Genomic DNA, 103,758 nt, shown 5'->3' on the forward strand with positions numbered 1-103,758 from the left:
GGAAATTGAAGCAGTTTGCTGATCTCCTTGGATGCCCGTCATCTTCAACTGATGCAGAGATCTATGACTGTGTAAAGAAAGCAGATGCTCAAACTATGGCAGACCTTCAGCTTAGTGATTTGTTAGATGAAGGACTTGCATTTGGTCCAGTTGTGGATGGGCACTTCCTCCCCAATGACCCCCAAACTCTTCTGACCACCGGTTCCAACAAGCAGGCTAGTGTAATGCATGGTTTTACTAAAGACGAGTTAACATTGTCTATAGCAGTTGCTTTGAAGCAGATGAGAAACATATCTTCATTACCGGAAACATTGATTTTAAGCCGCACAGAGTATGAAAGTTTTCTTTCCTATGATAGAATAGGTGGTAAAGGATTTGAAGAGCCTCTTCGCCTCTTTTATGAAAGTCAAACATCCCCTCTTAGGGACACTCACTATTTGGATGTCATGACTCGCATGATGTCAGATAGGGATTTCAAGTGTCCTCATCTTGAGTTTGACAGATTGTACTCTCCTGCCAACCCTACCTACGTGTACAGTTTTAATCACCGACTATCAGTTAGTCCGTATCCAAAGTGGATAGGAGCAACCCATTGGTATGATGTTGAGTTTGTGTTTGGTTTGGTCCTGGAAAAGTATCTGGGATGTACAGAGGAGGAGATGGAACTCAGCAGGACCATCATGACCTATTGGACCAACTTTGCCAAGTCAGGGTGAGTAATAGAGTGCAATTGAGAGTGTGAGTGAGTGGCGAGTGATAGTGTGAGTTGGACAGAGTAAGTGAAAAATCGAGTCATGGAATTACGCAGGTTAATAGTCTCGGAACAGATGAGCGAGTGAGTGAGAGATCCCTCACTCGGTCTTATATTGTTCTTTTACATGTTCAAACAATTTCACCTCAGATAAAAATTGATTCCCATTTCCAAACAGATCGATTTGTATTGTTTTCTTGAAGCTTTCATATCTTTATACAGTAACCCGAACACTCCTGTCCCCGTCAAGGTGAACTGGCCAACCTCTGACAACACTGATCTCTCCTACATGGCTCTTGACGTGGGCAGCAACTTAGCAGCGGGACACGGGGTAGTCCACCACGAATGTGTCTTCATCAACAGGATTCTACCCATGATTTCTAAAGGTAATGTGTTGTTATGATGGGATGTCGCTTGTTGCAATTACACATATTTGAATGTAGCTGTGTCTAAAACACTCAAAAACAGATCGATATGTCAAAGGAAGCATAGTTTTGTCTTTCCATTCCAAGTCAAGTCTCTCTTGGCTTCCATACGATTTTCCAAACACCAGTAAAATATGTGCCTCCTCCTTGGTCATGGTTTGACAATGACTTCTTAATGCGAAATCATGGAAAATGCGTATTACCCCACATCAATAATGGCTGTGGTTTTAACCAAAGGCAATTACAGACACAAAGAATACCCAGCGTATCAGGTGCTATACAGTGACGTAATGTATATGGAAAACAACCATAGAACATGTGTAACGAGGAAGACTTCAACTATTGCCAATTGCGTTCAGGACTTCTCCCAGATTTAATTATTTGCTTGTCGTCATCGTATCCAGCTCCCTGATTTCATTAAAGCTGTGAATGTCTGGAACCCACATCACGTTGTGTTTGCCAACCAGTTAAGAACACGCCCACTCGTGTCTGTCTTGCTGTAGTGTTGCTGGAGCAGCCAGGGAAGTTATGAATCATATTGTTGTGTTTCAGACCCACCGGAAGGGCAGGACTACTGCACCAAAGGATGACAACATCTTAATAATCGGACCTGAGTATAAAATATAAATACACGATTAAAATTCAGGTTTAATGTTGTTTTGATGTTTATTAGTTATATGGCTTGCTGCCATGTAGATCTATCAATGACGTCATTGAATAAATATTTGGCCTATGTTCTGTTGTTCAGTATTTAATCTATTTAAGCATGCTGTGTCCTGCAAGGCCAAGAACCTAACAAACACACACATCACGTTGCAATTCACAATATATACTGAACAGGAACCCAACGAACCCAAGGAACCCAAGGAACCCAAGATACCCAAGGAACCCAAGAAATCAAAGGAACCCAAGGAACCCAAGATACCCAAGGAACCCAAGAAATCAAAGGAACCCAAGGAACCCAAGATACCCAAGGAACCCAAGATACCCAAGGAACCCAAGGTACAATAGGAACCCAAAGTACCCAAGGTACCCAAGGAACCCAAGGAACCCAAGATACCCAAGGAACCCAAAGTACCCAAGGAACCCAAGGAACCCAAGGTACAATAGGAACCCAAAGTACCCAAGGAACCCAAGGAACCCAAGGAACCCAAGATACCCAAGATACCCAAGGTACCCAAGGAACCCAAGATAACCAAGGAACCCAAGGTACAATAGGAACCCAAAGTACCCAAGGTACCCAAGGAACCCAAGGAACCCAAGGAACCCAAGATAACCAAGGAACCCAAGGTACAATAGGAACCCAAAGTACCCAAGGTACCCAAGGAACCCAAGGAACCCAAGGAACCCAAGGAACCCAAGATAACCAAGGAACCCAAGGTACAATAGGAACCCAAGATAACCAGGGAACCTAAGGTACAATAGGAACCCAAAGTACCCAAGGAACCCAAGGAACCCAAGGAACCCAAGATAACCAAGGAACCCAAGGTACCCAAGGAACCCAAGATAACCAAGGAACCCAAGGTACAATAGGAACCCAAAGTACCCAAGGAACCCAAAGTACCCAAGGTACCCAAGGAACCCAAGGAACCCAAGGAACACAAGGAACACATTGTGACGACTGCCAGCATGGTGATGCCTACTACCATTCTTACCTCGTTCATAACCAGCTGCCAAAAGGAAGTTGAAGTCAAAGAACCAATAGACATCCACATGACGTGACAATGCACGATATTCTGAAAATCTGAGAAACACATTCAAAATAGAGATTTCCTCTATTGTCAGATTGTCAGTGATGCTTTCTAACATTCGTCCATCTTTCCTGGTGATCCCCTTAAGGGTTGGTGGACAGTCAACGTCAAGACGTGTATGATGTTACCTTTGAGGTGAGGTGAGGTGAACTTGTGTTTAACGTCGTACTTGAGCATATTTCGCTCATATGACGACGTGCATGCGTGTGTATGTGTATGTGCGGCTGCTTGTACTAGCCCAGACTGAAGCTGGTTTTATAGTGCTAGCCCACTGAGATACCATGCCGCAGTGAAGCATGAATACCCCACTCAGACACATTATACTGACTCCGAGCCGACCAGTCCTTGTTGTACCCATTAATGCCGAGCGCCAGGCAGGGACCAACAAGTACCATATTTTAACGTCTTTTGGTATGACGCGATCGGGGATCGAACCCGCGACCTTCCGCTCTCCGGGCGGACGCTCTAATCACTACACCACGGAGGCGGTCGATATTACCTTTTGATGCAGATAAAGCACTTAATGGGAGATCTACACACTGACCTCTGGTGTCAACTTAGCAACAACTTCTCCTTTGAATGTTTGTAGTTTCATTATTTAGCAACACAAAAAGGGGTGGGGGTGGGGGTGGGTGGGTGGTAAAATGTCGTATTTCAATACTTCAGGAATCTCCCTGGTTGTGAACATCATAAAGTGAGTGTGAGGTTTGTCATAGAGGCTTTATTATACACCTGCAGCACTCTGGCCTTCCCTCCTGTGACGTAAATACACAAATACAAAACAATCAAACCTCACTCACTCACCCCCCCACTATCCACCTGCTCACTCACTCACTCACTCATTGCCTCACCCACTCACTCACTGACCCACACATCCATCCACCGGCTCACTCACTCACTCACTCATTGCCTCACCCGCTCACTCCTGACCCACACATCCATCCATCCCGGCTCACTCACTCACTCCTCCTCACTCAAACCCACTCACTCACTGTTAAGTGTGAAAGAGGCTGTTATGGAATGCCTGTATTGTGAACTGTATTGCGATATGCAGGGAGGTCAAGGTCAGAATGGTCAGTCAAATATATTTCACTTTTGATTTTGGATTAAGATATACAAATGATAACAAAACCTCTGCTGGTTTCTCAATATACCCTGTACATACTGAAAACCTGTTTCCAAACCTCTTGTTTGAAAAGTGTATTGCAGTATACCACTGACTCAAACCCAGTCACTCACTCACTCACTCACTCAAACTCACTCACTCACTTACTCACTCACTCATTCCATGGCCAAAGTCCCCCTGTGTCTACTTTACACATGTCGTAATCAGGCTGGCGGTCTCGCTGGATGACTTGCAGATTCTCCACCTGAAGCTTCGCCCAACAACCAAGTTCATATTAACTCACCTGCCCCGATTTAGGAGTCAGTGCAAAACTATAACTGTACATGTCACGGAAATCAGGTCATCGTGTGAGATATCACCGGTGAACAGCGCCTCAACGTGTACACACTTTTTGCACTATCCAGAGAACACTCATCAAGTCAGGTGCAAGATAAGTGTGTCACGAAAATAACATTCTGTTGATCACGAAATACCACTGAAGCATACAATAGCCCGAAATATAGACAATGCTGTTTTGATGGTGTGACTACAGACGACAAGAGTTTATCTTTGAGAGCAGAGGCTGCATTAGTCTGTCTCACAGTCCCTGAACCACATTATTTTCCCCAATGCTTAGCCCTCCCTGCAATGCTGAAGCCCTAAATGAAGCAAGTCAAGATTTCCTCAGGTTCAGCCTGAATCTCTGGTCTCCCTGGGGCTCCTTTTCAATTTAAATGGGTTTATTTGCTACTATCAAAGTTATATGTATTCAGGGACTAAACGTTAGTCTAAGGCTGCATATGCTTTCATACAAATACGCCGTTCAATACCCTTCACTAACCGAGGGATCTGAATAAAAAATAAAATAATAATAATAATAATAATAAAAAATAAATTAAATAAATCCAAATAGGATTGCCAGTCACCAACATTCATGCTGTTTACACACGTGTCTATAATACTACTGCAGTGTCCTCCCTGTGTGATAAAACAACGACATTTCAGTTGTACAGGAAATACTACTGCAGTGTCCTCCCTGTGTGATAAAACAACGACATTCAGTTGTACAGGAAATACTACTGCAGTGTCCTCTCTGTGTGATAAAACAACGACATTTCAGTTGTACAGGAAATAGTACTGCAGTGTCCTCCCTGTGTGATAAAACAACGACATTCAGTTGTACAGGAAATACTACTGCAGTGTCCTCCCTGTGTGATAAAACAACGACATTCAGTTGTACAGGAAATAGTACTGCAGTGTCTTCCATGTGTGATAAAACAACGACATTCAGTTGTACAGGAAATACTACTGCAGTGTCCTCCCTGTGTGATAAAACAACGACATTCAGTTGTACAGGAAATAGTACTGCAGTGTCCTCCCTGTGTGATAAAACAACGACATTTCAGTTGTACAGGAAATAGTACTGCAGTGTCCTCCCTGTGTGATAAAACAACGACATTCAGTTGTACAGGAAATAGTACTGCAGTGTCCTCCCTGTGTGATAAAACAACGACATTCAGTTGTACAGGAAATAGTACTGCAGTGTCTTCCATGTGTGATAAAACAACGACATTCAGTTGTACAGGAAATACTACTGCAGTGTCTTCCATGTGTGATAAAACAACGACATTTCAGTTGTACAGGAAATACTACTGCAGTGTCTTCCATGTGTGATAAAACAACGACATTCAGTTGTACAGGAAATACTACTGCAGTGTCCTCCCTGTGTGATAAAACAACGACATTCAGTTGTACAGGAAATACTACTGCAGTGTCTTCCATGTGTGATAAAACAACGACATTCAGTTGTACAGGAAATACTACTGCAGTGTCTTCCATGTGTGATAAAACAACGACATTCAGTTGTACAGGAAATACTACTGCAGTGTCTTCCATGTGTGATAAAACAACGACATTCAGTTGTACAGGAAATACTACTGCAGTGTCCTCCCTGTGTGATAAAACAACGACATTTCAGTTGTACAGGAAATACTACTGCAGTGTCTTCCATGTGTGATAAAACAACGACATTCAGTTGTACAGGAAATACTACTGCAGTGTCCTCCCTGTGTGATAAAACAACGACATTTCAGTTGTACAGGAAATAGTACTGCAGTGTCTTCCATGTGTGATGAAACAACGACATTCAGTTGTACAGGAAATACTACTAAAGCATAAGGTTGTCCGACATGAATAACGGATGACAGTGTTTCTACTCTGGACTATAACAGCTGATCCGAATATGGTTGCATACAAATAGGCCAGTAAACAGCCAACTCTCGTTCAGAGAACTACATATTCCCGCGAATTTACTTCAATTGTCTGTGTTCGTTACCTGGCCGAACGTTCCTCTGAAATGGGTACCAGTAAGGACAAGATGGTCGGATGTACATTAGTGCATTCAGTAATGAATGGGTACCAGTAAGGACAAGATGGTCGGATGTACATTAGTGCATTCAGTAATGAATGGGTACCAGTAAGGACAAGATGGTCGGATGTACATTAGTGCATTCAGTAATGAATAGGTACCAGTAAGGACAAGATGGTCGGATGTACATTAGTGCAGTCAGTAATGAATGGATACCAGTAAGGAGGGCGATGTGACTGTGAACGTTATCGCGCCTCACTGGCAGTATGAACTGCAGAGGAAGCCCAGGAATGGAAATAGAGGGCGCGTCCATTAACCGGGTTCTTAACTTGCCTTAGGGTTTAAATTTGGGTAATTTAAATGTGAAAATTGTTGACGATAATACATGTGTATGCATTATTTGTAGCAAATATTTCAGGCGTAATGCCTGACAAACAAATCCAATGTATACAGTACATATATCTTAGCGTCAGCTATCATACTGCAAATTTAATGTTTTAGAGTCAACATTCAAACACTCATTGTAGCTTTCAAAAAGAATTTTAATACATGTGCAGGAAATTTCCAAACTAGACGTATCAATGACAACATTTCGTCTTATTTTGTAGTCTCCATTTCACAGTTAAAACATCCTACTGAGTCTAGTAGAAGGTCACGTTTGGGCGACCTATGGCCGTTCAATCAAACGCGAGACGGCCGAACGGACTTAACCAATCAGACAACGACTACTTGTTAGGGTTCGGCGGGACTTACAAAACGCTTTTGGTACTTTCTCTTCCCTGGTCGCTGACACGGGGTGTTCCTCTTTTGCCAGTCGGGCAAGTTGTTTATTTAGGGATTAAAGAGGATCACCAGACCATGTTAATTAGCAAGACAATGATGGGGGATGACTGAGGAGATGACCAAGCCAAGAAAGAGGGCTATCATTTGTATTTTTATGTTCAGCATACATAAATGACCCAGAAAACGAAAATACAGAGAACTTAACGATAGACTACAGACAGAAAAAGACCATCTTCAAGCAGGAACTAAGACCATGTTAGAATATGGAGATGCTGTTTCTCATCTTGTTGGGCTTTAAAGTCAATTGTGTATGAACCATCATTGTGGACATTGATGATGTATGATTGTGATTGTGATTAGTACCTTATCAATTTCTTATATTTACGCAGTTACATAATGATAAACATTGTGTACAGTTATGTATGTTATGTGTTACGTATGATTGTGATTAGTAATTTATCAATTTAGGTATGCGAACACAAAAATACAAATGATAGTCCACTTGTGTCACTTGTGTAAATGGCCTATGGTCTGTTCTCACTGTATCCTTGAGGACGACAAGGAAATGGTCTCTGTAGCTTGTGACCAAGTCGTCCCTGGTGCTAATCGTTGCTCAACAAGAAGGATACCAACATCTCCAATGTGTTGTATCACGCTTGCTAGTCATAATTCGAAACTTATATCCCTGATACACTAAATGTCTGCCACCTCGACCATTTGGAACAAACTGAACGTTCACCAAAGCATTTGCCATCATGGGATAAAGTGAACACTTGTCATAACATGGCACCTTATATACCTTACAGTAAAACAACATTGTTATTTATTGCTGTTCTAGATACATGGAGATGTATGGGGAACATGGAGATGTATGGAGAACATGGAGATGTATGGAGAACAGCCATGTAATAACTGAACCAAAAATCATTCCCTCTACTAGTGAAGGCCGTGTGGGATTAGTTAAACAAACAAACCCAGTCAACCATGCCTCATAATCCTCTTACTCCTTAAATAAATAACTTGTCCGGATACCACCGCTGACACTGATCTATCAACAAACGAAAATCCGCATAAAGCACAGATATATTTTTAACTGCTGTATATACGCTTATGGGTTTCTAATGACATGGTTACTATTTGCTCATATTTTCGCAAGATGACATCCTTTAATATTGACAAAAACGCTGTTATCTGCGACTGTTTACTCACTGTTTGTATCACTCTGAAGCGATCGTCGGAAAATAGCATTCGGAATCGTTCGAGTTTTTGAGGTAAAGGTTCAAACGGTATGTGCGAATGTTAACTTTCGTGATTTGGTAAGCTGTGTTCTGATTTGTCAGTCCAAAAGGTTAGCTGACGCGACCTTCTACTAGGTTTTGTTAGACTCAGTGTAGCAGTGTAACAATAATAAAGTTTACTAAGCCTGTTTAAAATTATACTTAAAAATTAAAACAAATTACTGCAGAGCAATTGTTTGTATGTTGTTTAACGCCGCACTCAGCAATATTTTAGCTAGATTTCTGTAAATAATCGAGTCTGAAGCAAACATTCCTGTGTTAACATCATGCGCAAATGGGATACCAGCAAGCAAGTAAGCAAGCCTGACCCTCTGATCCGTTAGGCGCATCTTACGCTGCTGAAGACCAATTCTAACCTGGATCTTCACAGATGCAGTGCAGCTGCTATGGAAGAACAGAGTAGAGTGGCTGAGATAGCTACAAAGTCAGCAATATATAGTCAGCGACGGTCATCTAATCTGTGTGAAATATCAGGGGTGATGAAGGTCAGAGAATGGTTCACTCCACTGTCCTCAAGTGACAATTATTAGAAACAACTACAACATATAACACTGATTCTGTGATTATCTAAGAACATGAATTGAAAAGCAACAAAAGTTTATCTGTTAATGTATCTTAAAAAAAAGTTGTGTGTTTTCTTTTCAGAATGTGGACAGGAATGAAACTTGCATTTGCGACGCTGGTGACGTTGTTGCTTGAGTTGCATGTTCCAAAAACACAGAAAGTGTCAACACTAAATGGCCTCTTCTAGGACAACGTCTGTCAGTGTTGGGCAAGTCCCTTGACGTATTCTATGGAATCCCATATGCCAAGCCTCCTGTAGGTGATCTCCGATTCAAGCACCCTCAACCTTCAGAGTCATGGGGACCGGAAGTTAGAGATGCACAAAAACCGACGTCATCTTGCTTCCAACCAAAAAATGCTCATGGCAGTGATGAAAGTTACAAACAGATTCCCGATGATTACAGTGAAGACTGCCTTCATCTTACAGTGTGGGCGCCATCAGACAATGCTGGCAATCTGGCAGTGATGGTGTGGATCCACGGTGTAGGTTTTTATATTGGGATCTACAAGACTGCCACTGTATGAAGGAAAATACATTGCAGCAGAGAATGGAGTCATCGTTGTTTCAATGAATTACAGATTGGGGCCTTTAGGGTTCAGCTACCTTGGTCGAGATACCATCCCTGGCAACATGGGCTTGGTGGATCAAAGATTAGCCTTACAGTGGGTGAAAGACAATATTGCTAACTTTGGTGGAGATCCAAAACGGGTGACCATATTTGGAGAAAGTGCTGGTGGTGCAAGTGTAGGTCTACACCTGGCATCACCGCTGTCACGTGACCTGTTTGACAGAGCAATAATGCAGAGTGGGACTCTCATCTCCCTATTTGCAGACCACATGCCCAAAACAGCAATACGGACACTGAAGAGACTTGCTGATCACCTTGAGTGCCCTTCATCTTCAACTGATGCAGAGATATATGAGTGCTTGAAGACAGTAGATGCACAAACTATGGCAGACCTTCAGCTAGGTTTGTTCGGTGAAGGAATTGCATTTCGTCCAGTTGTGGATGGGTACTTCCTCCCCGATGACCCCAAAATTCTTCTGTCCACTGGCTCCATCAAGCAGACCAGTGTATTGCATGGTTTTACTAAAGATGAGACAACACTGTTTTCTGCAATGATATTGAAGCAGATGAGAAACGTATCAACATTACCTGAATCACTCATTTTAAGTCGTCAAGAATATGATAATTTTATTTCATTTGACATGCTCACTGGAACAGACATTGAAGAGCCTATTCGTCTGTTTTATGAAAGTCAGATACCCCTTCTAAAGGACACTGACTATTTTGATGTCGTGACTCGCGCAACTTCGGATAGGGATTTAAGTGTCCTCATCTTGAGTTTGACAGATTATATTCTCCTGCTAACCCTACCTATGTCTACAGCTTTAATCATCGACTGTCAATTAGTCCGTATCCAAAGTGGATGGGAGCACCCCACTGGTACGAGCTTGACTTTGTTTTTGGTTGGGTTCTGGAAAAGTCTCTGGGATGTACAGAGGAGGAGATGGAACTCAGCAGGACCACCATGACGTACTGGACCAACTTTGCCAAGTCCGGGTGAGTGAGTGACTGAATGAGCGAATGAAATATACATTCAATGATAAAAACGTTTTACTAAGTCACCCTTCTTTAAATTATACCACAGATAAATGTGTATAAAATAATCAAGATTTCTTTAAGTTTTCTTATGTGTATCCAGCGATCCAAACGCTCCTGTCCCCGTCAAGGTGAACTGGCCAGCCTCTGACAACACTGATCTCTCCTACATGGCCCTTGACGTGGGCAGCAAATTATCAGCAGGACATGGGGTAGTCCACCATGAATGTGTCTTCATCAACAGGATTCTACCCATGATTTCTAAAGGTAAATCTATAATGGTACATTGGTTCCTGGTACACATAAATGAATATTTTTAGAAGTGACTTGGATACTTCTCTTGTTTGGTTGAATATTTACGATGATAAGTAATGTTGTTGATTTTCTTTAATTATCACGAATGGTTGGAACAGACTCGTTTATATTGGTAGTTGTTGATTCTCAAGTTAAAACAAAATAGTTAACAGGGACTCAGTCTGTACGAGAATTGTGTGTGAAATTGAGAAACAAAAAAGATGTAATTAAACATTGTATTTCTTAAATTGTAAAGTCGCAAATCAATACAAAGACTTCACTTTGGGAGAGTGAGTGAGTGAGTTTAGTTTTACGCCCACACTCTGTAATATATGGCGGCGGCCAGTAAATAATCAAGTCTGGACAATCCTGTGATGAGCATCGATCTACACAACTGGGATACGATGACACACTTTGGCAGAACAAAATAGAGTGGCAGTACAAAGTCAGAGGTATAATATAACAGTAGTGATTGTAGAAATAAAGACAATGATGGTCATAGTGACCTGTCAGCAATAGAAATTCAACTTGGAAGAAAGGGCCAGGCAGAGAGTAAACAAAGTTTAAAGTGAACACTCACAATACTGGTCTTCTTGTGACTCGAGATGTGGTGTGAGATGAAAGGCAATAGCTAAGTAAGATTCACTGACTGAATCTACAGGTACAAAGTATACCTTGAAACATTGTTGCACAACGTTTAACACCGCCTCATGGCAGCATGTTCATGCCAATATGTTCCATAGTGCAGCTATGGAAATTATGAATTCATGGTTGTGTTTCAGACCCACCGGAGGGGCAGGAGTACTGCACAAGAGGATGAAAGGACAGCATCATACTAATCTGACCCAAGTTAAAATACTGATACATCATTAACTTTTAAAGCTGTTTTGAACTGTATCTGGAGTCCCCACAGATATTGTGATGCTGTTTATACAGCTTAACCGCCAATCACAGTCACTTCCACAATCACCCGACCACAGCCAATACACCTATCAAAGACTTCGTGGAATAATTGTGTTGTTCCTCATGGTTTCATGTTAAATCTATTTTACATACTGCGCCACGTAAGTGATCTGGTTTAGATACGTTATCGACTGAGGCAAGTCAATTGGCGTATGTGTGGTAGCTGCATTGGTAACCAGATTTTATGTATCATATTTGCATTGTTAAGTGTAATTATGTATGCGATATGCACTGACTAGTCAACTGGCACAGTTGCTATCTTCTCATACAAGTCAACTGCTATACACGTGAGTCGACTATACGAGTAAGTCAGCTGGTCTACAGAGGTGCATTGCCTGGATATGACAACATAAAGATATGGTGTAAACGTATTTAAAAAAACATTTTTCACACCAAGTAACCCATGAAGATCTGGGTCATAAGAGACGATGAAACGGATCGTGTGGGTGCATCACCGTATCCCATTTAACATGGGTACATGTTCATGATGTCAATCACTGGATGATTGGTCCACAGACCTCAACCACCACGACTCCAACAAAAATGGAAATATGACAACTGCTAGTCTAGACTGTGGACGCTGTGTACCCCTCTAATTGGCACGGCTCCCGCGGCCGACAACATCCACTTGTCCGACTTCCATTTCTGTGGAAGTCGCGGTGGCTGACCGGGCTAGCGGCTGACTTTGTGTGATGGCGATTAGGTACCTGACTCTGAGGGTGTGGGTTCGAATTCCGCATGGGGCTTAACCCAACAAAAGTACTAGAATCTGCACTTTGCTAAGAAAGTGTAATCCCAAATATAACATGTGTTACATTTGACCACTCTCTAAATGGCATAGTGTAATAATAGCTTTCGGCCGTGGGAGCCGTGCCAATTAACGTTTATCAGAGGGGTACACAAAGTCCGCACTCTAGGCTACCAGTTGTCCGACTTCCATATTTGTGGAAGTCGCGATGGCTAAGCGGGTTAGGTGTCTGTCTTTGTGTGCTGGCGAATAGGTGCCTAATTGTGAGGGTGTGGGTTCGAATCCCTCATGGTACTCAATCCAACAAAAGTACACGAATCTGTACTTTACTAAGAACGTGTAATCCCAAATATAACACATGTTACCAGATAAATAAACAAACAAACAAACAAACCCATTACAGGGTTACACTAGTTTTTTTTAAAAAAACAGTGAACTGAAATTTCATTCAAATAAACTTTAAACTGATTTCGAAAGTCAATTTGTACGAAATTTCAGTTGCCTTGATGTGGCTTGAAAGCTTTGCAGGTGTCAGACGTTTACACAACAGGTGAAATCCACAGGCATGGATATGGTGACTATAACCAAATAGACATGATTGTACAACGCATTAAACGTAGGGGGTATTGAATACAAATGTGTTACAAATATTGACATTTTATCATGAAAAATATAGTGTAAAAGGGACATTGGCCAAACCTACATCCTGTCCATCACGATATATTTACCATGAAGAGTCAAAATCATAAATACCGTTTGAATCTGCCTCTATTCTCAAGACAATCTCGGATTCGTCGAGACATACTTTTCGTCAAATGTCCAATGTAAACTTGGTTCATTCTATCCCATTCTTCCTGCAGCTCTTCGTCAAGTTCATTAAGAGTGGTGGGTGGTTGTTTACTCCGTCTAAGGATATCCCAGGTTATGTTCTCCTCCTGGAGGTTATGTTCTCCTCCTGGAGCTTATTTTCTCCTCCTGGAGGTTGTGTTCTCCTCCTGGAGGATGTGTCCTCCTCCTGGATGTTATGTTCTCCTCCTGGAGGATGTGTTCTCTTCCTGGAGGATATGTTCTTCTCCTGGAGATTATATTCTCATCCTGAAGGATGTGTTCTCCTACTGGAGGATATGTTCTCCTCCTGGAGGATATGTTCTCCTCCTGAAGGGTATGTTCTCCTCCTGGAGGTTATGTTCTCCTCCTGGAGGATATGTTCTCCTCCTGGAGGATGTGTTCTCCTCCTGGAGGTTATTTTCTCCTCCTGGAGGTTGTGTTCTCCTCCTGGAGGTTATGTTCTCCTCCTATAGGTTATGTTCTCCTCCTGGAGGATATGTTCTCCTCCTGGGGTTATGTTCTCCTCCTGGAGGATGTGTTCTCCTCCTGGAGGTTATTTTCTCCTCCTGGAGGTTGTGTTCTCCTCCTGGAGGTTATGTTCTCCTCCTATAGGTTATGTTCTCCTCCTGGAGGATATGTTCTCCTCCTGGGGGTTATGGTCTCCTCCTGGGGGCTATGTTCTCCTCCTGGAGGATTTGTTCTTCTCCTGGAGCTTATTTTCTCCTCCTGGAGGTTGTGTTCTCCTCCTGGAGGTTGTGTTCTCCTCCTGGATGTTATGTTCTCCTCCTGGAGGATGTGTTCTCTTCCTGGAGGATATGTTCTTCTCCTGGAGATTATATTCTCATCCTGAAGGATGTGTTCTCCTACTGAAAGATATGTTATCCTACTGGAGGTACTCCGTAACAACTACGATGTATCTCAGTAATGTGACGTACGCTAATCGTAGGATAACATGCGGAGGTTATTTATCACTGAAATGTGCAACACACTGACTCGTTTCACTGTATGTTTCAAAATCTACCCCAACCGCTTGCAAGAAATTCATAAGACATTTTCAATGGAATAATCAATTTTCTAACCCCATATACAATCACGCAACCTCGTTTCCAGTCACTCCCAAATGAAAATATTCCCTAATTTTTTAACAGTACATATAACATATAAATCAGAGGTAACTGAGTTAATATGACCAAGGTTGTTGAGCGGAGCTGCACCTTGACTTCAGGTGGAGAATCTGCAAGTCATCCAGCAAGGCCGCCCGCCTGATTACAGTATGTGTAGACTAGACTCAGGGGGACTTTGGCCATGCAGTCAATAGTGTTTGGAGGGGGATAGAATGACATGATTTTAACCATGTTATCAAGCCAGACAGATACTTTAAGTCGTTTGCTACAACACATATGGATCCAGAAGCATTTCTTAGTGACCCAACAAAAAAGTAATAGATATAGTCGTCCATAAAACCCCATGCACTCATTTGTTCGTGATATATATCGTAGTGATTACTAAACAGCGGGTGAGTGGTTCATTGAGCGAGTGGTTGAGTGATCGGATGATTGGTTGAGTGAGTGGTTGAGTGGTCGAGCGGTTGAGTGGGTGAGTGAGTGAGTGACTTTGGGTTATAAAGTTGAAAGTAATATACTGTTATAGAACACTCACTCACGTATGCACGCATTGACTCACTCACTCTAAAACCATTCAGTTCTCAATTGAACAGACATTCTGAACTCACCTATACCTTGTCAAAGACAGATATCTTATGAACGCACCACTATTTGGCTTTATCACCACGCCTAAACACAACGCATCGGGTGCACGTGCGCAACGCAGTAGCTCCATACACGTGCATGGGGTGTCATTTTTATATTTTGACGGTTTTCAAAGTTATCGAAAAATCATTTTCACAATCATTTTGCATCACATTTTTCTAGCCGTTTTGGTTCTTTTTGGTTTGAAAATGAAAATCATATACATGCAAATTTCACGTCATACCTAAATCATCTTTCAAGAGCGATAACTGTACAAACAACTATGGTCATAAGAAAGTGCAAGTGGTGAACAGTCTCAAAACAGTCATTATTATAATATCAACATTCACTGACTCACATATATCTCCCAATTTTTTCAATCGTAAAATATAAATGAGGTTGCCCTACTTCTCTTGAGGAGCATATATCTGAGATTTTGCATGTCACGCTAACCAGGTCATATCACTGGTGTAACAGCGTCTGTGTGTACACCCCAGTACAGTGTCCACAGTACAACTATAGAGTCAGGTACAAGGTGAGTGTGTGATGATCAATGACATTCTGTTTTCCATCAAATACCATTCACGTATACTGTTGTCGAACTATAGGTAATGTAACAGCGTCTATGTGTACACCCCAGTACAGTGTCCACAGTACAGCTGTAGAGTCAGGTACAAGGTGAGTGTCTAATGAAAAATGGTATTGTTGTCCTTCAAATACCGTTGACGTTTATATACTTGTCGAAATATAGGTAATGGCTAGCAGTGTTGTTACTCCAACAATTTATCTTTGAGGATTCAGTATGGATATACCTGCATACAAGAAGGATTGTATAATACTTACTCATACCCGGAGACATTCATGTTGTTTACAAGCGATTGTTCTTTTTAAAGTGGCAGTTACACCTTCATGATTCTACTAGTAGACCTGTGTATTACTTACTCTTACCCGGAGACATTCATGTTGTTTACAAGCGATTGTTCTTTTTAAAGTGGCAGTTACACCTTCATGATTCTTGTCAATTTCATTGTGTAGTTTGTCTAATCAATATAAATACTTTCGGATGCGCCTCTGTTCAGTCAGAAACACAGGGGTACCGTTAAGGAATAGATTGTAATGTGACTGTGAACCGTATTCAGTTTACCTAAGAATGAAAATTAATGGCAGATTAATCCACAGACGAGGCCATAAAATTCACCAACCGTTTGACAATCTTGACCGCTGTGTCTCTTTTACATACAATGAAGTCATGTCTACCACGTCACCATACTTAACTTTTCAAATTGTATGTCTGTGTATTTCCTGTTCCACCATCACCGTTACAGTTCTTCAATGTAATTACAATGCCAGTACGAAATATAATGGCAGAGGTGACAACAAAGTCAATGATAAATAATACTCCCACATCAGCAACAGTGCTCAAGCTTCCAAAACAGACTTATACTAAATATCCGGGGTGAAAAGATGATGTTCACAGAATGATGGACACCGCTGTCCTCACGTGACAATCTCAACATTGTTTTCCTGCTTTACACAGCCATATTACACGTACACAGACATATTGTTCTACTGATTTACACAGCAATATAACACGAACCATCTTGGTTATTAGTGTCACATTTCATGTGTAAAGAAACTGTGATTAACTAGGAACATGAACTGAAAAGGATCAAACGTTCAACTGTAAATCGTATTTTACAATTCAATATCTTCTTTCAGAATGTGGACAGGAATGAGACTTGCATTTGCGACGCTTGTTACGTTATTGCTGGTGTTGCCTACTGTGAAAACAAAGGAAGTGTCAACTCTGAATGGCCCACTTCTAGGACAACGTCTGTCAGTGTTGGGCAAGTCTCTTGACGTATTCTATGGAATTCCATATGCCAAGCCTCCTGTAGGTGATCTCCGCTTCAAATACCCTCAGCCTTCAGAGTCATGGGGACCGGAAGTTAGAGATGCACAAAACCCGACGCCATCTTGCTTCCAACCAAAAAAATGCTCATGGCACTGATGAAAGTTACAAACAGATGCCCGATGATTACAGTGAAGACTGCCTTCACCTTACAGTGTGGGCGCCATCAGCCAATGCTGGCAATCTGGCAGTCATGGTCTGGATCCACGGCGGAGCTTTTTTATATTGGATCTACAAGACTGCCACTGTATGAAGGAAAATACATTGCAGCAGAGAATGACGTCATCGTTGTTTCAATGAATTACAGATTGGGGCCTCTAGGGTTCAGTTACCTTGGTCCAGATACCATCCCTGGAAATATGGGCTTGGTGGATCAAAGATTAGCCTTACAGTGGGTGAAAGACAATATTGCCAACTTTGGTGGAGATCCAACCCGAGTCACCATATTTGGAGAAAGTGCTGGTGGTGCAAGTGTAGGTCTACACCTGGCATCACCTTTGTCACGTGACCTGTTCGACAGAGCAATCACACAGAGTGGGACCCTCCTCTGCCCGTGGGCTTACACTTTTCCCAACACAGCAAAACAGAAACTGAAGAGATTTGCCAATCTCCTTGAATGCCCTTCATCTTCAACTGATACAGAGATATATGAGTGCTTGAAGACAGCAGATGCACAAACTATGGCAGACCTTCAGCTAGGTTTGTTCGATGAAGGAATTCCATTTCGTCCAGTTGTGGATGGGAACTTCCTCCCCCGATGACCCCAAAACTCTTCTGTCCACTGGCTCCATCAAGCAGACCAGTGTATTGCATGGTTTTACAAAGAACGAGATGACTCTGTTTTCTGCACTGACATTGAAGCAGATGAGAAAAGTATCTGCATTACCGGAAACATTGATTTTAAGTCGCACAGAATATGAAAGTCTTAAGTTTAGCATTGGAAATGTGGACGGAATCGAAGAACCTCTTCGCCTCTTTTATGAAAGTCAGAAAGCCCCCCCCTGAAAGAAAAAGACTATTTTGATGTCGTGACTCGAGCGAGTACGGATAAGGCAATGAAGTGTCCTCATCTTGAGTTTGACAGATTGTACTCTCCTGCCAACCCTACCTACGTGTACAGTTTTAATCACCGACTATCAGTTAGTCCGTTTCCACAGTGGATAGGAGCAGCCCACTGGTACGAGCTTGACTTTGTATTTGGTTGGGTCCTGGAAAAGTCTCTGGGATGTACAGAGGAGGAGATGGAACTCAGCAGAACCATCATGACGTACTGGACCAACTTTGCCAAGTCAGGGTGAGTGAGTGAGTGGTACATATGACTTATTGAGTCAATGATCGCCCTCAAACTTTTAAGACCTCTTAATCCTGAAAGAACAGCACAAAACACAAAGGAAACAACTTCTATCATTTTCATGTGTACAATGTCCAGAGACCATTTATGTTGTCCACTGGCGTTTTCAAAATGTGTCAAAAAACCTATTTCACCCTCTCCAATTAACATGATACCAAACCCGTGGAGATCCGGTTTAGAATTGGTCTTCAGCAACTCATGTTTGTCGTAAGAGGAGACTAACGGGATCGGTTGGTCAGGCACGATAACAAAGTTGAAACATGTCATTGCATACCACTGCATAGCTCCATGTTCATGCTATTGATCACTGGATTATCTGGACCAGGTTCGATTAATTACAGATCGCCACCATATAGATGGAATAGTGCAGGGCCTCTTATATTAAACAACAAATGAACCAAACAAACAAATAAACAAAACATCCTAGAACTCTTTTATTTACAGGAACCCGAACACTCCTGTCCCCGTCAAGGTGAACTGGCCAGCCTCTGACAACACTGATCTCTCCTACATGGCTCTTGACGTGGGCAGCAAATTAGCAGCAGGACACGGGGTAGTCCACCACGAATGTGTCTTCATCAACAAGATTGTCCCCATGATTTCTAAAGGTGATGTTCATGATGGATAGTTAAATGGGAATGGTCGGGACCGACAGGTATTTCGAGTTATGCATAATATTCGAGACGCCGGCATTCGACTCATCGGGATTTGACTGTAGTTGAATGGTTTCAGATGTGAATAGTTTCTCAAGTGATTATGATACTTATGTATACCAATACGTCCATACTGATCCACGGATACTGATTGGTTCGTGTCAACATGTTCATGCCCATATGTTAATGCTGATACCATCATGTTGATATGTTCGTAATGTTACCTTTAAACGGCTACGTTCATGCGGACATGTTCCTGCCCATATGTGTAGTCATCTCAGTGTTGAGCCTTGTTTCATGAAAGAAGTTTTACCCCCAACTCACTCAACTTTTCACTATAACCATCGCTGGAAGACGTATGAGTTAATACAAAAGGCACCTTTGTTTGTAACCAGATGGCAACAGCCCCTCCCCATGTCACGCCTGGTTTATCGTTGTGGATATTACACTGGACTGTAGCACGGCAAATAATGAGTCCATTTAATGCTTTTCAGACCCCCCTGAAGGGCAGGAATACTGCACGAGAGGATGAAAGGACAGCATCACAATAATCAGACCTTGAGGAACATACAGTCGAGCACCGTTGTGTCGAACTCTAGATATAATTTCATGGTCCCAACAAACAAAATTACCCTTTTAACTCGACATTGGCAAGGAACTCGATATTCACCTTCTTTTCATAGGCAAGTATCCCACTGAACGGACGTTGTTTCCACACATTTACACACGGTGCGGCATGAATCAAAGGGATGCGGTAGTGTAAACTAATTAGGGCTAATTGAGTTGAAGGTGTCACTTGTTTGTTATCTAATTAGGATTAATTAGGAAGGAATTAATTGGGAAGTACTCACTGATACGACTAAACACTACTGATAACGGATTATAGTTTCGAATCAAAACATACTAAGGAATCAACTGAGGGTTTTGTGTAATCGCAGTTGAGAATGTCGGTTGCGTTCACAAGATTTGTCGTGTATCGAGAGTGGTTATCTACTATCGCCTTCATGCCACCACCAAATGCCCGTCAGTCTAAAGATTTAGATCCAACTTTTGTATGATTCAAGAGGTGTACCTTGTGTGCCGTAACATTGCGATCCCTGTGAGTAAAAATGTATATACAAATATATATACATAAAATCTACTTTTTCTTTTCTTTCTTTCATAGTGATAGGTGATGATATGCCCTGGTCGGATGTCTCGAAGTTCGGATAACTCGATATTCTTTCTTGGTCCCGTGAATATCGAGACAACGGTGCTCGACTGTATACAGCGGGTGGCCATATTATAACGTACAAACACGGCGGACCGATTGTTTACACGGGAATTAAGAGTGTCATAACTCGTCAAATATAAACAGTCTTACCTCAATATTTTGTGATGTGTCCCTTGTTCCTTATTATTTTCAACATCCACCTTGGAATCGATGAATATACATTTCTGATGAAATCGAGGGCAATATTTTCCAAGTTGCCCCGCACTTCGTGTTCCAAGTAGGCAGCCGACTGAATGTTTCTTCGGCGTCCCTGAAGTCTATTCTTCAGGTAGAGCCAACAGTTCTCAATAATATTTGCGTCTAGACTCTGTGCAGGCCGCAACATTCCATTAATGTAATTTTGTCGCTTGTAATCCTGAACGACATGGGCCCGATGTACAGGGGCGTTTTCATATTGGAAGATGTACCGGTTTCCCGGCAAATGTCTGGCTATAACGGGCCAAAACATATCATCGAGGATTTCTGTGTATTTCTGAGCATTTATGTTGCCATTAACAACACAAAAGGTACCAACGCCATGCCAGGTGATACAACCCCACACCATCAATCTGACGCGTGGCTGTCGTCCCGGACAAAGACATTGCGGGAGGAATTCTTCATCGGGCTGTCTCCAAACAAAAACGCGATTGTTTTCCCCAATGATAATTTTACACTCGTCAGGGAAGATCACTCGATTCCAGTAATGATTCACTGTACGATATCGTTGCCCCCTTGCCTAGGCCAAACGATTTCTGACATTATAGTCACGAATTCAGATTTTCTTTCTAACAACACGTCTATGAAATATATTTTCATATAATCGTCTCCTTACAGTCCTCACCGATACACGTGGTAGCCCAATTGTTGTTCAAATTCTCAGTTATTCACCCAAAGGTGAAATCCTATTGTGTCTGACCAACCTCAAAAGTTGTCGATTGTCCCAAAGAGTCAGTTCCCTCATACGGCCTGTTCTGAGAGCATTTTCGTCGATTAAACCGCTTTACCACCGAATATACGCTGCTTCGGGGCATTCCAAAGAATTTTGCAATGTTAGAACATTTTCAATTACTTTTTTTACAATTAATTTCTTAAGTGACTCCGACAAATTAGCCGATTTCCCCATTGTTACCGGAAATAGCTAGAATATGTAGCAGACAACAAGTGGATTAAAAAAAAAGTCACGTGACAGACACGTGACATCATGGTCGATCATATGACAAGATATTACTGTATGTCATTATCATTATTGAAGCCTCTTTAAACTGTACTGAGGAAGCAAAGTCACAGACATAGAATGCCACTCTGCATGGATGTTGTGACGTCTTTTACACTGCTAAGTCATCCGTGTCTACAGCCACTACCTCTACCACTCCCAAACATACCTCCCAAGGACGCCATGGTATAAATAGTCCAAGTACATTTTATTATTCCTCACGGCTCCACGTCAGGACGTCAATTTGTACCCGTGCCTACATTATATACTCAGAAAAGTCAACATGTCAATCAACTGCTCTGAAAGTCACTTGGTACAATAGTTAACAACTCTGGTAAGTCAAATGACATCACATTTACCACACCCTATATACCTATCAATATATCAATAATCTAATTATAGTTTGTTATTCCTCACAGTTTCATGTCAGGAAGTCCGATAGTGCCTAACGCATACACTCAGGGAAGTCAAGTGTCTGCTCGGACAAGTCACTTGGTACATGTGTTATCCAGCAAGTCAACTACCGTAGACATTATATACTCAGAGAAGTCAACTGGTGTGTGAACTATCTGCTCGGACAAGTCACTTGGTACTTGTGTTATCCAGCAAGTCAACTACCGTAGACATTATATACTCAGAGAAGTCAACTGGTATGTAAACTATCTGCTCGGACAAGTCACTTGGTACATGTGTTATCCAGCAAGTCAACTACCGTAGACATTATGTACTCAGAGAAGTCAACTGGTATGTAAACTATCTGCTCGGACAAGTCACTTGGTACTTGTGTTATCCAGCAAGTCAACTACCGTAGACATTATACACTCAGAGAAGTCAACTGGTATGTAAACTATCTGCTCGGACAAGTCACTTGGTACATGTGTTATCCAGCAAGTCAACTACCGTAGACATTATATACTCAGAGAAGTCAACTGGTATGTAAACTATCTGCTCGGACAAGTCACTTGGTACTTGTGTTATCCAGCAAGTCAACTACCGTAGACATTATATACTCAGAGAAGTCAACTGGTATGTAAACTATCTGCTCGGACAAGTCACTTGGTACATGTGTTATCCAGCAAGTCAACTACCGTAGACATTATATACTCAGAGAAGTCAACTGGTATGTAAACTATCTGCTCGGACAAGTCACTTGGTACTTGTGTTATCAAGCAAGTCAACTACCGTAGACATTATATACTCAGAGAAGTCAACTGGTATGTAAACTATCTGCTCGGACAAGTCACTTGGTACTTGTGTTATCCAGCAACTCAACTACCGTAGACATTATATACTCAGAGAAGTCAACTGGTATGTAAACTATCTGCTCGGACAAGTCACTTGGTACTTGTGTTATCCAGCAAGTCAACTACCGTAGACATTATATACTCAGAGAAGTCAACTGGTATGTAAACTATCTGCTCGGACAAGTCACTTGGTACTTGTGTTATCAAGCAAGTCAACTACCGTAGACATTATATACTCAGAGAAGTCAACTGGTATGTAAACTGTCTGCTCGGACAAGTCACTTGGTACTTGTGTTATCCAGCAAGTCAACTACCGTAGACATTATATACTCAGAGAAGTCAACTGGTATGTAAACTATCTGCTCGGACAAGTCACTTGGTACTTGTGTTATCCAGCAAGTCAACTACCGTAGACATTATATACTCAGAGAAGTCAACTGGTATGTAAACTATCTGCTCGGACAAGTCACTTGGTACTTGTGTTATCCAGCAAGTCAACTACCGTAGACATTATATATTTAGAGATATTATACATTTAACTGGCATAAACCATTTACTCAGACAAGTCAACAATGGTACATGCGGTACAGACACAGATTAATCGGGTGGTACATGTTCACTGTGTTTGCCTTTTCTTCATGGATATATGAACTGGCATACCCAATACCTACGCTCACTGATCATCTGGTATATTTGTATCTAGTCAGACAGGTCAACTAGTATAAACGCTGTCTTAATGGACTAGTGAACAGCTACATACCTTACTGTGAAACCAACTACATCATACATTATTCACTGGCACAAATCAATCGGTACATGTGTAATCTCTTCTGGCAAGTCAACACACCGCCTCCATCAGTAGAGCCTGCTACTACAACATCCACAATATCAGCCAAGTCCGCCACTACCTCGATACTGACACCTGTAAACTCCTAATGGACTGTCTTGTCACGTGTATACTCGACTACTGTAAGTCACGATATGCCAACCTCTCCACTAGATCACTCCAGAAACTAATAAAGAATAATGCAAAGAATCACCACAATTCACACCAGTGCTACAGTCTCTACGCTGGCTCCCCATCTCTGCAAGAATTACCTTCAAAATCCTCATTCTGACTCATGACTGCCTCTACAACGATAACTTTCCCGACTATCTCAAACATCTCCTCTCCGATCCTCCTCTGACTCTCTCCTCACCCAACACAGATCTCCAAACCAACTGTCTGACCGAGTCTTCTCCTTTGCCAGCCCTGAACTGTGGAACTCTCTTCCAAAGAAAATCAGGAACACTTCATTGAAAGAAACTTTAAATCTTTGCTTAAGACCCATCTGTTCACTGCTGCCTTTCTGTAAAGTTATATGAACTATTTCCTTCCCCAATATTGTCACAGCGCCGCTGGGCATCACTACGATGGATATTAGGCGTTATATAAATACATTATTATTATTTGTCAATAACGGCATGAAAAAACATATGGTCAACATTCTTTATAGATATTGTGACGCCTTCTCTACTGAACAGCCACCAATCACAATCACGCATATATACCCATCAATAACGGCATGGAATAAACACAAGGTCCGCATTCTGTTCTTCCCTGTTGCATGTTAAGTCTATTCTAGCATATCAATGGATATGTAATGTCCACTGAATCGTATGCCAGTTGCGTAGATTGATGCTCATGCCGTTGATCACTGGATTGCCTGGTCCAGAAAGGTCCATTGGGTGGTAGTACTCTGTACTACCTTCAAGAACTCTAAATATAGCGCACGTCTATATACAGTCAATGTCAGTCTAACCGCTGACTCTCTGCTCTGCAGTGCTATACCCTTGGAACATTGTTACACAATGGACATCACTGCCACTCAACACCATGAAGCCAAAGCTTCAGGTCCTTTTCTACAACTAGCATATGGACCGAAAGGGAACTCCAAGTGATGTAATCCAAAATATGAACAACAATAGTTGGCCATAGCATAATATTCAATACAAATAAGGTATGTTCAATAAACAGGTGTCACAGATATTGATAGTTTATATCATTAATAAGATCAGTAGCTTAAACAGTGTAAGATGTGGTCAAAGCGTCCTGCTGTCCATCAGGACATTTTGCATGAAAAGTCAAAATAATTAATATTACGTGAATCAGCCTCTATTCTCAAGGCAATCCCTGATTCGACGGTGTACTCATCACCAAACGTCCAGTGTTAACTTGGTTCAAGCCATCCAAATTCTTCCTGCATGGCAGCGCCATGTTCGTTAAGAATGGCCGTCGGTTGATATCCAAGACATGGATAGAGTGCTGATCATTGTAAGGTGGTTATGCTCTCCTACGAGCCATTTACGATGGTCATTGAGGTATGCTCTCCTGGAGGTACTCTGTAACAATACGAGCGATTTGCGCTCATTTTGTTATGTCATCCTGGAGGTAAGCACAAACTTACGCTTTTTGTAATAATATATGTCACGCAAACCAGGTGATCTTATCAGATAACACCCGTTTAGCAGCATGTTCAGGTGTACACCCTACAGCAGTGTTCAGAGTACAGCTGTAGAGTCAGGTACAAGGTGAGTGGGTGTTGAAATATTACATTCTGTTTTAACATTGACGTATACCATTGTCCGAATTATAGCTAATGACTGACAGTGATATTCCTCTTGGCCAAAGCAGTTTATCGTTTGAGGATTGAGGCTCTATATAAATACAAACAAATAGGAAAGTCTGCCACCTACCTCTTCCACATGCGACTCTTGCTCAGACGTACTACAGTCAAGATTACACCATTCAATGCCTCAGGGGCACATTGATTCATTGCCATAGCCATGTATCAGGGTTTGATTTGGGTCATTACAATGTGAGAAATACTGTAAATAACAGGCGCAAATATTTCAGGCACTTGTACTCAGTGTGTGTGTGTGTGTGTGTGTGTGTGTGTGTGTGTGTGTGTGTGTGTGTGAGAGAGTGAGAGATGTGTGTTGTGTGTGTGAGAGAGAGAGAGAGAGAGAGAGATAGAGAGAGAGAGAGAGAGAGATGGTCGTCAGTTTGTTATTCTTACTCAAATGTTCTCTCTCAGGTTTTGACATTCGAGGCCCTTGATAGCTTTCAAAAAACGTAAAACGCATAAAAGAAATGTCCAGACTAGACACGTCAGTGACATTAATGATGTCTATTTTTTGTCTTGATTCCAAGTTAACCCACAAATCTGTACGCGATGGAATTTATGGTAAGACAACCAAAAACAAAACAAAGATATATCAATGTGTTATATATGTTAAGTTTGGAATTGTGTTGAACTAGGCTTCCAAATAAATACTGCAATGGATGTACACAATAGAGTGGCAGTACGATGGATATATATCACGGCAGACATAGCAGTAAAGTCAGTGATAAATAACATTACCTCATCAGCAACAGTGGACAAGTTTACAAAATACACGCTTCCTGATTAGCCAGGGTGAAACGATGATGTGCACAGAATGCGAGACACCATTGCCCTTTGGAAAATATTTTCGGAAACAGTTTGATGCAATTATAACATTGTTTCCCCGCCAGCACAAAAATATAACAACCTTTTGACTTGTACTTATTATTATCACAAAAGAAAGTAAATGAAAATGTTTAGTTATATTCTTTCAGAATGGCATCAGCAATGAAAATTGCGCTTGTTACGCTGGTGGCGGGCTTGCATATTGCAAAAACACAGAAAGTGTCAACTCAAGATGGCCCACTTCTTGGACAACGTCTGTCACTGTTGGGCAAGTCCCTTGACGTATTCTATGGAATCCCATATGCCAAGCCTCCTGTAGGTGATCTCCGCTTCAAGCACCCCCAACCTTCAGAGTCATGGGGACCGGATGTTAGAGATGCACAGAAACCAACGCCATCTTGCATTCAACCTGAAGATGTATTCACATCTCCAGAGGTTTACAGACAGGTCCCGGATGATACCAGTGAAGACTGCCTTCATCTTACAGTGTGGGCGCCATCAGACAATGCTGGCAATCTGGCAGTGATGGTCTGGATCTACGGGGGAGGTTTCTATTTTGGATCTTCACGAATGCCACTATATGAAGGAAAATATCTTGCAGCAGAGAATGACATCATCGTTGTTTCAATGAATTACAGACTGGGGCCATTAGGGTTCAGCTATCTGGGGCCAGATACCATCCCTGGAAACATGGGCTTGATGGATCAACGACTTGCCTTACAGTGGGTGAAAGACAACATTGCCAACTTTGGTGGAGATCCATCTCGGGTGACAATATTTGGAGAAAGTGCTGGTGGTGTCAGCGTAGGACACCACCTGGTGTCACCATTGTCACGTGACTTATTTCAGAGAGCCATCATGCAGAGCGGATCCCCGAATTTCCCATGGGCTTACACTTTTCCACACACAGCAAAACGGAAATTGAAGCAGTTTGCTGATCTCCTTGGATGCCCGTCATCTTCAACTGATGCAGAGATCTATGACTGTGTAAAGAAAGCAGATGCTCAAACTATGGCAGACCTTCAGCTTAGTGATTTGTTAGATGAAGGACTTGCATTTGGTCCAGTTGTGGATGGGCACTTCCTCCCCAATGACCCCCAAACTCTTCTGACCACCGGTTCCAACAAGCAGGCTAGTGTAATGCATGGTTTTACTAAAGACGAGTTAACATTGTCTATAGCAGTTGCTTTGAAGCAGATGAGAAACATATCTTCATTACCGGAAACATTGATTTTAAGCCGCACAGAGTATGAAAGTTTTCTTTCCTATGATAGAATAGGTGGTAAAGGATTTGAAGAGCCTCTTCGCCTGTTTTATGAAAGTCAAACATCCCGGTCTTAGGGACACTCACTATTTGGATGTCATGACTCGCATGATGTCAGATAGGGATTTCAAGTGTCCTCATCTTGAGTTTGACAGATTGTACTCTCCTGCCAACCCTACCTACGTGTACAGTTTTAATCACCGACTATCAGTTAGTCCGTATCCAAAGTGGATAGGAGCAACCCATTGGTATGATGTTGAGTTTGTGTTTGGTTTGGTCCTGGAAAAGTCTCTGGGATGTACAGAGGAGGAGATGGAACTCAGCAGGACCATCATGACCTATTGGACCAACTTTGCCAAGTCAGGGTGAGTAATAGAGTGCAATTGAGAGTGTGAGTGAGTGGCGAGTGATAGTGTGAGTTGGACAGAGTAAGAGAAAAATCGAGTCATGGAATTACGCAGGTTAATAGTCTCGGAACAGATGAGCGAGTGAGTGAGAGATCCCTCACTCGGTCTTATATTGTTCATTTACATGTTCAAACAATTTCACCTCAGATAAAAATTGATTCCCATTTCCAAACAGATCGATTTGTATTGTTTTCTTGAAGCTTTCATATCTTTATACAGCAACCCTAACACTCCTGTCCCCGTCAAGGTGAACTGGCCAACCTCTGACAACACTGATCTCTCCTACATGGCTCTTGACGTGGGCAGCAACTTATCAGCGGGACACGGGGTAGTCCACCACGAATGTGTCTTCATCAACAGGATTCTACCCATGATTTCTAAAGGTAATGTGTTGTTATGATAGGATGTCGCTTGTTGCAATTACACATATTTGAATGTAGCTGTGTCTAAAACACTCAAAAACAGATCGATATGTCAAAGGAAGCATAGTTTTGTCTTTCCATTCCAAGTCAACTCTCTTGGCTTCCATACGATTTTCCAAACGCCAGTAAAATATGTGCCTCCTCCTTGGTCATGGTTTGACAATGACTTCTTAATGCGAATGTCGCTCAGAAAATATTATAAATCTATGATGGATTTCAACCTCAGATAGACTGTACCAAAACCGATCCAAAACACAATCATGGAAAATTCGTATTACCCCACATCAATAATGGCTGTGGTTTTAACCAAAGGCAATTACAGACACAAAGAATACCCAGCGTATCAGGTGCTATACAGTGACGTAATGTATATGGAAAACAACCATAGAACATGTGTAACGAGGAAGACTTCAAATATTGCCAATTGCGTTCAGGAGTTCTCCCAGATTTAATTATTTGCTTTTCTTACGCGTATCCAGCTCCCTGATTTCATAAAGCTGTGAATGTCTGGAACCCACATCACGTTTTGTTTGCCAACCAGTTAAGAACACGCCCACTCGTGTCTGTCTTGCTGTAGTGTTGCTGGAACAGCCAGGGAAGTTATGAACCATATTGTTGTGTTTCAGACCCACCGGAAGGGCAGGACTACTGCACCAAAGGATGACAACATCTTAATAATCGGACCTGAGTATAAAATATAAATACATCATTAAAATTCAGGTTTAATGTTGTTTTGATGTTTATTAGTTATATGGCTTGCTGCCATGTAGATCTGTCAATGACGTCATTGAATAAATATTTGGCTTATGTTCTGTTGTTCAGTATTTAATCTATTTAAGCATGCTGTGTCCTGCAAGGCCAAGAACCTAACAAACACACACATAACGTTGCAATTCACAATATATACTGAACAGGAACCCAAGGAACCCAAGGAATCCAAGGAACCCAAGGAACCCAAGGAACCCAAGGAATCTAAGGAATCTAAGGAACCCAAGGAACCCAAGGAATCCAAGGAACCCAAGGAACCCAAGGAATCTAAGGAACCCAAGGAACCCAAGGAACCCAAGGAACCCAAGGAACCCAAGGAACCCAAGGAACCCAAGGAACCCAAGGAACCCAAAGTACCCAAGGAACCCAAGGTACCCAAGGAACCCAAGGAACCCAAGGAAAAGATACCCAAGGAACCCAAAGGTACCCAAGGAACCCAAAGGAACCTAAGGAACCCAAGGAACCTAAGGAACCTAAGGAACCCAAGGTACCCAAGAACCCAAGGAACCCAAGGAACCCAAAGTACCCAAGGAACCCAAAGGAACCCAAGGAACCCAAAGAACCCAAGGAACCCAAGGAACCCAAGGAACCTAAGGGAATCTAAGGAACCCAAAGTACCCAAGGAACCCAGATAGGAACCCAAGGAACCCAAGGAACCCAAGGAACCTAAGGAACCCAAAGTACCTAAGGAACCAAAGGAACCTAAGGAACCCAAGGAACCCAAGGAACCCAAGAACCCAAGGAACCCAAGGAACCTAAGGAACCCAAGGAACCCAAGGAACCCAAGATACCAAAGGAACCCAAGGTACCCAAGGAACCCAAAAGCAACCTAAGGAACCCAAGAACCCAAGGAACCCCAAGGAACCTAAGGAACCCAAGGAACCCAAGGAACCCCTAAGATACCCAAGGAACCCAGTACCCCAAGGAACCCAAGGAACCCAAGGAACCCAAGGAACCAATAAGGAACCCAAGAACCCACGGAACCCAAATACCTAAGGAACCTAAGATACCCAAAGGAACCCAAGGAACCTAAGGAACCTAAGGTACCTAAGGAACCCAAAGTACCCAAGGAACCCAAGGAACCCAAGGAACCCAAGGAACCCAAAGTACCCAAGGAACCCAAGGAACCCAAGGAACCCAAGGAACCCAAGAACCCAAGGAACCCAAGGAACCCAAGGAACCCAAGGTACCCAAGGAACCCAAGGAACCCAAGATACCCAAGGAACCCAAAGGAACCCAAGGAACCCAAGGAACCCAAGGAACCTAAGGAACCCAAGGAACCCAAGATACCCAAGGAACCCAAGGAACCCAAGGAACCCAAGGTACCCAAGGAACCCAAGGAACCCAAGGAACCCAAGGAACCCAAGGAACCCAAGGAACCCAAAGTACCCAAGGAACCCAAGGAACCCAAGGTACCCAAGGAACCCAAGGTACCCAAGGAACCCAAGGAACCCAAGGAACACATTGTGACGACTGCCAGCATGGTGATGCCTACTACCATTCTTACCTCGTTCATAACCAGCTGCCAAAAGGAAGTTGAAGTCAAAGAACCAATAGACATCCACATGACGTGACAATGCACGATATTCTGAAAATCTGAGAAACACATTTCAAAATAGAGATTTCCTCTATTGTCAGATTGTCAGTGATGCTTTCTAACATTCGTCCATCTTTCCTGGTGATCCCCTTAAGGGTTGGTGGACAGTCAACGTCAAGACGTGTATGATGTTACCTTTGAGGTGAGGTGAGGTGAACTTGTGTTTAACGTCGTACTTGAGCATATTTCGCTCATATGACGACGTGCATGCGTGTGTATGTGTATGTGCGGCTGCTTGTACTAGCCCAGACTGAAGCTGGTTTTATAGTGCTAGCCCACTGAGATACCATGCCGCAGTGAAGCATGAATACCCCACTCAGACACATTATACTGACTCCGAGCCGACCAGTCCTTGTTGTACCCATTAATGCCGAGCGCCAGGCAGGGACCAACAAGTACCATATTTTAACGTCTTTTGGTATGACGCGGTCGGGATCGAACCCGCGACCTTCCGCTCTCCGGGCGGACGCTCTAATCACTACACCATGGAGGCGGTCGATATTACCTTTTTGATGCAGATAAAGCACTTAATGGGAGATCTACACACTGACCTCTGGTGTCAACTTAGCAACAACTTCTCCTTTGAATGTTTGTAGTTTCATTATTTAGCAACACAAAAAGGGGGGTGGGGGGGGTAAAATGTCGTATTTCAATGCTTCAGGAATCTCCCTGGTTGTGAACATCATAAAGTGAGTGTGAGGTTTGTAATAGAGGCTTTATTATACACCTGCAGCACTCTGGCCTTCCCTCCTGTGATGTAAATACACAAATACAAAACAATCAAACCTCACTCACTCACCCACCCATCCATCCACCTGCTCACATCACTCACTCACTCATTGCCTCACCCACTCACTCACTGACCCACACATCCATCCACCGGCTCACTCACTCACTCACTCATTGCTTCACCCTCTCACTCCCTGACCCACACATCCATCCACCGGCTCACTCACTCACTCACTCACTCACTCAAACCCACTCACTCACTGTTAAGTGTGAAAGAGGCTGTTATGGAATGCCTGTATTGTGAACTGTATTGCGATATGCTGGGAGGTCAAGGTCAGAATGGTCAGTCAAATATATTTCTCTTTTGATTTGGATTAAGCTATACAAATGATAACAAAACCTCTGCTGGTTTCTCAATATACCCTGTACATACTGAAAACTTGTTTCAAAACCTCTTGTTTGAAAAGTGTATTTCAGTATACCACTGACTCAAACCCACTCACTCACTCACTCACTCACTCACTCAAACTCACTCACTCACTTACTCACTCACTCATTCCATGGCCAAAGTCCCCCTGTGTCTACTTTACACATGTCGTAATCAGGCTGGCGGTCTCGCTGGATGACTTGCAGATTCTCCACCTGAAGCTTCGCCCAACAACCAAGTTCATATTAACTCACCTGCCCCCGATTTAGGAGTCAGTGCAAAACTATAACTGTACATGTCACGGAAATCAGGTCATCGTGTGAGATATCACCGGTGAACAGCGCCTCAACGTGTACACACTTTTTGCACTATCCAGAGAACACTCATCAAGTCAGGTGCAAGATAAGTGTGTCACGAAAATAACATTCTGTTGATCACGAAATACCACTGAAGCATACAATAGCCCGAAATATAGACAATGCTGTTTTGGTGGTGTGACTACAGACGACAAGAGTTTATCTTTGAGAGCAGAGGCTGCATTAGTCTGTCTCACAGTCCCTGAACCACATTATTTTCCCCAATGCTTAGCCCTCCCTGCAATGCTGAAGCCCTAAATGAAGCAAGTCAAGATTTCCTCAGGTTCAGCCTGAATCTCTGGTCTCCCTGGGGCTCCTTTTCAATTTAAATGGGTTTATTTGCTACTATCAAAGTTATATGTATTCAGGGACTAAACGTTAGTCTAAGGCTGCATATGCTTTCATACAAATACGCCGTTCAATACCCTTCACTAACCGAGGGATCTGAATAAAAAATAAAATAATAATAATAATAATAATAATAAAAATAAATAAAATAAATCCAAATAGGATTGCCAGTCACCAACATTCATGCTGTTTACACACGTGTCTATAATACTACTGCAGTGTCCTCCCTGTGTGATAAAACAACGACATTTCAGTTGTACAGGAAATAGTACTGCAGTGTCTTCCATGTGTGATAAAACAACGACATTCAGTTGTACAGGAAATACTACTAAAGCATAAGGTTGTCCGACATGAATAACGGATGACAGTGTTTCTACTCTGGACTATAACAGCTGATCCGAATATGGTTGCATACAAATAGGCCAGTAAACAGCCAACTCTCGTTCAGAGAACTACATATTCCCGCGAATTTACTTCAATTGTCTGTGTTCGTTACCTGGCCGAACGTTCCTCTGAAATGGGTACCAGTAAGGACAAGATGGTCGGATGTACATTAGTGCATTCAGTAATGAATGGGTACCAGTAAGGACAAGATGGTCGGATGTACATTAGTGCATTCAGTAATGAATGGGTACCAGTAAGGACAAGATGGTCGGATGTACATTAGTGCATTCAGTAATGAATAGGTACCAGTAAGGACAAGATGGTCGGATGTACATTAGTGCAGTCAGTAATGAATGGATACCAGTAAGGAGGGCGATGTGACTGTGAACGTTATCGCGCCTCACTGGCAGTATGAACTGCAGAGGAAGCCCAGGAATGGAAATAGAGGGCGCGTCCATTAACCGGGTTCTTAACTTGCCTTAGGGTTTAAATTTGGGTAATTTAAATGTGAAAATTGTTGACGATAATACATGTGTATGCATTATTTGTAGCAAATATTTCAGGCGTAATGCCTGACAAACAAATCCAATGTATACAGTACATATATCTTAGCGTCAGCTATCATACTGCAAATTTAATGTTTTAGAGTCAACATTCAAACACTCATTGTAGCTTTCAAAATAATTTTCAATACATGTGCAGGAAATTTCCAAACTAGACGTATCAATGACAACATTTCGTCTTATTTTGTAGTCTCCATTTCACACTTAAAACACCCTACTGAGTCTAGTAGAAGGTCACGTTTGGGCGACCTATGACCGTTCAATCAAACGCGAGACGGCCGAACGGACTTAACCAATCAGACAACGACTACTTGTTAGGGTTCGGCGGGACTTACAAAACGCTTTTGGTACTTTCTCTTCCCTGGTCGCTGACACGGGGTGTTCCTCTTTTGCCAGTCGGGCAAGTTGTTTATTTAGGGATTAAGAGGATCACCAGACCATGTTAATTAGCAAGACAATGATGGGGATGACTGAGGAGATGACCAAGCCAAGAAAGAGGGCTATCATTTGTATTTTTATGTTCAGCATACATAAATGACCCAGAAAACGAAAATACAGAGAACTTAACGATAGACTACAGACAGAAAAAGACCATCTTCAAGCAGGAACTAAGACCATGTTAGAATATGGAGATGCTGTTTCTCATCTTGTTGGGCTTTAAAGTCAATTGTGTATGAACCATCATTGTGGACATTGATGATGTATGATTGTGATTAGTACCTTATCAATTTCTTATATTTACGCAGTTACATAATGCTAAACATTGTGTACAGTTACGTATGTTATGTGTTGCGTATGATTGTGATTAGTAATTTATCAATTTAGGTATGCGAACACAAAAATACAAATGATAGTCCACTTGTGTCACTTGTGTAAATGGCCTATGGTCTGTTCTCACTGTATCCTTGAGGACGACAAGGAAATGGTCTCTGTAGCTTGTGACCAAGTCGTCCCTGGTGTTAATCGTTGCTCAACAAGAAGGATACCAACATCTCCAATGTGTTGTATCACGCTTGCTAGTCATAATTCGAAACTTATATCCCTGATACACTAAATGTCTACCACCTCGACCATTTGGAACAAACTGAACGTTCACCAAAGCATTTGCCATCATGGGATAAAGTGAACACTTGTCATAACATGGCACCTTATATACCTTACAGTAAAACAACATTGTTATTTATTGCTGTTCTAGATACATGGAGATGTATGGGGAACATGGAGATGTATGGAGAACATGGAGATGTATGGAGAACATGGAGATGAAGGGAGAACAGCCATGTAATAACTGAACCAAAAATCATTCCCTCTACTAGTGAAGGCCGTGTGGGATTAGTTAAACAAACAAACCCAGTCAACCATGCCTCATAATCCTCTTACTCCTTAAATAAATAACTTGTCCGGATACCACCGCTGACACTGATCTATCAACAAACGAAAATCCGCATAAAGCACAGATATATTTTTAACTGCTGTATATACGCTTATGGGTTTCTAATGACATGGTTACTATTTGCTCATATTTTCGCAAGATGACATCCTTGAATATTGACAAAAACGCTGTTATCTGCGACTGTTTACTCACTGTTTGTATCACTCTGAAGCGATCGTCGGAAAATAGCATTCGGAATCGTTCGAGTTTTTGAGGTTCAAACGGTATGTGCGAATGTTAACTTTCGTGATTTGGTAAGCTGTGTTCTGATTTGTCAGTCCAAAAGGTTAGCTGACGCGACCTTTTACTAGGTTTTGTTAGACTCAGTGTAGCAGTGTAACAAATAATACTGAGTCTAAGTTTACTAAGCCTGTTTAAAATTATACTTACAAATTAAAACAAATTACTGCAGAGCAATTGTTTGTATGTTGTTTAACGCCGCACTCAGCAATATTTTAGCTAGATTTCTGTAAATAATCGAGTCTGAAGCAAACATTCCTGTGTTAACATCATGCGCAAATGGGATACCAGCAAGCAAGTAAGCAAGCCTGACCCTCTGATCCGTTAGGCGCATCTTACGCTGCTGAAGACCAATTCTAACCTGGATCTTCACAGATGCAGTGCAGCTGCTATGGAAGAACAGAGTAGAGTGGCTGAGATAGCTACAAAGTCAGCAATATATAGTCAGCGACGGTCATCTAAACTGTGTGAAATATCAGGGGTGATGAAGGTCAGAGAATGGTTCACTCCACTGTCCTCAAGTGACAATTATTAGAAACAACTACAACATATAACACTGATTCTGTGATTATCTAAGAACATGAATTGAAAAGCAACAAAAGTTTATCTGTTAATGTATCTTAAAAAAAGTTGTGTGTTTTCTTTTCAGAATGTGGACAGGAATGAAACTTGCATTTGCGACGCTTGTGACGTTGTTGCTTGAGTTGCATGTTGCAAAAACACAGAAAGTGTCAACACTAAATGGCCTCTTCTAGGACAACGTCTGTCAGTGTTGGGCAAGTCCCTTGACGTATTCTATGGAATCCCATATGCCAAGCCTCCTGTAGGTGATCTCCGCTTCAAGCACCCTCAACCTTCAGAGTCATGGGGACCGGAAGTTAGAGATGCACAAAAACCGACGTCATCTTGCTTCCAACCAAAAAATGCTCATGGCAGTGATGAAAGTTACAAACAGATGCCCGATGATTACAGTGAAGACTGCCTTCATCTTACAGTGTGGGCGCCATCAGACAATGCTGGCAATCTGGCAGTGATGGTGTGGATCCACGGTGGAGGTTTTTATATTGGATCTACAAGACTGCCACTGTATGAAGGAAAATACATTGCAGCAGAGAATGGAGTCATCGTTGTTTCAATGAATTACAGATTGGGGCCTTTAGGGTTCAGCTACCTTGGTCGAGATACCATCCCTGGCAACATGGGCTTGATGGATCAAAGATTAGCCTTACAGTGGGTGAAAGACAATATTGCCAACTTTGGTGGAGATCCAACCCGAGTCACCATATTTGGAGAAAGTGCTGGTGGTGCAAGTGTAGGTCTACACCTGGCATCACCGCTGTCACGTGACCTGTTTGACAGAGCAATAATGCAGAGTGGGACTCTCATCTCCCTATTTGCAGACCGCATGCCCAAAACAGCAATACGGACACTGAAGAGACTTGCTGATCACCTTGAGTGCCCTTCATCTTCAACTGATGCAGAGATATATGAGTGCTTGAAGACAGTAGATGCACAAACTATGGCAGACCTTCAGCTAGGTTTGTTCGGTGAAGGAATTGCATTTCGTCCAGTTGTGGATGGGTACTTCCTCCCCGATGACCCCAAAATTCTTCTGTCCACTGGCTCCATCAAGCAGACCAGTGTATTGCATGGTTTTACTAAAGATGAGACAGCACTGTTTTCTGCAATGATATTGAAGCAGATGAGAAACGTATCAACATTACCTGAATCACTCATTTTAAGTCGTCAAGAATATGATAATTTTATTTCATTTGACATGCTCACTGGAACAGACATTGAAGAGCCTATTCGTCTGTTTTATGAAAGTCAGATACCCCTTCTAAAGGACACGGACTATTTAGAGGTCGTAACTCGTGCAACTTCAGACAGGGGATTTAAGTGTCCTCATCTTGAGTTTGACAGATTATATTCTCCTGCTAACCCTACCTATGTCTACAGCTTTAATCATCGACTGTCAATTAGTCCGTATCCAAAGTGAATGGGAGCACCCCACTGGTACGAGCTTGACTTTGTTTTTGGTTGGGTTCTGGAAAAGTCTCTGGGATGTACAGAGGAGGAGATGGAACTCAGCAGGACCATCATGACGTACTGGACCAACTTTGCCAAGTCCGGGTGAGTGAGTGACTGAATGAGCGAATGAAATATACATTCAATGATAAAAACGTTTTACTAAGTCACCCTTCTTTAAATTATACCACAGATAAATGTGTATAAAATAATCATGATTTCTTGATGTTTTCTTATGTGTATCCAGCGATCCAAACGCTCCTGTCCCCGTCAAGGTGAACTGGCCAGCCTCTGACAACACTGATCTCTCCTACATGGCCCCTTGACGTGGGCAGCAAATTAGCAGCAGGACATGGGGTAGTCCACCATGAATGTGTCTTCATCAACAGGATTCTACCCATGATTTCTAAAGGTAAATCTATAATGGTACATTGGTTCCTGGTACACATAAATGAATATTTTTAGAAGTGACTTGGATACTTCTCTTGTTTGGTTGAATATTTACGATGATAAGTAATGTTGTTGATTTTCTTTAATTATCACGAATGGTTGGAACAGACTCGTTTATATTGGTAGTTGTTGATTCTCAAGTTAAAACAAAATAGTTAACAGGGAATCAGTCTGTACGAGAATTGTGTGTGAAATTGAGAAACAAAAAAGATGTAATTAAACATTGTATTTCTTAAATTGTAAAGTCGCAAATCAATACAAAGACTTCACTTTGGGAGAGTGAGTGAGTGAGTTTAGTTTTACGCCCACACTCTGTAATATATGGCGGCGGCCAGTAAATAATCAAGTCTGGACCAGACAATCCAGTGATGAGCATCGATCTACACAACTGGGATACGATGACACACTTTGGCAGAACAAAATAGAGTGGCAGTACAAAGTCAGAGGTATAATATAACAGCAGTGATTGTAGAAATAAAGACAATGATGGTCATAGTGACCTGTCAGCAATAGAAATTCAACTTGGAAGAAAGGGCCAGGCAGAGAGTAAACAAAGTTTAAAGTGACCACTCACAATACTGGTCTTCTTGTGACTCGAGATGTGATGTGAGATGAAAGGCAATAGCTAAGTAAGATTCACTGACTGAATCTACAGGTACAAAGTATACCTTGAAACATTGTTGCACAACGTTTAACACCGCCTCATGGCAGCATGTTCATGCCAATATGTTCCATAGTGCAGCTATGGAAATTATGAATTCATGGTTGTGTTTCAGACCCACCGGAGGGGGCAGGAGTACTGCACAAGAGGATGAAAGGACAGCATCATACTAATCTGACCCAAGTTAAAATACTGATACATCATTAACTTTTAAAGCTGTTTTGAACTGTATCTGGAGTCCCAACAGATATTGTGATGCTGTTTATACAGCTTAACCGCCAATCACAGTCACTTCCACAATCACCCGACCACAGCCAATACACCTTTCAGACTTCGTGGAATAATTGTGTTGTTCCTCATGGTTTCATGTTGAATCTATTTTATATACTGCGGCAAGTAAGTGATCTGGTAGATACGTTATCGACTGAGGCAAGTCAATTGGCATATGTGTGGTAGTTGCATTGGTAACCCGATTTTACGTATCATATTTGCATTGTTAAGTGTAATTATGTATACGATATCTACACTGACTAGTCAACTGGCACAGTTGCTATCTTCTCATACAAGTCAACTGCTATACACGTGAGTCGACTATACGAGTAGGTCAGCTGGTCTACAGAGGTGCATTGCCTGGATATGACAACATAAAGATATGGTGTAAACGTATTTAAAAAACATTTTTCACACCAAGTAACCCATGAAGATCTGGGTCATAAGAGACGATGAAACGGATCGTGTGGGTGCATCACCGTATCCCATTTAACATGGGTACATGTTCATGATGTCAATCACTGGATGATTGGTCCACAGACCTCAACCACCACGACTCCCACAAAATTTGGAAATATGACAACTGCTAGTCTAGACTGTGGACGCTGTGTACCCCTCTGATTGGCACGGCTCCCGCGGCCGACAACATCCACTTGTCCGACTTCCATTTTTGTGGAAGTCGCGGTGGCTGAGCGGGCTAGCGGCTGACTTTGTGTGATGGCGATTAGGTACCTGACTCTGAGGGTGTGGGTTCGAATTCCGCATGGGACTCAACCCAACAAAAGTACTAGAATCTGTACTTTGCTAAGAAAGTGTAATCCCAAATATAACATGTGTTACATTTGACCACTCTCTAAATGGCATAGTGTAATAATAGCTTTCGGCCGTGGGAGCCGTGCCAATTAACGTTTATCAGAGGGGTACACAAAGTCCGCACTCTAGGCTACCAGTTGTCCGACTTCCATATTTGTGGAAGTCGCGGTGGCTAAGCGGGTTAGGCGGCTGTCTTTGTGTGCTGGCGATTAGGTGCCTAACTGTGAGGGTGAGGGTTCGAATCCCTCATGGTACTCAATCCAACAAAAGTACAAGAATCTGTAGTTTACTAAGAACGTGTAATCCCAAATATAACACATGTTACCAGATAAATAAACAAACAAACAAACAAACCCATTGCAGGGTTACACTAGTTTTTTTAAAAACAGTGAACTGAAATTTCATTCAAATAAACTTTAAACTGATTTCAAAGTCAATTTGTACGAAATTTCAGTTGCCTTGATGTGGCTTGAAAGCTTTGCAGGTGTCAGACGTTTACACAACAGGTGAAATCCACAGGCATGGATATCGTGACTATAACCAAATAGACATGATTGTACAACGCATTAAACGTAGGGGGTATTGAATACAAATGTGTTACAAATATTGACATTTTATCATGAAAAATATAGTGTAAAAGGGACATTGGCCAAACCTACATCCTGTCCATCACGATATATTTACCATGAAGAGTCAAAATCATAAATACCGTTTGAATCTGCCTCTATTCTCAAGACAATCTCGGATTCGTCGAGACATACTTTTCGTCAAACGTCCAATGTAAACTTGGTTCATTCTATCCCATTCTTCCTGCAGCGCTTCGCCAAGTTCATTAAGAGTGGTGGGTGGTTGTTTACTCCGTCTAAGGATATCCCAGACATGTTCGATGGGTGATAAGTCTGGACTAAGTGCTGGCCATGGTAAGGTGGTTATGTTCTCCTCCTGGAGGTTATGTTCTCCTCCTGGAGGATATGTTCTCCTCCTGGAGGTTATGTTCTCCTCCTGGAGAATATGTTCTCCTCCTGGAGGTTATGTTCTCCTCCTGGAGGATATGTTCTCCTCCTGGAGGTTATGTTCTCCTCCTGGAGGATGTGTTCTCCTCCTGGAGGATATGTTCTCCTCCTGGAGGTTATGTTCTCCTCCTGGAGGATATGTTCTCCTCCTGGAGGATATGTTCTCCTCCTGGAGGTTATGTTCTCCTCCTGGAGGATGTGTTCTCCTCCTGGAGGATATGTTCTCCTCCTGGAGGTTATGTTCTCCTCCTGGAGGTTATGTTGTTCTCCTCCTGGAGGATGTGTTCTCCTCCTGGAGGATATGTTCTCCTCCTGGAGGATGTGTTCTCCTCCTGGAGGATATGTTCTCCTCCTGGAGGTTATGTTCTCCTCCTGGAGGATATGTTCTCCTCCTGGAGGATATGTTCTCCTCCTGGAGGTTATGTTCTCCTCCTGGAGGTTATGTTCTCCTCCTGGAGGATATGTTCTCCTCCTGGAGGTTATGTTCTCCTCCTGGAGGTTATGTTCTCCTCCTGGAGGATATGTTCTCCTCCTGGAGGTTATGTTCTCCTCCTGGAGGATATGTTCTCCTCCTGGAGGATGTGTTCTCCTCCTGGAGGTTATGTTCTCCTCCTGGAGGATGTGTTCTCCTCCTGGAGGTTATGTTCTCCTCCTGGAGGATGTGTTCTCCTCCTGGAGGTTATGTTCTCCTCCTGGAGGATGTGTTCTCCTCCTGGAGGATATGTTCTCCTCCTGGAGGATATGTTCTCCTCCTGGAGGATATGTTCTCCTCCTGGAGGTTATGTTCTCCTCCTGGAGGATATGTTCTCCTCCTGGAGGATATGTTCTCCTCCTGGAGGTTATGTTCTCCTCCTGGAGGTTATGTTCTCCTCCTGGAGGATGTGTTCTCCTCCTGGAGATTATGTTCTCCTCCTGGAGGATGTGTTCTCCTACTGGAGATTATGTTCTCCTCCTGGAGGATATGTTCTACTCTGAAGGATGTGTTCTCCTACTGGAAGATATGTTCTCCTACTGGAGGTACTCCGTAACAACAACGATGTCTTTAAGTAATGTGACGTACGCTAATCGTAGGATAACATGCGGAGGTCATTTTTCACTGTAATGTGCAACACACTGACTCGTGTCACTGTATGTTTCAAAAAATTTACCCCAACCGCTTGCAAGAAATTCATAAGATATTTTCAATGGAATAATCAATTTCTAACCCCCTACAATCATGCAACCTCGTTTCCAGTTACTCCCAAATGAAAATATTCCCTACTTTTTTAACTGTACAGATAACATAAATCAGAGGTAACTGAGTTAGTATGAACAAGGTAGTTGAGCGGAGCTGTACCTTGACTTCAGGTGGAGAATCTGCAAGTCATCCAGCAAGGCCGTCAGTCTGATTACAGTATGTGTAAAGTAAACTCAGGGGGACTTCGATCATGCAGTCAATAGTGTTTGGAGGGGGATAGAATGACATGATTTTAACCAAGTTATCAAGCCAAACAGACACTTTAAGTCGTTTGCTACAACACATATGGATCCAGAAGCATTTCTTAGTGACCCAACACAAGTAATATATATAGTCGTTCATAAAACCTCATGCCCTCATTTGATCGTGACATACCCTGTAGTGATTACTGAACAGTGGGTGAGTGGTTCAGTGAGCGAGTGGTTGAGTGAGTTGTTGAGTGGTAGGGCGGTTGAGTGGGTGAGTGAGTGAGTGACTTTGGGCTATAAAGTTGAAAGTAATATGCTGTTATAGAACACTCACTCACGTATGCACGCATTGACTTACTCACTCTAAAACCATTCAGTTCTCAATTGAACAGACATTCTGAACTCACCTATACCTTGTCAAAGACAGACATCTTATGAACGCACCACCATTTCGCTTGATCGCAACCCCTAAACACAACGCATGGAATCCATCGTGCACAGCGCAGTAGCTCCATACACGTGCATGGGGTGTCATTTTTTTATTTTAGCGGTTTTCAAAAATATCGAAAAATCATTTTCACAATCATTTTGCATCACATATTTTTAGCCGTTTTGGTTCTTTTTGGTTTGAAAATGAAAATCATACACATGCAAATTTCACGTCATACACAAATCATCTTTCAAGAGCGATAACTGTATGAACAACTATGGTCATAAGAAAGTGCAAGTGGTGAACAGTCTCGAAACAGTCATTATAATAATATCAACATTCATTGACTCCCATATATCGCCCAATTCTTTCAATCGTAAAATATAAATGAGGTTTCCCTACTTTTCTTGAGGAGCATATATCTGAGATTTTGCATGTCACGCTAACCAGGTCATATCACTGGTGTAACAGCGTCTGTGTGTACACCCCAGTGCAGTGTCCACAGTACAACTGTAGAGTCAGGTACAAGGTGAGTGTCTAATGAAAAATGGTATTGTTGTCCATCAAATACCGTTGACGTATATATACTTGTCGAAATATAGGTAATGGCTAGCAGTGTTGTTACTCCAACAGTTTTGTTGAGTCAGATTCAGGGTGAGTTGAAAAATACAAGTGTTGTCCTTCAAAACCGTTGACGTTTATACCAGTGATTGTTCTTTATCTTTGAGGATTCAGTATAGAAGGACCTGTGTATTACTTACTCTTACCCGGAGACATTCATGTTGTTTACAAGCGATTGTTCTTTTTAAAGTGGCAGTTACACCTTCATGATTCTACTAGTAGACCTGTGTATTACTTACTCTTACCCGGAGACATTCATGTTGTTTACAAGCGATTGTTCTTTTTAAAGTGGCAGTTACACCTTCATGATTCTTGTCAATTTCATTGTGTAGTTTGTCTAATCAATATAAATACTTTCGGATGCGCCTCTGTTCAGTCAGAAACACAGGGGTGCCGTTAAGGAATAGATTGTAATGTGACTGTGAACCGTATTCAGTTTACCTAAGAATGAAAATTAATGGCAGATTAATCCACAGACGAGGCCATAAAATTCACCAACCGTTTGACAATCTTGACCGCTGTGTCTCTTTTACATACAATGAAGTCATGTCTACCACGTCACCATACTTAACTTTCCAAATTGTATGTCTGTGTATTTCCTGTTCCACCATCACCGTTACAGTTCTTCAATGTAATTACAATGCCAGTACGAAATATAATGGCAGAGGTGACAACAAAGTCAATGATAAATAATAATTCCCACATCAGCAACAGTGCTCAAGCTTCCAAAACAGACTTATACTAAATATCCGGGGTGAAAAGATGATGTTCACAGAATGATGGACACCGCTGTCCTCACGTGACAATCTCAACATTGTTTTCCTGCTTTACACAGCCATATTACACGTACACAGACATATTGTTCTACTGATTTACACAGCAATATAACACGAACCATCTTGGTTATTAGTGTCACATTTCATGTGTAAAGAAACTGTGATTAACTAGGAACATGAACTGAAAAGGATCAAACGTTCAACTGTAAATCGTATCTTAAAATTCAATATCTTCTTTCAGAATGTGGACAGGAATGAGACTTGCATTTGCGACGCTTGTTACGTTATTGCTGGTGTTGCCTACTGTGAAAACAAAGGAAGTGTCAACTCTGAATGGCCCACTTCTAGGACAACGTCTGTCAGTGTTGGGCAAGTCTCTTTGACGTATTCTATGGAATTCCATATGCCAAGCCTCCTGTAGGTGATCTCCGCTTCAAATACCCTCAGCCTTCAGAGTCATGGGGACCGGAAGTTAGAGATGCACAAAACCCGACGCCATCTTGCTTCCAACCAAAAAATGCTCATGGCACTGATGAAAGTTACAAACAGATGCCCGATGATTACAGTGAAGACTGCCTTCACCTTACAGTGTGGGCGCCATCAGCCAATGCTGGCAATCTGGCAGTCATGGTCTGGATCCACGGCGGAGCTTTTTATATTGGATCTACAAGACTGCCACTGTATGAAGGAAAATACATTGCAGCAGAGAATGACGTCATCGTTGTTTCAATGAATTACAGATTGGGGCCTCTAGGGTTCAGTTACCTTGGTCCAGATACCATCCCTGGAAATATGGGCTTGGTGGATCAAAGATTAGCCTTACAGTGGGTGAAAGACAATATTGCCAACTTTGGTGGAGATCCAACCCGAGTCACCATATTTGGAGAAAGTGCTGGTGGTGCAAGTGTAGGTCTACACCTGGCATCACCTTTGTCACGTGACCTGTTCGACAGAGCAATCACACAGAGTGGGACCCTCACTTGCCCGTGGGCTTACACTTTTCCCAACACAGCAAAACAGAAACTGAAGAGATTTGCCAATCTCCTTGAATGCCCTTCATCTTCAACTGATACAGAGATATATGAGTGCTTGAAGACAGCAGATGCACAAACTATGGCAGACCTTCAGCTAGGTTTGTTCGATGAAGGAATTCCATTTCGTCCAGTTGTGGATGGGAACTTCCTCCCCGATGACCCCAAAACTCTTCTGTCCACTGGCTCCATCAAGCAGACCAGTGTATTGCATGGTTTTACAAAGAACGAGATGACTCTGTTTTCTGCACTGACATTGAAGCAGATGAGAAAAGTATCTGCATTACCGGAAACATTGATTTTAAGTCGCACAGAATATGAAAGTCTTAAGTTTAGCATTGGGAAATGTGGACGGAATCGAAGAACCTCTTCGCCTCTTTTATGAAAGTCAGAAAGCCCCCCCCTGAAAGAAAAAGACTATTTTGATGTCGTGACTCGAGCGAGTACGGATAAGGCAATGAAGTGTCCTCATCTTGAGTTTGACAGATTGTACTCTCCTGCCAACCCTACCTACGTGTACAGTTTTAATCACCGACTATCAGTTAGTCCGTTTCCACAGTGGATAGGAGCAGCCCACTGGTACGAGCTTGACTTTGTGTTTGGTTGGGTCCTGGAAAAGTCTCTGGGATGTACAGAGGAGGAGATGGAACTCAGCAGAACCATCATGACGTACTGGACCAACTTTGCCAAGTCAGGGTGAGTGAGTGAGTGGTACATATGACTTATTGAGTCAATGATCGCCCTCAAACTTTTAAGACCTCTTAATCCTGAAAGAACAGCACAAAACACAAAGGAAACAACTTCTATCATTTTCATGTGTACAATGTCCAGAGACCATTTATGTTGTCCACTGGCGTTTTCAAAATGTGTCAAAAACCTATTTCACCCTCTCCAATTAACATGATACCAAACCCGTGGAGATCCGGTTTAGAATTGGTCTTCAGCAACTCATGTTTGTCGTAAGAGGAGACTAACGGGATCGGTTGGTCAGGCACGATGACAAGGTTGAAAATTGTCATTGTATACCACTGCATAGCTCAATGTTCATGCTATTGATCACTGGATTATCTGGACCAGGTTCAATTAATTACAAATCGCCACCATACCATATAGCTGGAATATTGCTGAGTGTGGTGTTAAACAACAAATGAACCAAACAAACAAATAAACAAAACATCCTAGAACTCTTTTATTTACAGGAACCCGAACACTCCTGTCCCCGTCAAGGTGAACTGGCCAGCCTCTGACAACACTGATCTCTCCTACATGGCTCTTGACGTGGGCAGCAAATTAGCAGCAGGACACGGGGTAGTCCACCACGAATGTGTCTTCATCAACAAGATTGTCCCCATGATTTCTAAAGGTAATGTTCATGATGGATAGTTAAATGGGAATGGTCGGGACCGACAGGTATTTCGAGTTATGCATAATATTCGAGACGCCGGCAGTCGACTCATCGGGATTTGACTGTAGTTGAATGGTTTCAGATGTGAATAGTTTCTCAAGTGATTATGATACTTATGTATACCAATACGTCCATACTGATCCACGGATACTGATTGGTTCGTGTCAACATGTTCATGCCCATATGTTAATGCTGATACCATCATGTTGATATGTTCGTAATGTTACCTTTATACCAATACGTTCATGCGGACATGTTCCTGCCCATATGTGTAGTCATCTCAGTGTTGAGCCTTGTTTCATGAAAGAAGTTTTACCCCCAACTCACTCAACTTTTCACTATAACCATCGCTGGAAGACGTATGAGTTAATACAAAAGGCACCTTTGTTTGTAACCAGATGGCAACAGCCCCTCCCCATGTCACGCCTGGTTTATCGTTGTGGATATTACACTGACTGTAGCACGGCAAATAATGAGTCCATTTAATGCTTTTCAGATCCCCCTGAAGGGCAGGAGTACTGCACGAGAGGATGAAAGGACAGCATCACAATAATCAGACCTTGAGGAACATACAGTCGAGCACCGTTGTGTCGAACTCTAGATATAATTTCATGGTGCCAACAAACAAAATTACCCTTTTAACTCGACATTGGCAAGGAACTCGATATTCACCTTCTTTTCATAGGCAAGTATCCCACTGAACGGACGTTGTTTCCACACATTTACACACGGTGCGGCATGAATCAAAGGGATGCGGTAGTGTAAACTAATTAGGGCTAATTGAGTTGAAGGTGTCACTTGTTTGTTATCTAATTAGGATTAATTAGGAAGGAATTAATTGGGAAGTACTCACTGATACGACTAAACACTACTGATAACGGATTATAGTTTCGAATCAAAACATACTAAGAAATCAACTGAGGGTTTTGTGTAATCGCAGTTGAGAATGTCGGTTGCGTTCACAAGATTTGTCGTGTATCGAGAGTGGTTATCTACTATCGCCTTCATGCCACCACCAAATGCCCGTCAGTCTAAAGATTTAGATCCAACTTTTGTATGATTCAAGAGGTGTACCTTGTGTGCCGTAACATTGCGATCCCTGTGAGTAAAAATGTATATACAAATATATATACATAAAATCTACTTTTTCTTTTCTTTCTTTCATAGTGATAGGTGATGATATGCCCTGGTCGGATGTCTCGAAGTTCGGATAACTCGATATTCTTTCTTGGTCCCGTGAATATCGAGACAACGGTGCTCGACTGTATACAGCGGGTGGCCATATTATAACGTACAAACACGGCGGACCGATTGTTTACACGGGAATTCAAAGTGTCATAACTCGTCAAATATAAACAGTCTTACCTCAATATTTTGTGATGTGTCCCTTGTTCCTTATTATTTTCAACATCCACCTTGGAATCGATGAATATACATTTCTGATGAAATCGAGGGCAATATTTTCCAAGTTGCCCCGCACTTCGTGTTCCAAGTAGGCAGCCGACTGAATGTTTCTTCGGCGTCCCTGAAGTCTATTCTTCAGGTAGAGCCAACAGTTCTCAATAATATTTGCGTCTAGACTCTGTGCAGGCCGCAACATTCCATTAATGTAATTTTGTCGCTTGTAATCCTGAACGACATGGGCCCGATGTACAGGGGCGTTTTCATATTGGAAGATGTACCGGTTTCCCGGCAAATGTCTGGCTATAACGGGCCAAAACATATCATCGAGGATTTCTGTGTATTTCTGAGCATTTATGTTGCCATTAACAACACAAAAAGGTACCAACACCATGCCAGGTGATACAACCCCACACCATCAATCTGACGCGTGGCTGTCGTCCCGGACAAAGACATTGCGGGAGGAATTCTTCATCGGGCTGTCTCCAAACAAAAACGCGATTGTTTTCCCCAATGATAATTTTACACTCGTCAGGGAAGATCACTCGATTCCAGTAATGATTCACTGTATGATATCGTTGCCCCCCTTGCCTAGGCCAAACGGTTTCTGACATTATAGTCACGAATTCGGATTTTCTTTCTAACAACACGTCTATGAAATATATTTTCATATAATCGTCTCCTTACAGTCCTCACCGATACACGTGGTAGCCCTATTGTTGTTCAAATTCTCAGTTATTCACCCAAAGGTGAAATCCTATTGTGTCTGACCAACCTCAAAAGTTGTCGATTGTCCCGAAGAGTCAGTTCCCTCATACGGCCTGTTCTGAGAGCATTTTCGTCGATTAAACCGCTTTACCACCGAATATACGCTGCTTCGGGGCATTCCAAAGAATTTTGCAATGTTAGAACATTTTCAATTACTTTTTTACAATTAATTTCTTAAGTGACTCCGACAAATTAGCCGATTTCCCCATTGTTACCGGAAATAGCCAGAATATGTAGCAGACAACAAGTGGATTAAAAATAGAACCACGTGACAGACACGTGACATCATGGTCGATCATATGACAAGATATTACTGTATGTCATTATCATTATTGAAGCCTCTTTAAACTGTACTGAGGAAGCAAAGTCACAGACATAGAATGCCACTCTGCATGGATGTTGTGACATCTTTTACACTGCTAAGTCATCCGTGTCTACAGGCACTACCTCTACCACTCCCAAACATACCTCCCAAGGACGCCATGGAATTAATAGTCCGACTGTATTTTATTATTCCTCACGGCTCCACGTCAGGACGTCAATTTGTACCCGTGCCTACGTTATATACTCAGAAAAGTCAACATGTCAATCAACTGCTCTGAAAGTCACTTGGTACAATAGTTAACAACTCTGGTAAGTCAAAGGACATCACCTTTACCACACCCCATATCCTATCAATATATCAATAATCTAACTATAGTTGGTTATTCCTCACAGTTTCATGTCAGGAAGTCCGATAGTGCCTACAGCATGCACTCAGGGAAGTCAAGTGTCTGCTCGGACAAGTCACTTGGTACCTGTGTTATCCAGCAAGTCAACTACCGTAGACATTATATACTCAGAGACGTCAACTGGTATGTAAACTATCTGCTCGGACAAGTCACTTGGTACATGTGTTATCCAGCAAAGTCAACTACCGTGTAAACATTCGGACAATATACTCAGAGTCAACTACCGTAGACAACTGGTATGTAAACTATCTGCTCGGACAAGTCACTTGGTACATGTGTTATCCAGCAAGTCAACTACCGTAGACATTATATACTCAGAGAAGTCAACTGGTGTGTAAACTATCTGCTCGGACAAGTCACTTGGTACTTGTGTTATCCAGCAAGTCAACTACCGTAGACATTATATACTCAGAGAAGTCAACTGGTATGTAAACTATCTGCTCGGACAAGTCACTTGGTACTTGTGTTATCCAGCAAGTCAACTACCGTAGACATTATATACTCAGAGAAGTCAACTGGTATGTAAACTATCTGCTCGGACAAGTCACTTGGTACATGTGTTATCCAGCAAGTCAACTACCGTAGACATTATATACTCAGAGAAGTCAACTGGTATGTAAACTATCTGCTCGGACAAGTCACTTGGTACTTGTGTTATCCAGCAAGTCAACTACCGTAGACATTATATACTCAGAGAAGTCAACTGGTATGTAAACTATCTGCTCGGACAAGTCACTTGGTACTTGTGTTATCCAGCAAGTCAACTACCGTAGACATTATATACTCAGAGAAGTCAACTGGTATGTAAACTATCTGCTCACTTGGACAAGTCACTTGGTACGTTGTGTGTATCCAGCAAGTCAACTACCGTAGACATTATATACTCAGAGAAGTCAACTGGTATGTAAACTATCTGCTCGGACAAGTCACTTGGTACTTGTGTTATCCAGCAAGTCAACTACCGTAGACATTATATACTCAGAGAAGTCAACTGGTATGTAAACTGTCTGCTCGGACAAGTCACTTGGTACTTGTGTTATCCAGCAAGTCAACTACCGTAGACATTATATACTCAGAGAAGTCAACTGGTATGTAAACTATCTGCTCGGACAAGTCACTTGGTACTTGTGTTATCCAACAAGTCAACTTGGTACAGAAGTCAACTGGTATGTAAACTGTTGCTCGGACAAGTCAAGTTATCAACAATTATATCCGTCAACTGGTAGACATTATATATTTAGAGATATTATACATTTAACTGGCATAAACCATTTACTCAGACAAGTCAACAATGGTACATGCGGTACAGACACAGATTAATCGGGTGGTACATGTTCACTGTGTTCGCCTTTTCTTCATGGATATATGAACTGGCATACCCAATACCTACGCTCACTGATCATCTGGTATATTTGTATCTAGTCAGACAGGTCAACTAGTATAAACGCTGTCTTAATGGACTAGTGAACAGCTACATACCTTACTGTGAAACCAACTACATCATACATTATTCACTGGCACAAATCAATCGGTACATGTGTAATCTATTCTGGCAAGTCAACACATCGCCTCCAACAGTAGAGCCTGCTACTACAACATCCACAATATCAGCAAAGTCCGCCACTACCTCGATACTGACACCTGTAAACTCCTAATGGACTGTCTTGTCACGTGTATACTCGACTACTGTAAGTCACGATATGCCAACCTCTCCACTAGATCACTCCAGAAACTAATAAAGAATCCGAAATTCTGCTGCCAGATGCATCACCCAAACTCCCCGTCATGACCATATCACACCAGTGCTACAGTCTCTACGCTGGCTCCCCATCTCTGCAAGAATTACCTTCAAAATCCTCATTCTGACTCATGACTGCCTCTACAACGATAACTTTCCCGACTATCTCAAACATCTCGTCTCCGATCCTCCTCTGGCTCTCTCCTCACCCAACACAGATCTCCAAACCAACTGTCTGACCGAGTCTTCTCCTTTGCCAGCCCTGAACTGTGGAACTCTCTTCCAAAGAAAATCAGGAACACTTCATTGAAAGAAACTTTAAATCTTTGCTTAAGACCCATCTGTTCACTGCTGCCTTTCTGTAAAGTTATATGAACTATTTCCTTCCCCAATATTGTCACAGCGCCGCTGGGCATCACTACGATGGATATTAGGCGTTATATAAATACATTATTATTATTTGTCAATAACGGCATGAAAAAACATATGGTCAACATTCTTTATAGATATTGTGACGCCTTCTCTACTGAACAGCCACCAATCACAATCACGCATATATACCCATCAATAACGGCATGGAATAAACACAAGGTCCGCATTCTGTTCTTCCCTGTTGCATGTTAAGTCTATTCTAGCATATCAATGGATATGTAATGTCCACTGAATCGTATGCCAGTTGCGTAGATTGATGCTCATGCCGTTGATCACTGGATTGCCTGGTCCAGAAAGGTCCATTGGGTGGTAGTACTCTGTACTACCTTCAAGAACTCTAAATATAGCGCACGTCTATATACAGTCAATGTCAGTCTAACCGCTGACTCTCTGCTCTGCAGTGCTATACACTTGGAACATTGTTACACAATGGACATCACTGCCACTCAACACCATGAAGCCAAAGCTTCAGGTCCTTTCTACAACTAGCATATGGACCGAAAGGAACTCCAAGTGATGTAATCCAAAATATGAACAACAATAGTTGGCCATAGCATAATATTCAATACAAATAAGGTATGTTCAATAAACAGGTGTCACAGATATTGATAGTTTATATCATTAATAAGATCAGTAGCTTAAACAGTGTAAGATGTGGTCAAAGCGTCCTGCTGTCCATCAGGACATTTTGCATGAAAAGTCAAAATAATTAATATTACGTGAATCAGCCTCTATTCTCAAGGCAATCCCTGATTCGACGGTGTACTCATCACCAAACGTCCAGTGTTAACTTGGTTCAAGCCATCCAAATTCTTCCTGCATGGCAGCGCCATGTTCGTTAAGAATGGCCGTCGGTTGATATCCAAGACATGCTCTGGATAGAGTGCTGATCATTGTAAGGTGGTTATGCTCTGCTCATTTCCTGGTCATTGAGGTACTCCGTAACAATACTAGCGATTTGCGCTCTTTGTTGTCATCCTGAAGCGTGACACTACTAGCGATTTGCGCTCTTTTGTTGTCATCCTGAAGCATAAACTTACGCTTTTTGTAATAATATATGTCACGCAAACCAGGTGATCTTATCAGATAACACCCGTTTAGCAGCATGTCTGTGTGTACACCCTACAGCAGTGTTCAGAGTACAGCTGTAGAGTCAGGTACAAGGTGAGTGGGTGTTGAAATATTACATTCTGTTTTAACATTGACGTATACCATTGTCCGAATTATAGCTAATGACTGACAGTGATATTCCTCTTGGCCAAAGCAGTTTATCTTTGAGGATTGAGGCTCTATATAAATACAAACAAATAGGAAAGTCTGCCACCTACCTCTTCCACATGCGACTCTAGCTCAGACGTACTACAGTCAAGATTACACCATTCAATGCCTCGGGGGCACATTGATTCATTGCCATAGCCATGTATCAGGGTTTGGATTTGGGTCATTACAATGTGAGAAATACTGTAAATAACAGGCGCAAATATTTCAGGCACTTGTACTCAGTGTGTGTGTGTGTGTGTGTGTGTGTGTGTGTGTGTGTGTGTGTGTGTGTGTGTGTGGTGTGTGAGAGTGTGTGAGAGAGAGAGAGAGAGAGAGAGAGAGAGAGAGAGAGAGAGAGAGAGAGAGAGATGGTCGTCAGTTTGTTATTCTTACTCAAATGTTCTCTTCTCAGGTTTTTGACATTCGAGGCCCTTGATAGCTTTCAAAAAATGTAAAACGCATAAAAGAAATGTCCAGACTAGACACGTCAGTGACATTAATGATGTCTATTTTTTGTCTTGATTCCAAGTTAACCCACAAATCTGTACGCGATGGAATTTATGGTGAGACCACCAAAAACAAAACAAAGATATATCAATGTGTTATATATGTTAAGTTTGGAATTGTGTTGAACTAGGCTTCCAAATAAATACTGCAATGGATGTACACAATAGAGTGGCAGTACGATGGATATATATCACGGCAGACATAGCAGTAAAGTCAGTGATAAATAACATTACCTCATCAGCAACAGTGGACAAGTTTACAAAATACACGCTTCCTGATTAGCCAGGGTCTAACGATGATGTGCACAGAATGCGAGACACCATTACCCTTTGGACAATATTTTCGGAAACAGTTTGATGCAATAATAACATTGTTTCCCCGCCAGCACACAAATATAACAACATTTTGACTTGTACTTATTATTATCACAAAAGAAAGTAAATGAACTTGTTTAGTTATATTCTTTCAGAATGGCAGCAGCAATGAAAATTGCGCTTGTTACGCTAGTGGCGGTCTTGCATATTGCAAAACACAGAAAGTGTCAACTGAAGATGGCCCACTTCTTGGACAACGTCTGTCACTGTTGGGCAAGTCCCTTGACGTATTCTATGGAATCCCATATGCCAAGCCTCCTGTAGGTGATCTCCGCTTCAAGCACCCCCAACCTTCAGAGTCATGGGGACCGGATGTTAGAGATGCACAGAAACCAACGCCATCTTGCATTCAACCTGAAGATGTATTCACATCTCCAGAGGTTTACAGACAGGTCCCGGATGATACCAGTGAAGACTGCCTTCATCTTACAGTGTGGGCGCCATCAGACAATGCTGGCAATCTGGCAGTGATGGTCTGGATCTACGGGGGAGGTTTCTATTTTGGATCTTCACGAATGCCACTATATGAAGGAAAATATCTTGCAGCAGAGAATGACATCATCGTTGTTTCAATGAATTACAGACTGGGGCCATTAGGGTTCAGCTATCTGGGGCCAGATACCATCCCTGGAAACATGGGCTTGATGGATCAACGACTTGCCTTACAGTGGGTGAAAGACAACATTGCCAACTTTGGTGGAGATCCATCTCGGGTGACAATATTTGAGAAAGTGCTGGTGGTGTCAGCGTAGGACACCACCTGGTGTCACCATTGTCACGTGACTTATTTCAGAGAGCCATCATGCAGAGCGGATCCCCGAATTTCCCATGGGCTTACACTTTTCCACACACAGCAAAACGGAAATTGAAGCAGTTTGCTGATCTCCTTGGATGCCCGTCATCTTCAACTGATGCAGAGATCTATGACTGTGTAAAGAAAGCAGATGCTCAAACTATGGCAGACCTTCAGCTTAGTGATTTGTTAGATGAAGGACTTGCATTTGGTCCAGTTGTGGATGGGCACTTCCTCCCCAATGACCCCAAACTCTTCTGACCACCGGTTCCAACAAGCAGGCTAGTGTAATGCATGGTTTTACTAAAGACGAGTTAACATTGTCTATAGCAGTTGCTTTGAAGCAGATGAGAAACATATCTTCATTACCGGAAACATTGATTTTAAGCCGCACAGAGTATGAAAGTTTTCTTTCCTATGATAGAATAGGTGGTAAAGGATTTGAAGAGCCTCTTCGCCTGTTTTATGAAAGTCAAACATCCCTCTTAGGGACACTCACTATTTGGATGTCATGACTCGCATGATGTCAGATAGGGATTTCAAGTGTCCTCATCTTGAGTTTGACAGATTGTACTCTCCTGCCAACCCTACCTACGTGTACAGTTTTAATCACCGACTATCAGTTAGTCCGTATCCAAAGTGGATAGGAGCAACCCATTGGTATGATGTTGAGTTTGTGTTTGGTTTGGTCCTGGAAAAGTATCTGGGATGTACAGAGGAGGAGATGGAACTCAGCAGGACCATCATGACCTATTGGACCAACTTTGCCAAGTCAGGGTGAGTAATAGAGTGCAATTGAGAGTGTGAGTGAGTGGCGAGTGATAGTGTGAGTTGGACAGAGTAAGTGAAAAATCGAGTCATGGAATTACGCAGGTTAATAGTCTCGGAACAGATGAGCGAGTGAGTGAGAGATCCCTCACTCGGTCTTATATTATTGTTCTTTACATGTTCAAACAATTTCACCTCAGATAAAAATTGATTCCCATTTCCAAACAGATCGATTTGTATTGTTTTCTTGAAGCTTTCATATCTTTATACAGCAACCCTAACACTCCTGTCCCCGTCAAGGTGAACTGGCCAACCTCTGACAACACTGATCTCTCCTACATGGCTCTTGACGTGGGCAGCAACTTAGCAGCGGGACACGGGGTAGTCCACCACGAATGTGTCTTCATCAACAGGATTCTACCCATGATTTCTAAAGGTAATGTGTTGTTATGATGGGATGTCGCTTGTTGCAATTACACATATTTGAATGTAGCTGTGTCTAAAACACTCAAAAACAGATCGATATGTCAAAGGAAGCATAGTTTTGTCTTTCCATTCCAAGTCAAGTCTCTCTTGGCTTCCATACGATTTTCCAAACACCAGTAAAATATGTGCCTCCTCCTTGGTCATGGTTTGACAATGACTTCTTAATGCGAAATCATGGAAAATGCGTATTACCCCACATCAATAATGGCTGTGGTTTTAACCAAAGGCAATTACAGACACAAAGAATACCCAGCGTATCAGGTGCTATACAGTGACGTAATGTATATGGAAAACAACCATAGAACATGTGTAACGAGGAAGACTTCAACTATTGCCAATTGCGTTCAGGACTTCTCCCAGATTTAATTATTTGCTTGTCGTCATCGTATCCAGCTCCCTGATTTCATAAAGCTGTGAATGTCTGGAACCCACATCACGTTTTGTTTGCCAACCAGTTAAGAACACGCCCACTCGTGTCTGTCTTGCTGTAGTGTTGCTGGAGCAGCCAGGGAAGTTATGAATCATATTGTTGTGTTTCAGACCCACCGGAAGGGCAGGACTACTGCACCAAAGGATGACAACATCTTAATAATCGGACCTGAGTATAAAATATAAATACACGATTAAAATTCAGGTTTAATGTTGTTTTGATGTTTATTAGTTATATGGCTTGCTGCCATGTAGATCTGTCAATGACGTCATTGAATAAATATTTGGCCTATGTTCTGTTGTTCAGTATTTAATCTATTTAAGCATGCTGTGTCCTGCAAGGCCAAGAACCTAACAAACACACACATCACGTTGCAATTCACAATATATACTGAACAGGAACCCAAGGAACCCAAGGAACCCAAGATACCCAAGGAACCCAAGGAACCAAAGAAATCAAAGGAACCCAAGGAACCCAAGATACCCAAGGAACCCAAGAAATCAAAGGAACCCAAGGAACCCAAGATACCAAAGGAACCTAAGGAAAGGGAACCCAAGGAACCCAAGGTACAATAGGAACCCAAAGTACCCAAGGAACCCAAGATACCCAAGGAACCCAAGGAACCAAGGAACCAAGGAGATAACCAAGGAACCCAAGGTACCCAAGGAACCCAAGATACCCAAGAGGCCAAGGAACCCAAGGAACCCCAAAGGAACCCAAAGGAACCCAAGATACCCAAGGAACCCAAGGAACCCAAAGGAACCTAAGGAACCCAAGATAACCAAGGAACCCAAGGTACAATAGGAACCCAAAGTACCCAAGGTACCCAAGGAACCCAAGGAACCCAAGGAACCCAAGGAACCCAAGATAACCAAGGAACCCAAGGTACAATAGGAACCCAAGATAACCAAGGAACCCAAGGTACAATAGGAACTCAAAGTACCCAAGGAACCCAAGGAACCCAAGGAACCCAAGATAACCAAGGAACCCAAGGTACCCAAGGAACCCAAGATAACCAAGGAACCCAAGGTACAATAGGAACCCAAAGTACCCAAGGAACCCAAAGTACCCAAGGTACCCAAGGAACCCAAGGAACCCAAGGAACACAAGGAACACATTGTGACGACTGCCAGCATGGTGATGCCTACTACCATTCTTACCTCGTTCATAACCAGCTGCCAAAAGGAAGTTGAAGTCAAAGAACCAATAGACATCCACATGACGTGACAATGCACGATATTCTGAAAATCTGAGAAACACATTCAAAATAGAGATTTCCTCTATTGTCAGATTGTCAGTGATGCTTTCTAACATTCGTCCATCTTTCCTGGTGATCCCCTTAAGGGTTGGTGGACAGTCAACGTCAAGACGTGTATGATGTTACCTTTGAGGTGAGGTGAGGTGAACTTGTGTTTAACGTCGTACTTGAGCATATTTCGCTCATATGACGACGTGCATGCGTGTGTATGTGTATGTGCGGCTGCTTGTACTAGCCCAGACTGAAGCTGGTTTTATAGTGCTAGCCCACTGAGATACCATGCCGCAGTGAAGCATGAATACCCCACTCAGACACATTATACTGACTCCGAGCCGACCAGTCCTTGTTGTACCCATTAATGCCGAGCGCCAGGCAGGGACCAACAAGTACCATATTTTAACGTCTTTTGGTATGACGCGATCGGGGATCGAACCCGCGACCTTCCGCTCTCCGGGCGGACGCTCTAATCACTACACCATGGAGGCGGTCGATATTACCTTTGATGCAGATAAAGCACTTAATGGGAGATCTACACACTGACCTCTGGTGTCAACTTAGCAACAACTTCTCCTTTGAATGTTTGTAGTTTCATTTTTTAGCAACACAAAAAGGGGGGTGGGGGGTGGGTGGGGGTGGTAAAATGTCGTATTTCAATGCTTCAGGAATCTCCCTGGTTGTGAACATCATAAAGTGAGTGTGAGGTTTGTAATAGAGGCTTTATTATACACCTGCAGCACTCTGGCCTTCCCTCCTGTGATGTAAATACACAAATACAAAACAATCAAACCTCACTCACTCACCCCCCCACTATCCACCTGCTCACTCACTCACTCACTCATTGCCTCACCCACTCACTCACTGACCCACACATCCATCCACCGGCTCACTCACTCACTCACTCATTGCTTCACCCTCTCACTCCCTGACCCACACATCCATCCACCGGCTCACTCACTCACTCACTCACTCACTCAAACCCACTCACTCACTGTTAAGTGTGAAAGAGGCTGTTATGGAATGCCTGTATTGTGAACTGTATTGCGATATGCTGCGAGGTCAAGGTCAGAATGGTCAGTCAAATATATTTCTCTTTTGATTTGGATTAAGCTATACAAATGATAACAAAACCTCTGCTGGTTTCTCAATATAACCTGTACATACTGAAAACTTGTTTCAAAACCTCTTGTTTGAAAAGTGTATTTCAGTATACCACTGACTCAAACCCACTCACTCACTCACTCACTCACTCACTCAAACTCACTCACTCACTTACTCACTCACTCATTCCATGGCCAAAGTCCCCCTGTGTCTACTTTACACATGTCGTAATCAGGCTGGCGGTCTCGCTGGATGACTTGCAGATTCTCCACCTGAAGCTTCGCCCAACAACCAAGTTCATATTAACACACCTGCCCCCGATTTAGGAGTCAGTGCAAAACTATAACTGTACATGTCACGGAAATCAGGTCATCGTGTGAGATATCACCGGTGAACAGCGCCTCAACGTGTACACACTTTTTGCACTATCCAGAGAACACTCATCAAGTCAGGTGCAAGATAAGTGTGTCACGAAAATAACATTCTGTTGATCACGAAATACCACTGAAGCATACAATAGCCCGAAATATAGACAATGCTGTTTTGGTGGTGTGACTACAGACGACAAGAGTTTATCTTTGAGAGCAGAGGCTGCATTAGTCTGTCTCACAGTCCCTGAACCACATTATTTTCCCCAATGCTTAGCCCTCCCTGCAATGCTGAAGCCCTAAATGAAGCAAGTCAAGATTTCCTCAGGTTCAGCCTGAATCTCTGGTCTCCCTGGGGCTCCTTTTCAATTTAAATGGGTTTATTTGCTACTATCAAAGTTATATGTATTCAGGGACTAAACGTTAGTCTAAGGCTGCATATGCTTTCATACAAATACGCCGTTCAATACCCTTCACTAACCGAGGGATCTGAATAAAAAATAAAATAATAATAATAATAATAATAATAATAAAAAATAAATAAAATAAATCCAAATAGGATTGCCAGTCACCAACATTCATGCTGTTTACACACGTGTCTATAATACTACTGCAGTGTCCTCCCTGTGTGATAAAACAACGACATTTCAGTTGTACGTCCTCCCTGTGTGATAAAACAACGACATTCAGTTGTACAGGAAATACTACTGCAGTGTCCTCCCTATGTGATAAAACAACGACATTCAGTTGTACAGGAAATACTACTGCAGTGTCCTCCCTGTGTGATAAAACAACGACATTCAGTTGTACAGGAAATACTACTGCAGTGTCTTCCTGTGTGATAAAACAACGACATTCAGTTGTACAGGAAATAGTACTGCAGTGTCCTCCCTATGTGATAAAACAACGACATTCAGTTGTACAGAAATACTACTGCAGTGTCTTCCTGTGTGATAAAACAACGACATTCAGTTGTACAGGAAATACTACTGCAGTGTCCTCCTATGTGATAAAACAACGACATTCAGTTGTACAGGAAATACTACCACTGCAGTGTCTTCCTGTGTGATAAAACAACGACATTCAGTTGTACAGGAAATAGTACTGCAGTGTCTTCCATGTGTGATAAAACAACGACATTCAGTTGTACAGGAAATACTACTGCAGTGTCCTCCCTGTGTGATAAACCAACGACATTCAGTTGTACAGGAAATACTACTGCAGTGTCCTTCTGTGTGATGATAAACCAACGACATTCAGTTGTACAGGAAATACTAAATACTACTGCAGTGCCCTCCCTGTGTGATAAAACAACGACATTCAGTTGTACAGGAAATAGTACTGCAGTGTCCTCCCTGTGTGATAAAACAACGACATTTCAGTTGTACAGGAAATAGTACTGCAGTGTCTTCCATGTGTGATAAAACAACGACATTCAGTTGTACAGGAAATACTACTAAAGCATAAGGTTGTCCGACATGAATAACGGATGACAGTGTTTCTACTCTGGACTATAACAGCTGATCCGAATATGGTTGCATACAAATAGGCCAGTAAACAGCCAACTCTCGTTCAGAGAACTACATATTCCCGCGAATTTACTTCAATTGTCTGTGTTCGTTACCTGGCCGAACGTTCCTCTGAAATGGGTACCAGTAAGGACAAGATGGTCGGATGTACATTAGTGCATTCAGTAATGAATGGGTACCAGTAAGGACAAGATGGTCGGATGTACATTAGTGCATTCAGTAATGAATGGGTACCAGTAAGGACAAGATGGTCGGATGTACATTAGTGCATTCAGTAATGAATAGGTACCAGTAAGGACAAGATGGTCGGATGTACATTAGTGCAGTCAGTAATGAATGGATACCAGTAAGGAGGGCGATGTGACTGTGAACGTTATCGCGCCTCACTGGCAGTATGAACTGCAGAGGAAGCCCAGGAATGGAAATAGAGGGCGCGTCCATTAACCGGGTTCTTAACTTGCCTTAGGGTTTAAATTTGGGTAATTTAAATGTGAAAATTGTTGACGATAATACATGTGTATGCATTATTTGTAGCAAATATTTCAGGCGTAATGCCTGACAAACAAATCCAATGTATACAGTACATATATCTTAGCGTCAGCTATCATACTGCAAATTTAATGTTTTAGAGTCAACATTCAAACACTCATTGTAGCTTTCAAAAGAATTTTTAATACATGTGCAGGAAATTTCCAAACTAGACGTATCAATGACAACATTTCGTCTTATTTTGTAGTCTCCATTTCACAGTTAAAACACCCTACTGAGTCTAGTAGAAGGTCACGTTTGGGCGACCTATGACCGTTCAATCAAACGCGAGACGGCCGAACGGACTTAACCAATCAGACAACGACTACTTGTTAGGGTTCGGCGGGACTTACAAAACGCTTTTGGTACTTTCTCTTCCCTGGTCGCTGACACGGGGTGTTCCTCTTTTGCCAGTCGGGCAAGTTGTTTATTTAGGGATTAAGAGGATCACCAGACCATGTTAATTAGCAAGACAATGATGGGGGATGACTGAGGAGATGACCAAGCCAAGAAAGAGGGCTATCATTTGTATTTTTATGTTCAGCATACATAAATGACCCAGAAAACGAAAATACAGAGAACTTAACGATAGACTACAGACAGAAAAAGACCATCTTCAAGCAGGAACTAAGACCATGTTAGAATATGGAGATGCTGTTTCTCATCTTGTTGGGCTTTAAAGTCAATTGTGTATGAACCATCATTGTGGACATTGATGATGTATGATTGTGATTAGTACCTTATCAATTTCTTATATTTACGCAGTTACATAATGATAAACATTGTGTACAGTTATGTATGTTATGTGTTACGTATGATTGTGATTAGTAATTTATCAATTTAGGTATGCGAACACAAAAATACAAATGATAGTCCACTTGTGTCACTTGTGTAAATGGCCTGTGGTCTGTTCTCACTGTATCCTTGAGGACGACAAGGAAATGGTCTCTGTAGCTTGTGACCAAGTCGTCCCTGGTGTTAATCGTTGCTCAACAAGAAGGATACCAACATCTCCAATGTGTTGTATCACGCTTGCTAGTCATAATTCGAAACTTATATCCCTGATACACTAAATGTCTACCACCTCGACCATTTGGAACAAACTGAACGTTCACCAAAGCATTTGCCATCATGGGATAAAGTGAACACTTGTCATAACATGGCACCTTATATACCTTACAGTAAAACAACATTGTTATTTATTGCTGTTCTAGATACATGGAGATGTATGGGGAACATGGAGATGTATGGAGAACATGGAGATGTATGGGGAACATGGAGATGTATGGAGAACATGGAGATGTATGGAGAACATGGAGATGTATGGAGAACATGGAGATGTATGGAGAACAGCCATGTAATAACTGAACCAAAAATCATTCCCTCTACTAGTGAAGGCCGTGTGGGATTAGTTAAACAAACAAACCCAGTCAACCATGCCTCATAATCCTCTTACTCCTTAAATAAATAACTTGTCCGGATACCACCGCTGACACTGATCTATCAACAAACGAAAATCCGCATAAAGCACAGATATATTTTTAACTGCTGTATATACGCTTATGGGTTTCTAATGACATGGTTACTATTTGCTCATATTTTCGCAAGATGACATCCTTGAATATTGACAAAAACGCTGTTATCTGCGACTGTTTACTCACTGTTTGTATCACTCTGAAGCGATCGTCGGAAAATAGCATTCGGAATCGTTCGAGTTTTTGAGGTAAAGGTTCAAACGGTATGTGCGAATGTTAACTTTCGTGATTTGGTAAGCTGTGTTCTGATTTGTCAGTCCAAAAGGTTAGCTGACGCGACCTTCTACTAGGTTTTGTTAGACTCAGTGTAGCAGTGTAACAAATAATACTGAGTCTAAGTTTACTAAGCCTGTTTAAAATTATACTTACAAATTAAAACAAATTACTGCAGAGCAATTGTTTGTATGTTGTTTAACGCCGCACTCAGCAATATTTTAGCTAGATTTCTGTAAATAATCGAGTCTGAAGCAAACATTCCTGTGTTAACATCATGCGCAAATGGGATACCAGCAAGCAAGTAAGCAAGCCTGACCCTCTGATCCGTTAGGCGCATCTTACGCTGCTGAAGACCAATTCTAACCTGGATCTTCACAGATGCAGTGCAGCTGCTATGGAAGAACAGAGTAGAGTGGCTGAGATAGCTACAAAGTCAGCAATATATAGTCAGCGACGGTCATCTAAACTGTGTGAAATATCAGGGGGTGATGAAGGTCAGAGAATGGTTCACTCCACTGTCCTCAAGTGACAATTATTAGAAACAACTACAACATATAACACTGATTCTGTGATTATCTAAGAACATGAATTGAAAAGCAACAAAAGTTTATCTGTTAATGTATCTTAAAAAAAGTTGTGTGTTTTCTTTTCAGAATGTGGACAGGAATGAAACTTGCATTTGCGACGCTTGTGACGTTGTTGCTTGAGTTGCATGTTGCAAAAACACAGAAAGTGTCAACACTAAATGGCCTCTTCTAGGACAACGTCTGTCAGTGTTGGGCAAGTCCCTTGACGTATTCTATGGAATCCCATATGCCAAGCCTCCTGTAGGTGATCTCCGATTCAAGCACCCTCAACCTTCAGAGTCATGGGGACCGGAAGTTAGAGATGCACAAAAACCGACGTCATCTTGCTTCCAACCAAAAAATGCTCATGGCAGTGATGAAAGTTACAAACAGATGCCCGATGATTACAGTGAAGACTGCCTTCATCTTACAGTGTGGGCGCCATCAGACAATGCTGGCAATCTGGCAGTGATGGTCTGGATCCACGGTGGAGGTTTTTATATTGGATCTACAAGACTGCCACTGTATGAAGGAAAATACATTGCAGCAGAGAATGGAGTCATCGTTGTTTCAATGAATTACAGATTGGGGCCTTTAGGGTTCAGCTACCTTGGTCCAGATACCATCCCTGGCAACATGGGCTTGGTGGATCAAAGATTAGCCTTACAGTGGGTGAAAGACAATATTGCTAACTTTGGTGGAGATCCAAAACGGGTGACCATATTTGGAGAAAGTGCTGGTGGTGCAAGTGTAGGTCTACACCTGGCATCACCGCTGTCACGTGACCTGTTTGACAGAGCAATAATGCAGAGTGGGACTCTCATCTCCCTATTTGCAGACCACATGCCCAAAACAGCAATACGGACACTGAAGAGACTTGCTGATCACCTTGAGTGCCCTTCATCTTCAACTGATACAGAGATATATGAGTGCTTGAAGACAGTAGATGCACAAACTATGGCAGACCTTCAGCTAGGTTTGTTCGGTGAAGGAATTGCATTTCGTCCAGTTGTGGATGGGTACTTCCTCCCCGATGACCCCAAAATTCTTCTGTCCACTGGCTCCATCAAGCAGACCAGTGTATTGCATGGTTTTACTAAAGATGAGACAGCACTGTTTTCTGCAATGATATTGAAGCAGATGAGAAACGTATCAACATTACCTGAATCACTCATTTTAAGTCGTCAAGAATATGATAATTTTATTTCATTTGACATGCTCACTGGAACAGACATTGAAGAGCCTATTCGTCTGTTTTATGAAAGTCAGATACCCCTTCTAAAGGACACGGACTATTTAGAGGTCGTAACTCGTGCAACTTCAGACAGGGGATTTAAGTGTCCTCATCTTGAGTTTGACAGATTATATTCTCCTGCTAACCCTACCTATGTCTACAGCTTTAATCATCGACTGTCAATTAGTCCGTATCCAAAGTGGATGGGAGCACCCCACTGGTACGAGCTTGACTTTGTTTTGGTTGGGTTCTGGAAAAGTCTCTGGGATGTACAGAGGAGGAGATGGAACTCAGCAGGACCATCATGACGTACTGGACCAACTTTGCCAAGTCCGGGTGAGTGAGTGACTGAATGAGCGAATGAAATATACATTCAATGATAAAAACGTTTTACTAAGTCACCCTTCTTTAAATTATACCACAGATAAATGTGTATAAAATAATCATGATTTCTTGATGTTTTCTTATGTGTATCCAGCGATCCAAACGCTCCTGTCCCCGTCAAGGTGAACTGGCCAGCCTCTGACAACACTGATCTCTCCTACATGGCCCTTGACGTGGGCAGCAAATTAGCAGCAGGACATGGGGTAGTCCACCATGAATGTGTCTTCATCAACAGGATTCTACCCATGATTTCTAAAGGTAAATCTATAATGGTACATTGGTTCCTGGTACACATAAATGAATATTTTAGAAGTGACTTGGATACTTCTCTTGTTTGGTTGAATATTTACGATGATAAGTAATGTTGTTGATTTTCTTTAATTATCACGAATGGTTGGAACAGACTCGTTTATATTGGTAGTTGTTGATTCTCAAGTTAAAACAAAATAGTTAACAGGGAATCAGTCTGTACGAGAATTGTGTGTGAAATTGAGAAACAAAAAAGATGTAATTAAACATTGTATTTCTTAAATTGTAAAGTCGCAAATCAATACAAAGACTTCACTTTGGGAGAGTGAGTGAGTGAGTTTAGTTTTACGCCCACACTCTGTAATATATGGCGGCGGCCAGTAAATAATCAAGTCTGGACCAGACAATCCAGTGATGAGCATCGATCTACACAACTGGGATACGATGACACACTTTGGCAGAACAAAATAGAGTGGCAGTACAAAGTCAGAGGTATAATATAACAGCAGTGATTGTAGACATAAAGACAATGATGGTCATAGTGACCTGTCAGCAATAGAAATTCAACTTGGAAGAAAGGGCCAGGCAGAGAGTATACAAAGTTTAAAGTGACCACTCACAATACTGGTCTTCTTGTGACTCGAGATGTGATGTGAGATGAAAGGCAATAGCTAAGTAAGATTCACTGACTGAATCTACAGGTACAAAGTATACCTTGAAACATTGTTGCACAACGTTTAACACTGCCTCATGGCAGCATGTTCATGCCAATATGTTCAATAGTGCAGCTATGGAAATTATGAATTCATGGTTGTGTTTCAGACCCACCGGAGGGGCAGGAGTACTGCACAAGAGGATGAAAGGACAGCATCATACTAATCTGACCCAAGTTAAAATACTGATACATCATTAACTTTTAAAGCTGTTTTGAACTGTATCTAAAGCCTCCAGAGATATTGTGACGCTGTTTATACAGCTTAACCGCCAATCACAGTCACTTCCACAATCACCCAACCACATCCAATACACCTATCAAAGACTTCGTGGAATAATTGTGTTGTTCCTCATGGTTTCATGTTGAATCTATTTTACATACTGCGGCAAGTAAGTGATCTGGTAGATACGTTATCGACTGAGGCAAGTCAATTGGCGTATGTGTGGTAGCTGCATTGGTAACCCGATTTTACGTATCATATTTGCATTGCTAAGTGTAATTATGTATACGATATCTACACTGACTAGTCAACTGGCACAGTTGCTATCTTCTCATACAAGTCAACTGCTATACACGTGAGTCGACTATACGAGTAGGTCAGCTGGTCTACAGAGGTGCATTGCCTGGATATGACAACATAAAGATATGGTGTAAACGTATTTAAAAAACATTCACACCAAGTAACCCATGAAGATCTGGGTCATAAGAGACGATGAAACGGATCGTGTGGGTGCATCACCGTATCCCATTTAACATGGGTACATGTTCATGATGTCAATGACTGGATGGTTGGTCCACAGACCTCAACCACCACGACTCCAACAAAAATGGAAATATGACAACTGCTAGTCTAGACTGTGGACGCTGTGTACCCCTCTAATTGGCACGGCTCCCGCGGCCGACAACATCCACTTGTCCGACTTCCATTTTTGTGGAAGTCGCGGTGGCTGAGCGGGCTAGCGGCTGACTTTGTGTGATGGCGATTAGGTACCTGACTCTGAGGGTGTGGGTTCGAATTCCGCATGGGACTCAACCCAACAAAAGTACTAGAATCTGTACTTTGCTAAGAAAGTGTAATCCCAAATATAACATGTGTTACATTTGACCACTCTCTAAATGGCATAGTGTAATAATAGCTTTTGGCCGTGGGAGCCGTGCCAATTAACGCTTATCAGAGGGGTACACAAAGTCCGCACTCTAGGCTACCAGTTGTCCGACTTCCATATTTGTGGAAGTCGCGGTGGCTAAGCGGGTTAGGCGGCTGTCTTTGTGCGCTGGCGATTAGGTGCCTAACTGTGAGGGTGTGGGTTCGAATCCCTCATGGTACTCAATCCAACAAAAGTACAAGAATCTGTTGTTTACTAAGAACGTGTAATCCCAAATATAACACATGTTACCAGATAAATAAACACACAAACAAACAAACCCATTGCAGGGTTACACTAGTTGTTTTTTTAAAAAACAGTGAACTGAAATTTCATTCAAATAAACTTTAAACTGATTTCAAAAGTCAATTTGTACGAAATTTCAGTTGCCTTGATGTGGCTTGAAAGCATTGCAGGTGTCAGACGTTTACACAACAGGTGAAATCCACAGGCATGGATATCGTGACTATAACCAAATAGACATGATTGTACAACGCATTAAACGTAGGGGGTATTGAATACAAATGTGTTACAAATATTGACATTTTATCATGAAAAATATAGTGTAAAAGGGACATTTGCCAAACCTACATCCTGTCCATCTCGATATATTTACCATGAAGAGTCAAAATCATAAATACCGTTTGAATCTGCCTCTATTCTCAAGACAATCTCGGATTCGTCGAGACATACTTTTCGTGAAACGTCCAATGTAAACTTGGTTCATTCTATCCCATTCTTCCTGCAGCGCTTCGCCAAGTTCATTAAGAGTGGTGGGTGGTTGTTGACTCCGTCTAAGGATATCCCAGACATGTTCGATGGGTGATAAGTCTGGACTAAGTGCTGGCCATGGTAAGGTGGTTATGTTCTCCTCCTGGAGGATGTGTTCTCCTACTGGAGGATATGTTCTCCTCCTGGAGGATATGTTCTCCTCCTGGAGGTTATGTTCTCCTCCTGGAGGTTATGTTCTCCTCCTGGAGGATATGTTCTCCTCCTGGAGGATATGTTCTCCTCCTGGAGGTTATGTTCTCCTCCTGGAGGTTATGTGTTTCCTCCTGGAGGTTATGTTCTCCTCCTGGAGGATGTGGATATGTTCTCCTCCTGGAGGATGTGTTCTCCTACTGAGGTTATGTTTCCTCCTCCTCCTGGATGTTCTCCTCCTGGAGGTTATGTTCTCCTGGAGGTTATGTTCTCCGAGGATGTGTTCTCCTCCTGGAGGTTATGTTCTTCTCCTCTCCTGGAGGTTATGTTCTCCTCCTGGAGGATGTGTTCTCCTCCTGGAGGTTATGTTCTCCTCCTGGAGGATATGTTCTCCTCCTGGAGGTTATGTTCTCCTCCTGGAGGTTGTGTTCTCCTCCTGGAGGTTATGTTCTCCTCCTGAAGGATATGTTCTCCTACTGGAGGATATGTTCTCCTCCTGGAGGTACTCCGTAACAACAACGATGTCTTTAAGTAATGTGACGTACGCTAATCGTAGGATAACATGCGGAGGTCATTTTTCACTGTAATACGCAACACACTGACTCGTGTCACTGTATGTTTCAAAAAATTTACCCCAACCGCTTGCAAGAAATTCATAAGATATTTTCAATGGAATAATCAATTTCTAACCCCCTACAATCATGCAACCTCGTTTCCAGTTACTCCCAAATGAAAATATTCCCTACTTTTTTAACTGTACAGATAACATAAATCAGAGGTAACTGAGTTAGTATGAACAAGGTTATTGAGCGGAGCTGTACCTTGACTTCAGGTGGAGAATCTGCAAGTCATCCAGCAAGGCCGTCAGTCTGATTACAGTATGTGTAAAGTAAACTCAGGGGGACTTCGATCATGCAGTCAATAGTGTTTGCAGGGGGATAGAATGACATGATTTTAACCAAGTTATCAAGCCAAACAGACACTTTAAGTCGTTTGCTACAACACATATGGATCCAGAAGCATTTCTTAGTGACCCAACACAAGTAATATATATAGTCGTTCATAAAACCTCATGCCCTCATTTGATCGTGACATACCCTGTAGTGATTACTGAACAGTGGGTGAGTGGTTCAGTGAGCGAGTGGTTCAGTGAGTGGGTGAGTGGTTCAGTGAGTGGTTGAGTGGTTGGGCGGTTGAGTGGGTGAGTGAGTGAGTGACTTTGGGCTATAAAGTTGAAAGTAATATACTGTTATAGAACACTCACTTACGTATGCACGCATTGACTCACTCACTCTTAAACCATTCAGTTCTCAATTGAACAGACATTCCGAACTCACCTATACCTTGTCAAAGACAGACATCTTATGAACGCACCACCATTTCGCTTTATCGCCACCCCTAAACACAACGCATGGGATGCACGTGCACAACGCAGTAGCTCCATACACGTGCATGGGGTGTCATTTTTTTATTTTGACGGTTTTCAAAAATATCGAAAAATCATTTTCACAATCATTTTGCATCACATTTTTCTAGCCGTTTTGGTTCTTTTTGGTTTGAAAATGAAAATCATATACATGCAAATTTCACGTCATACACAAATCATCTTTCAAGAGCGATAACTGTACGAACAACTATTGTCATAAGAAACAGTCCCAAAACAGTCATTATTATAATATCAACATTCATTGACTCCCATATATCGCCCAATTTTTTCAATCTTAAAATATAAATGAGGTTTCCCTACTTTTCTCGAGGAGCATATATCTGAGATTTTGCATGTCACGCTAACCAGGTCATATCACTGGTGTAACAGCGTCTGTGTGTACACCCCAGTGCAGCGTCCACAGTACAACTGTAGAGTCAGGTACAAGGTGAGTGTCTAATGAAAAATGGTATTGTTGTCCTTCAAATACCTTTGACGTTTATATACTTGTTGAAATATAGGTAATGGCTAGCAGTGTTGTTACTCCAACAGTTTATCTTTGAGGATTCAGTATGGATATACCTGCATACAAGAAGGACTGTATAATACTTACTCTTACCCGGAGACATTCATGTTGTTTACAAGCGATTGTTCCTTTTAAAGTGGCAGTCACACCTTCATGATATTCTGTTCAATTTCATGGTGTAGTTTGTGTTATCAATATAAATACTTTCGGATGCGTCTCTGTTCATTCAGAAACACAGGGGTACCGTTAAGGAATAGATTGTAATGTGACTGTGAACCGTATTCAGTTTACCTAAGAATGAAAATTAATGGCAGATTAATCCACAGACGAGATCATAAAATTCACCAACCGTTTGACAATCTTGACCGCTGGGTCTCTTTTACATACAATGAAGTCATGTCTACCACGTCATCATACTCAGCAAAGTCTATGCATTCTGTTCTAAACCAGCAACGTCTAGTCAAGATTCCTTTATCATCATCATAAGATTTACACCCATCATAACAGCTTTCAAAAGACTGTAGACAGATCCAAGAAATCTTCAAGCATTATTCTGACTGTGACGTCATGTCTACCACGTCACCATACGTAACCTTCCAAATTGTATCTCTATGTATTTTCTGTTCCACCATCACCGCTACAATTCTTCAATGTAATTACAATCGCAGTACGAAATACAATGGCAGAGGTGACAACAAAGTCAGTGATAAATAATATTCCCACATCAGCAACAGTACTCAAGCTTCCAAAACAGACGTATACTAAATATCCGAGGTGAAAAGATGATGTTCACAGAATGCTGGACACCACTGTCCACAAGTAACAATCTCAACATCATTATCCTGCATTAAACAGTGATATCACACGAACCATCTTGGTTATTAGTGTCACATTTCCTGTGTAAAGAACTGTGATTAATTAGGAACATGAATTGAAAAGGATCAAAGGTTTAACTGTAAATCGTATCTTAAAATTCGATATGTTCTTTCAGAATGTGGACAGGAATGAGACTTGCATTTGCGACGCTGGTGACGTTGTTGCTGGTGTTGCCTACTGTGAAAACAAAGGAAGTGTCAACTTTAAATGGCCCACTTCTAGGACAACGTCTGTCAGTGTTGGGCAAGTCCCTTGACGTATTCTATGGAATCCCATATGCCAAGCCTCCTGTGGGTGATTTTCGCTTCAAGCACCCTCAGCCTTCAGAGTCATGGGGACCGGAAGTAAGGGATGCACAAAACCCGACGCCATCTTGCTTCCAACCAAAAAATGCTCATGGCAGTGATGAAAGTTACAAACAGATGCCCGATGATTACAGTGAAGACTGCCTTCATCTTACAGTGTGGACACCATCAGAAAATAGTGGCAATCTAGCAGTGATGGTCTGGATCCACGGTGGAGGTTTTTATATTGGATCTACAAGACTGCCACTGTATGAAGGAAAATACATTGCAGCAGAGAATGGAGTCATCGTTGTTTCAATGAATTACAGATTGGGGCCTTTAGGGTTCAGCTACCTTGGTCGAGATACCATCCCTGGCAACATGGGCTTGATGGATCAAAGATTAGCCTTACAGTGGGTGAAAGACAATATTGCCAACTTTGGTGGAGATCCAACACGGGTGACCATATTTGGAGAAAGTGCTGGTGGTGCAAGTGTAGGTCTACACCTGGCATCACCTTTGTCACGTGACCTGTTTGACAGAGCAATAATGCAGAGTGGGACTCTCATCTCCCCATTTGCAGATAACATGCCCAAAACAGCAATACGGACACTGAAGAGACTTGCTGATCTCCTTGAATGCCCTTCATCTTCAACTGATACAGAGATATATGAGTGCTTGAAGACAGCAGATGCACAAACTATGGCAGACCTTCAGCTAGGTTTGCTCGGTGAAGGAATTCCATTTCGTCCAGTTGTGGATGGGAACTTCCTCCCCGATGACCCCAAAAGTCTTCTGTCCACTGGCTCCATCAAGCAGACCAGTGTATTGCATGGTTTTACTAAAAATGAGACAGCACTGTTTTCTGCAATGATACTGAAGCAGATGAGAAACGTATCAACATTGCCGGAAACACTCATTTTAAGTCGTCAAGAATATGATAATTTTATTTCATTTGACATGGTCACTGGAACAGACATTGAAGAGCCTATCCGTCTGTTTTATGAAAGTCAGATACCCCTTCTAAAGGACACTGACTATTTTGATGTCGTGACTCGCGCAACTTCGGATAGGGATTTCAAGTGTCCTCATCTTGAGTTTGACAGATTGTACTCTCCTGCTAACCCTACCTATGTCTACAGCTTTAATCACCGACTATCAATTAGTCCGAATCCAAAGTGGATGGGAGCACCCCACTGGTACGAGCTTGACTTTGTTTTTGGTTGGGTTCTGGAAAAGTCTCTGGGATTTACAGAGGAGGAGATGGAACTCAGCAGGACCATCATGACGTACTGGACCAACTTTGCCAAGTCCGGGTCAGTGAATGAATGAGCGAATGAAATATACATTCAATGACGAAAACGTTGTATTAAGTCACCCTTCTTTAAATTATACCACAGATAAATGTCTAAAATAATCAAGATTTCTTTAAGCTTTCTTATTTGTATCCAGCGATCCAGTAATTTTAAATGATACCAAATATATCATACAGTTTCAAATCTGTATCCAGCGATCCGAACGCTCCTGTCTCCGTCAAGGTGAACTGGCCAGCCTCTGACAACACTGATCTCTCCTACATGGCCCTTGACGTTGGCAGCAAATTATCAGCAGGACATGGGGTAGTCCATCACGAATGTGTCTTCATCAACAGCATTCTACCCATGATTTCTAAAGGTAAATTTATAATGGTACATTGGTTCCTGATACACATAATTAAATGTTTTTTAGATGTGACTTGGATACTTCTCTTGTTTGGTTAAATATTTACGATGATAAGTAATGTTGTTGTTTTTCTTCAATTATCACGAATGGTTGGAACTGACTCGTTTATATTGGTAGTTGCTGATTCTCAAGTTAAAACTATATAGTTAACCGGGACTCAGTCTGTAAGAGAATTATGTGTGAAACTAAGAAACAAAAAAGATGTAATTAAAAATTGTATTTCTAAAATTGTAAAGTCGCAAATCAATACAAAGACTTCACTTTGGAAGAGTGAGTGAGTGAGTTTAGTTTTACGCCCACACTCTGTAATATATGGCGGCGGCCAGTAAATAATCAAGTCTGGACCAGACAATCCAGTGATGAGCATCGATCTACACAACTGGGATACGATGACACACTTTGACAGAACAAAATTGAGTGGCAGTACAAAGTCAGAGGTATAATATAACAGTAGTGATTGTGGGAGTAAAGACAATGATGGTTATAGTGACCTGTCAACAACAGAGGTATAATATAACAGTAGTGATTGTAGGAGTAAAGACAATGATGGTCATAGTGACCTGTCAACAACAGAGGTATAATATAACAGCAGTGATTGTAGGAGTAAAGACAATGGTGGTCATAGTGACCTGTCAACAACAGAGGTATAATATAACAGCAGTGATTGTAGGAGTAAAGACAATGATGGTCATAGTGACCTGTCAGCAACAGAGGTATAATATAACAGCAGTGATTGTAGGAGTAAAGACAATGATGGTCATAGTGACCTGTCAGCAACAGAGGTATATATAACAGCAGTGATTGTGAGTAAAGACAATGGTGGTCATAGTGACCTGTCAGCAACAGAGGTATAATATAACAGCAGTGATTGTAGGAGTAAAGACATGGTGGTCATAGTGACCTGTCAGCAACAGAGGTATAATATAACAGCAGTGATTGTAGGAGTAAAGACAATGGTGGTCATAGTGACCTGTCAGCAACAGAGGTATAATATAACAGCAGTGATTGTAGGAGTAAAGACAATGGTGGTCATAGTGACCTGTCAGCAACAGAGGTATAATATAACAGCAGTGATTGTAGGAGTAAAGACAATGGTGGTCATAGTGACCTGTCAACAACAGAGGTATCATATAACAGCAGTGATATAAAACAGCAGTGACCTGTATGGTGGTCAAGACAAGTGACCTGTCAGCAACAGAGGTATAATATAACAGCAGTGATTGTAGGAGTAAAGACAATGGTGGTCATAGTGACCTGTCAGCAACAGAGGTATAATATAACAGCAGTGATTGTAGGAGTAAAGACAATGGTGGTCATAGTGACCTGTCAGCAACAGAGGTATAATATAACAGCAGTGATTGTAGGAGTAAAGACAATGATGGTCGTAGTGACCTGTCAGCAATAGCAATCCAACTTGGAAGAAAGGGCCAGGCAGAGAGTAAACAAAGTTTAAAGTGAACACTCACAATACTGGTCTTCTTGTGACTCGAGATGTGATGAGAGATGAAAGGCAATAGCTAAGTAAGATTCACTGACTGAATCTACAGGTACAAAGTATACCTTGAAACATTGTTGCACAACGTTTAACACCGTCTCATGGCAGCATGTTCATGCCAATATGTTCCATAGTGCAGCTATGGTAATTATGAATTCATGGTTGTGTTTCAGACCCACAGGAGGGGCAGGAGTACTGCACAAGAGGATGAATGGACAGCATCATACTAATCTGACCCAAGTTAAAATACTGATACATCATTATCTTTTAACGCTGTTTTCAACCGTATCTGGTGTCCCCACAGATATTGTAACGCTGTTTATACAGTTTAATCGCCAATCACAGTCACTTCCTCAATCTCCCAACCACAGTCTGTATACCTATCAAAGACTTTGTGGAATCATAATGTTGCTCTTCATGGTTTCATGTTAAATCTATTTCAGCATACTGTGTCAAGCAAGTCAACTGGTAGATACGTTATCGATTTAAATTGTAACACATTTGGTATTTTAATAAAGGAAGCTGGTATATATATTGATCTTTCTCTTCACCCACATCATTCATACAACAGAATTACTTTCATCTATTCGTATCCTATTCCATCTTCCATTTTCAACTGGTAAATGGTGGCATGAAGATGGAACATAACTTAGATGAATTGTGTGTAAATAATTTAGTGAGTGAGTGACTGAGTGAGTTTAGTTGTACGCCGCACTCAGCAATATTCCAGCTATATGGCGGCGGTCTGTTAATAATCGCGTCTGGACCAGATAATCCAGTGATCAACAGCATGAACATCGATCTACGCAATTGGGATACGATGACATGTGTCAACCCAGTCAGCGAGCCTAACCACCCGATCGCGTTAGTCGCCTCTTACGACAAGCATGGGTTACTGAAGATCAATTCTAACCCGGATCTTCACGGGTGATTAATACAAGGAAACGCTTAGAACATATCAATAGATTACCTGCTAATTGGTGCAGAAGAATTCTGACTCTTATTGAAAAAATCACTGTTTTATAAACTTGGGCAATCTCAACTCTTGTACACATTTTCTCTGCACTGCCAAACCCACCTAAACATTAATTAAAGAACGCAATGAAATAATTTATAGATGTTTATGGAAAGATAGAAACGAGAAAATAAAGAGATCAACTATAAACAGAGATTATCAAGATGGAGGCCTCAGAATGATCGATGTAGAATGTTTCATTAATCTTTCCTGTAATTCATTTATTCTCACTTGACTCCAATGCTGGTGACAGTATATCTGACCACGATAGTCCTTGTTGGAGAGATGTTTTACCTACATGGAAGATTTTCTATAAGAAAATTACTTTTGAGGAAAATGATGTAGACCAAATCTTGACTGAAACACTTTGGTTGAATTATTTCTTTAAATCATCATATATTATATAACTGGTTTAGTATAAAAGATATATGTGATGAAAATGGCTTTCTAAGAATTGAAAATTTAAAACAGGAATACGAAATACAGGGAACTGTCTTAGACTATCAACAATTGTTAAACAATATTCCAAATAACTGGTGACCCGGTTTCGAATCCCCATATAGGCACAATGTGTGAAGCCCATTTCTGGTGTCCCCCGCTGTGATGTTGCTGGAATATTGCTAAAAGCGGCGTAAAACCAAACTCAGTCAGTCAGTCCAAATAACTGGACATATCACATAAGTAACAGAACACTTACATTCGATGAACTGCATCTTAATAATATATACAACTATATTATCTGTAATGCTAAAGGCTCAAGGAAATTCTATGATGAACTAATTAAGAATGATACTACACCTAAGTCCGTAAAATATTGGAAAACTGTCTTTCAGCATGGGATTGACTTGAAAGATGTATTTAGCTATTATAGGAAATGTACAAATGACTGTATGCTCTTAGACCTTCAATGCAGATTTATATACAGAATAATGTATTAAAAAAATTCTATTGAAGATGAAGTTAGTTGATAATGATACATGTACATTTTGTAAAACCGCCTCAGAAGATATATCACATGTTTTCTTTAAATGTCAATTTCTTCATAACTTTTGGCTTGAAGTTGAAGAATTCCTGAATGATAACCTCCAAACCAATCTGGCACTATCTAAATTCATTATTATGTTTGGACTACCCTCAAACAACCAAGTAATATATCACATTTTACTACGTGCCAAAAGATAATTCTATACTTCAAGCCTTAAACAGCAAGATATAGACTTTGTAGGGTTTCTCATGCTGCTTAAGGGCATATGCTATCGAAAGGTTTATTGCAATGAAAAATAATAAATTCAGTTGTTTTACTAGGAAATGGCATCACTTACATACGGTACTCTGACATTTTAATTTAGCACTCGTGCAAATTGATTTACTGGAACTGCTGTGTCCACTACAGCTATAACATTTTCACTCAACTCCTATTTATCTATAAAATTATCTACATATGTACACCCTCATCTGCGTGTACAGTTTTGTACTTATCTGATAACGGGACCGGGTGGTCAGGCTCACTCACTCCTTGTGTTAATCACCCACAGGTCATTTAATGAAGCATTTAAGGAAATTCCTAAAATTTCAAAGTTCCCTCTGTGCCAGTTAAGATTAAGGTCATTGGCTAAAGTTATATTACTTTCAGACATTGAACCTATCCAAATAGCCTTGGTTTCATCTAAGAGAATTTTAAGCCCTGAGATTTGTTGAAAACTGTTCAGTGTTTCAATTGTTGCATTGGGGCTATTTTCAGATCCATCTAGAAATAACTGAGTATCATCAGCATACTGTCCTAGTTTATGTTCAATATCATTAAGAGTTAGACGGAAAAGTTAACTTACGAGTTTTTTAACATGAACAGGAAGTGGGACTCAAGATTGGTTTCACCATCGAATCAAAGAGATATAGTTTATATTGTACTGATAAGTGTAACATTCAACTTCTGCGTAAAACAAAACACATGGCTTTAGTAGCTTGTTGACAGAGATTTGACATAGATCATTTGAAAGAACATTTTCTATCAAAAATAACTTCATGAAACATAATGACAGTTTTCACCTAAATGGTTGAAATATCCAATTGGAACATACCCATTTATACATGGATGTTGCCCTAATTAATCCCTATTCCAGTGTCTAACTAATGGGAGTAAATCGGGCACTTGGACGTCGGGTATGCAGGCTTCATCAGTGTAGCCGATTACTAACACACTAACCCGTTTCACTGTATACTTCCAAATCTACCCCAACCGCTTGCAAGAAATTCATAAGCCGTTTTCAATGGAATAATCAATATCTAACCCCATATACAATCACACAACCTTGTTCCAAGTCACGCAAAATGAAATATTCCCTACTTGTTTAACTGTACATATAAATCTCGGGTAACTGAGTTCATGTGAACAAGTGTTTTGAGCGGAGCTGTACCTCGACTTGAGGTGGAGAATCTGCAAGTCTTCCAGCAAGGCCGTCAGCCTGATTACAGTATGTGTAAAGTAGACACAGGGGGACTTTGGCCATTCAGTCAATAGTGTTTGGAGGGGGATAGAATGACATGATTTTAACCACGTCATCAAGCCATACAGAAACGTTTTTTTCCGCGGTTTTCTGAAACAAATATATAATAGTAGTAATAACAATGACGGGTATTATAAAGCGCTGTATACACCCACAAGGTGCATGCTCAACGCGCATATGGGCCCTGAGGAATTTCCTAGTGGCCCAATAAAAAGTAATAAATATAGTTGTCCATAAAACGGTATGCAGTCAGATGATCGTGACATATCCCGTAGTGGTTCCTGAACAGTATCGGACTGAAAGAGTGAGTGAGTGAGTGCGTACGTGCGTGCGTCCGTGAGGGAGCGAGGATGGGAGGGAGCGAGGAAGGGAAGAAGTGAGTGAGTGGGTGATGGAATGAAAGTACAATACTGTTGTACAACACTCAATCAATTATGCACGCACTGCCTCACTCACTCTAAAACCATTCGCTTCTCAAGTTAACAGACGTTCCGGACTCACCTGTAACTGAGATTTTGCATGTCACACTAACCAGGTCATGATGCGAGATATCACTGGTGTAACAGCGTCTGTGTGTACACCCCAGTGCAGTGTCCACAATACAACTGTAGAGTCAGGTACAAGGTGAGTGTGTGATTATCAATGACATTCTGTTTTCCATCAAATACCATTGACGTATACTGTTGTCGAACTATAGGTAATGTAACAGCGTCTATGTGTACACCCCAGTACAGTGTCCACAGTACAACTGTAGAGTCAGGTACAAGGTGAGTGTGTGATGATCAATGACATTCTGTTTTCCATCAAATACCATTCACGTATACGATTGTCGAAATTTAGGTAATGACTAGCAGTGTTGTTACTCTAACAGTTTATCTTTGAGGATTTAGGTTGAATATGCTTGCATACATATAGGCATGTGTATTACCTGCTCCTACCCGGAGACCTTCATGTTGTTTACAAGCGATTGTTCCTTTTAAAATGGCAGTTACACTTTCATGAATTATGTTAATTACATGGTGTTTGTGTTCGTGTCAACGTTAAATTTACCCCCATTCATTAAGACCATCTGTAAATTCAATGTCTTATAGTTATATAGTTGCCCATATGCATATGAATCTCAGCTACCTAACCGTTCATCAACGTTTTTTCGAGTCTGTCTCAAAACTACCTTGATCAGAGTTAAATTTGTCGAAAGGCTGTAGGCCCGTGGAATTTGAAATTTGCAGTCATTCTGATTGTGACGTGATGTCTACCACGTTACCATACTTAGCCTTCCAAATGGTATGTCTGTGTGTTCTGTTCCACCACCTGTTACGCAGCTTCATTGAGTTACAATTCCAGTACGATGTACAATGGCAGAGGTGACAACAAAGTCAGTGATAAATAATATTCCCTCATCAGAAGCAGTGCTCGCGTTTTTAAAATACGATGTTCGTAGATGTTCACAGAATGCTGGACACCACTGTCCACAAGTAACAATCTCAACATTGTTGTCCTGCATCATACAGCCATATCACACGAACCATCTTGGTTATAAGTGTCACATTTCATGTGTAAAGAAACTGTGGAACATGAATTGAAATGGATGAAAGGTTCAACTGTAAATAGTATCTGAACTAGGAACATGAACACAGAAGGAACAAAAGTTCATCTGTAAAATGTATCTTATTTTTTTTCAGAATGTGGACAGGAATGAGACTTGCATTTGCGACGCTTGTGGCGTTGTTGCTGGTGCTGCCTACTGTGAAAACAAAGGAAGTGTCAACTCTGAATGGCCCACTTCTAGGACAACAACTGTCAGTGTTGGGCAAGTCTCTTGACGTATTCTATGGAATCCCATATGCGAAGCCTCCTGTAGGCGATCTACGCTTCAAGTACCCTCAGCCTTCAGAGTCATGGGGACCGGAAGTAAGGGATGCACAAAACCCGACACCATCTTGCTTCCAACCAATAGGTGCTCATGACACACCTGAGAAGCACAAACAGATGCCCGATGATTACAGTGAAGACTGCCTCCATCTTACAGTGTGGGCGCCATCAGACAATGGTGGCAATCTGGCAGTGATGGTCTGGATCCACGGTGGAGGCTTCTATTTTGGATCTACAAGGCTGCCACTGTATGAAGGAAAATACCTTGCAGCAGAGAATGACATCATCGTTGTATCAATGAATTACAGATTGGGGCCTTTAGGGTTCAGCTACCTCGGGCCAGACACCATCCCTGGCAACATGGGCTTGATGGATCAAAGATTAGCCTTACAGTGGGTGAAAGACAATGTTGCCAACTTTGGTGGAGATCCAACCCGAGTCACCATATTTGGAGAAAGTGCTGGTGGTGCAAGTGTAGGTCTACACCTGGCATCACCTCTGTCACATGACCTGTTTGACAGAGCAATCACACAGAGTGGGACCCTCACTTGCTCATGGACATACACGGTGCCCAAAACAGCAAAAGGAAAATTGAAGAGATTTGCTGATCTCCTTCAATGCCCTTCATCTTCAACTGATACAGAGATATATGATTGCTTGACGTCAGCAGACGCTCAAACTATGGCAGACCTTCAACTTGTTTTGCTAGATGAAGGAATACCATTTCCTCCAGTTGTGGATGGGTACTTCGTCCCCGATGACCCCAAAGCTCTTCTGTCCACTGGCTCCATCAAGCAGACCAGTGTATTGCATGGTTTTACTAAAGATGAGACAACACTGTTTTCTGCAATGACTTTGAAACGTTCCCTGAGAAACGTATCCACATTACCTGAATCACTGATTTTAAGTCGTCAAGAATATGATAGTTTTCTTTCATTTGACATTGTCACTGGAAAGGACATTGGAGAGCCTATTCGTCTGTTTTATGAAAGTCAGATACCCCTTCTCAAGGACACTAACTATTTAGATGTCGTAACTCGTGCAACTTCAGACAGGGGATTTAAGTGTCCTCATCTTGAGTTTGACAGATTGTACTCTCCTGCCAACCCTACCTATGTCTACAGTTTTAATCGCCGACTGTCAGTTAGTCCAAATCCACAGTGGATGGGAGCACCCCACTGGTACGAGCTTGACTTTATGTTTGGTTGGGTCCTGGAAAAGTCTCTTGGATGTACAGAGGAGGAGATGGAACTCAGCAGGACCATCATGACCTACTGGACCAACTTTGCCAAGTCCGGGTGAGTGAATGAATGAATGAGCGAGTGAAATGGTATTATTTTAAATGACATCATGTACATGATACTAAACAGAACGATCAATATTTTCTTTCAAATATTCAAGATTTACTGAAGTTTTCGTATCTATATACAGCAATCCGAACGCTCCTGTCCCCGTCAAGGTGAACTGGCCAGCCTCTGACAACACTGATCTCTCCTACATGGCCCTTGACGTGGGCAGCAACTTATCAGCAAGACATGGGGTAGTCCATCACGAATGTGTCTTCATCAACAGGATTCTACCCATGATTTCTAAAGGTAATGTTGTTATGATGGGATATCAGTTTTTAACAGTTACATGCAATACATGTATTGATGTTGAAATCGCTTAACGGAATACCGTAATTTCATTTCAGTATGGTCCAATCAAGTGGTTCATTCCAAAATTGTCATAATGCTATAATGCCAGTATGTCTGTGCCATGTACCCATTAAGAGTTTTCTCAGAATGTTCATGTTAATTTCAAAATGTCACTACTGATATGCATGGCCCTTACAGTTTGATCGCAGAGATCATTTCTAGTGTCTGTGCTTCTCCTGCCTGAGACGATATGCTCCTAGAGGCAGTGGGGTAGCCTAGTGGTTTAAACGTTTGCTCGTCATGCAGAAGACCCAGGTTCAATTGCCCACATGGGTACAATGTGCAGAGTCCATTTCTAGTGTCCCCCGCCATGATATTGCTGGAATCTTGCTAAAAGCGGTGTAAAACCATACACACTCTCTCCCTCACTCACTCACTCACATTTATGCTACTAGTAAATAACTGTAACAATAAAAGGGCAACAATACCCAACATGATCGACTGAAGTCTGCAAATTGTTGAGAATGTACATTGTTTGTTCATGATACAAACGTGCAGCCAGGGAAATCATGAATTTATCCTTGTTTTTCAGACCCACCGGAAGGGCAGGAGTATTGCACAAAAGGATGAAAGTACAGCATTATAATAATCAGAGCCGCACTATAATAATCTAACAATAAGGTTTGACATTGCCAGGAACAGATTATTGTCCAAAGTCTTAGAGAGTCCTCAGAGATACTGTGACACCTATAGTCTATACTCAACCACCAATCCCTTTCAGACAACGTGAAGACACCCCTATGTAGCCTTCAATGATGTGATGAAATAAATAATTTGCCAGCATTATGTTGTTCCTTATGGTGGGTGCCCAATCTTAGAAACACTGCATAGCTCACATAGGCAGTATTATTCCCATGGGGTTGAGAATGATGATTGAAGATATATGGATCTCCTGTTTAGGAAACAAACAGACCTGTATTTAGCATATACTATCATCCGAAAAAGATTGGTATATAAATGCATAATTTATGTATATATTCATATCAGCTTCAGATAAATCAGATGCAACTCCGTATAGTTATGTATCACTTTTTAAGCTGGAACTATGAGTTAACCAGAAATCTGTATATAGCAACCAACAAGAAACAAAGGTGTTTATATATACATATACATATACATATACATACATATATATAATGTATGTATGTATGTATGTATGTATGTATGTATGTATGTATGTATGTATGTATGTATGTATGTATGTATGTATGTATGTATGTTTATATGTATGTATGTATGTATGTATGTATGTATGTATGTATGTATGTATGTATGTATGTATGTATGTATGTATGTATGTATGTATGTATGTATGTATGTATGTTTGTATCTATGTATGTATGTATGTATGTATGTATGTATGTATGTATGTATGTATGTATGTATGTATGTATGTATGTATGTATGTATGTATGTATGTATGTATGTATGTATGTATGTATGTATGTATGTATGTATGTATGTATGTATGTATGTATGTGTCGCCTATGACGACACTCAGCTTTCATTGTGCACCTGAAGAGCCGTTGAACGGGGAAAGACCTTGTGCATATATAAAGGAGATTTGACAAGAAGAAATATCTGGACTCATATTTTATATATTTTTTGCTTATACACCTGCAGAAATCACTTGTTTATATATATATATATATATATATATATATATATGTGTGTGTGTGTGTGTGTGTGTGTGTGTGTGTGTGTGCAAACACGTGTGTGTGTGTGTGTGTGTGTGTGTGTGTGTGTGTGTGTGTGTGTGTGTGTGTGTGTGTGTGTGTGTGTGTGTGTGTGTGTGTGTGTTAGGCACATAAACAAACTGTGCATTGTCAAAATATTATCCCAGTTGATAAGTACGATAACAATGTCAAAGGTGCATATAAACTTTAATGAAGGGATCATGAGACCATAACAAGTCGGGAGAATTTCAATTGAAGAGTCAATTACAATGACGTCACGAGTCCACAAGCGGGACAGGGGTCAAACGACCATTTCACCAACTCAATGACGAGTATGTCCACCATCGGCATTGAGAACAGCAGTGCATCGACGACGCATAGAGCCTATCAAACGTGCAAGGAAGGCTTGTGGGATGTCACGCCAGATTCTCTCAAGTTCTGTTGCAAGGTCAAGGACGTTATCTGGTGGATGAGGAAGACGGCGTAGACGTCGATCCATCTCGTCCCTAACATGCTCTATCGGAGAGAGATCCGGTGAATTTGCAGGCCAAGGCAGTAAGTCAACGTTGTGGTGTTGCAAGAAATCAATAGCAGCCCTTGCCGTATGAGGGCGGGCATTGTCCTGTTGGAATGTTAACCCAGGGCCATGACGTTGCAGAAAAGGAATTGCCACAGGTCGAAGAATCTGATCCCTGTAGCCCACACCAGTTAAGTTGCCCTGAACCGAAGGAGTTCTTTGGCGTGCTGTTATTCCACCCCAAATCATCACGGAACCACCACCAAAGCGATTACTCTCCAAGACACAGGCCTGTGCATAACGTTCTCCCACGCGTCCATAGGCACGTTGACGTCCATCACTATGGGAAATGTTAAACCTGGACTCATCTGTAAAAACAACATTTCTCCACCAAAACAAGGGTCTGCGGACATGATTTCGGCACCACATTCGGCGAGCTTGTCGATGACGTTGTGTCAGGATAGGCCGTCCCACTAACCGATCTTATCTAAGACCATTCTTAGCAAATTACGCCAAGTTTACAATCGTCTTAGCTAAAAGTTACACTAACCGATCTTAGGCCAATCGAAGCCGGTGCCGATTTTACGATCCGATCTAAGCTTAGATGGAGACTCTTTGGTGAGAAAGATAGATAAATGCGAGGCATGAGGTATCTCCTTTTGCATAGTCTAGCAAATGATGGAAGTAGTTTTGGAACCAAGTATAAAGGTGTGGAAAAATCCTCAAATAAAGTTTTAGGGTAGTGAGCACCTTGGTTTCAGGGGCAAGTGCGTGTGAACGCTGGGCATCAGGCATAATATGTGGCTGAACCTTGTCGATCAAAATAAACAAGGTGTGGTGAGGTATCCTCCACCTCACACCCTGTAATATAGGCACTGTTTGCTATGTACAGAGGTGCAATATTGTCGTACAAATGTATTACACCGACACCCTCGGCTGTGTTCCCATGACGACAGTGATCAGACGGGCCTCACATTTGTAAGGCTTCAGTGCAGTGTTTGTTTACATCATTAAAATAAACAAATTCATTTCATGGACATTTTAGGGGACGTTCACGGTGAAATGCTCGCTCTTCTTCTTCACATAAAATATGAAAGCCACCATTTTGGTTTCTCTACGATTGATTTTAGCGATCCTAAGTTGGTCATGTGCAACTTAGACTTTGGATCTTAACTTTACGATTGCCTTGGGTAAGATTGGTTAGTGGAACGGTGTGCCGATCGTAACGTCACACTAAGATTGGGATTTTAGGGGTTTACGATTGACGTAGGGCTAAGATCGGTTAGTGGAACGGCACCCTGGTCCATCCATAGTCTCAAAAGCTGAGACCTACTTATTACAGTGAGGAAGAGGGATCTGCCAATACCCCTTCATTATGTCAAACTTGCTGATGTGCTTGACTTGGCTGCTTCTGTCGCTGCAGTCATCAATTCTGGACACTGGGTAAACGTCAGTTTTAGAAACAGCCTTTCACCACATTCATGTCAAGTGATAATGTCTTCACAACAGGCTGGCGCTTTAATGCCGGAAATTTTTCGGGTCATCTATACAGGTGAGTGAGTTCAGTTTTAAGCTGCTTTAATATTCCAGAAATATCACGGCAGAGGACACAAGAAATGGGCTTCATACATTGTACCCATGTGGGGAATCGAACCCGGGTCTTCGCCGTGACGAGTGAAGGCTTTAACCACTGGGGTACCACACCACACCACATCTAGCGAGAGGTACAGTACTGCATGACCTGTGAAGATCCAGGTTAGAATTGATCTTCAGTAACTCATCCTTGTCGTAAGAGGCAACAAACTGGATCAGGTGGTCAGGCTTGCTGACTTAGTTGACACATCACATTAATCCCAATTGCGTAGATCGATGCTCATGCAGTTGATCACTGGATTGTCTGGTCCAGACTCGATTATTTACAGACATATAGCTTGAATATTGCTGAGTGCGGTGTAAAACTAAACTCACTCACTCATTAACTCAGCTGCAGCTTATCATGGTGTGTCAGCGTAATTAGGATGGAGAGCCCGAAGTGGTGCATGTCTCTTTCGTGAAACCAACAGACCTGTGAACATTATCGGGACAACTAGGATTCGAACACATAATCATCGGTTTCTGGCTGGAACTGTGTACAGCGAATGACTGGGCCACCCCATGTCCGTGCTGTGTCAGATATTACTGAGATTAACAGGTTTTGGGTTTACTTGACTCGCTGACTTCGTTGACACAGGCTGTTGATCACTGGATAGTCTGGTCCAGACTCACTTATTTACAAACCGCCGCCATGTAGCTGGAATGTTGCTCAGTTCAACAACAAGGGGCGATGGGGTGGCCTAGTGGTTAAAGCGTAGGCTCGTCACGCCGAAGACCCGGGTTCGAATCCCCACATGGGCACAATGTGTGAAGCCCATTTATGGTGTCCCCCGCCGTGATATTGCTGGAATATTACTAGAAGCGGCGTAAAACCAAACTCAGTCAGTCAGTCAGTCAACAACAAATAAACAAAGACACATTTAGGTTTATGTGTTTCTAACCTCAACCATCAGAGAGTAAAAGAGAATTAAAAATTATTTGACTAACTGTGTATCTTTTTCCTGAATTGATGATAGTTTTTCAGTTCATTTATGATGTCTTAATTATGAACAAATATTTACTAAATGCAGGTGAAGAATCATCAAACTGACCTGGATTTTTATGACTGTCTTTGGGAAGGAATACTCTATGTTCTATCAAATCAGGGCTTAGATTTTTACTTCGGGGTCAGACATTGAGAAGAGGAAAACTCGTGTAAATTGATGTCGGAATGAAAACTCCGGACAGGAGATGGGAAACACAGACAGGTTCTCCTGGAAATTTACACATCAGGTTTGTCTTAGCCAGTTGGCTCGTTATTGCGAGAACATTTCACTAAAACCGTACATTGTTGAAAACCTTGTTCATATTGCATTCAATGTATAGTATGACCAGAAATTATTGAGAATTTTAGGAATATGTTTAATTGGATTTCTAGTATAAACAACCTTGACCAGCTATCAAGTGCTTGGTTTCATTCAAGACAACTCCGTTAATCCTTTTTCATTAGTTTGTGAAGAGTTATCCCCCTTTGTTTACTTGCTAGCAGACGACATTTTCAGTGATCCTCAGTATGGATGATTTAGAGAAGAGGAAGTTGATTTTAGAGTATTATAACAAGGACATCAGATCAGCTAAAGTGATTTCAAGTAGAACAGGCACCCCTTTGTCGACTGTTTATCGTGTTTTGAAAAATATTGCAAATGGATATGGCATTGAGCACCAGGGAGGCGCAGGTAGGCCCAGAAAATGGACTGTCGGTGACAGGAGGCGGCTTGGTATTCTTGTCGAAGGAGTTTAGAAAACTTAATGCTGTATATGATTGATAGAGGAACTGTGGCTGTATGTAAGGAGACAATTGGAACTGAGCTGCATGCAATGGGTTGGCAGAAAAGTCGAGGAATTCCATCACCGATCATGAAACCTGAACAAAAGGAGCGAAGGTTGAACTGGTGCTTACAGCATAGACATTTTAACTGGGACAATGTGATTTTCTCAGATGAAAGTTCTGTGTGGCTGTTTCCTAATACACTGAAATTCTGGACCAAACAAACTGAAAAACCTTTGTATCAGCGCCCAAAGTACAGTCCGAAATTTAACGTGTGGGGTGGCATATCTGTGTTAGGGGCAACGCCCCTCTGTGTATTTGAAGGGAATATGAACAGTGAGCGGCACACAGATATTCTCGAGGGACATTTACTTCCATCTGCTCACGTGTTCTGTGGAAATGTTTGGATTTTCCAGCAGGACAACGACCTAGAACATCGTTCAAAGCATTCACAGGCCTGGTTTCGGACCCAATATGACATTATTAGATTGGCCAAGCTATAGCCCTGACCTAAATCCAATAGAAAATGTTTGGGGACTTATGAAGGAAAGTGTCAATAAGAAAAATCTAAAAAATAGTGCTGTAATGAAAGAAGAGGTGGTCCGATATTGGGACAGCATGAACCACGACTTTCTAACTTTAAAATTTACAATCTTTAAATTCTCAATAATTTCTGGTTGTACTGTACATAAGCATACAATGTACTGATTATGCGTTGGTCGCATATAATCTCCTCGATTGATCTGCTTTACTTGTGTGGAGGTTTAATATCAGTATATTGCATAGTGTACAGTGTTGCTATTTAGCTGCGTGACACATCGGGACTACTGTGATATTATAGCACTTCACTTCAGGTTGTCGGCCTCACGTTGTCAGACTCGGTGACTGCTCATACAAACAGTGGCCAGAGAGTTTGGTAAACAAGGTTTTTCAGCGAAGCTGTTCACCGACTGCAGATTATACAAGTCATCAAGCGATGTCCCAGATATTACCATACAAGTGGGTGAGTGAGTGAGTTAAGAGCTCTGAGACTTTCTTCATTTTCAGACAGTTAAACTGAAATCTAGACTTGCCACATATTCTAGACTTGCATGGGCTTTCTTGGATATCTGTGTTGTATGACAGACTAAGTACAGTACATGTCTGGTGACTAGTGAGTGAATGAGTTCAGTTTTACGCCGCACCTAGCAATATTCCAGCTATATGGCGGCGGTCTGTATATAATCGAGTCTGGACCAGACAATCCAGTGATCAACAGCATGAGCATCGATCATCGTCCTCGTGGTTTGGTAGACTGTCAGTTTTACCTGAAGTCATGGCGATGCATACTATGTCATGGGAACCGATGACATGTGACAACCAAGTCAGCGAGCCTGACCACCCGATCCCGTTAGTCGCCCCTTACGACAAGCATGGGTTACTGAAGGTTCATTCTAACCCGGACCTTCACGGGTGTCTGGTGACTAGTGTTTCCCCTATGCAGTTTTAGCAGGGCGCAGCACCGTGCCCTTTTTAGTTGGCGCCTTTCTGTTTTTATTTGAACGCCTTGCTGTTTTTATTTGACGCCTTTCACTTTTTTGTTATACAATAATTCATCTTAACACGTAAGCATATATGATTTTTAATTCAATACTTGGAAATCTGTCACTGCATGCCCATGTTAGAATAAGGGTGTCCCTTTTCAAGTTCTGTCGCCCTGCCTTTTTGGATCCTGGGGAAAACACTAGTGATCCTGACCGCGCAAAAAATGGGGGTTTGTCTTTTGCACTCAACAATATATCGCCTTACCTCGAAAACACGAATGGTAGTTTGTATACACAAAACTATGTCAATAATTAGATATGCTATTACACGCCATGAGTAAAGAGAGTACTTGGTGTGAAAGTGTGAAATAAACTTACAGCTGGGCCTAGATTTTCGAAGGTCTCTTAGCGCTAAGATAGTCGTAAGTGCTATACATTAACATTAACTTACGACTATCTTAGCGCTAAGAGACCTTCGAAAATCTAGGCCCTGGATTTAATAGAGGAAATACGGTAGATGAGGGGGCATGTAAATAATCGAATGTGGGCCAGACACTGATATTTGAGTTGGGTGGGGTGGGGGGTGCAATTTAAGTCCCTCGCCGCACGGTCACGGTGACCTGCATTTATCCTTGTCGTCAAGCGTGATCTAACGATCCAGCAGGACGTTTTGAACAGCCAGCATAGGATTCAATTTTCCCCTCTGTATGCAGTCTTGGCGGGTCCTGGGTTCGTTAAAACACTCATGTGTCGAGCTCTGATATGTCGAAGTCACTGTTGTGTCGAAGTGAGAGCTTTGTCCCTGCGAATTCCTTCTTTAGTCACCCTTTTGCGGTCGTGTCGAACACCGGATAATAATTGGGGGTCCCCGGGACGCCCATGTTTGTGAGTCGAGGTAAAACCCAGTGACTCGATTATCTACAGAATGCTGTCATACCCTACCGAGTGCGGCGTTAAACAAACCCACATTTTCACCCTGACATTGCACAATATATCGAGGTCATACTATGTAGCTGCGACTCAAGGCGACAGGTTGTACATAATCACACTTCAATAGATGGGGATAAAGGCATTTGATAAAGTATTTACCATTTGATAAAGTATTTACCATTTGATAAAGTATTTACCATTTGATAAAGTATTTACCATTTGATAAAGTATTTACCATTTGATAAAGTATTTACCATTTGATAAAGTGTTTACCATTTGATAAAGTGTTTACCATTTGATAAAGTGTTTACCGTTTGATAAAGTGTTTACCATTTGATAAAGTATTTACCATTTGATAAAGATTTTACCATTTGATAAAGTATTTACCATTTGATAAAGTATTTAATTTGTGTATTTACCATTTGATAAAGTGTTTACCATTTGATAAAGTACCATTTACCATTTGATAAAGTATTTACCATTTGATAAAGTATTTACCATTTGATAAAGTATTTACCATTTGATAAAGTGTTTACCATTTGATAAAGTGTTTACCGTTTGATAAAGTGTTTACCATTTGATAAAGTATTTACCATTTGATAAAGTGTTTACCATTTGATAAAGTATTTACCATTTGATAAAGTGTTTACCATTTGATAAAGTATTTACCATTTGATAAAGTGTTTACCATTTGATAAAGTGTTTACCATTTGATAAAGTATTTACCATTTGATAAAGTATTTACCATTTGATAAAGTATTTACCATTTGATAAAGTATTTACCATTTGATAAAGTGTTTACCATTTGATAAAGTATTTACCATTTGATAAAGTATTTACCATTTGATAACAGCTGATAACTACCACGGCGATTCAAGTTCACGACATGTGCCCAGCAACCTAAGCTTTAACCACGACGTCAAGTGATGTTTGACTGGCACTCTAGAAGTTGCTGAGTAGTGAGTGAGTGAGTGAGTTTAGTTTGACACCGCACTCAGCAGTATTCCAGCTATATGGAAATAATAGAGCCTGGACCAGACAATCCAGTGATCAACAGCATGAGCATCGATCTGCGCATTTGGGAACCGATGACATGTGTCAACCAAGTCAGTGAGCCTGACCACCCGATCCCGTTAGTCGCCTCTTACGACAAGCATGGGTTACTGAAGGTTCATTCTAACCCGGACCGGATCAGTTGCTGAGTAATAGACAATTAAGGACAATTTATGGATGACAACCTTTATACATGTAACAGGAATAAAGAAAACCAATAATAACAATCATGTTGTTTTTCTTAATTCATGTTAGATGTGTACACGTCTATTCTGTGCTTGACAACGGTATAAGAATCTACCCTGAAACGTCGTATCATATTATACACGATTAACAAAGTTAAGCACCCCTAAATATGTTGACCGCTAACAGAACTATGTTCAGGTTCAGCTTGTGTATCATGATACTTGTGATACTAACGTTCATTTAAGAAATTATTAAAATTGTACTTGGTACAAAGTGTCTCCCAAACACACCTTGTGGAGTATGCCCGGAAGCAAACCCACGAATTTTCACTAGTGTAGTTTGCGCACGAGCCACATGTCAGAACATTCGTAGCTACTCGTGTCATTCCGGCAAGCCGGATGGCGTCTCGTACCCCTCTCGTTGCCATGTTTACGACTGGACCCTGTCTAAGCGCAAACAGGCATGAAGATGAAAAATGTCTAGTACTATTACCAAGGAAAGATAATTTCCAAACATGGCTCCTATAATATCCTATATCCCGTTTGCAAAATAGCAATACAGCCATTCCCTTTGTAATTATGTTTCAGTGTTGAAAGTTGCTGATCATTTTGCTCAAAGTGTATGTTTGAATTGTGCTTTGCATAGTTTAGTGAAGTTTCAAAGTTTAACGGGGCCGCCATTTTCATGCTTCGAAATGCGTTTTACTACGCGCGATTTGATTGGTTTGCCACGATTCTTGGCAATAATGGCGTACGATAGGGGTACGAGTCTTCTTGTAGGTCACGGAAAGAGGCGAGTAGTTACGAATGATGTCAGAATAATCTGCATGGGGTACAATGTTCAATCATTATTCTGCCACGAAGAAGATTGTCAGATGGCCAGAGATTATTGGTATGCATAACTCAGGTATGTGCTAGAAGTTGGTCGGGAAATGAATGTCCACGGTTGTCAATCGTTTCGTCAGAAAATATAGGGTCAAGCATCACCATGTTCGGGGTGACGTCAGAACGTGAAGACAAGGCACTCGTGAAGCACACTGGACGACAACCATTTGCCACATGTACTGTTCCAAAGCACCACTTGTTACCATTTCGCCGGGTATCAGCATGAATAGTCCAGAATTGCCTGAGGAGAGTCGGGTACAACTCTTGGAGGGTCATCAAACGTGCTCTACTGAGTGATCATCACCAACAAGCACGTTTGGTTTGGTGTTACCACGGCAACGCTGGAATCTGAGGACTTGGCAAAGAATACATTGGTCTGATGACAGTAGATTCCTTCTTCTGTAACTGATGGACCCTTGAGAGTTTGGAATCAGCCAAATACAGCAGCACACAAGGAAACTCACCCAACCGTTGTCTTTGGTGGGGGTTCCGTCATGGTGTGGGAATGGGTCTTTAAACTTGATTTTGACTGACTGACTGAATTTGGTTTTACGCCGCTTTTGACAATATTCCAGCAATATCACGGCGGGGGACACCAGAAATGGGCTTCACAAATTTACCCACGTGGGGATTCGAACCCGGGTCTTCGGCGTGACGAGCCAACGGTTTAACCACTAGGCTACCCCACCGCCCGATTTGATGACAATACGTGAGAATCTGACAGGTGAATTCAGTATATCCAGCAAGTGCTGGATCCAGTGGTTGTCACCAGTTTGATAATCATCCTCTTGAAATAAAACCTGTATTTATGGTTGACAAGGCTAGGCAACGCCGTGCTCGTACAGTGACATCTTTCATTCAGAATAATGCAGTGCCTCACCTCCCATGGCCGCCATAAGTCCATACCTGAATCCCCTGGAACACATGTGAGACGGGCGACGGATACATGCACGTGTATCACCTGTACCACGTGTCCCACTTGTTTAAAATCTGCGTGAGTAGAAAGCAGCTCTGCACCAAGAATGGCGACAGTTCCCTCTGCAACGGATACGACGGTTGACAGGGGTATGCGACGTAGAGTACAGGTGGTTACCCAAGCAGGAGGGTACATTAGATATTCTACCATGACTCCAGTAAATACTGGATTGTGATTGGTTAATTAAAGTCATTTAGAGGAACAAAATCACGTTTTACAGGTCTCTGATTTTCCGTGAAAAATTTCAAATCGTAGCCAGCATAGTACCCAGTACAGATTTTGATTTGACACTATTTTCAGTTAGTATGATGTCTTTTACTCATGAAAAGGCCTGTAATACTCTCAGATTGTGGTATCAGTTTTTATCCAGGCCATTATATGTGGTGCGGGGTCTGCATAGCATTTTCGTCCACATTTGGTTTGCTGCCCGACAACACCTCAAAGTTAATCATTAATAGTTTTACTACTATCAATCTGATCACTTTCATTTTGACTTTTGTGTACTGCTAAAGGATGTAGAAATTGCGAGCATTTTGACATAATTTTGTTTTGACAAAATAAATCAAAATAGCCGCCATTTTGTTTTGTTCTGTGTTTTGCCTTCTCAGCATTTAAATTTACAAAAAAATGAACACCGAATGTTTCCATTTACATCCAAAGTTGATACTTTACATGATACTTTTGATGTGTTTTGACACTTGTTTCTCCTAGAGTGATGGCTTGGGCACAAAACAAGTAATTTTGTATGGTCATATCGTGGTAATTTAATATTTTACAGCTTATTCTTTGAGACAGGGGTATTTTTGCAATTCTCCGACTTTTCATGGAAATGTGTGTGAGTGATTTATTCAATGGCAGTTGACATTATTTTTGTTACTAAAACAAGTTGTTTTTGGTTTCTCTTTACTTCTAGAGTGACGGCACGTTATAAGGAATGTTTACATATTACCCAGAATTCAAAATGGCCGCCAAAATGGCCACCATTGTAGTTTAACTACATATACATGTGTACTTAGTGGAGGACTAAATTTGTACTGATATGAAATCCAAACAACTCATATGGTGTCTAATGTTTAATACAGTATAGGAATAGAGCTAAATTTCAATGATAGGGTCAATCAAAGCTTCACACTCCTAAAATATTTGATGAATTAACAAAATCCAAAAGTGTTTGAAAACTATGCTTCATGGCCGATAACTACGTATAAGCTTTGGTTGTAGGTATTCAAATTGTTCTATCAGATAACTCTTAATCACTTTTGATACATTCATAAGCTTGCAATTAACCCTCTTTTTCATTTTCTTTCATTTCATATGTTACTTCATGTCAGAATCGGACCTGTGAACATCCGGGTTAGAATTGTCCTTCAATAACCCATGCTTGTCGTAAGAGGCGACTAACGGGATCTGGTTGTCAGGCTCGCTGACTGGGTTGACACATGTCATCGTATACCAATTGCGCAGATTGATGTTCATGATGTTGATCCCCTCGGTTGTCTGTTCCAGACTCGATTATTTACAGACTGTCGCCATATAGCTGGAATATTACCGAGTGCGGTGTAAAACTTAACTCACTCATGTCAGAATCGGAGTCAAAGGTGTTCAGGCAACAATCATCTGCCATACACAAAGACATGCCTCTATGCACACTATATCATTCTTTCTGCTGGCATGCTGACTTATTGCATTTACACGATGTCAGTTCGACCAATCCACAGGGAGCAGGATCTCTCGACATCAATAGGGCTAAGCTGACCATCACAAATGCTCCAACCATGGTCAACTGGTAAAAGAATGTTCATGATTGGTTGCAGAGACTGTTTCCAAACATGGACTTTGTAGTTTACTCGTTCAATGTGATGTTTTAGACTGTTGGATGTTGGTGGGGAGGTTTTCATTCAATATCTTGTGTCATCTACAGACATCACTGGATTATTTGGTACATACATAGACCTCACAAACTGGCCACAAGATGTAATGGGTGTTTGTTGAACATCCAAATTGTCACCCAATTGTGACAATGTTTGTTGGTGATTTTCAGAGGACACGTTCTAAAATGGGACGGAGTAATACCGTACTTAAAATGAGATTGACATACTATGAACGGAATCGCGCCGCTTCCATCTTTCTGGGTATGTGTGCGGACGTAGTGCAGTCCGTCATCAATTGCAGTACGTTTGTACACAGTTTCCACCTGGTCCATCCCGTTTGCAGAACTCTACTGAACTCTAGTTAGTCGCTATTCCAAGCAAATATGTTCAAAACAAAATGAATTGTTCTGAAGAAACTTGTAGTACACGGTTCTAACAGTTTGCAATGGGTTCTCATCACGTTCTACTTGTTGTTAGTATGTTTATGTAGTTCTCATGCAGTTCTTACTATGTCAACTCTGTGTGCACTACGATATGACAAGGTAGGGTATATATACATGCGTTTTTAACATGGTCGTGATTTGGAATAGAGTTTCTATGAACAAGTTTGCAGCTGTCAAAATATTGAATGCTGGTTTCCTGCAATTTTTATCGGAAGCAGAGCAAGAGTACAATGAGTTGGTAGAGCAAGAAAGAAGGAAAACACAAGAACGTGTTGGGTGAGGAACTGGCTTAAACCTGAGAGGTGAATAGTTGTGGGACATTATCATCAACTGATGGAGGAGCTCCGCCGTGATGATCATGAGTCCTTCTGCAATTTCTTGAGAATCACCCCTCCCATGTTTGATGAACTTCTTGAACGCATTGACCCCTTTATAAATTAGATGTTCACCCTTCTTCTTCCTTGGCGGCATGGTAATGTCAATGTTTCCACCTTGAAACTGAGAACGGAATAAGAATGGGCAGGGTATTTATATTTATCGAACCAGGAAGTGATTGCTATTACGATTGCACACACTAGAAACGGAGTGAGAAAGTAGCGAGAACGGGAAGAAGTGCCTGAAAATGAGTTGGTTTAGAAAAATGAGTTAGAACGGGGTTGTGCGTATTACGAACGAGGTTTAGTTCAGAAGGGATATAAAGTGACTATGGACGGGATTGGACTGCTTGAAAACGTTGTCCACACGGGGTGAACGGGACTATTTTACCCACTCTAAACGTAACACCAACTGTCTGGGGACGGGGTAAAGACGAGACAGATGTACTGAGAACTGTTTATGATCAAACTAGCATTGTAATTTATACAAAAGTTGCACGTTCTATCCCGTTCGAGCTCACTTTACAGTTATTGTTTGGACAGGGCAGGACGTCCTAAGAACTACATTTGTGTGACTCAGGCTTTACCAACAGGTAGCATGGCTGGACCAACAGAACACCATCGTTCGTTCATACATGCTACAAGACTAGACTTGTTGACAGGATTGCTGATGTGTTTGTCCCATTGTCTTGGCAGTGTTTTGTTTTTGCCAACAATCTTGACTTCTAGCGCCGTTGACGATCCTCTTTTGATTTGCTCCCCTGCTTTGATTGACTCTTGTCTGGCATACCTGTCCCAAACAACATCAATTCTAATGCAGTCTGTTCGATTCAGAATTTAAGTGAAGTTGTCCCAATACATATCAGCCAAGTGTCCAAATGTGGAAGCAGCTCCCTTTCTGAACATTTGCAATTTTGCCATACCATCAATTATATGAACTGGCAACATTCTCTCTTCTGCTAGTATAAACAGCGAAGGACCAAAAGCTTCCTTTTAAAGTTCATTTAACAAACCGCTTTTGATGTTCTTTCTTAATGTTCCATCTGAATGAGCCATTGTAAAATGAACACTAGAAATGTCCATGTTCACATCAAGGTTGATGACAAACCCATTCAATCTTCCAAATGAATGATGTCTGCATCTTGTGAACATTGGAAGTGGAGTTATTGTCCTAAAGGATATGATTCACAGCCTCTTGCATGTTAAACAGATTGGGGCAGAGCAAAGGGATAACTTCATAAGTAGTTGATTGAACTCTTCCAGGACAAACTTGTGGTCACCTTTACATCGACTGAACCTGAAAACCAATTCTACATTCCCAAAAAGGCTGTAAAGCCCAGGGATGAGAAGCTTCACACAACAAATGGATGACAATTTGAATGTTCAAGAAACACTCATTACATCTTGTGGCCAGTTTGTGAGTTCTATGTACGTACCAAATAATCCAGTGATGTCTGTAGATGACACAAGATATTGAATGAAAACCTCCCACCAACATCCAACAGTCTAAAACATCACATTGAACGAGTAAACTACAAAGTCCATGTTTGGAAACAGTCTCTGCAACCAATCATGAACATTCTTTTACCAGTTGACCATGGTTGGAGCATTTGTGAGATGGTCAGCTATTCTAATGTCGAGAGATCCTGCTCCCTGTGGATTGGTCGAACTGACATCGTGTAAATGCAATAAGTCAGCATGCCAGCAGAAAGAATGATATAGTGTGCACAGAGGCATGTCTTTGTGTATGGCAGATGATTGTTGCCTGAACACCTTTGACTTGTTGCCAGTAGATGACTCCGATTCTGACATGAGTGAGTGAGTGAGTTTAGTTTCACACCACACTCAGCAATATTCCAGCTATATGGCGGACATCTGTAAATAATCGTGTCTGGACCAGACAATCCAGGGATCAACAGCATGAACATCAATTTGCGCAATTGGTATACGATGACATGTGCCAACCCAGTCAGCAAGCCTGACAACCAGATCCCGTTAGTCGCCTCTTACGACAAGCATGGGTTATTGAAGATCAATTCTAACCCGGATCTCTACAGGTCCGATTCTGACATGAAGTAACATATGAAATGAAAGAAAGTGAAAATGAGGGTTAATTGCAAGCTTATGGATGTATCAATAGTGATTAAGAGTTATCTGATAGAACAATTTGAATGCCTACAACCAAAGCTTATACGTAGTTATCGGCCATGAAGCATAGTTTTCAAACACTTTTGGATTTTGTTAATTCATCAAATATTTTAGGAGTGTGAAGCTTTGATTGACCCTATCATTGAAATTTAGCTCTATTCCTATACTGTATTAAACATTAGACACCATATGAGTTGTTTGGATTTCATATCAGTACAAATTTAGTCCTCCACTAAGTATATGTAGTTAAACTACAATGGTGGCCATTTTGGCGGCCATTTTGAATTCTGGGTAATATGTAAACATTCCTAATAACGTGCCGTCACTCTAGAAGTAAAGAGAAAACAAAAACAACTTGTTTTAGTAACAAAAATAATGTCAACTGCCATTGAATAAATCACTCACACACATTTCCATGAAAAGTCGGAGAATTGCAAAAATACCCCTGTCTCAAAGAATAAGCTGTAAAATATTAAATTACCACGATATGACCATACAAAATTACTTGTTTTGTGCCCAAGCCATCACTCTAGGAGAAACAAGTGTCAAAACACATCAAAAGTATCAACTTTGGATGTAAATGGAAACATTCGGTGTTCATTTTTATGTAAATTTAAGTGTTGAGAAGGCAAAACACGACAAAACAAAATGGCGGCCAAAATGGCGGCTATTTTGATTTTTTTTTCAAAACAAAATTATGTCAAATAATTTCTACATCCTTTAGCAGTACACAGAAGTCAAAATGAAAGTGATCAGATTGATAGTAGTAAAACTATTAATGATTAACTTTGAGGTGTTGTCGGGCAGCAAACCAAATGTGACGAAAATGCTCGCAGACCCCCACCACATATAATGGCCTGTAAAAAAACTGATACCACAATCTGAGAGTATTACAGGCCTTTTCATGAGCCCAAGACATCATACTAACTGAAAATAGTGTCAAACAAAATCAGTACTGGGGAGGCTACGAAATCCTATTTCTAGGCCCTTTTGAGATTCTCCTCCTGGACAAAACATCGTCTGCTTTCCAAAACAAAAACTCAGCAAGAAAAGTATGTTTACGTTGATTCTGTGTTATGTCAAAATAGATTGCGCAATAGACTGTTACATGATTTCCATATTAAATTTATTATCAGATTTCGTTGACAACATGATCACTGACCCAGTAACGGAAGATGCATTATTTAACATCGAACGATGAAGTACTTCCGTCCACATAAATAGAGATAGAACGGTTATTAATTCCAACAAAATGATATATTCCTGTTTCAAATATAGCAGTAGTATAACACAATTACAGAAGCTGTAAACTTCACTTAGCCCCCAGAGTGTTTGTCCTGATGCTCATGTTAATAAGATCTGAAAAGTGAACGCTGCGCGAGAATTTCGTTCGCGCGGTACTGGATCTACAGACCCGTGCCAGTTATATTCGGACACTTGACGTAACTTCCATAGACTTACATGTTGTTGTAGTGTAGCATAAATAATTCCTTCGTCGGGCAGTTAATGGAAAACCTCGGGCTTCTGCAAATGATAATGCCCTCAAAAATAGCATTACCGTTGTTATTGCTAAAATACATTGAATTTGTGTTGAAAAGAAAAAGGAAACAAAGAAGGAATTTGACTGTAAGTTTACTCAAAACCAACTTCTGACGGGGTTGACTGACCAAATGCAATTACGTCAATTCAAGTGACGTCACGACAGAACGTGACGATATTCGACCTTGGCCTTTGACAAGACCATGGCCTGCACCATGTCAAACTATGTCAGACACATCGTCAGTTGTCAGTGTTCGGTTTTGGTCCAACAACAACGTTAATAGTGCAATTGTTAAGGCTAGCACCAGCAAGGAAGCCAATATTACCGCTATTTAAAGCGGGAATTCGGGTTGCTTTGACTTGTTTGCCCCAGAATATCTGCCAGTCCAAAGCCAATGTCTATGATACAATCCACCGATTGTAGGGAGAGCAAGATACTGAAATTTACATATCTTGCCATTTTTGACATTACTAAATCAAAATTCACAGAGGTTTGAGCAATTTAGTGTGTCAGGGCTCCAGATAATTTTTCAACATATTTTACTCCATATTTTTTCACTACAGGAGTACTGGAAAACCTTAAGAGTACATTATTGTTTCGTTTCATATATGCACCACAGCATTGATAGTCTTGTGTAAACAGGTCAATAAACAATAAACCAATATTTTTTCTCAGATAAATAAGTCTGTAAATGATTCTAAGACCGTACACTATTGCTGTGGTGCGTACCTGCTACGTTTTCTAAATTATTTGCTACCGTATTAGTTTTACACCCCTTTAAGCAATATTCCAGCAATATCACCGTGAGGGACACCAGAAATGGGCTTCAAACATTGTACCCATATAGGTAAATCGAACACGGGTCTTCAGCGTGACGAGCGAACGCTTTAACCACTAGGCTACCCCACCGCCCCTCACAAGTCTCTAAATCTCATAAATTGGATGGTAGATGTCAAACCACCACCAACTAAAGTAAATGATAAAAAAACTACAAAATCAACAAAAAGTTGTCTACAAAATGTTTATTTGACTATGTGTTCACTGATATATGAGTAATGGTGTTTTATCACAAGCTTGCATAGTCCTCGGTTGCTATGTATATGCATGATAAATAAGTGTACAGAATGTCTATATTACATATATACAATAACACACGCAGTATCCATGTGTTCCAAGCGTTTTGAACATGCACTCGAAGGGCCAAGACAGTTCACTGCCTAACTTTCAAACCCAAATGTTATATGCGGGCATCTATTGAACTCTTTGGTACAGAGAAGACTCCTTGAATGAGTTCACAGAGAATGTCAAGTTGAAATGTCCCTTAAGGAACCGATATTTTCAAGAGGATTGAAATATAAATTAAGAAATCATAATAGCAATTAAAACATGAAAAAAATAGGTTTTGTCGGAAGAGGTAAGTGAGATGGGTTTAGAGTTGTTTTGAACCCTATCCCAGTTAAATATGGCTGAGTGATTCAGTTGGGTTTTGTGCCGCTTTTAGCAATATTCCAGCAATATCACGGCGAAGGACACCAGAAATGGGCTTCACACATTGTACCCATGTAGGGAATCAAACCCGGGTCTTCAGCGTGACTAGCGAACGCTTTAACCACTAGGTTACTCCACCGCCCCAGTTAAATATGGGGTCTTGACAGTTTATGTAGGCAGGACAGCCCAGAGTGATACAGATCTTGGACGTTTAGCATTTGGTATGACTGACTGACTGAATGACTGACTGACTGAGTTTTGGTTTTACGTTTTACGCCACTTTTAGCAATATTCCAGCAACATCACGGCGGAGGACACCAGAAATGGGCTTCACTCATTGTACCCATGTGGGGATTTGAACCCGGGTCTTCGGCGTGACAAGCCAATGCTTTAACCACTAGACTACCCCACCGCCCCAGCATTTGGTATGATACTGACAAGTTTAGAAACAGTAGATTTGAAAGAAGATTGAATTCATGACAATAGGTTCCTGGCACATCCAAGGGACGTAACTCTACACTGCAAATTAAATCACTTTAGGTAACTAGGCAACAGATGCCCCTCAGTGCAACCTTGACCAGATGAAAATAATAATTTGAAGAACAAAATTTTCTTCAAATTGTGCTAGTTTGATAGTAAAATATTTATACAGAATAACCAACACAAAACTAAAAAGCATGGAAATATTAGAAAATGATTCATTTTTTAAGATAACCAGTTTCAAGAAAATATTTGAAAACAAATATCAAATAAACAATACTTGTAGCGAGGAGAACCAAATTCAGAAAACAAGAACAAAAACGACTTGGATCACAAAATCTGGTGTGAGACTAAGCTGATGAATGAGATGAAATTACACAGCGATGTGATTGAGAACTGCAGCGAGGTGTGTGATGCTGTCTGAGATTCAGGGCCTAGATTTTCGAAGCTCTCTTAGTGCTAAGATAGTCATAAGGTAATGTTAATGTATGGCACTTACGACTATCTTAGCGCTAAGAGAGCTTCGAAAATCTAGGCCCTGGAGAATAAGGCAAGAAAAGAAGCGAGATCTGAGAGACAGGAAAGAGAACAGATGTTGTATGGCATATACACAGTTGGAGAACAGTCTGGCTGCTTCAGTGCCGCCTGTTTCATGAAATATGTCTCAAGTATTGAATTGAGGTGTAAGTACAGAATCTCCATTAAAACTGGAGGAGTATGAATCTACACAACCACAGCCAGACACATCCTAGACACAGTGCATTTAGATACCAATATGTCTTGACTATAGTATCCCCTGGTATACCTGACCTCAATAATATCATGGCCATTAAGCCTGTGCCAAATATACAGTCACACTGATCTGTGTTAAGCTGGCAGGTATATTGCCCTCAGTTTCAAGCCAAGGTGACAGATTAAACATGGGAGGAATCGGACTAATGTGCCCCGTGGGTGTCAGTTGTATCCTACTCAAAACAATTTAAGGAACATTTAGTTTTATCCTACTCAAAACAAGTTAAGGAACACTTAGTTTCATCCTACTCAAAACATGTGAGGAACACTTAGTTTCATCCTACTCAAAACATGTGAGGAACACTTAGTTTTATCCTACTCAAAACAACCTGAGGAACATTTAGTTTTATCCTACTCAAACAAGTTCAGGAACACTTTAGAAAGTTGTGTGTTGTAATAGCCACCAGCCACAACAAACTAAGTCATTTCAAGGAAATCAGGTGTTCTATAACTTTCGTGTAGTATGACTTACAGGAATAACTGGGTCACATGAAAGGAGCAAAGCAGCTCGAACATGAGTTAATATCGAAAATACGAAATCATATCTTACTCACAAAGCTGTAAAACACTTTACCAAGTTTAATATTATAAGTTTAAAGTTTAATCTGAATAAAAGGACACTTTCTGCAAAACCTGTGATGTTCTTGTTGCTGGAATAATGCACAAGAAGACATTTGTCAGATCCACAAATCAACAATTTCCTTATTGACTCAATGTATCTATCTCTTTACTAACGTTATATATACTGTATTTCCTCAATAAATGACTGCCTGGCATAAATTTTGAGTTTTGATAGAATAAGTTCTTTTGTTTGGAAAATCTGCAGGTAGTAATCTGCAACATATGATGAGATGTTTCCAGAAAATAACACTTAAGGTTTTCATGTACCAATGAAGGGAATCAAACTCAAGGTTGGTGATGCAAGCACACGCTAACCATTGGACCATCTAGATAAATCAACTCAGCATAAGCTTGAAAACTATCTTAATAATAAAAAATCATCCGAGAATTGTTTTCAGCTTTCATTGATCCATATTGGCTGTCTGATTGAGGTGGGTTTAATGCCTCTTTTAACATTTTGTCAGCTTGGTAAGAGGGGATGAGAGTTTTACGCCACTTCTAGCAATATTCCAGCAGAGGACACCAGAAATGGGCTTCACACATTGTACCCATATGAGGAATCAAACCCAGGTCTTTGGTGCGATGAGAGAACACTTTCACCACTAGGCTACCCTACCGCCCCTAGCTTGGTTAGACTGACTGACTGAGTTTGGTTTTACGTCGCTTTTAGCAATATTCCAGCAACATCACGGCGGGGAACACCAGAAATGGGCTTCACACATTGTACCCATGTGGGGATTCGAACCCGAGTCTCCGGCGTGACGAGCCAACGCTTTAACCACTAGGCTACTCCACCGCCCCTAGCTTGGTTAGAGGAAAACAAGAAGTGATGCAGGTCTCAAATATTTATAATTATGGTGAAACCCAGAACCAAAGGGGAGGTAGGTGCTGACAAACCTAGAAACACAATCAGGGTGGACCGGGATTCGAACCCATAATCATAGACAACTGGTGTCTCAACTCTCAGCAGAATTCATCACCCATTTGCCCACATGATTCCTTAGGCTGTTAGTATGAGTGAGTGAGTTAAGTTCTACGCCGGACTCAGCAATATTCCAGCTATATGGAGGCGGTTTGTAAATAATGGAGTCTGGACCAGACAATCCAGTGATCAACAGCATGAACATCGATCTACGCAACTGGGATACGATGACATGTGTCAACACAGTCAGCAAGCTGGACCGCCCGATCCCGTTAGTCGCCTCTTACGACAAGCGTGGGTTACTGAAGACCAATTCTAACCCAGACCTTCACCGGACTTAGGCTGTTAGAACAAAGGATTCACCTGACTATGAGAAGAGCTACTAACCCTGGAAATGATCGAGAAGTGCTATCTGAAACTACTACAATCAACTATGCAAGTATGAAAGACGGACTTATACACATGATTATACATGATTATTCTCATATACACACTAGATGTAATCATCACTAAAACTGATATGTCACTGTACATGCATGTGTAGCTGCAGCATCCTGGTACTTCAATGGGTGTTACAAATATGCTGGCCCACTGGACAAATACCAGCAAATATCAACAAGGACCGGTTATTTCAGAATCAGCAAGAAAATTGGAAATGTCTGTCTCATTATGATGTTAGGGAACAGAATTAATACATATATTAGATGAATAATTGCACAAGGGGCATTTGATTTAAATTGAGTGAGTGAGTTGGGTTTTACGTTGCTTTTTTCAAAATTCCAGCAACATCACAGCAGGGGATACCAGAAATGGGATTCACATAATGTACCCACATGGGGAATTGAACCAGGACTGTGGCATGAAGAGCAAACGCTTT

The 103,758-nt window shown here is 41.5% G+C and overlaps 12 protein-coding genes and 1 pseudogene across 18 annotated transcripts in view; all 13 read left to right on the top strand.

The window, feature by feature from the left end:
- The window catches only part of LOC124271739 (cholinesterase 1-like), a 25,376-nt gene extending 13,433 nt beyond the window's left edge, over positions 1–11,943 (top strand). For 2 of the 4 annotated variants that reach the window (XM_046706900.1, XM_046706901.1), the window contains exons 3-4: positions 10,753–10,916; positions 11,726–11,943. In XM_046706900.1, the coding sequence (XP_046562856.1) occupies positions 10,753–10,916; positions 11,726–11,763 (202 nt within the window). In that variant the 3' untranslated portion in view covers positions 11,764–11,943. Of the gene's footprint in view, positions 713–973; positions 1,138–1,728; positions 1,794–10,752; positions 10,917–11,725 lie in introns of those variants that run through there. The other 2 variants (XM_046706902.1, XM_046706903.1) reach the window with 2 other exon arrangements.
- Positions 11,944–15,884: 3,941 nt separating this feature from the next.
- Positions 15,885–81,840, top strand: LOC124271740 (cholinesterase 1-like). Of its 4 annotated transcripts, none has more exons than XM_046706907.1 (4): positions 15,885–15,908; positions 79,171–80,658; positions 80,792–80,955; positions 81,590–81,840. In XM_046706907.1, exons 2-4 carry the CDS (start codon positions 79,172–79,174, stop codon positions 81,625–81,627), a joined length of 1,689 nt encoding a protein of 562 aa, XP_046562863.1. In that variant the 5' UTR covers positions 15,885–15,908; position 79,171; the 3' UTR covers positions 81,628–81,840. The 4 variants fall into 4 exon arrangements, with proteins under 4 accessions (XP_046562863.1, XP_046562862.1, XP_046562864.1 ...); XM_046706906.1 differs by lacking the exon at positions 15,885–15,908 and adding an exon at positions 52,421–52,440; XM_046706908.1 differs by lacking the exon at positions 15,885–15,908 and adding an exon at positions 78,096–78,112.
- Positions 16,951–20,074, top strand: LOC124271719 (annotated as a pseudogene).
- LOC124271741 (cholinesterase-like) lies at positions 26,509–27,687 on the top strand. Its single transcript, XM_046706909.1, has one exon. It carries the CDS (start codon positions 26,509–26,511, stop codon positions 27,685–27,687), a length of 1,179 nt encoding a protein of 392 aa, XP_046562865.1.
- Positions 27,689–29,130, top strand: LOC124271742 (acetylcholinesterase-like). Its single transcript, XM_046706910.1, has 3 exons — positions 27,689–27,975; positions 28,237–28,400; positions 29,066–29,130. Exons 1-3 carry the CDS (start codon positions 27,710–27,712, stop codon positions 29,101–29,103), a joined length of 468 nt encoding a protein of 155 aa, XP_046562866.1. The 5' UTR covers positions 27,689–27,709; the 3' UTR covers positions 29,104–29,130.
- Positions 29,191–30,508, top strand: LOC124271720 (transcription initiation factor TFIID subunit 11-like; the record flags this gene model as incomplete). Its single annotated transcript, XM_046706881.1, is given in 4 exon segments — positions 29,191–29,205; positions 29,588–29,633; positions 29,636–29,694; positions 30,458–30,508. Coding segments are annotated over 4 exon segments (171 nt in total), but the record flags the coding sequence as incomplete, so codon positions are not given.
- Positions 35,934–37,282, top strand: LOC124271722 (cholinesterase 2-like). The gene is given in 2 exon segments (XM_046706882.1): positions 35,934–36,024; positions 36,027–37,282. Coding segments are annotated over 2 exon segments (1,347 nt in total).
- On the top strand, positions 41,438–45,186 carry LOC124271723 (cholinesterase 1-like). Its single transcript, XM_046706883.1, has 3 exons — positions 41,438–41,535; positions 41,866–41,911; positions 44,119–45,186. Exons 1-3 carry the CDS (start codon positions 41,438–41,440, stop codon positions 45,184–45,186), a joined length of 1,212 nt encoding a protein of 403 aa, XP_046562839.1.
- On the top strand, positions 45,211–46,740 carry LOC124271724 (cholinesterase-like). Its single transcript, XM_046706884.1, has 3 exons — positions 45,211–45,497; positions 46,001–46,164; positions 46,703–46,740. The coding sequence occupies exons 1-3, from the start codon at positions 45,259–45,261 to the stop codon at positions 46,738–46,740; spliced, it is 441 nt and encodes a 146-aa protein (XP_046562840.1). The 5' UTR covers positions 45,211–45,258.
- Positions 53,088–54,169, top strand: LOC124271725 (acetylcholinesterase-like). The gene is made up of 2 exons (XM_046706885.1): positions 53,088–53,099; positions 53,513–54,169. Exons 1-2 carry the CDS (start codon positions 53,088–53,090, stop codon positions 54,167–54,169), a joined length of 669 nt encoding a protein of 222 aa, XP_046562841.1.
- Positions 54,697–56,069, top strand: LOC124271743 (cholinesterase-like). Its single transcript, XM_046706911.1, has 3 exons — positions 54,697–54,987; positions 55,251–55,414; positions 56,005–56,069. Exons 1-3 carry the CDS (start codon positions 54,722–54,724, stop codon positions 56,040–56,042), a joined length of 468 nt encoding a protein of 155 aa, XP_046562867.1. The 5' UTR covers positions 54,697–54,721; the 3' UTR covers positions 56,043–56,069.
- LOC124271726 (cholinesterase 2-like) lies at positions 62,821–65,901 on the top strand. The gene is made up of 4 exons (XM_046706886.1): positions 62,821–62,920; positions 63,186–64,562; positions 64,705–64,868; positions 65,682–65,901. Exons 1-2 carry the CDS (start codon positions 62,821–62,823, stop codon positions 64,532–64,534), a joined length of 1,449 nt encoding a protein of 482 aa, XP_046562842.1. The 3' UTR covers positions 64,535–64,562; positions 64,705–64,868; positions 65,682–65,901.
- Positions 70,585–72,084, top strand: LOC124271727 (cholinesterase 2-like). Its single transcript, XM_046706887.1, has one exon. It carries the CDS (start codon positions 70,585–70,587, stop codon positions 72,082–72,084), a length of 1,500 nt encoding a protein of 499 aa, XP_046562843.1.
- Positions 81,841–103,758: the final 21,918 nt, after the last annotated feature.

Source organism: Haliotis rubra, unplaced genomic scaffold (assembly GCF_003918875.1).
Source record: "Haliotis rubra isolate DU_JTF1 unplaced genomic scaffold, ASM391887v1 Scf163, whole genome shotgun sequence".
NCBI lineage: Eukaryota > Metazoa > Mollusca > Gastropoda > Lepetellida > Haliotidae > Haliotis > Haliotis rubra.

Bases quoted from the DNA above. Each gene is read 5' to 3' on its own strand.
- LOC124271741 (XM_046706909.1), top strand. From the start codon at position 26,509: ATGAAAATTGCGCTTGTTACGCTGGTGGCGGGCTTGCATATTGCAAAA.
- LOC124271742 (XM_046706910.1), top strand. From the start codon at position 27,710: ATGACTCGCATGATGTCAGATAGGGATTTCAAGTGTCCTCATCTTGAG. The intron at 27,976-28,236 runs GTGAGTAATAGA...ATCTTTATACAG, and splicing joins ACCAACTTTGCCAAGTCAGG to CAACCCTAACACTCCTGTCC. The intron at 28,401-29,065 runs GTAATGTGTTGT...GTTGTGTTTCAG, and splicing joins TCTACCCATGATTTCTAAAG to ACCCACCGGAAGGGCAGGAC.
- LOC124271723 (XM_046706883.1), top strand. From the start codon at position 41,438: ATGTGTTCTCCTACTGGAGATTATGTTCTCCTCCTGGAGGATATGTTC. The intron at 41,536-41,865 runs GTACTCCGTAAC...CCTTGACTTCAG, and splicing joins GATATGTTCTCCTACTGGAG to GTGGAGAATCTGCAAGTCAT. The intron at 41,912-44,118 runs GTATGTGTAAAG...GCCCACTTCTAG, and splicing joins AGGCCGTCAGTCTGATTACA to GACAACGTCTGTCAGTGTTG.
- LOC124271724 (XM_046706884.1), top strand. From the start codon at position 45,259: ATGAAGTGTCCTCATCTTGAGTTTGACAGATTGTACTCTCCTGCCAAC. The intron at 45,498-46,000 runs GTGAGTGAGTGA...TTTTATTTACAG, and splicing joins ACCAACTTTGCCAAGTCAGG to GAACCCGAACACTCCTGTCC. The intron at 46,165-46,702 runs GTAATGTTCATG...AATGCTTTTCAG, and splicing joins TGTCCCCATGATTTCTAAAG to ATCCCCCTGAAGGGCAGGAG.
- LOC124271743 (XM_046706911.1), top strand. From the start codon at position 54,722: ATGACTCGCATGATGTCAGATAGGGATTTCAAGTGTCCTCATCTTGAG. The intron at 54,988-55,250 runs GTGAGTAATAGA...ATCTTTATACAG, and splicing joins ACCAACTTTGCCAAGTCAGG to CAACCCTAACACTCCTGTCC. The intron at 55,415-56,004 runs GTAATGTGTTGT...GTTGTGTTTCAG, and splicing joins TCTACCCATGATTTCTAAAG to ACCCACCGGAAGGGCAGGAC.
- LOC124271726 (XM_046706886.1), top strand. From the start codon at position 62,821: ATGGAAGAACAGAGTAGAGTGGCTGAGATAGCTACAAAGTCAGCAATA. The intron at 62,921-63,185 runs GTCAGAGAATGG...GGCCTCTTCTAG, and splicing joins AATATCAGGGGGTGATGAAG to GACAACGTCTGTCAGTGTTG.
- LOC124271727 (XM_046706887.1), top strand. From the start codon at position 70,585: ATGTGGACAGGAATGAGACTTGCATTTGCGACGCTGGTGACGTTGTTG.
- LOC124271740 (XM_046706905.1), top strand. From the start codon at position 78,203: ATGTGTACACCCCAGTACAGTGTCCACAGTACAACTGTAGAGTCAGGT. The intron at 80,659-80,791 runs GTGAGTGAATGA...ATCTATATACAG, and splicing joins ACCAACTTTGCCAAGTCCGG to CAATCCGAACGCTCCTGTCC. The intron at 80,956-81,589 runs GTAATGTTGTTA...CTTGTTTTTCAG, and splicing joins TCTACCCATGATTTCTAAAG to ACCCACCGGAAGGGCAGGAG.